The sequence below is a fragment of the Zingiber officinale genome, chromosome 6B (assembly GCF_018446385.1).
Source record: "Zingiber officinale cultivar Zhangliang chromosome 6B, Zo_v1.1, whole genome shotgun sequence".
In the NCBI taxonomy this organism is placed as follows: domain Eukaryota; kingdom Viridiplantae; phylum Streptophyta; class Magnoliopsida; order Zingiberales; family Zingiberaceae; genus Zingiber; species Zingiber officinale.
This window is the reverse complement of record NC_055996.1, coordinates 98,887,270-99,030,665: the sequence shown is the minus strand read 5'-3', so window position 1 is coordinate 99,030,665 and position 143,396 is coordinate 98,887,270. Positions and strand designations below refer to the sequence as shown.

General features: G+C 39.4%; 12 protein-coding genes across 15 annotated transcripts; 6 read left to right on the top strand and 6 right to left on the bottom strand.

The window, feature by feature from the left end:
* The first annotated feature begins 5,060 nt into the window (after positions 1-5,060).
* On the top strand, positions 5,061-10,030 carry LOC121988423 (cytochrome b561, DM13 and DOMON domain-containing protein At5g54830-like). Its single transcript, XM_042541852.1, has 2 exons — positions 5,061-6,502; positions 9,896-10,030. The coding sequence occupies exon 1, from the start codon at positions 5,212-5,214 to the stop codon at positions 6,475-6,477; it is 1,266 nt and encodes a 421-aa protein (XP_042397786.1). The 5' UTR covers positions 5,061-5,211; the 3' UTR covers positions 6,478-6,502; positions 9,896-10,030.
* Positions 7,123-10,194, top strand: LOC121991283 (protein PHOTOSYSTEM I ASSEMBLY 2, chloroplastic-like). Its single transcript, XM_042545294.1, has 3 exons — positions 7,123-7,311; positions 9,896-10,045; positions 10,117-10,194. Exons 1-3 carry the CDS (start codon positions 7,123-7,125, stop codon positions 10,192-10,194), a joined length of 417 nt encoding a protein of 138 aa, XP_042401228.1.
* Positions 10,195-12,668: 2,474 nt separating this feature from the next.
* Positions 12,669-13,835, top strand: LOC121990468 (gamma-glutamyl peptidase 3-like). Its single transcript, XM_042544597.1, has 4 exons — positions 12,669-12,992; positions 13,090-13,254; positions 13,356-13,523; positions 13,602-13,835. Exons 1-4 carry the CDS (start codon positions 12,675-12,677, stop codon positions 13,698-13,700), a joined length of 750 nt encoding a protein of 249 aa, XP_042400531.1. The 5' UTR covers positions 12,669-12,674; the 3' UTR covers positions 13,701-13,835.
* A 19,963-nt stretch (positions 13,836-33,798) lies between these two features.
* On the top strand, positions 33,799-34,628 carry LOC121991282. Its single transcript, XM_042545293.1, has 2 exons — positions 33,799-33,883; positions 34,021-34,628. The coding sequence occupies exons 1-2, from the start codon at positions 33,799-33,801 to the stop codon at positions 34,626-34,628; spliced, it is 693 nt and encodes a 230-aa protein (XP_042401227.1).
* A 10,494-nt stretch (positions 34,629-45,122) lies between these two features.
* LOC121988422 (protein CHLOROPLAST IMPORT APPARATUS 2-like) lies at positions 45,123-47,146 on the top strand. The gene is made up of 3 exons (XM_042541851.1): positions 45,123-46,606; positions 46,737-46,901; positions 46,980-47,146. Exons 1-3 carry the CDS (start codon positions 45,599-45,601, stop codon positions 47,061-47,063), a joined length of 1,257 nt encoding a protein of 418 aa, XP_042397785.1. The 5' UTR covers positions 45,123-45,598; the 3' UTR covers positions 47,064-47,146.
* A 542-nt stretch (positions 47,147-47,688) lies between these two features.
* LOC121988421 (paramyosin-like) lies at positions 47,689-58,202 on the bottom strand. 3 transcript variants are annotated; one of them, XR_006114013.1, is made up of 15 exons: positions 57,844-58,200; positions 57,254-57,381; positions 57,098-57,169; positions 56,923-57,036; positions 55,685-55,753; positions 55,548-55,604; positions 50,405-50,458; positions 50,262-50,324; positions 49,755-49,817; positions 49,368-49,532; positions 49,101-49,256; positions 48,596-48,676; positions 48,440-48,501; positions 48,059-48,349; positions 47,689-47,959 (listed from the first exon to the last, which is right to left on the bottom strand). XR_006114013.1 is itself a non-coding variant. In XM_042541850.1 (15 exons), the coding sequence occupies exons 1-14, from the start codon at positions 58,010-58,012 to the stop codon at positions 48,253-48,255; spliced, it is 1,347 nt and encodes a 448-aa protein (XP_042397784.1). In that variant the 5' UTR covers positions 58,013-58,202; the 3' UTR covers positions 47,689-47,959; positions 48,212-48,252. The 3 variants fall into 3 exon arrangements, 2 of the variants coding, with proteins under 2 accessions (XP_042397784.1, XP_042397782.1); XM_042541850.1 differs by having other exon boundaries at positions 48,212-48,349; positions 57,098-57,166; positions 57,844-58,202; XM_042541848.1 differs by having other exon boundaries at positions 48,212-48,349.
* A 2,829-nt stretch (positions 58,203-61,031) lies between these two features.
* Positions 61,032-61,868, bottom strand: LOC121991281. The gene is made up of 2 exons (XM_042545292.1): positions 61,292-61,868; positions 61,032-61,111 (listed from the first exon to the last, which is right to left on the bottom strand). Exons 1-2 carry the CDS (start codon positions 61,866-61,868, stop codon positions 61,032-61,034), a joined length of 657 nt encoding a protein of 218 aa, XP_042401226.1.
* An 8,105-nt stretch (positions 61,869-69,973) lies between these two features.
* Positions 69,974-78,673, bottom strand: LOC121988420. 2 transcript variants are annotated; one of them, XM_042541846.1, is made up of 3 exons: positions 78,294-78,673; positions 70,845-72,673; positions 69,974-70,332 (listed from the first exon to the last, which is right to left on the bottom strand). In XM_042541846.1, exons 2-3 carry the CDS (start codon positions 72,637-72,639, stop codon positions 70,049-70,051), a joined length of 2,079 nt encoding a protein of 692 aa, XP_042397780.1. In that variant the 5' UTR covers positions 72,640-72,673; positions 78,294-78,673; the 3' UTR covers positions 69,974-70,048. The 2 variants fall into 2 exon arrangements, with proteins under 2 accessions (XP_042397780.1, XP_042397781.1); XM_042541847.1 differs by having other exon boundaries at positions 70,845-72,667.
* Positions 78,674-80,654: 1,981 nt separating this feature from the next.
* On the bottom strand, positions 80,655-97,602 carry LOC121991280 (protein TONSOKU-like). The gene is made up of 20 exons (XM_042545291.1): positions 97,223-97,602; positions 96,303-97,103; positions 95,614-95,790; positions 95,273-95,364; positions 95,059-95,157; positions 94,418-94,979; positions 94,316-94,354; positions 93,039-93,305; positions 91,648-91,792; positions 90,702-90,821; positions 89,754-89,854; positions 89,541-89,664; positions 89,293-89,405; positions 89,093-89,204; positions 88,554-88,658; positions 88,390-88,456; positions 88,198-88,318; positions 87,950-88,123; positions 81,519-81,636; positions 80,655-81,304 (listed from the first exon to the last, which is right to left on the bottom strand). The coding sequence occupies exons 1-20, from the start codon at positions 97,496-97,498 to the stop codon at positions 80,841-80,843; spliced, it is 4,077 nt and encodes a 1,358-aa protein (XP_042401225.1). The 5' UTR covers positions 97,499-97,602; the 3' UTR covers positions 80,655-80,840.
* Positions 97,603-97,799: 197 nt separating this feature from the next.
* Positions 97,800-101,124, top strand: LOC121988419 (40S ribosomal protein SA-like). Its single transcript, XM_042541845.1, has 5 exons — positions 97,800-98,000; positions 99,100-99,362; positions 99,473-99,670; positions 99,921-100,125; positions 100,773-101,124. Exons 1-5 carry the CDS (start codon positions 97,871-97,873, stop codon positions 100,886-100,888), a joined length of 912 nt encoding a protein of 303 aa, XP_042397779.1. The 5' UTR covers positions 97,800-97,870; the 3' UTR covers positions 100,889-101,124.
* A 4,134-nt stretch (positions 101,125-105,258) lies between these two features.
* Positions 105,259-114,255, bottom strand: LOC121988417 (3-oxoacyl-[acyl-carrier-protein] synthase I, chloroplastic-like). Its single transcript, XM_042541844.1, has 7 exons — positions 113,698-114,255; positions 110,936-111,367; positions 109,624-109,797; positions 108,819-108,932; positions 108,636-108,737; positions 105,640-105,706; positions 105,259-105,541 (listed from the first exon to the last, which is right to left on the bottom strand). Exons 1-7 carry the CDS (start codon positions 114,139-114,141, stop codon positions 105,474-105,476), a joined length of 1,401 nt encoding a protein of 466 aa, XP_042397778.1. The 5' UTR covers positions 114,142-114,255; the 3' UTR covers positions 105,259-105,473.
* Positions 114,256-114,644: 389 nt separating this feature from the next.
* On the bottom strand, positions 114,645-119,415 carry LOC121988416 (transmembrane protein 87A-like). Its single transcript, XM_042541843.1, has 5 exons — positions 119,080-119,415; positions 116,079-117,009; positions 115,825-115,920; positions 115,497-115,633; positions 114,645-115,075 (listed from the first exon to the last, which is right to left on the bottom strand). Exons 1-5 carry the CDS (start codon positions 119,295-119,297, stop codon positions 114,898-114,900), a joined length of 1,560 nt encoding a protein of 519 aa, XP_042397777.1. The 5' UTR covers positions 119,298-119,415; the 3' UTR covers positions 114,645-114,897.
* Between the last annotated feature and the right edge of the window lie 23,981 nt (positions 119,416-143,396).

The following is a 143,396-nucleotide window of genomic DNA, read 5'->3' as shown; positions in this document are numbered from 1 at the left end:
GTCAAAACTAGATAGTCCAAATTGGACGGACTACTTTTCACTTTATTATTATTATTATTATGTGCTAAATCTGTGACGCAGGAGTTAAATTTTGGAATAAACTAATCTAGGCGCTTTAAAGGGATCCAAGCCCCCTAAACCTAGTCTAACGACAGGATTAGATGGCAATTTCTGATTGGCCAAAGCACGTTCGTTTCCAGGTGCCTGAAAGGGATTCAGGCGATTGGGTTAGGATAAGTTTTGAAGGAAAGAGATTCGCTGAGGTTATACCACATTAGCCTTGATTGAGGCGTCTGAAAGGAATTAAGGCGCCTAAAAATACTATAAAAGAAGGGTTCAACCAAAACCTAAAACACATCATTTACTATGACTTCCATACTTGCGTGCTACTCAAAAAACTACTCTATATCTCTGAAATGCTACTTTGACAACGAACGTTCAAGCTACTACACATTTATGTTGGTATCGATTTTCATTTACTTGTACTTTATATTCAGATTCCTTTTTGTAAACCTTCTAACTTCTAGTGAATTGTCTAACGCACTCAACAAGTGCAAGTCTTGAACTAGTAGTCACCGGACTGTGAACCAAGTAAAAAAAGTATGTTAGCATTGTTCTTCTCTCGAGTTTCTTCGAAAAAGTGAAAAATTGAAACAAGTACTATTTATTCCACCCATCTAGTACTTTATTAGATTCTATAATATTTGATCTCCTCCGTACACAGGACTGTTGCATAGGATAAATATGTTCGAGATTTGTCCATTTTCAGAGAGGGTGTGGTAGACCTGACCATAGTTCGACAGTTGCATAGGATAAATGTGTTCGAGATTTGTCCATTTTTAGAGAGGGTGTGGTTGGCCACAGTTCAGAATTGATAGTTCGACGGTTCAGAACCGACAGTTCGACGGTTCGAAAACTGTCAGTTCTGAACCACCGATTTGACGATTCCTGGAAGGTCGACCCTTAACCTTAAACTTCCAAGACGGTTACGGTTCATAGTTCGAAACTACCAGTTCACGGTTCACCATAGTTCAAGATTATTATTTTTTTAAAAATTAAAATATAAATTTATTTTTAAAAAGAGTTTGCACTCATTTAAGTTGCCTACATATTCCCTTAGGGTATAGAGGAATCAAAGCCCACATAGTTCTTTTATATTTTTATCCTTTTACATTTGAAAGAGACGTTGTTACTCACTTTCATTTCATGTTCATGTTGTATTCGTTCCTTTGGTATCAAAATTTTCAACTTTGTCATCTGAAAGTTGCATTCCTTGGATTCTTTTCTTGTCTCTAGTCCAATCGTCGAGTAATGCTTGAGCTTCTAATGAGCCGGGAGATCAAGTTAATTGTCATTTATTTAATATGTTGTAGCTGCACTGAATGTTTACTCCACAGCAACAGCTGACATTGGATAAGTTAAAATTTTTTTGGCCATCACGGAGAGGGCGAGAAAGCTTTGAGTGTTCTATGACCACCACTTTAAGATATCAAAATTTTCACTATCTGCTTCATTAAAATCAGAAGAAATTGTAAAATAATTCTCAAGTTCATGCGTAGAACTTGAGGGTCCTCGTGGATGTTTCGTCCGTTCTTTTAATAAAAGTTGTGTTTTTTAAGTTTTAAATTACTACTAGTAGTTTGTTGTATTTCATAAATATTAGTTTATATTCCATATTTTGTATAATATTGATTATAAATATCATATAAATAAATTCTAACATTATATATAATATTAACTAGATTAGGAGAAGAAGAATCTTTAATTGGAATTAAAGCGTCATGATATAAAATTAACATTTCTAGTAAAACTTCTAATTTAAATCTAGGATCTAAAATAAATGCAATTTAATAAATTTCAAGAATAAAATAAAAATAATTTTTTCATTTAGTTTTCATAGCTAATATGCAAGAAGATAAAGATTCATTATTAATATATTCATTTAAAACTAATACTATATTTGAAAAATTTTCTAAAACCAATTGAGAAGTGGGATAATAAACATTAGAAAGTTGTTTGGTTGCATCATTAAATACTTTTAAAATTTCACAAATACTACTACAAATATTCCATTATTATGAAAATAAATATATATTAGTGTTAATATTTTGTGAAAAAAAAAATCAACCTAATAATTCTTTATATTGAAATAAATTTTGTAATAATTGGTATGTTGAATTACAACGTGTTGAAATTTTTTGTGTCTCATTCCATTAGTTTTACAAAACCTACCTTATTGTTTTATTATAGATGGATGTGACCATAAATAAGAAATTAGAATTCTAATTGGTTTAATATAATTTTCTAAAAATTTTAATCCATCTTGAACACATAAATTTAAAATATGGCATACACAATAAATATGAAAAAATAAACGACTAATAATAGGTTGACAAACAAATTTTAGATCATCTATACAAACGGTATTGGAACTAGCATTATATAATGATATTGAAAATATTTTATGAGTTTATCCATATTCTTCTAAAATTAAATATAATAATTGTGCGATATTATGAGTATTATGTGATTCATCAAAAACTCTATAAGCTAACAATCTTTTTTGGAAGTTCCAATAGTTATCGATCCAATAGCAAGTCACACCCATATACGAATGTGGTTGCCAATGATCCCTCCGAACAGTGTCGTCTCAGGATTCCCCGAGGCCCTAGGCAAAAATAAATTAAAAAGAATCCTTTAATACATTTTTAAAAAAAATTCTCAAGTTTTTTTCATTTGAATTTTGGATTGAGAATGTCCGGTTTAAAAAATTTTGATTTATTTTTTAAAAAATAAAATATTTTTTTTATATAAAATTTAATTTTATCGCTAATATTTAGATAATTTTTTAACACTATTAAATTATTTAAACTTTTTGAGACATTGAAAGTAAATAAAACTTTATTAATTTTAATTTTGAATTTTTTTTTGATGAAGCATTTTACTTTACGTTTATGGATAAAAGAAATCTATGATTCATATTATTATCGAAAAAGAAAAAGAAAGAGTGAGAAAGAAATATTATCAACGAGGGAGGAGAAGGGCGTTCTCTGAGAGTATCATCGGCGAGAGAGCATAAATGTACAAAATTATTGATGAGAAAGGAAAAAATACACCGATGAAAGAATATAAACATATAAAATTAACTAGGAGAAAAGAAATAGGCACAAGTGAAAGAACAATTAGGGTTTTTTTAAAGATATTGAGAAGGAAAGAGTTTATTAGTTTTATAAGATATATAATTAAATAGAATAAAATCTTGGCTAAGTGTAATTATAAGGAAATAAGATTAAATAAAATAAAATCTTGACTAATTGTAATTATAAGGAAATAAATGTGTAAATAGGAATAATGAATTAATTAATAAGATGTTAATGGGTTAACATGATATTTATTAATGTGTATGCTATCATTAATTAATATTAATGACTCAATTTAAATTTTTTTAATGTCTTTACTTAATTATTTAATCAATGGGCCCCAATAATATTGGGACCCTAGGGCCTGACTCCAAATATCGAAACATAAAGAAACTTTATTATCTAATTTATTAAATTCATCAATTAAATTCTTTTTGTCTTATTTTACTAATTTTTTAATTGTACGAGTAAGTGTATTTCTAGGAATATGTTTAGCACATGAATTAAGAGATTGTTTACAAAAATCTTCAAATGTGCATTTAGATCCAAAACTAAAAGAAATATATTATACGGAAATAAATTTAACTAATGATTCTCTTAATTTATTATCCGAATATAAAAATAAACCGGAATCAGTACTACCACTAGTTGAAGAAAATCTAGATAATTGTGCTTGAGAATAGTCGAGTCCATATTCAGTCGGGTGCTTAGTTTCTACGTGTCATTTCAATGACTCATAGTTGTCGTCGACTTGGAATTTGTAGAAAGCGTTGTAGTGCTTACATTTTGCACGCAATTCTCCCGACGGAAAAGTAACTTTCTCAAAATGTTTAGTGAAAATAGAAAACTTTAAATGAGGAATTTCCTGAATCGTAAAAGTAATTACATCGGTACCTCCTTATGTTTCAGGTGTCGGATTCGAAAGGTGCTAGATCTCATTATCAGTGATTGAATGTTGGGGTGCTCTTGTAGATTGATTATTTTCTTTCCCTTCCGAGCTTGAAATAATGTACTTCCACGACCTCCTTCCATTGTAATTGAAAATTGGAAATGAAAGTTCGTAAAAATGAAAATGAAAACGAAAACATATAGAGAATACGAAATTGAGATTAAGAGTAGAGAAGATATCTGTGAAAAAATGATGAAATGAACTTTTGATTTATAGAGTTTGGATAATAACGGACATTAAATCATAATCATTGATAAAAAAAAGGTCAAATAATCTTAACCGTTGAAAAAAATACCCAAAAAACCTTACCCCTCCCTCAACTAAGGGTAAGTATTCAGTTAATTCGGTTAATTTTGTTAATTTGATATTAATTTTGTATAAATTCTTTTTAGTATTATTTTTTAATAAATTCAGTGTTAACTAAAATAATCTATTTTTAATTTGATTCAGTGAATTCGATTTTAGTAAAACTTTGATTCGTTTTGATTAATTAATATTAAATCAATTTTCAGTTAATTTGATTAATTTATATATCGAATTAACCAAATGTTTACCTCGATTAACCAACGGTCCCAACGGCTAGGAACCTCCAACGGGCAAAAAAAAAATTGTGTGAATTTACAGGCTAAATCGGCGATTAACCAATGGTCCATTGATTTTTGACCTATGAACCTGCCGAGTCAGTTCCAATTCCGCCCAGGCAATTTAACCCGGTTACTGACCCGGACCGGATCCTATTATTGGCCCGGGCCGGACCCGGCCTGGGTCAGGTCTAGGGTGTGGCCGCACTTTTGTTCCATTTAAAGGAGTTCAAGAGGCCGCGGACTTTCGGATCCGTTCCCTGTGCCTGTCTTAACGATGATAGGATTTATTGTCCGGGCCCACTCTTGCGACTAATCGTATCCATCTACCACTTCGTCGCAAAGACTCACAATGCCAATGAATAAAACAAAAACAAAACCTTAAACAATTTTAAACCACAGCAATGGCGACCACGGGCGGTCTCCTATCCTCCGCCATCATCGACCTCCCCCAGTTCCAACCCTTTCACCGATCCCCAACTCTAACCCTAACCTTCTGCTTATGCTATAGGGGATCCTCGATCTCGATTGATGCTCTCCTATGGCGAACGCTACTTCATTCTGCGGGTTCTTCCTCCACTTCCTCCTCCTCCTCGCCGCCGTCGCTGTGGCCGTTTCAGTCGCCTCGGAGCTCCGCCGACCATACCTATCGCAGGCTTACAACCACACCGTCCTTCTTGATGACGACCAAGTCGCCTTCTTTTGGACTCTGCACTCCGATTCCATCTCCATCGCGGCTCGGAGCAAGAAGACCTCTACCAGCGGATACCTCGCGATCGCGATCGGGGACGGTATGGTGAACAGCCACGCCTACGTCGGGTGGACGGACGCAGACGGGAACGGAAGGGTGAGCACATACTGGATCGACGGCAAGGACGTTTCGAGGTTGCATCCGACGAGCGAGAAGCAGCTCGCGGATGCGAGATTCCAGTCCGAAAAGGGGCTCCTTTCCTTGGAGTTCCGTCGCCCCCTGTCGCCCCCCTGCGTCGGCCGGCCGGAGTGCGAAAACCACATCGATCCGGATCTTCCTCTCCCGATCGTGTGGGCGCGGGGTGCCCGGTGGTCGGACACGCGGCTAAGCTGGGGAAACATGCACGCCATTACCAGCGACAGGGCCGTTAGGGTTCTGCTGACACATGGCACGGTCGAAGAGGTGAAAGGGGTTCCCTTGGCGTACGCCGTCCACGGATTCTTCATGTTCATCTCCTGGGGCATCTTGTTGCCGTGTGGAGTATTAGCCGCAAGGTACCTTTGCCGACAATGGCATCTCCGACTACAGTCGTCGGGACTGGCCCTTGCCCTAATCGCCATCGTCCCCGCCGCTTTCGAACTCCGAGGGCTCGTCCTCAGCTCCACCCATTCCGCGATTGGCATCGCCGCAATGTCGATGGCCTGCGCACAGCCAATCAACGCCTATCTAAGACCGAAACCACCCGCCGCCACCCGCGAGGTTGCTTCAGGGGCGACGATTCTGTGGCCGAGCATCCATTTCTGGATCGGGAGATCTGCAATTCCTGTCGGAATCGTTGCAATCCTCAGTGGGCTCAAGCAAGTGGCCGACGCATACGACTGCGAGGCAGTGGATGCGGCGACCTGGGCGTTCATGCTGTGGGTTTTGGTCGGTGCAGCTGTGGCGCTGTTCTTGGAGTACATGGAATTGAAGCGAAGCAGAAAAGAAAGGAACTCCTTTGCAGGCAGATTTGGGTCGCAAGGCAATGGAGAAGAAGAAGAAGAGTGCTCCATTGATCTACTGAAGTCTCAGGAACCACCTGGAAGAAGCCAAGTGCAGCTTGAATCTTTGAATTAAGTGAGGCACAATTATGAGCATTTGGGTATGTTTCTATCTGTTGAAATTTTCATAGTCTGGAACAGATCGTTCATGATAACTGATATTTAATTAGTTAATGATTGGAAATGATATGTTCTTAGACATATACTATGGTAAATCTCAACTCGACTATTGTAAAAAAAAAAAAAGGGTAAAAATTAAAAGAGCATCCTTTTTTTATTGGAATGGTAAAATATGCGTCTTTCTTTCATTCAAAAGAGCACCTCATCTCAGATGTATTTTATTTTTCCAAATTGTCATAATTATAACAGGTACATTATACAGTCGTAGAAATTATATAATACAATGTTGATTAGTTTTTTAAAATAAAATATATTGATTTTTATATATATATAAAAAAGAACAAGAGCCTTGCACGACTGTTCCACTCAGTCTTTGTTCCGCTATGCCGTTGGAACATCCAACTCTATCGTGAATCCAGCGACTTGGTCGGTTGCCACTTGCCAAATGCCATTTGTCATAGCGTAAAGATGAACATGATCACAATTTAAATTGGGCCGAGGTCTAGCAGAATCGTATACAGAGACCTGAGGTGAAGTCGCCGCCGGAGGCGGAGGTTGAATCTCGACGACGGCGACCGCCTGCTTCTCCCTCCCCTGCGCCATGCCGGCTGCGCTAGATAGGGCCCTAGTTTCTCCTATGCGATTATTTTTGCAGGGTATCTCCGCTGCTGCCCCTTCTGGAGGTTCCCGAAAGGTGTCGATTCTTCAAGCGAGGGCGTCCGTGGTCGATTCCTCCGAGAGCTCCTCCGGATTCTCCAAGAGAATGGAGCGTGCCTGGATCATCTCCAAGGTGATCTTTTGCAGATGACGTTATGGCCTCTAGGGTTGTTTAGGGTCCTTTTTTTGGTGAAGGCGACACTTTTGCCCCTTTATTATCGATGGAAATGGTTTTATGTGTCGTTGTTCCTTGTTGGTTACCCCAATTGGATCTCATTCCTGCGTTATCAGTCAAAAATCAGAATTTTGATGAATCGTGGATTCTGTGTCATTGTAGATATCGAATCCCAAATTGCCTGGGCAAAGGATACAGTCTACCTGTTCTGGCAGATTCAGTTAGAAAGAATTTACCCGTTTCACCTTAATTTCAAATATGTCTTCCATTCAATTAAGATTGATAAAAAATGTTGATCTCATTGTTGTTTTTTTGTATTCAACCTCTCAGATAATTCCTATATTCATTTGACCTTTGGACATAGCAACGAGTGCTAGTACTTAGAACATCTAATAGTTGGTTGCCAGTGGTCATGATCAGTAAGCTGTGTTTGTCCCTTTCTTTTTTTTTTCCTTTGATTTAACTGTATGAAAAACTATATTGCTCAATAGTGTTCGGATCTTTCAAATCACTTTTAATTACTTTAACAAAAGTTTTTATAATCGCCCTGTACGCCTTACTGCTTTGTCTTTAATTGATTCAACCAGTATAACTATCATATTGGTCATTTTGAACATTCCCTTGCCATGTTAATCAATTTTATTTTGTTTTATCATTTATTGGAGCTACACTTAATTCCTCCCGTATAATAACACATTGTTATTTTATCTTTTTTTTCTTGGTTTATTTTTGAATTTGCTATGTAAATCCGCAAATATTGATGACTTAGAGTTCGACATTGATGCAAATGTACCAAACAAAAAAATCATTTATGATGCTCCAATAACTTTAACACTAGTATTATCATACATGCCATTTAGTCACATAAATATAATTACTAGATGCTCCTTTCTCTTCTTAAACACACCAAAATAGCCATCTAAGGACTCATAACAACAACAATAACCAACCTTTATCCAATAGATGGGGTTGGTTATATGGATCCTACACCATTGAATTCTTTCATCTACTAGATCATCAATTTATAAATAAATTTTATCTTATTTTATTGTTGCTAACTAAGTCTTGATCTTCCTCTTCCTCATTTGATATGCATATTTATCATAATTTCACATTGTCGAGCATCTATTGTCTACATATATGTCTGTACAATCTTAAATATATCTCTCAAAGTTTTCCCTCAATAGTTGCTAGTATAAGGTCATATGCTATAACGAAATCCAATATAGTTTTTCCTTCTTCATTTCTTGTTCCAAACTCATAACTCCCATACACCCTATCATACTCATTTTTCACTCCGATATGGACATTTAGATCTCCTCTTATTAAAATCATTTTGTTTGATGAAATGTTTCGTAATAGCTCATCTAGGTCATCACAAGACTTAGATTTGGTGTTTTCATCTAATCCTACTTGAGGTACATATATGTTAATTACATTAATAGTTTCTTTTACTACCACTATCTTGAGAGTTATAATCCTATCCCCTTTTTAACTACTCTTACTACTTCATTCTTTAACGAACTATCTGCAACAATACCTCATTAGAGACTCTATCCCATGCTTTTTTATGTAAACAAAAGTCATATGAAATCCTTTTTTCTCTCTATTTTTCTTCTTTGTCTCATTAAGTAATGGTTTCCCATTGTTGAATGGAGCAATATGTTGACTTAGATTTTTGTCACATATCCTGAAAACTTAGATCACTCCTAAAAAGGATCTCATAGGACTCTAAAATATTGTCGTATGTCTTCTGTAAAAAGTATTGTGTGTGTGTACGCATGTTTTATTTTTAAATTTTTTTATTCCAGAGTAATAGAAAATTGAACCTTATGATAAATAATATGGTTTAATTGGTTATCACTCATGGGAAATTAAAGTTGTAAGAACTCTGAAAAACACTTCAACTGTAACTTCATAATGTTGTGATAATTAGACCAGTTGTTCTGCCTATTTTATGCTTAAGCAAAGATATATATGATTGGCCTAGTTGCTTTATCTGGAACTTGTATTACTGCTATTCTGCTAGCTGTGGGTTACTGAAGGGAATGAAGTTGCTAGAAAGATTGTTGTGGCTACTTCAGATTGTTCATGGAAAAGATTATTATTGTCCTATGGGTTCGTACTTGTGTTCCAGCTAAAATTTAAGCTAACAGCTGACAGCTAGGGCTATATCTTTGATGAATTCCGACACAAAACAGTGGATTTTAATCATCTTGTTCCATGCATCTTTTCCTTGTCTGGGTCTTGTTTTTCTTTTACCCTTTGCGAGTTTTGGAAAGGGCAAGCCACTAATATAATGTGGCCTAGGTGACAATTGTTGATGACTGGACTAAAAGTTTAACTACACGTGAGCCAATGATTATGCTTAAGATAGCTAAGTTATAGCATGGAACAAGAAAAATTTCCAGAAATATCGGTTTTGTTAATATCTTTTGCTATCTGTCCTTGTGGCATCTTGATTTTTTGGTTGTCCAACATTTGCTCTCATGTTAAGCCTGCTGAATGATGCATCTCTCGTATGTTCCTTTGCCTGAAGCAGCAACCAAGACCAATAGCATGCTCTACTTGTGAATCAGACGGGTATGTCGAATGCAAGTGGTGTGCTGGCACCGGCTTCTTCATCCTCGGCAATCAAATGCTTTGCGAAGTGCCATCAAGAAATACAACCTGCATTATATGCACGGGGAAGGTACTCTTGTCTGCGAATACAACCTTTCATTTCCACTTTTATACCCACAAAGTCATTTGGTATTGTTCCAGGGTTCTACTGCTTGTCCCGATTGCAAAGGCACAGACTTCCGTGCAAAGTGGCTGGAAGATCCTCAACCTCCCAAATAAATTCCCATGGTTTCTGTTTTGCAGTGTGCTGAAAACACCAAGATTCAGATTATTTTACAGGAACTAACTGCATTTTAAAATCTTTACTGCAATTGTAAGTCTTCAATCTGTAAATTATTCCTCCCTAAATTGGTTGAATGTTGAACATTGATGTTAATTAATGAGAAATTCCCTTTTCAGTTTCTATAGTCTATATTAATGTTTGTGTAATTCTTCTAGGTATAAAATATCATCCTTTGATCATGAAGTAGAGTACTAGTCCAACTGTAAAGTAGGCTATCTAAATGAACCGAAATCGAGAATTATTGTAAAAGAGCTATCCTTGATAATGTGGTTGTGGATCTCTCCTTTATCTCAATGTTGAACTGATGCTCGGTTTCGACTTTACACCGGTGTATCTATCCAAACACGATCCTTACTTTTGCGGTAGTCATACTAGGGTAATCGCTTTCTATTGGAGGCATTTATCATGAGAATCTTGCAATCCTCTAGACTGCTACCATTACTTCATAACATTGAATTGGGATAAACCCCTTAGTTTTGTGATGGCCAATGATATCCTCCGGAGGATTTGGACTACTTTCGTGAACAACCTCGAGTCTAGTTATTATAGGTTCGAGATCGGAGTTTGCCTATCAATTCTTCCCCCTAACCCTAAAATTTGTACTAATGTCAGTTAAGATCTATCAACACGTTAAGTACGCTAACAACTAAATCCCGGATCAATATAGCATGTGATAAAAGAGAAAAGTATCAACACATAATTACCAAATCAATGTTAGATTATTCCCTAATCCTAAAATTAAGGAAATTACTATATGTAAATGGAGATATAATATGAAGACATCAAATTAGGTATACTACAACTCAATGAAATAGAGAAGAGTGAAAAAACTCAATTGTAGATGTCAAATATCGTCTTCTAAAAATCTCCTTGCCTCCTTAGTGAATGGAATCCTTGAAACTCCTTGGAAGACGACTCTCTCCTATGGTTACCTGTTGTGGGAAACCTTGGAAGACGACTCTCTCCTAAGGTTACGTGTCACAAGAAAACCCTCGATCTCTCAAACAGAAGCTCCTTTGGTTCTTTTATAACTTTAAGAGATTACCAAGTCTGGTATGACTTTACTAAAAAACAGGGGTCTCGTCATCGTGCCACAGTCGTGTGACACTCTAGACATCTTCCCATCAAGTGCTAGGGCATGATCGTGTCAGAGGACATAGTCAAACCACGTGTTCTATTCTAGAGTTTCTGGTTGACGTTTTGTTGCTCATTTTACTCTACGAGTTGATGCACGACAGTCAGGGGACACGACTAGATCGTGTATCATGCTGGAATGCATGCTTCCAAGGCTTTTGGTCTCAAATTGAGTCCAAATTTCATGTCCTGTCAATAAAATACACAAAGAATAGTTTTCTGAACTATAAAGATAAAAAGAATATAAAAGTTATAAAACTATAGAAAATATGCTCATAATGAAACTAATGCAAGCTAAATAGTACTGAAAACATAGGCATGAATCACACAAATCAGTATGCCTCTTTTGTTCTTGAATGAGATAATTTACAAAATGATAGGAAAGTTGATTAACATTTAAAACTTTTCATATTTAGTACAACATGCTTTTAATTAAATATAGTGCCAAAAGTATAATCACTTTTTTCATCATTCCTATCTAATATATCACATTCACAAATCTATTCGGGAAGAAAAAACATCCAAATTTGTGGAGCACTTGCCATCAACCAAGCAACATGCAACTTTTCACATTTCTTGGAAGAATAAATGCTGCATATGTCACTTGGCCACAGATGCCCACTCAACAATATACTACCATACCAAATCCTGCGTGTAATCCTACTTCTAGCACAAGATAGAAATAAACTAATCAGGTTAAAAAGGGAAAACAAATTCTCTCGATTACCATTTTCAAGCTGGATTCAAAGCCCGAAATCTGGCTAGATTCAATGTGACTCCACATTATTCTGTGTCTTCCAAGTAGACATGCAGGGCTAGGTTGCAAGATTCTAGATGTTAACAACATGTGGTCGCATGAAGCTAATTTTCTGGTCAGATTCTCCATTCTTTATAACATAAGCTCAACTTCTAGTCCTTATTCTTCTTCTTGGTTGAAGGATGGATGCTGAGCATATCGACAACTAAGTTGGATTTTCCTTTTCGGAACTCGTGCAAGATGAAGGAAATGGAATCAAGGTTATGAACTTTAGTATAGGTTGAGGCATTGGCATATTCAATATCAAGAATAAACAATCAGCTCATGGTGTATATGTGGATGTTTTGTTGATGTGTTATATATAATAAGTTTTTAATATACTTGGCCTACTAAAATGGTTTGTGATATAGAATAAATGAATAAGATGTTTGCGAACTTGTTCAATGTTCTACTTGACAAAGACAACCAACTCTATATAATAACACCTCATGTCTTTCTCCACTTCAATCAACCTCCCAACCCAAAATGAAGATCGAGCAAGAGAAAAGGTATGCATTGCTCTTGGCTTGCAAGGACTCGGATTACGTCAAGAAGAAGTACAATGGCTACTTCAATGTATTCTTGGAAGCCTTCGAGGACGAAGGAGAGACCTGGGACTTGTTCAGGGTGGTGGAGGAAGAGTTCCCGGCCATGGAAGACCTGCACAAGTACGAAGGGTTCGTCGTCAGCGGGAGCCCCTACGATGCCTATGGCAATGACTTATGGATTCTGAGGCTGTGCTCACTCATCCAGACACTTGATGCCATGCACAAGAGAGTGCTGGGAATCTGCTTCGGCCATCAAGTAATTATTAACTTGAGTAATCGGTTTGTGCATAGAGTTTGGCATGATGGTTGAGTTCATGGCTGCTTAATTAGTTGTTTACTTTTGCCTCTTGCAGGTGTTGTGCAGGGCACTTGGTGGGCAAGTGGGGAAGGCTTGTGGAGGATGGGACATTGGGATCAGGAAGGTGATCATGCAGGATGAGTCGAGACATTTCAAGTTCTCTGAGAGATTGGAAGTCATTCCGAAATGTGTTTCGATCATCGAATGCCACCAAGATGAGGTATATGAGTGTTAAAGTGAAGCATATATACATCAACTTTGTGTGTTCTACCACGATCCCTTTCATACTAATGAATTAATTAAGATGAAAACTATAAGCAGGTGTGGCAAGTTCCGATCAGAGCAGAAGTGATTGCTTCCTCTGATAAGACCAGAATCGAGATGTTCTCCATAGGAGATCACATATTGGGCATTCAAGGTCATCCTGAATACAATAAAGATATACTGCATAGCCTCATCGATCGCCTCCTAGCCAATGAATCCATCTGTGTATGCTAAAGTCCATACTTGATTCATTATCTCAGTTTATGAATTGTTCGTGTTGATAATTTATTTGCTTTTTGGTAGAATTGCTTTGCTGATGATGTGAAGGCAAGCTTGGAGGAAGCTGAAGCTGATAAGGAATTCTTGGAGAAGTTGTGCAAAAGCTTCCTCAAGGGTGAATAGACATTGATCTTAATTAGGGAAAGAGAATTTGGAAAAAGAAAAAGGGCTTGAAATAAAGTTTAGATTTTCTTAAAATATGTAACGGTATTAGTCTGGAGTCTACAGTTTTATATACAGACTTGGTTGCATCTGAAACTGAGCAGGTCTTTGGAATAGCAACTCTGATGAGGAATTTAATGTATATTAATTATCACATAATAGAGTTTCTCATCTCTTAATTTCCCCCTCCATCTTAATTTAAAATATTAATTATCACATAACTGCTTGATGCATCAGACAAGTAGCAGCCTTATCTTAATTTAATTGCTCACATTTGTAGGTAATTATGCATTTTACGTTCATCCCGACGTTTCTCACGGTCCATCATAATGTTATATTTGAAAGGTGTCTTAGGATAATCTCGTCTTAAATATTGTATTATTTATTGAATAAATAGAATTCCTTATTTGAGTATATATATATATATATATGATATTAATCTTAAACTCAATTAATGATGTCTACAATATAATATATATAGTATGCGAGAGAAATTGTGATTATATCACAATTAGTGGATATCTCTCTATGTATAATTATATATATATTGAAATGTTTCCTAATTAAAGAGATTAGCTAATATCATCAAATCTGCAAGACTAACATATATTATGTTCCTTGGTGTTTCAATGCAATCGGACCTCAGTGGCTAGAATATTGGGATGTTAAGAGTTAACATATAGATACTGGTTAAGGGTCACTAGTTCATTTGATGCGATCTGCATGAGACTCCATATGGTTCTGTACATGTCAATAAAGATCTCATTGTAATTCGACTACAAGTTTCCTTAGAATTGATGTATTCAAGTAATCTTGATCATGAAGATTTATACTTTGATATTTTAGCAAATATCTCCTAGGAGATATAAGTCAATATGTCCGAAGGTGTTTGAGTAGCCCATAGATGATTCACCACTCCTTTTATAAGAAGACGCATATCCTATGATCTCTTGTTAGGATCATTATTCGTAAGTCTTTGACCAAACATTACATGTCAAGAGGATGATCTTCTTGGACACGTGTTTGAGTAATTTGAATATACAAGACAAGGAACAACTACTTGGGCTAGGTGTGACGTAATCAATCTAGTGAGGACTGATACAACCATGTCATGAACTAAGTGAGTATAAAATGAGTGAAAGGAATAGATACACTGATAATTATAGCTGTTAAACAATTCAGAATAGTTCTGGGATTAATTATGATTTTTTTGTTAATTGAGGATCATGATGTACTACTAGGTGTTACTCATAATCGATTCATAATTAATGATTAATTATGAACGACCAATATAAATCGAGAACTTATTAGGCCATACGCACTATAAGTATATCCGAAAAACTTAAAATAAATTTGAGAATTGGATTCTAAGATTAAAAGAAACTAAGTCTAGTAGGGTCAGATAAGAAGCAAATATGAAAGATATTTGTTAGACGGAAGTGGTGGTGATTCATGTCTTGGTAGGCATGGTCGGATCTTTTTTATTTAGTTATGAATCAAAATTGATTTATTTAATAATAAACCAAGAGTATTATATGGCTGGACAACAGCAAGGTGATGCTATCCGACTTGTGCCACCGGCCTTTACCCCATCGCTAGCTTCCTAAACGTCGAACACTAGTCCTACTACCGGCAATGACCTCTAAGGGTGCCGGATAGCAACAAAGGTTGCCGCTCCCTCCTCTTTTGTGTCGGCCAAGTAGTTGGTTGGACCTCGTTTTATGCCATCAGATTGCTCTCGCCGCCGGGCACAAAATGGAGTCGAATTTCTCTCTCAGATCGCATTATCTCTTCGTTTGGCTAGTACTCAATGCCAAGAGGTTCCAATGATTTTCATAGTAGTAAAAGCAATACGTGATCTATCTACACATCTCTTTTCCATTTGGCTCTGCTAATTAAGGTACAAGAAAATGATAGCAGGAATATGATGATGCTTGTTTAGTTGCAGGAACTAAATAATGGCCAAACAAAGCAAAGAAGAACCGGAGACAAAACTGAAGCACTAGCAACATTCCACATAGCAAAAGGGAGGTAACAATATGACAACTTGTCTCGTCTCCTTCTTCTCTACTCCATCACCAGGCAAACAATGTAGGATGGAGGAGACAAACTACAATAACTATGCACAAAAACTGAAGAAGATATAGTGATTGAGCCCATTGAGCCAATATCACAAGCTACACATGTAAAGAAATGGTTAAGACACCTTAAAGTGAGCCAAAAACATGCACCAACTTCTCTGCGTCTTCTTCATCTTCAGTTTTACTCCTCTCATCTTTCTTTATCCCTTTTTTTTTTTGCTATCTCTTGCTTTGTGTCTTAAACTCCAAGCCTTATCCCATGACAAGAGAGGAGAGGAGAGGAGGAAGAAAGCAGCAGTAGGAGAGTAGGGCTGTATGTTGCTTCTCCATTACTCTTCTTCCTGTTTTTCCTCTGCTATATGCTGAATCAAAGGGGAAAGATACAAAAACTGTGTACAGTGAGTATTTATTTCTTCTGTTGTCTCTTTTGCACATCTTCACCAACTCCTCTGTTTCTCTCTCCATCTGATTGTGTGTAGTGGTTACAGTCAGCAATGCTCCCTGATAGTTTGCTGAATTTGCAGTTAGCTCCCTGGCTGTTAGTGCCTTTAGACCAGGAACAATTTTCTCTTTCCATGAACACCACGATTGAGCTTTATTATATTTACCAGAGTGCTTGAAGTTGTATGTATCAGGCAATAACTATGAACATAATTACATAAACAGTTCGAGAATTTATCAAACGATCCATCTCCTCATGGAATAAATTTGGGATCATGTATTGCACTTGAACTGCAGAAGCAGCCATAGATGATCACCACAATCCTTGACAGATTGCTGATCGAGTTGAGCATAATTGCTCGATACGAGTCACTTACTAAGTTACTATGTGCAAAAGCGAGTGTAGAGAAGGCGGAGTTGAAGGTTGTAGCATGTTGACCTGCCGTTCCCTGGAACGCTTCGTTGTTGCGGTGCTCCAAGATCGATCCGCACGACGGCTCCGGTGAAGATGAAGAAAGTCGAGCTCACCAGCCACAGGTCGGCGGTGAGTGGCTTGCGGAGAGGGACGGCTATGGACACACTGGCGGCGGCAACCGTGAAAGGCACTTTGAAGTCGACAAGCTGCGACCGGTTTGTATATCTACAAGAGGTTGAAGATAAATGTAGTTGTATATGGGACTCCATAGCAGGATTATCAGTGTATAGCAGCGTCAGTTGCTTCACTCTGTCTTTTATTTCTAATGTCTATTTTTTTTTTCCTTAAAAATTAATTTATACTTTTTAAATGTCGTTGGTCAAATTTATAGGATCTTAAACGAGCCGGGTTGAATCCTCCTTTACCGTATCTAAATTTATTTGATAAAATAATTGAATCAATAAAAATTAAATTTAAAATGAATTAAATTATTAAAATAATTATTTAATTTGTTTCTTTTTGAATGAACTTGAATTCAGTTTGTTTAGATATTTATCCCTTAATTTAAATTTATTTGATTATTTAAATTTTTTATTTTTTTTAAATTGTTACTATTGAGCTAGATGATATAAATTTATTTTAATTTTTTAATAATTTATGCCCAATAAATTTCAAAAATAACTTAATAGTGTCTAACACCCTACGAATTGTAGATATCAATATAGAGGACTTGAAAAATCTATAGAATGAGAGAAGACATCAACCTAGGTTTGACTCAAATCTCCTAAGTAATGGATCTCTTGGCATGTAATCATATTCAACGAGTCTATCCCCTCGGGACGATACGGTAGTTAAGACATGGGGGGTTGCCACATAAGGTCTTAGGGGCGAAACTCAACGTGTCCGAGCATGCCCTCCCCTATATCTTGGCCACTTGCATTAATGGTGAGTAGCCACCCGTGATTTACCTCCTTCGTGTTGGCCTAGGGATGAGTTGGCGGGGGTGCTAGGGCGAGCGAATCACCTTTTTGCCACATATTCAACGAGTCTCACTAGGCAATGTTGAACTAAATGAATAAAACTATCATCTCTCATCTCTTGCTATGTATCTTCTGTTGGAGTAATCTCAATGGTCAGTGCGACTATGTGTTTTGGTGTTTGGGCAAAGGATTTAAGTTAGGTTCACCCTTGTATTTGATATGTGTATGTGAGTGTGCACGTTTGCAGGATACACATATGACTCAGTTTGATAGTTTCGAGTCCAGTGAAGGATGGAGCATCCGAGGGACCGTGGACAAGGCAGCAATGACAAGTGCCGAGGGAAGCGACTTCTAGGCATATGCGAAGGATGACATTGGGGACGAGCCGTGGGCTTGAATGCATCCGAGGGACGAGAGCCAAAGGTAGTAGGCTTGAAGGCAAGAGGTCAAGGCTGCAAAGAAGAGTCAAGCGAGTCGTGAGGGTCCGAGTGCGAGAGAAATGTACTCGAGAAGGAAAACCCTAAGTTTAGTGTTGTATCAATCAACTGGTACTAAGATCAGTTGACTGGAGGTGAGCACAAATAGGTTCTATGCCCGAACGGTAGGGATCAGTGGACTAGTGTTGACACCAGTCGACTGGTAAAGAGCCGTTAAGAGAGTCGTTGGCCAAGCACCAGTCGATTGGTGCAAGGACCAGTCGACTGGTAACGGTAAACAACCTTGCTGTTTCTTCCCAAGCTCTATAAGATAGAGCTTGGGATGGCTGACCAAGATGACGAAATTAGACTTGGTTAAAACTAATTAGTAGTCACTAAGTGCTCAAGGTTTCCTTTGTGCCCAAGTGTTCTTGGTTGATATTGTGGTGAGGTTTCACCACCCACAAGGAGTTGCTTGAATATCCGGAGTTTGTCGAAGGCTAATCCACCGACGGATAAGGATCGCCCACCTTACGGATAGCCATGAAGTAGGAGCCCTAATCTCCGAACCACGTTAAACAACGTGTAGCGGTTTGCTATCTTATTCTTATCTTTAGTTTAACTTTCTACTTGCTTTGTTTGTATTTTTGCTTGCGCGCTAACATTATAGAAAGAAGCAATCATTTGGGGTGCACGACTATTCAACCCACCTTCTAGTCGGTCGTACGATCCCCAACATCTTCTTCTTCCATGGGATCGGATCGATCGTCCCAGTTAGATGTTACCTGATTTGGTTAATCATTTTTTTTCTTTAAACAATATTGTGTAGAGGTCACTAATGTGGTGGTTCCATATTTTTTTCTTTAAACAATATTATCACCCTCAAGGGCATGATTCAATGATAAGTGTTTAAGATAAGGCTATAATAGTCAGGGGATCAAAACTCAGCAGAGGGTTTCACCACATCTGTAGACTCTACCCAGACACTTGTCACTTGGGCTTTCCTGCTTTATCTCCCACCCAATAGTAGTGGGCGGTGGTGTGTAGTTGGCTAGAGGGAGATAACTTTGCTATAATGGACAAGGAATCAATATCTTCATGGAAAAAACTTCTTCCACCCTATAGTCATTTAACGATTAATTATAAGTTAATTTTATGATTCACCTCTATTTATATAATTTTTAGGAAGGACTTTGAAGACACCTAAGGTTAGTCTAATGACATTTTTTTCCCCTACAATTCTTTAAACAATATTAATATATCTTCTAAATTTAAAGACAATTATTTATTCATATGTTCTTTGTGTTTGAGTTTATCTTAAAGTGCATAATAATGGTAATAATGCGGCGATAGAGGGCAACCTATCTAGTATAAGGTCAACTGTCAGGATGGAGGTCAAAGTCAAGGCGGTCAATGTCCGGATGTCAAAGGCCCGAACGGAGGACAATTACAATGGCTGGTCGGGCCTTCATGCCCCGACCGACAGGAGAGGGGTTCATGTCAACCCCCATTCAGCTCGAGATGATGCACAAAACAGTTGACGCTCGAGACAGAGCAGCAGGACATCGTACGGGACTTGGCCAGAGACGGAGTGGAGTCCCGGCCGAGTTGCTTCCCCGCTCAGCCAAGCAGCAGGACCTGGCCATGGATGGAGCAGAGTCCTGGCCGAGCGGCTACCCTGCTCGATCAAGCAACGAGACCACTGTAGTATCTCTTGACATCCTTTTGGGAGATAGTGCCACTAACACGAGGCATGGTCGACAGGCGGATCGTACGTCCGAAAATTCTACTGTCACGTCGGGGATATGCATGCCCTGTTACGATATGATGTCAGAGGTACTTTCCTGACAAGACCCTTTCGTGGGACACCTGGGAGGGTGTGCCTATGCCTCAAGAAGCGTGCACGCTCCCACCAGAGCTCTATATAAAGGAGGGTCCTTCACTGGCGGAGGTATGGGTTATTCTTGAGTTCTACTGCTGCTCTACTTTTCTCCACATTTCGGTAACTGACTTGAGCGTCGAAGGGCCAACGTCGGGGACCCCTTCCCTGGCCCGGCACTGACGTCGTTTATTTTGTAGAGCAGAGCAAAGTCCACGTTCGATCAGTGAAGCCGCCACCTCCTAACTTTCCAGCTTCATGATTTTGGACAGGATTATTTTGGTGACGTTTGTGGGAAAACAACCTGCATCCGAACGGGAAGATGGAGGACGTTGGACGATTCACAACGGTGATGGTGATGCTGACGCAAGAGGAGCTCGACATGTTAATACAAGCCCGAGCGGCAAAGATAGTGGAGCAATAGCAACAACCGGTGCTGGCCCAGCGCCAACAGGCAATGGTCAAACGCCAAGCACAGGAGCCTGTGGTCTCAGTTGTAGGTCACCCGGCTGAGGAGTATGGCCGAGCGGACTGAGTATCCGCTCGGGGTAATAACAAGAAATCGGTCGACACGTATGGGGTGCGCCCAATGCACCTATCCCCTTCCACCGAGCGTTGTTCCAGACCCCATCAAAGGAAAGGGGCTGAACGGACAAGAACCGGGTCTTCCTCAAACGACGTGGCCGTTTGAGATGCAAGGAAAGGAGAGGCACCTAGAGAGGATGATTTGCCCGAGCGGTTCAATCGGCAATTTTCAGAGGGGATTCTGAGCGACCCTCTACCAAAACATTACACTCCGCTAGCGATCGGAGAGTACAACGAAACCACCGACCTGGACGACTACTTGGCCAAATTCGACAATGCGGCCACACTTCATCAGTATACTGATGGAGTTATATGTCATGTAACGACCACCCTTCTCACTACTCTCTAAAGGTGACCGTTACGTAACTAATATAGATTCTTACTTAACTACTATAACAAACTGTACTTAAATTTTTCCAGAAAACTTAAAATTTTGGCAGAGTATATGCAGTTCAGCAGGACTAAAATACAATACAATACTGACATGCACATATAACTCATAATAGCAGAAAACATATGAAACTATATCTCAATGCAAACACAAAAGTACATACTTACTAAACTGAACTCATCTTAGCATGCAATCTAAAACAAGAATAATCTCAAATGACATGGAATACAAAGTACACTCTCAAATGTTTCTTATCCACTAAAACAAGGAAACTTAATAATGTCCCAAGTCTCTCCCATAGTCCTGACATCACACATCATCGAACACCTCCTTGCCGCCTTCCTTTGCTATAGCTTTTCCTTTCCTTTATCTACAGTAAGAGGAAATGCAATCTATAAGCAAAATTACTTAGTAAGCGCTATCTAACTCACAAAAACTCGAGTATGCATGTCAGCTGAAAGAAATCTAGAACTGAATGCTCAAAAGAAGATACTACTCATGCTCATCTAACAGCAAAGGAAACAAGGCATACTGAAATGTTAAACATGTAAAGCAAATCTAAACAAACATGCCAGCATACAAGAAAACTAAACTTGCTGAATTTTAAACTTACGTGAAGCTTATTTTACTTGTTCAAAAACTTATACTTTAATACTTCAAAATAATAATAAAGCTTCTCTTGGGCCCAGGCTTAGTACCAATGCGCGCTCCCTAATAGAGACTGTGGTAGCTAGTCACCAGTTCTACGAGGGTAAAGACCTTGGTCTTACAAGGGCCAAGACCTTGGAATTGGTCACCTGGATTTGTTTAATGATAACCTTGGAAGTCGAGTACTAGCCTTTTAAAAAGTAAAATATCTTAATTACTTCTTCTTTAAATACCTTGTCATTTTAACAAGCACCTTGTGTACCAAAATCTCTAAAGTCTTGACTTTGGGATCTACTTAAGGCCTTGGCCTTTTTCTTTCTTTTCTTTATCTTTCTTATACTTTTCTTAAACTCAAAATACTGTAATACTTAACAAGATCTGCACTGTAAGCTTAATTAAAAATCTGTACTATAAGCTTAATTAAAATCTGCACCATAAGCTTAAATAAAAATCTACATTATAAGCTTAATTAAAATCTATAATACTTATCAAAATCTGCAAGCAATACTTATAAAAATCTGCATACAATACTTATAAAAATTTGTCCTTAATGAAAAACTGCACTTAATGGAAAACTGCACTTAATGGAAGAAATCTGCACTTAAAATTCTGCACTACAAAGAAATCTAAACTGCTAACAAAATTCTGCATATATAGAGGAAACTAAAGCTAAATGCTTTAATGAAATCTGAAACTGACATACTAAACTTAAAACTATAACTGCAGGTTAAAGGATCACTAACAAAGAATCTAGCAGCATGTTAAGAAATTGATAACTAAAGGGTCTAATTAAGCCACAAGGAACCAACAGAGCGCTCCTAAAGGTAAAGCTATTCATGCCTTTTGCATAACCCGACTCAAAGCTCAAAACTACTGTTCAGTGCCATTGCAAGAAAACAAAAAGGAACTGAGAACGCTACATGCTCAAACAACTATACCCTTCCATGTTAAATTCCAAATCTACTAATCTGGATTAGGTTTTCATGGCAACAAGCTCCAAAACAAACCAAACCACTACTCTTCCTCCCTTAACTGATCAGTGCCACGGCAAGGAAACCAAACAAGGAACCGGATACTACACCACATACAGTGATTCCAAACCTCATGTATAAGGAGACTAATAACAAAAGATAACCATATTTCAAACTAAATCATCCCCTTTCATTTCCTTCATGAAACTCACGGCAACAAGCACAACATCTTTACTGCATGCTTCGGAATCAAGAAGAAAACAAAATCCGAAACCTCAATCCACGGCAAAAACTTCAAAAGACAATGAACAGAATACTCCACATACTTAACCCTTCCATGTTCTTCCTTTGAATCTCACAGGAGCAAGCCCTAAACTATAGCCTTTATAGTATAATTCGAATACCAGAAAAAAACTAGACTCCTAGCAAAATTCGAAATTCCTCACGGCACATTCCAAAACACCAAAAATCTTACAGGATACTTCGAATTCAAGGAGAACAAGATCCGAAACTACTTCTACCGCAGGTGAGAAGCAACTTACAATGGTTTCTTGGACTCATAACCGGAGAAAGGCAGCTAGGGCTTCGGGAAAACTCGAGCTCTCGACCTCTGCTTCGTGCTTACGGCTCCTCCTTGACGAGAGGACCTCGTATTGGTGAAGAACTCCCGGAGTTAGCCACTCGCCGGCCGCCGGAAGTGAACCCTAGTCTCCCTCTCGATTTCGCCCAATAGAGCTGCCGTCGCACGCAGAAGAGGAAGAAGGGAAAGGGTTAGGTCACGAGCAAATGACTCAACTTTCCCTCTTAATACCCCATATTTCTGTTACCAACTACCCTTAAAATATATTTCGTCCCTTATTTGATCAGCAACGCCCGCTTGGGCACTTGGTCGGCCGGATTTGCTTAAGGTTCGGGTCGGGTCGGAGGTCGCGGGTTCGAATCTCGGCCGAACCTATTTATTTTTTTGAAACTTCCTTCTTTTGGTAAAAATGCCAAACGAACTTCAAAAATTACATAAAAATACTCTAAAAATTCCAAAAAATCTCTAGAATATTTCCAAGGCATTTCTAAATATTTTTAACCACTATTAGAACTCGAAATGAGGAAATTTGGGTTCTTACATGTCAGGTCTTCCTCACTATTCTCACCAGATCGACACAATGTTGGTTCAAAAGATTGCCGGAAGGGTTCAATCTACAGCTTCAAGGACTTTCGGACGGCATTCCTTCACCACTTCGTCGGCAGCCGCCGCCACCAGAAGACAAGCGTGAACTTGTTCTCGCTCAAGCAAGGGCCCAGAGAGGCACTGAGGGCCTACATCCAGCGCTTCAATCAGCTGGCGATGGACATCTTGGCGGTCTCCTCAAACGTGTTAGTGAACGCCTTCACCCAGGGGCTCACCGAAGGAGAGTTCTTTCGGTCTCTCATTCAGAAGCCGCCGAGGGACTTCGGCCACCTACAAATGAAGGCCAACGAATACATCAATATAGAAGAAGCCCAGGCAATGAGGAAGAAGGAGACGGCAGCCGAGCCCGCAGGAGCGTCTGAACGGCGGCACCCATGCAATCATCAACCCCCTAAGGGGCCTCGGTCAGGAGGAGCCGCGCCACATGAGTCCAGAACATATGTCATGCAGCATGTGACAGACGCTCGCCCAAAGGCTACAAAAGGCAAGGTGTGAACGCCGATATTCTGCTCATACCAATTGACAACACACAACACTCGGGACTGCTATGATCTGGCAGCTAGCAAACCAGCCCCGCGAGGATACCACCGCCGATCCACATCTCCCGATCGGTGACATAGGCATCGATCAGCTGGTCAAAGAGAAGAAAGAAGGGCGGCTGAGCCACGCCACCATCAGCCCCAACAAAGAAACAATCAAAGTCCCGCCCGAGTATCCGACGAGTGGAACATGCATTTGGCCGGAGAAGAGGAGAACATGAGCAACACCGCTCGAGGAGAGATAGGAATGATCACCGGGGGGAGGGGGGCGACCGACGGTGATTCCAATCGAGCGAGGAAGTCACACGCTCGGCGACTTGAAATCCATGTCATTGGCTGCAGCAAGGAGTGAGCCGAAGGACCTGAGAACAACTTCGGCTCGAGAGACTTAGAGGGGGTCGAGATCCCTCACTATGACATGCTAATCATTCGAGTGGTAATTGTCAATAATACTATTCACCAAACCTTTGTTGATACAGGAAACTTGGTGAATATTATATTCAAGAAGGTGTTTGATCAGCTGCAAATGGATTGGAGCGAGATGTTACCCATGACACCCCGTTCTATGGCTTCACAGATAACGAAGTGTTACCGCTCGACCAAGTAAGGTTGGTCGTCTCGCTCTTGGAGGAGCTGCTGAAAAGGACAAGGACCACCAACTTCATTGTGGTCGACGTACCGTCAGCCTACAATATTATATTGGGCCGACCGACACTCAACCAGTTCCTAGCGGTGGTGTAACGACCCGACTCTCTTGGCCCATTTGGCGACCTCTCATGTCGTCGACCATCGACCCTTATGTCGTCGGCCCATTTGGCGACCCTCGGGTCGTCGATCGATGACCCTTGGCCGTGCCGTTACTCAATAGGACTTTCCACCCCTGGTCAGTGGATTTTTGCCTCCCCCAGGATTCGAACTCTAAACCTCCAGGCTTAAGTATTAGAGTTTATGAATCCTGGTAACCAAGTGAGTCATAAACTCTAATACTTAAGCCTGGAGGTTTAGAGTTTGAATCCTGGGGGAGGCAAAAATCCACTGACCAGGGGTGGAAAGTCCTAGTGAGTAACAGCATGGCCAAGGGTCGTCGGTCGATGACCCAAGCGTCGCCAAATGGGCCGACGACATAAGGGCCGATGGTCGACGACATGAGAGGTCGCCAAATGGGCCGGGTCGTTACAATAAAAAGGCGCCTTTTTATTGTAACGACTCGGCCCTTTGGCCTCTTGGGTGGCCCTTATGGCGGCCCAACTGGTGGCCCTTATGTCGTCGGCCCATTTGGCGACCTCTCATGTCGTCGACCGACGACCCTTTGGCCGTGCCGTTACTTACTAGGACTTTCCACCCCTGGCAGTGGATTTTTGCCTTCCCCAGGATTCGAATTCTAGACCTCCAGGCTAAGTAGTAGAGTTTATGAGACATCGCCGAACTCGATTTCCCTCGTCTCTCCTCCTTTTCGAGCCGCACCAGGCGCTGCCATCACTTGAGGTCGAACGAAGCAGTGCATACCACTACCTCTTCAGTTGCTCTAGCCTTTGTCCACTGCAGATCAACTCACTTGTTGCTGTGCCATCGACGGTGTTGATTTGGAGCTCAGATCATAGAGGTTAGGGTACTGCCCTAGTTGGTTGTATAGGGTATTTAATTGTTGTTGTGAGTTTTATTGTGATTCTGGCAGTGTGGAGGATTTCCAGCAGCAATTACTTCGTTGGCAGCAAGTTGTCCTACGGAGCAACACCTGTGGAGGTTTCGGATTAAGGTAAGGGTTTAGTGTATGGATTGAGTTGGCACGTTCTTGATACAGGTTGTTTTAGATATAAATTGTTATATATATATATATATATATATAATTTATTATGGAGTGATTTAGGTATGTTTTGATATATGATAAATTATAGTTCATATTTGGAATTTGATTTTAACGCGACTCTGGTGTGTCAAACGATACTCGTCACACATATTTGGATACGTTTTGAGCCTTCAGCTGGCAATCTCGACTCTGGTGCCCAGGCAGTTTGCAATAAAAGCAAACTGAATGTCCCATAGTACAGGCTGTGGTGATGTGATCTCTGGACCCACATCTGAAACACCGAATATCGCTGGCGGGTTGTTTCCGGTTCTGCTGTGGAGACCGGAAACGTCCTGAAGAAGACTGCCCTGATTTCTGAGGCCTACGAGATACCCCAGAAGTACCCTGATCTGACCGACTGCGCCTGCTCTGCTGTGGTGTAGCCTGTGACTGCTGGATCTGTCCAGATGTCTGACTCGGCTGCTTCCTTTTCCTATCCGGAAAAACTCTCTGCTGAGCTGACTCAATAATGAGGGCTCTGTCCAACATCTCCGCATAAGATGTGATACCAAGACCAGCAAGTCTTATTTGCAAATGTCCATCCAGCCCCTGAATGAACTGCTGCATACGTGAACTGTCCTCAGCAACTAGCTCTGGACAAAATCTGGCCAATCTGTCAAACTCTGTATTATACTCTGTCACCGACCGGTTGTTCTGTCGCAAACTCAGAAAATCTTGCCGGCGAGCCATCTGATAAGCTCGTGGAAAGAAACGGCTCTCAAAAGCCTCTCTGAATCTGACCCAAGTGATGTTCTGCTCACCGATGATGGAACGCTGGGTAAGCCACCAAGTGTCGGCCGCGTCCCGTAAGTGAAAAGCAGCCAGCTCTGCTTTCTCCCACTCGGAGCAAGCCATATAAAAGAAGGTCCGCTCCATAGTCTCAATCCAAGACAGGGCCACACTCGGATCACGGTCTCCTCGGAAGAGTGTAAATCGACTCTTCATCGACTCTGCCAACACTGGAATCCTGGCTCGTGCCACAACAATGTCAGTGAGGTGTGTCGGAACAGCTGTCGGGACTGGCGGAACCACTGGAGCTGGTGCTACAGGTGGTACCGGTGCATAAACCGGAGGAGGTACTCTCGGTGCTGCTGGGTAAACTGGAGCATATGTCGACGGTGACACTGTAGGGTGAACATAGGTGGCCGCGGCTGGATGTACGGTAGGCAATGGTACCGGATGTGGAGTAGCCGGTATCCCTAATGCAGGTGCTGCTGGATACACCGTATGTACTGGGAGCACAGGTGCCGCTGGTGTCGGGTACACTGTAGGCCCAGGTGGCGGTGGTGCCGAGTACGCCATAGGCTGGGCTGGAGCTGGTGTCGGGTATGTCAATGGTACCGCTAGTGGTACCGGAAATACAGTAGGAGTGGATACTGTCGGTGCAGCTGAGGTAGGTACCTCTAAGGGAGCCATCGGGGTCTGAGAGCCCGACGCGCCCGCAGTACCCTGAGTCTGTCCCTGACTGACAGGCTCATCAACAGTAGGCATCTCTGGCATATCCAGAGATCCTGCGGTCCTCGTACGTGGTCGTCCAGCACCACGTCTCGCAGCAATACATGTAGATCTCCTCATATCTGTTAAATTATATCACAGATATTACTACAAGTATCAACAATTACCAAAATAATTTCATACCTAATTGCTGTCTGGAGATGTTCCGTCGCTGTCCAGTCCCCAAATTGATCTTGGAATTCCGTATAAGAAAATCATCGGAAATCCATATAAATCTGAAACGAAAGTCGAAAACATATATGTAATGGAAAACCCGTGCAACCAAAATAACTACCCAGTTTGACTCGCAAACTAGGGCTAGCATAACATATCCAAAATACTAAAAGCAAGTATCACACCCTGCTCTGATACCAATAAATTGGTATCAGATAAATCTCGAAAATCCAACACACAAAAACCAAACAAGTATCGCCAAACTTTGGCGCTCTGATTCCATATAAATTGGTATCAGGTTATCCCAAATATCCAAAATACGAAAACAACGATCGTAAAACCTGGCTCTGATACCAAATAAATTGTCACGCCCCGGAGGAGTCCCTGTCCGAAGAAATTTCGGCAGCATCTCCCCTGTACGGCGGACAATCTGAAACTTTCTACAAGCACTATATACCTCAGCCACATGCGGTTGGAATAATAACAAAAATAAAATACAACACACATACAACCACACAGTTTATATAAATTTCAGCCTCTGGCTGACACAACCACGCAGTTTAATAATAATCAAACTGAACAGTAGTACGATGACTCAAAAACAACCCTACTCAACTACACTCAAAAAGCTCAAAACCGGCGATAAAACCAACTTACCTCTTCTGCCATCTAGGCAAGCATGTAGTAAAAAGCAAATCCAAATAAAAGTCATCACAAGTAAAACAATCCATACAAGATCCAAAGTATCCAAAACATAACAAGTTCAAAACATGGTCTAGTAAAGAAGAAAGCCCAAAAGATCAATAAGTCCTCGTGGTCTGCAGGGGACTAGCAACTGGAACTCTCTCCTGACAGCATCAACCTGAAAATAATAACGGAGGCGGGGGTGAGTCCAACGCTCAGCGGGTAACAACTGATGTACATAGTAAGGAAGTAACATCTAGCACTAATCATGCGTACAGTCTCCTGACGAAATAAAGGTAAATGCAAACTGTAGTAAACAGGAGAAAACTGTACTAACCAGGACCTGGTACTAGGATAAACAGTCCGAGAGGCATAGAAATCCTGTATGCATGTCAAGCATGGGCATCCAACCAATATGCAGCAAATAAATGCAGCAAACACAATCACAAGAAATAAATACATCAATGTGTATGATGTCAATGCAGTCATGGTCACCCTTGTCGCCAGTCAGCCATCTCACACCCAATGGTGGAACCGAGTAGGTAGGGCTGTGACAACCGTGCACTCTGCATCACTACTCCTGATGAGTGACCGAGTGGACGGGATGTTGTCGGAGTACATATATACTCCTACCCCAAATCATAAATGGGGGAGCGCAATGCTCTCATCTCCCGGTACAAAATGACGGGGAGGGGTCTCGACATGCTATCACGCTGCAATCACACTACCCATGAGCGGACCAATGGAGCACCAAAAGAGCAAACTGACGTGCTACCATGCCGCGTCACGCTACCCATGAGCGTCAACAACGGAGCACCGAACAGTGATGAAACTGGCGATGTGCTCGACAATAATAGAGTAATCTATCACACAGCATGCAATCATGCGAATGATGCATGACACTAAGCATGGTAATATACTGAACCAAATCTATATACATACATGATGTGCACCATAATCAATAAATCATATCAAGAGTTTACATATCAGATAGGGTATCACACCTAGGTCCTGAATATGGTGAAACATGGTTATATCACTACCCCTAAGCATGTGTAATCAGGTAAGTAATAACATGAGATGCAAAACAAACAAACAACCAAACATGTAACAGGTATCGGGTAGTGACTAACCGAAACAATTAAGAAACATAATTGTTGCTATTTGTTAAATTCACTACTATGCATATCAAAGACATAAAGTCAAAAGTACCCGCCTCCAAATCGAAAAGTCCAAGCTGGTAGTCGAGATACTCGTCTCGCATCAAAATCCTGTGATATCAATTTGTATACTTTTATTTAGCTACAATCCAAAGAAATGACTAAATAAAATCCTTAAGGCTAAATTAGGGTAAACCCTAATCAACCTAACCACCTAGTATAATTCACCTACAACAAAATAATCATACCTAACCAATATCAAATTCCAAATATGAACTATAATTTATCATATATCAAAACGTACCTAAATCACTCCATAATAAATTATATATATATGTAACAATTTATATCTAAAACAACCTGTATCAAGAACGTGCCAACTCAATCCATACACTAAACCCTTACCTTAATCCGAAACCTCTGCAGGTGTTGCTCCGTAGGACAACTTGCTGCCAACGAAGTAATTGCTGCTGGAAATCCTCCACACTGCCAGAATCACAATAAAACCCACAGCAACAATTAAATACCCTATATAACCAATTAGGGCAGTACCCTAACCTCTATGATCTGAGCCCCAAATCAACACCGTCGATAGCACAGCAACAAGTGAGTTGATCTGCAGTGGACAAAGGCTAGGGCAACTGAAGAGGCAGTGGTCTGCACTGCTCCGTCCGGCCTCAAGTGATGGCAGCGCCTGGTGCGGCTCGGAAAGGAGGAGAGACGAGGGAAATCGAGTAAGGCGATGTCCCGTGAGGAGGCGGCGGCGCTAGGAACTCCACGGCCAGGGGCGACGGCAGAGGAGAGTGAGGACTTTAGGGCACAGTGGTCGAGGGTGGCCAGCGCTATCCCGTACGGTGGCGACACTTTGCAGAGGAAGAAGGCTCGGCTAGGGCACGGGGTGGCCGGCGGTGGCGCCGGCACTAAGGTAGAGAAGGAGAGGCTCTGCTCCGTGCGACGACGGCGGCTAGGGCTCGGCTGCCGGCGCTGAAACTCTTGTGGCCAAGGATCGGCGTCGGAAAGGAAAGAAGAAGAAAGGATCCGGCGGAGAGAAGTCAGGAGGAAGGTGAAGAAGAAGAGGGAAAACGAAGAGGAGTGCTCACAGCTTAATCACGCAGAAGGAGATGAAACCGCCGAGTGCGGTTAGGGCACAGTCGCGACGGGGAAGGAAGAGGGGCACGCGGGTTTTCGGCGAGGAAGAGAAGAAAGAAAACAAATAAAGAAAAGGAAATAAAGATAAAGAAATAGAAACATTTCCTCGCTAAAATGGGTAGCCTAAACAGGTTTTACCGGGGCCCAGTTTTATCCCCGTAAACTCGTCCATACGAGTTCCAAAAAATTCCCGAAAAATTTCCAAAAATTCTGGAAAAATTCCCTTACTAATATTCGCCTATTTCCGGTATTTTACAAGTGGTGTCCACCTATTGCCAGAAGATAAAATTCCCGGTGGACGACAAGGTGGGTGAAGTCAAAGGTGGTCAGTTGGCTGCTCAGCGATGCTACATCGAGATGGTTAAATCAGAAGCAGGGGCCACCCTGAAAAAATTCACCCTTGGAGGTGAACGCTATCACGGAGAAGCCTCCCACGTTGGTTTACAAAGAAAAGGAGGAAGTTCATATCCACCCCAACCGGTCAGAGGCAACCACCTTCGTAGCCACCGATTTGGAAAGAGCGAAGAAGGCAGAGCTGGTCGCCTGCCTTAGAAAAAATTATGATGTGTTTGCTTGGTCGACACACGAGCTTCCTGGCATCTCGCCGAGTGTGGCTTAGCATGAGCTCCATGTTTGACCGGACGCTCGGCCGGTAAAGCAAAAGAAAAGGGACTTCAACGCAGAGCAAAACTTGATCATCCAGGTGGAGATGGAGAAATTGTTAGAGGTCGGCGACATACGGGAAGTGCAATTCCCAAGTTGGCTCGCTAACATCGTGTTGGTCTCCAAATCGGACAACAAATGGCGGGTCTGCATCGACTTCTGTGACTTGAATAAGGCATGCCTAAAGGATTTCTATCCGCTACCCCGAATAGACCAGATAATGGACTCTATGATAGACTGCAAGTCGATCTGCATGCTCGACATATATCAGGGCTACCACCAAGTGCCGCTCGCCCGAGAGGATCAAGAAAAGGTCAACTTTATCATGGCCGACGGAACATAGTGCTACAACGTCATGCCGTTCGGACTCAAGAACGCTAGCGCCGCCTACCAGAGGCTCATGAATAAGGTGTTTCGACAGTAGATCGGCTGTAACATGGAGGTATATGTCGATGATATATTAATAAAATCCCTCCGAGCTATTGATCTTTGCGCAAACATTGAGGAGACCTGCCAAAATTTGAGGGCTTATGGAATAAAGCTGAACCCGAGCATGTGCCTGTTCGGCCCAAAGAGTGGTCGATTCTTGGGATACATCGTCACCGAGTGGGGGATTGAGACGAATCCCAGCAAGGTCAAGGCCCTGCAAGACACGCCACCGTCGCGCAGCTTGAAGGAGGCCCAACGACTGACCGGATGGATTACCGCATTGTCCATGTTCATATCCAAGTCATCCGACAAGAGCATGCCATTCTTTAAAGTGTTGCGTCGAGGGACAAAATTCCAGTGGGACAAAGAGTATGATTAGGCATTAGAAGAGCTCAAGGAGTATCTTAACTCCTTGCTTGTATTAGCTAAGCCGAGCACTGGAGAGCCACTCTGGATCTATTTGTCGACCACCGAATATGCAGTTGGCTCGGTGTTAGTAAAGCAGAACGACCACAAACAGGAGCCTGCTATTCTTCAAAGTGCTGCGCCGAGCAACAAAATTCCAGTGGGACAAAGAATACGATCGGGCGTTAGAAGAGCTCAAGAAGTACCTTAACTCCTTGCCTATATTAGCTAAGCCGAGTACTGGAGAGCCACTCTGGATCTATTTATCGACCATCAAATATGTAGTTGGCTTGGCATTAGTAAAGCAGAACGACCACGAATAACATCTCATATATTTTCTAAGTCATATATTGAAAGATGCAGAGTCCCGCTACACTGGTCTTGAAAAGTTAGCTGACGCTTTGGTGCTTGCTACTCAGAGACTCCACCGGTATTTCCTCGCACATTCGATCGTCGTGATGATAAACAACGCCCTGGGAAGAGTCCTCCTCAACCCAAAGGCATCTGAGCGGCTAATCATATGGACAACCGAATTAAGCGAGTTCTATATTCAATATTAGCTCCGAAAAGCGATCAATGCTCAGGCCTTGGCAAATTTCATCACAGAGGTCTAGAGCGCCGAGCCGGAAGCAGATTGGAGAATATATGTCAATAGTTCGTCCACCTGACAAGGCAGCATGATTAGTATCCTTCTAATTTCTCCACGAGAAGCTCGGATGCAACTCTCCTTGCATCTAGATTATCGGGTCACTAAGAACGAAGCCGAATATAAAGCCTTGATTGTCAGTCTGTAGGCCGCGTAGCACGTTGGGGCCACAAAAGTCCTCATTCATTCGGATTCTCAATTGGCCGCTCAGCAGCTATCAGGAACGTTAGAGATAAGCAACTCTCGACTCAAGTTGTATGTAGAAGCCTTTGAGAAGCTAAGAGTAAACTTCTAGGAGGTCATTATACAAAAGATTCCTCGATCGAAAAATCAAGCTGCAGATGAGTTGGCAAAGTTAGCGAGTTCATTAGCGCCGATCGTGATAGAGCAGCCGATCGAGCAAGTCTCATTAGTGGCACATATTGACAGGATGGAAGGGATAAACTTCCCAAGCGACTAGAGGACGACATTGATGGAATTTCTTCGATCGAGCGTCACACCTTCCGATCAAGAAGAGACCTGCTTATTAAAAAAGAAGGTCAGACGGTTCACCTTGGTCGGAGATCAGCTATATAAGAGAGTCGTCTCAAGGCCCCTGCTCATATATGTTGGATCGGAGGACGTAGAGTACATCCTTTAGTAAGTGCACCAAGGCTCCTGTTGAAGCCATCTGGGCGGTCGTTCGTTGGCTCGAAAGATTTTTCTGGCCAGATATTTTTTGCCTGCCCTCCAAGAGGATACCGCTCGGACAGTAACCACCTGCATGTCTTGCCAAAAATATCACAACATCTCTCACCGGTCGACCGAGGAGATGAAGGCGTCCACAGTGTCTTGTCCGTTCGACCAATTAGGCATGAGCATCGTTGGGCCATTCCCCATGGCGACCGCTCAGCGAAAGTTCCTGCTCGTCACGGTGGATTACTTCTCGAAGTGGGTAGAGGCTAAACTGCTGGCTAAAATAAGTGAACAAATGATAATCAAATTCATCTAGCAGAATATCCTGTGTCGGTTTGGTATCCCCCACCGACTCGTCTCGGACAACGGGAGGCAGTTCGCTGGTCGAAGTTTCAGGAAATGGTGTGAAAACTATGACATTCAGCATACCTCCACCTCTGTGGCCTACCCCCCAAAGCAAAAGGTCAGGCGGAAGTCATCAATCGGGAGATCCTCAGAGGCCTACAAGCCCAGCTCGACCACACGAGAGGCAGCTGGATTGACGAGCTCCCCAATGTTCTATGGGCGCTCCGTAAGACTCTGAAGGAGACGATTGGCGTAACACAATTCCATCTGGTGTATGATGGGGAAGCGGTGGTCCCCATGGAGGTCAAAGTAGAATCTGACCTAGTTCATCTCTACGATGAGGGGAACACCAAGTGGAGGCACATGGAGCTCGATTTGATGGACGAGGCATGGGGCAAGGCTCCCATTCGGCTGATGGCATACCTGCAGCGTATAAAGCAGAGCTACAACCAGAGGGTGATCCTAAGATCCTTCCAAGTCGGCGACCTGGTCTGGAAGAGAAGCAAGCCGGTCGGCGACGTCAACAAACTTGAGGCACCTTGGGTGGGACCTTACAATGTCGTACAAAAACTCCGCTCGAGGCCTACTACCTGGAGGACAAAGACGGAAGACAGCTTGAGCGGCCGTGGAGCCCGAATCATCTCCAACCCTATAGGGCTAGATGAGAGGTGCGCGAGTGAACATTAATGTAATATGTATGTGTGTCTTGGTGATGTAGGACAGATATTAATAAAAGCACAAGTATCCCAAAATCTTGAGCTGATCGACCAAGTTAAAAGTCGAGCTACGACTATAAACTCTTGTCTACACATTACAACCATCGAGTGACGACATTAAACCCCTATCTTCATCAACCATTGAGCGACGACGTTAAATCCTAGTCTTCATCAACGGTCGAGAAGCGACGTTAAATTCTGGTCTTCGTCAACTGTCGAGTGGTGATGTTAAACCCTGGTCTTCGTCAACCTCGAGCGGCGATGTTAAGCCATGGTCTTCATTAACCGTCGAACAACGACGTTAAATCCTAGTCTTCGTCAACCGTCAAGCGACGACGTTAAACCCTGGTCTTTGTCAACCGTCAAACGATGATGTCAAATCCTGATTTTCATCAACGATCAAGTGACGACCTTAAACCTATGTCTACGCCATTCAGCGGTCGAGCGACGACCTTAAACCGATGTCTACACCATTTAACGGTCGAGCGGTGACCTTAAATCCCCGATTTTCAGCAACGGTCGAGCGGTGACCTTAAACCCGAGACTTCAATCAACGTCAAAGGATAACCCCGAAATGCTGCTCAAAAGTAACAATTTTCACTATAAGGTGGCCATTCAACGATCCTGAATTGATCGATCGGCTATGAAAACGGATAATTCGTTGTCGATTGGAAGGTCACTAAGCCACACTAGTAAGCGCATTATGGTAAGCGGTTAGCAAATCAGAAAATATGAAAAGGAAGAGCCAAACGACGCAGAACGTAGGCGTAACATTAAATAAAAAGGTTCGCCAAACAGGCGACCATTCATTAACACTTGCATAATTTTTACAAGCCCAAAAGGATAGTACAAAAAGGAGATCATGGGGTATGCGGGAGTAGGCTCACTCAAGGTAATCCAAAACATCGTCGGGCAGTGACTCGGTTATCTTGTCCTGGCTGATGACCTTGTTTGTTAGAGTGATGGGAATATAGTCACCATCCTTCAGTTGGTCAAGCATCCTGTCGATCACGAAGTTAAAAAGGTAGAGCTCCCGATCGGTGACCTTGTCATTGAAAGTGTCCGAACGGAGATAGGCCCGTTTCATGAGCTCAAATCGCTCAGACTCCCCACCCTGATAAGTCTCGAGGGTCGTTCAAGATGCTTGTACCTCCGTCTTCAATTGGGCCAGCTCCTCATCCTTGGCATCAAGCTAGACCTTCGTTGCTGACCGATCGACCGACCTACCCTCTCACTCGACGTTCAGCGAGACCTCTACATCCTTCAGGTTTTGAGCCAACACCCGAAACTTATTATTTTTTATCTCCAAGTCTTCCATAGCCCAGAGCTTTCTGGTGTTGGCCGAGTGGATCTTGGACTCGAAAGAGCTGGCCTGTTTATTAAGCAGGGCCAATTGAGTAGCTTGCTCGGCGCTTTTGCTCTTCTCCGCATCCAGCAGCTCGAAGCTCTTATTCAGATCAGCCTTCAGCTGGGCCATCTCGACGCTCATCTGCTCCATACGCGTTTGTGAGGTCGCCTCTTGGCCGCTCAGGGAGTGCAATTGCTAGACTTCATGCTCTAAGTAGGCGAGCCTGTGGCACATGGCCATGCTCTCTACCCAGTATTGCAATGATGAAAGAATTATATAAGCCGAACGGACGATCAAGAAGAAAAGAAAGGTGTGATTTACATACCCCAGTGGACATCTGGTTATGGCTGTTGGCAAGTTCCCCTGGAGCAATAATCATCGCACGAGCTCTGGCATCGACCCAGATCTGTTCAAGCGGTCCTTGATTTTTGATCTGGTGCTCAGGGGTGAGGGACTCTGGGTCATCCAGACTGCGATACTCGTCCGTCAACAAATGGATGATTGTTGTTATTTGCCTTTGACTGCTCAGGCCAGAGGAGTCTGAAGTTACTCGGCTGGAAGACCAGGACACAGGAACTAGTCGGATGTGGGACACCTGCGCCGCTGGCAAAGGCGATGGCATGAATGCGATCGACGGAGCGCAGATCATCCCTTGAGGAAGCCCGGACAACGAGGGTGTCCGGTTGAATGAAACGGACGTAGGAAGTTTTGTGTTTCCCTACTCAGGAGGCGTAAGTGAGGTCTCACCTCGCTCGGAGGAGGGTCGGGAGACGACCGTTATTGGGGTTTGCAAGGTAGATGTGGCAGATCGGGAGGAACCCTCCTCTCGGCGTCTCTTGCGTTGTCGAAGGGGCTCATCGGAAGTGGTCGACTCTAAGGCGACCGTGATAGAGACCATCGATGGTCGAGTGGGCAGAAGGTCCGTTGTGGCAGCCGCTACATCACTCGTAACTGTCTGACTTCTCCCAACTCCGCTACCCAGAACCTATGTTCCCTCTTCTTCGCCGAGCGGATCCTCGTTGGAGTCGACCGGCTGCAAACCACAGCTCTCCAGCTCGACTACGGCCGCAACATTGATGTATGCGTCCGCAAGCTTGCACTTGACGACTAGCTGCGCTCGCAACATGATTTGAGCTGTACAAAAGGTAGAAAAAATCAGTTAGATTCAAAGGTTGGGAGAAAGAAAGAGCATACCTAGATTGGATAGAAGCTTTGTGCGGATCGGGCTTAGGCCAAACACGTAGAGGACGCCCGCTAGCAGCAACTTGTGGATATGGTACTTTTGACCGGCCAAGCTTGAAGCTGTGTGGAGGTAGTTCGATTGGCTCTTATATTTCTTGAGTTTTAGAGGGTTCGACACTTCTAACTACCAGCTGGTCGAAAAGTCCGGCAGCTCGGGAAAGCAAACAAAGAAGAAGTAGTCCTTCCAGTGCTTATTGGAGGATGATATCGCATCAAAAAAGACTAGGGTCACTCGGGCTTGGAAGAGAAAAGTCCCCGGCTCGGACAATTTAGGATAAAAAAATAGTGGATGAGCCTAGAAGTAAGAGAAATGTCGTGCAGGCAGAACAGGACGACGACCCCGCATAGCAGTCGAAAGAAGTTTGACACTAATTGATGGAAAGAAATACGAAAATATTTACAAACAGCAGAAAAGAAAAGGTGGATAGGGAACCACAAACCGACGGTAAATTGGTCCCTAAAGAAGCATAAAAAACTTGGCGGCAGTTCGTTCGGGCGGTTGAAAGCTGAAGGAAGACCGATTTGATATTAGATGAAATTTCGTAAGCGGCTCTCAAACTCTCAGCATCACCACCGTCGAACCTGGACTCGGTGGAAATGTACCAGAGCCCAAGGACGGCAACTGGGGGGTAGTGAGGAGCTTGCTATCGAAAAACAAAAAGATTGAAGAAGTGCAACGAAAAGATCTGATTCAAAGGGGGAGGAAGCTTACTAGAAGATCGCTGGAGAGACAGAAGAAATGAAACATCGCCGAAGAACTCGAAGACGAAGGTGAGTGAAGTGAGGACGAAGGCGACGCACACGAGGTTTATAAACCTCTCGGCCGATCGACTTGAGCCGTCCGATCTAGGGTTGCGAAAAACTAGGAGAAGATTCAACCGTTGAAATTGAAAAGGCTCCTGTCATGTCGCCGACGGATATCCGCCTGTTACGTCAAACGTGTGGCGGCAGAAAGAAAGACACGTGGCTATCAACCACCGGATGCTATTAATGAGACTTAATTAAAAAGCATGGTTGCGTGCTCAGTCATAATGATCGGGGATTTGCATAGTCTTTGAAAAATCTGGATGACGTCAGAGCGCTCAGTCAAAGAGCACAGGAAAAGGAATTTTTTTCACCAAGTGTTGTCACTCATTGCCCGAGTGGCGCGAGTAAACGATTATCACACAACCGAACGACTGAAACACAATTGCTTTGAAGGACTTAGGCCGAGTGGCGTTTATATACTCGGTCGGGCCATTCGAGGCCGAATGGCAAAAGCGTGGAAGTCATCGAAGACTAGTACTGGTCCAATCAGTCGGACTTGTAGCCTCCTTCGACTAGACTTGAGGGGGAGGCTTGTGATGCGACGATGGAGGGAAGCCTATCTGGCACGAGGTCAACTACTAGGATGGAAGTCAAAGTCAAGGCGGTCAACGCTAAGATGTCAAAGGGCCGAACGGAGGACAATTACAATGGTCAGTCGGGCGTTCATGCCCCAACCGGCAGGAGAGGGTCCGAGCTGACCCCCATTCGGCTCGGGATGATGCGCAAAATAGTCGACACTTGAGACGGAGCAGCAGGACGTCGTACGGGACCTGACCAGGGACGGAGTGGAGTCCCGGCCGAGCGACCTCCCCGCTCGGCCAAGTAGCGGGACCTAGCCATGGACGGAGCGAAGTCCCGATCGAGCGGCTGCCCCACTCGGCCAAGCAACGGGAGCACTGCAGTATCTCTCGACATCATTTTGGGAGATAGTGCTACTGACACGAGACATGGTCGACAGGCAGATCATACGACCGAAAATTCTATTGTCGTGTCGGGGATATGAATGCCCTATTACGGTATGATGTCAGAGGTACTTTCCTGACAAGGCCCTTTCGTGGGACACTTGGGAGGACGTGTTCATGCCTCGAGAAGCGTGCACATTACCCTCCAGGACTCTATATAAAGGGGGCTCCTTCACCGGCATAGGTACAGGTTATTCTTGAGTTCTACTGTTGTTCTACTTTTCTCCACATTCTGATGACTGACTTGAACGTTCGAAGGTCAACATCGAAGATCCTTTCCCTAGTCTGACACTGACATCATTTGTTTTATAAAGCGGAGTGAAGTGCACGTTCGATCAACGAAGCCATCACCTCTTAGCTTTTCAACTTCACAATTTCAAATAGGATCGGGTAATATAGTGAACAATGCTTTTCTAAAAAAGTTCACTCATTATGGAATTTATAATTTTTGATGCATCTCATTCTTTTTCATGGAATTTAATAAAGTCCCTTCCTGGTATATGAAGTAGCTTGTATTAATTTTTGTTCCAAGATAGTTTTAGTTTTGATAAATTAATCGATGAATTTTATTTAATAAATGATTGATATAAAAATATTAGATTGATAGAGTACGTAAATACTTCAAGATTTATTATTGGTGAAAAATTTTATATAATGAATCGAGAAGGTTAATTCAGATTAGTCGGTGCAAATCGATGCCAATTAAAACGATCATCATGACTGAAAAATAATTTTGTACGTGTAAGGGAACTGGTTGCTAAACACGTAAACGTATAGCGAAAAAATTTATTTCCTTCAGAAGATCCATGCGAAGGGAAACAAAACTTATACTAAGTTAGATCTAAAGAGCATGAGATTATACCTTTGTAGCGTGCACTCGATCTCCCGACTGCTCGGATCTCAACATGATTAAAGCGTCCATGCCTCTTTCGGTATCCACATGAACAAGTACTCCTCCGTTTGTCTTACAAACTCTCAAATATGGAGAAGAAAAATCACATATGTTGTACTAGCAACCAAGAGTGATTTTGGGCAAGGGAGGAAGAAGAAGAGAAAAGAGAATGAAGAAGTGAGTAAAAATGAGAGAAAAATGATTTAAGTATTTTTATCTAATGAAAAACACTTAATGCTCATTAATCCCATTAATGAGCCTTAATTAATATTCACTCTTCATTAAGGATAATTTTGAAAACTCCTCCTTTCATATTCAATTTCGAAAATTGAATATTGTGATTAATTGAATTTCGAAAATTCAATCAATACTCTCTCATTTCATATTCACTTGAGTCTAACTCAAGGTTAGCTCATTTGAGTCTAACTCAAGTGTAATTCACTCGAGTCTAACTCAAGTCTAATTAAATCGAGTTTTAATTAATTTTCATGCAATTCAAATTCAATGAATCACTATTTCATTAATTTGAATTGACTTTCTCGAGTCTAGTTTGAATTGAACTTGATCCAATAATTAGATCCAATTGAGTCTAACTCAATAAGTCCAATTTAGATTAGACTTAATCCAATTATTCATCATATGAATACATCTCCAAATCTACTTGTTCTTTGTGTGTGACCCAATAGGTTCTCGTAATGTTGGTAATGTACCCAAATCAACATTTAGATACATAAGCAATGAGTGACATCTAGCAAGACATCATTGCTACCCAAGTGACGAGAAAGTTAAGATCCGACCTAACATTTCCGTGGCTATTATCTTGTATGACTTGGTCCCTCTATCCTTGATATTTAGATTGATCAATGAAGCATAGATCGTGTCATCCTCTCATCAATCTTTGTATTTCTTGATCTCTAAATAGACACACTCAATCAAATGAGCTCAATATCTCATATTGACTCATTTGAGCATGATCATGCTTTCTTTGTGTCCTACTAATCAAGGGGCCCACAGATATCGCTTCAGTCATATGGAAGGGATAGATCTCATCTACATCACTCACATCCCTCCGCATAATTCATTGCATACCCAGTGATCGACTTTATTGTCCACCTTGTTACAGGTGGCGTTTGCCGATATCAAAATACACAACCCCTTATGTAGGGAACCGTAATGACTTCAGATCTAAGGACTATCCATACCAATAGTCACATGAGAATGTTTATGACACTCATATAACGATCCATGAAATATTCTCATGGCGGGTCATTCAGTATATATTCTTTAATATATACCCATGTGTCAACCTGATATCTCATATCCATGACTTGTGAGATCAAGTCATCCGTTGACATACATGCTAGTCTTAACATATTAATATTGTCCTTGTATATTAATGCTCGACTAGGAATAGTTAAGAGTAGTGTTATCTACAATATCTCATTATCAATTTAACCAATTGATATACTGTATATAAGAACCTACTACCCAAAGACATTATTATATTTATTCAATCGACACTGAACTGAAATAAATATAATAATCAACTTTTCCTTTTTATTTATAATGAAATATAATACAATAATATATCTTTTACAATTATCTTATAATTGATATTAGGGTTAATACTAACCGTACAAATCTCACGACTGATAAACATATAATTTTTGGCAAATTTCTTCAGACGGGGACAGTCACATTCCTTGCACTTTTTCTGTGCAAATTCAGATACGGAGATTGCAAAAGCAATAAAAACACTCAATTTTTTTATTATTATTTTAGAATTTTTCTGGGGATAAAAAAGAAACTAATAATTAGAGTTGGTGGTATATTATATATATATAATAAAGAAAACACCTCTAATTATTATTTACATGCTTAGTATAGATGCTTTTATTTTCATTTTTATCCCCTACAAAATTCTAAAATAATAAAAAAAAGTATATGCATTTAACAAACTTAGATAAACATTTTGCAAATCAAGCACCTAGGCATGCAACAACATGATTAAGTCAGTTGCGATGGCCAACAAGAAGGGCTAGAAGAATTGGACAGTGCAAGAAGATTTGATTAGTTTGAACGGGCAAATTAGGATGGTCAGATAGAGCAAGTTAAATCGATCAACTCGGACAAATTAAACTTGACAACCAATTTGATCAAATGGTTTGATGAGGTTGGACAAGCCAAGTTGATTGGTCGAGCACGTCAAACTAATCAAGATGGTGAGGTTAGGTCGATTGGTCCAAAGTAAATCTTGCAAGATCATAAATCCATGATCTTGACGTCTCAATCATTTGACCCAACTTTGGAGAATAATAAAAAACAAATTCCTTCTGCACTTTAAACGCTTCAAAATCTTTGCTAACCCATTTAGTATTACACTTAAACAACAACAACAACAACAAAATTTCTCATAGATAAATTTTTTCTACCAAATAAAGGATTTTAGTATTAAATAATTTCAAATAAGAAAATCAAGAAACCATCATTTCAAATAGATTTTCAGAAGATCTTGTTTTGGAAGTTTGTCCAAATGGGTGCGGTGTACTCGCTCTATGGAAGAATGTGATAAGGTTATAACTCACTTGTAATATATGAAGATGACTAGCTAGACATTTCGTTTTGATATTGATTGGATGGAGATTTTTTACTGTCTTGTATGTTACCAGAAATATTAGTATCGAATTTAAGAAGGGGTCTTCGACGTTGGCCCTCCGATACTCAAGTCAGTGATCGATTTTTATAAAAGAAAAGTGAAAAAATTACAATAATGAGCATGCAGAAATATATAGCATCGCATACCTTCGTCTATGGATGAAAACCTCTTTTTAAAATATTTTTATTGTCTATGCACGAATTATGCACGAATTATGAAGTACTTCCAAAAAAAGACAGGTCATAAAGTGACCGTGATTAGATAGGGTAAAAACTTCTAAAGTATTATTTATCTTCCCTTGTCCTCTGTGACACAAAAGGCAAAAAAAAATATAATAGTTACGGTCGGTGACTCGACTTTCACTCGGCTTCTTTACTTGAGCGTATGTAACCAAGTGTCTAGTATATCTGATCGGACCATATGTCCGAAGTCAGCTCGACCGGAGGGTCCGATCGGGCGAGTCCTTAGTTTAACACTCACGGTCTGTCCAGCCTGGAGGTCCGATCGGACCTTCTCTTGCTCTAAATGGTGTTGACCGTCCTTTGATATTTGACTTTGACTTGAACGGTACATATCCATGTGTCTAATATGTCTAATCGGATCATATGTCTGATAATTGATACTTAACTTCATACTTCATCGTATTTCATTGTCTATTGTGAAGTCAGATTTTGAGGTAAGCCTAATCAAACAAATCCTTAAGTTAACACTCACAATCTGTCTAGCTTGGAGGTCAGGTCGAACCTTCTCTTATTCTAATTTATGTTCATCGTCTTTTGCCTTTGATAGCCCCTTTGACCTTAAAGACCATATCAATATATATTTCTTAAAATATAATTTCTTAAAATTTCCCCTTTATTTTAATTAACGAAGGATATTCGAGTCCTCCAAAAAAAAAAAAATACAACTCTGTTTTTTTACTAGATGTCAATTTTTTTTTTATAATTTAGTTAATCTTGATGATCCGATTAAAATATGTTGATGAGGCAGACTTGATGAGGACTCTGACAATCTAAATCAGACAAAGCTTGGGTCATCTCTAGTCAGACACTTCTTGATCAGCACAACTCTTATCGGATCGACAGCCAACAAGGTCAACAAGTGAGTACGTAGGCCACCTTTAGATTGGGCAACGAGAACCCAAGAATGGCTGCCGCCAACGTGCAAACAAGGATGGCCGTGAGAAAGTACTCCTAGCTCCGGTGAAGATCGTTGGGAACGACGATAGACCAACACTCAATGTAGCCCCTTCCTCAACTAAAGAACTAGAGGGTAGACTACGACCACTGAGAAGAGTTAGACGGAAAGTCAAGACGGACTTGGCAAAACCTTTCCAGAAGAAGAAGAAACTTAGTAAGCAAATTAAATAAAATCCTTAGCCAGTAGAGAATAGGCTCACATTCCTGCACCCGTCCATATGGGCACTCTTTTATACCCGTCTGAGACAGTGGATGCACTCCACATACTTCTTGCCCATCGGCGAACTCCATAGTTATGCGACTTGACCTTTAAGTCTATTGGCTTGACTTGAACCTGGTCTCGGGTCGGACCTGCATGACTCTAGCTATGTTGACCGAGTCTTGATCCTACCATGTGGCCCCTGCCATCTCTGCCACATCACTTTATTAATTAGGGTAGATGATTTTCTCTTATTCATCTATCCATCTAGAATATATGTTACATTTAGAATTCAAACCATAGATACCATCTTCTTTCCTCGTGAATACAAGTTTGTATGATGATTGGTCCCCTTCGTCTGGCCCATGCTCTGTCTTTATCCTCTTCAAGCATCTCCATGTCCTCCAATGCATACATACTTAAAGAATAAGGGACAAACAGGCATCTAGGGTTTCTGATATAAACATCTCAGTTATAAGCTTTTCCTGGCATCTATAGATTTTCTCCATCAAAAACCCTAAATATGTATGACTTACTAAAATGTGTAAAATATGAGTACTCACAAAGATATCTACTAATTTAACCAAATTTAATTAAATCATTCCATATAATTATTTAAAAGTAGGATAAATTTGATTATTATGAATCCAAACTCAACCTAGGAGGTGTGCCTAAGCCTAATGGAGGCTAAAGATATTTATCGTATCCTTAACTGGGAGTAGAATACACTGCGCGTCAATTGGTTACCGATAGGTTGAAGGCAAACCTTGATAAATATCTAATAAAATGCTACGAGGATTTGAAAGAGAAAAATCTAGGTTAAAAAAAATCCATCTTTGAAAATATATTTAGCAAAAAAAAAAACATCACATTCCCAAAATAGTATCCTATCCTCAATCCTCAATTCTCAATCCCTAACCTCATCATTGGTGATTGAATCCCAGAGAGACAACGTAGGATTGAAATGAACCACTCGCTCGTCCAGAAGCATCGACGTTTATCTCCTCGCTGGATCCACCTTCGTCCCCGTTCACGTGAAAGACCGCGCCGCAGCCACGTATTACAACGAAATCTAGTCCGCCCAATGGATATCCACCACGTCAGCAGATAAGCAAAAAAGGAAAGGAGAAATAGGAAGAAGCCGCGTCCGGTAGGACTCGAACGACAAGTTTTTATCCACCAAAATTTGGATCGTTCGTGATGAATAAATGCAAATGGAGGTAATTCTTCATGGTGGTCCTTGAGGAACAGGGGAAGGTGGAGTTTGTTGTCGCTTCCCTTTCGGCTCTCTTTCTAAATCCCACTCTTTCTTCAGATCCCATCTCGCCTTCTGATAGAATTGACTTCCATTGTTAGTTCTGTTCTTTGTTCTTGGCAAAGAGTGGGAGAAGAATTGTAAAAAAATTGTGTTTTTGGACGACCCGGAAAGTAAAGGTCCTCCAAAAATTGTGCTTTGCAGTCGCCAGAACGGAAAAGATTGGATTTTGTCGAGTCCCGCCGCAATTCTGTTCGAGCTCTGCTCGATCTTGCTGTCAAAAATTGAATTTTGACTTAGGGTTCAGGGTTTTGAGAGCTCTTGCAGGATTTCGGTTGCGGTTTAGGGTTTTTATTAATTGCGTCTTCTTCGTGTTGTGCCATGTCGTCGTACTGCCTCAGTAGCGGCCGGGCGTACGGCTTCGACCTCGAGATAGCAAAGCCGTCGTCTCCGTCGCCAGCGCGATCCTCGTCGCCATCGTCCACCCTCTCTGAATCGAGCAACGCGCCGGGAGCGGTCTCCTTCAAGAAAGCGAGGGCTCCCCGGAAGCGGCCGAATCAGACGTACAACGAGGCCGCCGCCCTCCTCGCCACCGTCTACCCGACCGTCTTCTCCGCCGCCAAGCTCTCCAAGCAAGCGCCGTTCGCCTCTTTCCCGGAGTCCGACGACCTCCTCCTGCCGTTACCGGTCCTCAGCGACGCCGCGTTCCTAATCCACAAGCCCCGCCAGGAGAACCTCGCTGCCGACGCCGGCCGCGAGCTCAAGCACCGGCCGCCGCCAGCTGACTGGGAGTGCGCGAGCCCGGCGAGCAACGTCTCGTGGGAGCCGTCTTCGCTGGACCCATTCGACGATGAATTTGACGCCGAGTCCATCCTCGACGAGGAAATCGGAGGCGGCATCGACAGCATCATCGGCGACGCCGGCGCGAAAAGCTCCACCGACGGCGTCGAATCGACTCGCTCCAATCCGTGCATAAATCCCCTGCTCCGTTACTTAATCGGCAACAAACTCGGTGCAAAATTCCATCTTGGTCTCGGTTACGGAAAAAACTTGCGGCGAGCGTTGAAGAACAGTGATGACCGGGAGTGGTGGAGGGCGCCGGCGGTGCCAGTGCGTGACATCAACTCGGACTTCAAGCCACTTGCGACGCTGATGTCAGTGACTACATCGTCGAAGAAGAAGAAGAAGAAGAAGAAGAAGGTGGACAAAGTAGAGGAAGAAGAAGCCATGGCAGTTACTGCAAACTCTGCTTGGACTCCATCGCCAGGGAAGCTGAAGGCCGGCCTGGGACTAAAGCTGAGCCAAGACCACATACTCCGGTCATGGTCCGGCAACGTCTCCATCTTCTCAGACGGCCCCCACTCCCCTAATTCGTCCGCCGATGCTCTTGTAAGTATCAAAATTCCATCTTGATACTTGAAATTTAAGCATCCAAGAGCAGGTGGTGGAACCACTCTAAAGATAGCATGATCTTCCGACTTCATCGCCGGATTTCTGATAAACGGAAATGTGTATGCAGGCAAGATTGACAGACATCGATCTTTTTCTTGATGCTGGCACTGCGGGAGGAGTAAGGGAAGCAAGCGTTCTGAGGTACAAGGAGAAGAGGCAGACCCGACTATTCTCAAAAAAGATCCGATACGAGGTGCGAAAGACGAATGCCGACCGACGGCCAAGGATGAAGGCAAGTGAAAGCTTTCTTTAAGATATAAACAACACAATGAGGAGTTGGTCTAAAAAAGTTGAGCTTTTGGTGTGGCAGGGGAGGTTTGTGAGGAGGCCATTTGAAGAAACAGAGGCAGAGAACCATGGAAGCCATGATTTCCAGCGGGAAAGTTTTGTTTAACTTGAATCCATTCGAAAGGCCCCTTTGTTAATGTCAGAGGTTTTTCTTCTTTCCCACGGAGCGAATGAAATGAGATTTTGTGACGTCCTTACACATCCTTGAGACAGTTTGAAACGACCATTTTCCCTCCTCTTATGTAACTCCGAGTCTGACTTCATCACACCCCTTCCTCCGGCCTCCAACTGCTCGGCCGTTGGAGTGGATCAAATCGCTTAGAATTCAAGATCTAAAGCAGAGTCAGTGGCTAAAGGAAAAGACGCATAAATTGCCTACCGATACACAAACCATGTCGCCGCCACGGTGTTTTTCTATGAAGACCACTCTGGCCTTCACTGAAAACATCATGAACGCTTACACGATTCATCTTTGACAAAAGAACAGAATGCTTTGTTCAAATGAATCGTGCCGATCGAGTTTTCCCTTGGTTCTTTACCGAACCAATCTGTGAGCAAAATTGATCGGAAGAGGATCAACACACAACACACTGACAAGAGAAATATTCAAGAATTCAAATCAATGTCATAAATTGGCCTTGTAATTGAACGCAAGTCAAACCTAATCCTTCATTCCATCGCCTAACAGAGATAGATTATGAAGGTAAAACAAACGGTGCGAGTTTACAAGATCCAGGGGAAAACTATGAGAGAGATATTTATATAATTATATATTACATGAACAACTGTTTGTGTAGCTAAAAAAAATAAATCACCAAATGAAATCAATTACTTTAGTTAATAGAACGCAGAGAATTGCAAGGGTCAATCATAAACAACCTTAGAACACATAATCCAGTAAATAAATATGCAGACTTCAGAAAATGAAGCACACAAACTCTTCTACAAAAATTCGGTGAAATTGTTCAAATCTTCCACTATAAGTTTGATTGGTGCGATCATCTGCATTAGAGAAGAATTAGATGTTTATCAGCTATGGAAACAAGTTTGGATCTCCAATCTGCACAAAAATTATAGTTGGGACTAGAGCTTTAAGAATACCGATCTGTGATAATTCAGTCAGAAGGCTAAGCGTGAAAAATCATTTTGATCTTCATCAAAAGTAGGACAAGAAGCATCTTTTATCATGTATAAGAGTTGTAAATCATCTGAAAATTTGGATAAGGCAGCAAATGAACACATCAAAGCTTTTACCTTAAATGCAAGCAGTGTAACTTGGAAACGTCACCAATTTTTTACTTGTCAGCATGCCTTCGCTTAGGTCTACGATTCGTGTGGTTTGCTTCTGCTTCAACTTTTCGTGCTGGCCTTTTTGTCTTTGTAGACTTGATCCTTGAGCAAGTACAATTGAATAACAAGGATTTTAGAAAAGAATGTAATCATATAAAAACACTAGATAAGGAAGCAAAGAATGAAGCTTACATAAAAATATCACATAAGAGTCGGTATGCAAGGAAAACAGGCAAGACCAACAATGCAGAAGCCTGCACATCCATGCCATAGCCATTGTATTGGCAAGCAGTTAAATAATCTGATTACATTCAGAGATCTCATAAAGAAAGTCAGAATGAGATATACCATAAACCAAGCCAACTGTTTGGTTGCAAACCGTTTTGTCAAGTCATTTTTCTTTAAATATCGATAGATGCCTGCTTGAGCCTACAATGAAATCAAATAAAATAACCAAGCATTGATAACAACAGTCCCGCTATTATGATACAATACGAGGGAAAATGCATTTGGAACTATATTTCCTAGCGTAGGGATCTGGGAAAAAGATATAGGTAAAAGGATATCAGGAAATGAGCCTAAATCATTCTTAAAATTTCCTACCCTAAATGCTCGAATGAGCCAAGACTGAAATTTAAATTTTGTTATATCTGGCAGATTATCAGGAAGGGCCAAAGTGAATGTAGATCATCAATAAGGAGAAAAGGATCCCCATACTCAGAAAATAAATGTTTTGGAGGTCTTAACAACAATGAAACATTGCAAGTCTAATTTTTATATTGCATCATGCCAACTATATATTTGATGCATAGTGTCAAAGCATACACAAGTTTTAGCAGCAAAATATGAGTACCTGGCGGTGATAGGTAGTTGTCGATTTATGGAACTTTCTGTAAGTTCGAACTACACGTTTTGTGTAAGGCCTTAAAGCGATCTTCAGCTTTTCAACATATGGTTTGGTGATAGTAGCAACATGATTGATGTAAGGTCTAGAAACCTTCCTGGCTTCCTAGTACCATAAAACATGAAATTTTTGCAGCCTAATTAATTAATCAAACATAAATAGAACAGACATTTAAGATACCAGGTAAACATTATTTGAACTCTCTCAGTAATTTACCTTCAAATAAGGATCCAAAAGTTTATGTGCTTTGACTGCATATGTGGATGCAGTATTCTTAGACACATGATAAACTTTAGTAGTTTTAGTTGACAAAGTTTGCACGTAGGGTTCAGCATTTGCTGCAAGCAGCTCCCACTGCTCTTTGATAGCAGGAATCCATTTCTTTGGTGCAGCAGAAGAAAGATGGGTTGGTCGTTAGCAAATAAAAAACAGACCCAGAACAAAATACTGGAAATGCACGTGCAACTCAAACATTTGATAGTTTGAAGATAAAATAAAGTACCGTAGTATCTTTGTTCAGGAGGCTTCCCAATTACAATGACAAATAAACATAAGTATACTGATTCTACAAGATGCTGAACAATAATTGACTTGACAACTTACAATCTTGACCATTTTGATGTAGGGTGCTGCCCATTTCTTTGCCTGACCACCTTTCTCGCAAACCTGATAAGAATAATTAATTAATCACTTTAACTGTTACTGAACAAAATTTTCAATTTTGACCATGTAAGGCTAAAAATGACCATATCACATAGATCAATACCAACTGTCCATTTATGTTTTTCAGGCTACACTAGGTATACTTTATATGTTGAACAATCAAGTTGATGCCTTAAATAAGTCAACTACAAGAAAGCAAAGTCATTAAAAAAAAAAATAGTGACTCAATACATCAGCCTAGCACAGGTGGATATCAAGATGGGCAAAGTAGGAGAAAAGAACACAGATACGCAGAAATGAAAATGAATCAAACCACATAAAGGAAACTGTAATTGGCCTAAAAAGAAATAAACCAAAAATATGCACACGTATAATGGTAGGTGGGATCAAATGTATCTTGTAAAAAGTGCCCACCATCAAATACAATTTTATGCAATATACAATTACCTTAACAACGACAGCATCTAGTGCAGGTTTTCCATGGTCTTTCCAATGAGCTAATACAACTTTCTGGGAGATTAACAATCTAAGTTAACACTAAATGTCAAACATATGATCAGTTTTTAAAAAAATTCAAAAATAGCACATACCTGATAGCGATCAGTCCGAGTGGCAAGCCAAGGTGGCAACCATGCTCCATGAACCTTCAAAGTAATTAACACGGAATAAGTGTACTTCTTGTTCATCTATCATGTAGCATTAGCATAGATTACCTATCTATTGGAGCAAAAGGTAACATCGGTCACCTCAAACGACACAGTATCTAGTCTATGGCAAGATACAGGCAGGTAAATCACGAGGGATATGTTGCTCTAGCGGAGCGGCCCTTTGCATGGAAGAGGTCAAACACCCTAACGAGACATTTTGCACCCGCTGGGAATTGACCCAAGACCTATTGAAACAAACACCCATACACGTAGTATACACGTAGCAACTGTGACAACTCGTGGGGACACATAGATTACCTATCTAATGTGGCATAAGGCGATTCGCTCGCCCCCAGTGCCCCCGTCAATCCGTCCCTAACCCAACACGGAGGAGATAAATCACGGATGACTACTAGCCATTAGTGCAGTGACCAAGATATGGGGAAAGACATGCTCGGACGCACCGAGTTTCGGCCCCATGACCTAATGTGGCAACACCCATGCAGTGGCCAAGACATATATTACCTATCTAGATAATATAGAAGGATGCTATCACTGGAGCCATATCAGCCATGAGCAAGGGCATATGTGATTGACTTGTACAATACTGTGGTATTGCTATGCTCGCAAAGTTCAAAACAACTATGAGACTTTACAAGTTAATGAAGCTGCTAATCGAAACTAGAACCTATTCAAGTTTACTTAATACAATTCCATATCCTGGGAACTTATCTAACTAAAGTGCCACCGATCATTAAAAAGAGCTGTTATGGAATCAAAAGCATCATAGCAAAAAACCATCTTGTATTCTAGAAATTAGATGCAAATATGTGCTAAAAAAAAGACTTCTCATCTGCAATGTTTGTGGAAATTCACCAAATGTTCAAACATGTGAATACTAAGAGATGCACTCTTCTATATTACATGATTCTAGAAATAACATTAAAATTCATGAATGAGAAAAGCAATGGGTAACATGGTTCGTCAGAACGGTCGCGGTAATTGTCGCGGACTCTACTGTTCCAGTTACAATATCATTTCACGGAACGTTCGCAGAGTGTGTATATATAATAATAATAATAATAACATAGAAAATATAATTAAAATTTTGACTTAATTAAAAATTTGAATTTATGTTTAGACTATTAGTAATTTAAGAATTACAAAAATAACACGTTTAATATTTAAGGAAAGGATAAAACACTGAAAAATATATAATAAAAAAAAATAATAAATCTGTTATATATATATATATATATATATATATATATATATATATTAATTTTTATTATATTTTAATAAAATAATCGGTTGGGCTTACAAAAGTATAAAATATATTTATTAATTACAATACAAGTTTTTACTAAAAACTCGATCTTGCCCTAATTCCACCACCGCCTGCAACTCGCCGCTCGTCTTCACGCGCCGCTCGTGTTTCCCACCACCGTTGTGCCCGCGCCGGTGAGCTGCTCGATATGGCCACACCGAAGAGCGCCTCCGACGCCGTCCTTTATCCTCCATTTCGAATAGCAACAACACCGTCAAGACGATAGACGTTGAGAAGTTGGAATGTTATTCACTGGAACTTTGGCACGACATGAGGCGTTCTCATGCCGGAACGCCCGTTCCAGCGGTTCCATGTCCGTTCCGACAAACCATGATGGGTAAAATACATCATGTTGACAGTTGCTCCTAAGTTCACAAAGCAAGAATTTCACTTGTCTCTTCTTAATAGCATCAATATATTCTGGTTACGTCTTTCTATGTCTTCGGTGCCCCACCACACTCAAATCCTATTATATAAAGATCTAACTGCCTCCATCTTAAAGGAACCCACACATGGAGTTTGTTAACTCAAGAAATCTTTTCAATCAAGAAGCTTGCCCACAAAGATGCAAAATACCAGCCTCAACATGCCTAAAAAAAAAAGTATACAACAGTGGAACAAGGATGTAGCACTACTACATTCCAACCATATGAAATAAAGCAACAGCACCTGCTATACTTAAATAAATTTTATTTTATTTTATTGTTATTAACCAAATCTTTTAGTCTACCTTTTCCTCGTTTGATATGTGTGTTTGTCATAATTTCACATTACCTAACTGGAGCATTTATTGGTAATCTAAATACATGTTCGTACCATCTCAAACGTGTCTCTTAGAGTTTCCCTCAATAGATATAACTCCAACTTTCTCTTCAATGCTCTCATTTCTTATTCTGTCCATCTTCGTATATCCACACATTCACCTTAACATTCTCATCTTTGCAACTCTCATCTTCTGCTCATGTGCTCGAGTCATAGCCCAACATTCAGCTTCAAATAACATAGCAGGTCTAACTACGATTTTGTAGAACTTTCCTTTAAGTTTTAGAGGTACTTTATAGTCACATAAAATACCTGACGCTCTCCTCTATTTTAATCATCCTACTTGTATTCTATATAAGATATCTCTCACGATCTCTCTATTATTTTACAAAAATGATCCTAAATATTTAAAGTTCTTAATTCCAGGCAACTAGTCCTATCCTTCTTAACAATTGTCTCATTACGTCTAATATTGCTAAACTTAAATTTCATATATTCTGTCTTTATTCTACTAAGCCTAAAACCTTTCTCTTCTAGTGTTTCCCGTCAAGATTCTAGTTTAACATTACTTCTTCACGTGTTTCATCTACCAAAATAATATCATCTGCAAACAATATGTACCACAATACTGTGTCTTAAGTGTAGTGAGTTCGTCCATAATTAGTATAAAAAAATAGAGACTTAGAGTTAATCCTTGATGTAACCCTATATTTATTGTAAATGCTTCAGTTACTCCACCTGAAGTCCTTACTCTAGTGGTTACATCTTCGTACATATCCTTAATAGTTCAATATATGTTACGCTAATACCTCTCTTTTCTAAAATTCTCCATATAATTTATCGGACTCTATCATAAGTTTTTTCTAAGTCAATGAATACTTTGTGTAAATTTTATTTTTTCTCCCGATATTTTTCAATTAGTTGCCTAAGAAGATGTATAATTTCTATTATCAACCTTCTAGACATAAACCCAAATTGATTTTCAGTCACTGTGGTCTCCTTATCTTTTTTTTCTATTACTTTTTTCCAAAGTTTCATGGTATGCCACTTTAGTTTAATACCCCTATAGTTTGCATAATTTTATATGTTTTTCTTATTCTTATATAAGGAAACTAGAGTACTTACACTCCATTGATCAAGCAATTTTTGCGTTTTCAATATCATGTTAAATAATTTTGTAAGTCATTCATACTTTGTTTCCCTAAGCCCTTTTATACTTCTACTGAAATATTATCTAGTTCAACGATTTTTCCGTGCATCTCATTCAAAGCTTATTTTACTTCTGAAGTTTGAATTCTATGATAAAAATTTAAATTTCTATACTCATTTGACCTACTTAAATTACCTAAGTTAAGTTGGTCAACTAAACCTTCGTTAAAAAGTTGATGAAAATATCTCTTCCACCTCTCTTTTATTTCTCCATCGTTTACTAGGACCTTATTACATTTATCTTTAATACATTTTATTTAGATAAGATCTCTTGTCTTCCTTTTTCTCACTTTAGCTATTCTATAAATGTCTCTTTCCCCTTCTTTTGTATCCAATTTTTGATATAATCATTCAAAAGTTTCATTCTTTGCTTCATTCACCACTTTCTTAACCTCTTTCTTGACTATTGTATATATTTTTTTAAGTTTTCTCGCTTTTATAAATATATAATTCTTTATAAGCTGTTTTTTTTCCTTTACTTTCTCTTGTACTTTCTCATTCCACCACAAAGGTTCCTTATTGAGTGGTACATGTTCCTTTGACTCACCGAGTACACTCTTAGCTACTATTTTCAACTTTAATACCATCTTATGCCATATCGTATTAAAGTCACTATATATTTCACCTAATACTTATACTCCTACCTTCTCCTTAAATATATTTTGCTTCCCATTCTTTAACTTCCACCACTTATAATTCTAGAAGTAGTATATATTTTCTTTTTATTGATATATGCTTGAGGTGTATACCCAACACTACTAACCTATGTTGAGTAGTTAAGCTTTGGATGACCTTGTAATCTTTACAAATCTTTTTATCCTTCCTCATAACCATAAGAAAGTCAATTTGCAATTTATTATTCCCATTTTTGAACGTGATTAAGTGTTCTTCTCTTTTCTGAAAAAAAAATGTATTAGCTAATACAAGGTCATATATTATCGCAAAATCTAATATAGTTTTCTCTTCTTCCTGAAATAAATAAGCCAAAAACCAAAATCAACCAGTAAAAAAATCTTGTAGGCTGCACCTTAAGGTAGCTAACATGATTGTATATATATGTGGTTTTTCTCGGGAAAACTTCACATTTATTTCAATAACCTTGCCTCCTTTTATATACAAATTACATACTCCTATTTAAGGAATTGAAATCATATAATATTTCCTAATCAATTACAGCTACTATCAAATCAAATCTTCCTAATTATATATCAAATTAAATCTGTAATAAATCTGTGTAATAAATCTGCAATAAATTAATAATCAGCCTAGATTGGTTCTCCACAATATATATACAATGTTGTTAGAAACACACTTAAATAGGAGTCATACCTTCAGAACATAATCATAGATGGATGTATGATATGAAAAGGAATGCACTTAAGAGAATATGGAATACAAAAGTTCGAGTGGCAGCACACATTGAAAAGATGGATAATCCAGGAACATTATTTAATGAGCCAACGTTCAAAGAACTGCTATAAAAGACTTATCAAACAAGATGATATAGACTGGTCAAAGATCAATGTGTATGATACTATTGCAATTATCTCCAAAAAAATATAACTTGTGACAACACCTATGTATGATATGGAAAAACATGCATTTGAGAGAATAAGGAATGCAAAAGTACAAGTGTCACATCTTGCAAAGATGGATAGTCCAGAAACATTATTTAGAGAACAATTGTTCAAAGGACTACTATAAAAGACGTAATAAATAACATGGTATAGACTGGCCAAAGATCAATGTGTAAGATACTACTGCAATTGTCTCCAAAAATATCATTACCTGTGACAACACCTTTGACTTAGTTGTTACTTCTAGTTGTGCCTTCATCAACTCTTCCTAAAGAAGAGAAAAGAAAATAATAAAAATTTATGACTCTAATAGTTTTGTTGTGGGTAATATAAGTGAATATCACAAACCTCTGCCACTTGAAGAGCATGTTCAGTTTTGCGTATCCTAAGCTTTTGCTCCTCATTTGCCTTCTGGAGCTACAAGAGTGAATTTGGGAAAAGATATATAATAGGGGTAATGAATGGAGAACGAAGAAACATGTTTATGGTTGATATATGGTAAGAGTTCATAAGAATATAATAAAAAGTTTGGTCCTAACATAATGATAGCAAACAGTCTTTTTCCAAAGTAACTGTGGTCTGCTAATTGAATCTTGTCATGCCATAGATTAGCATTACAGTAATATCCTGATAACTTTAAAGACCAACTACTGAGCCTAAAATAACAATAGACAACAAGATTTCTTCATTCAAAATAAAACACAACAGATTCATTTACCCATGAAAACTTGAAAATGCACATAGAAAGTAGTTACACAACAGGAAGATGTTATATAATTAAAACATGTAGGCTTCATTCAGATACATATAGAGGAGTAAATGACAATCCTCAAATGAACTGATGCCTAACTGGAAGAAATTAATAAAGACGAACAAAATAACAATAAGTTCAGCAACAAAACACAGCTACGTGGATTTTGTCATGCTATCAAGCTCTATGCAAAGTTACACTTAATTGGGGCTACTTAGAGAAAAGATCTTACCCTTCACAACTTTAACAAATCAACTTCTCTAACTATGTCTTCCATCTACGCCTATACTTACCTAACTGCTTGCAAGATACTAACTTTTATCTCTCATAATAACTATACATATCCATCTCAACATTCTAATTTTAGCTTTTTGAGAAGCAGACCATGATTGCATGCGATCCGAAAACCATGTATCCTCTTAACCACCCAGCCATTAGGATACTGTCTTCACCAATATATCCAACAAATGATAAATCATGATATTCAAAACCCTTCATTGCAAAAATGTTTGTCCATGAAGCAAAACCATTATTTTAAAAGTCTTCAAATTTGTTAGGAATTGAACACACTCTTATGCAAAGTGATAAGTGAGAAACACAAGAAATACAAAGAAGAAATACACCAAATAAAATTTAATAAGAGACAAAGATACCTTATTTTATGTGTTTCAAAAATCTAATGGCAAGTTTTGATTGCCAAACATTGAGAGATAAGTAAAAAATAGCCTTTGAGTAAATATGAAAGGATGCATCATAATGAATCCATAGCAACGTGGAAGGTAACAGTGAACTCATGTTAGCATCTAACAGATAATGTGCAGTATTATAGAATTACTTTTTCCAATTTCAAATTAAGTTCTTGCACTTTCTTTTCAGCTTCACGAGCTAGAGAATCCAAATCATCTCTTCTTTTGTTCTGCAGCTCGATTTCATTTGTGAGTTTCTCCACCTGCAAAAACAGCACGTTTTACACCTCCTCGCTATTCATAATTGAATACATTTTTTCTGACCTGCTTTTCAAGTTCACCAGCTCGAGCATGAGCTTTTTTAACAAGCTCCTGTGCATCTCCAGCTCCCTTCTTCTACACCAGTCATAATTAGAAACCATCAGATGCATAACAATAAAGAGTCAGAGAAAGGGAACATCTTCTTTACCATAAGCTGACCTGCACTGTTTCTATCTCACTTTGTAGTAACTGAATTGTTGCCGATTTCTCTTCGATGGTCTTTCCTAAGTTTGCAATGGTCTCATTCTTACTATTCAAATCACGTGTTGTATCCGCAATATTAGATTCTACAATAAGAGCAAGCATCATAATATATAACCTCGCTTTCAGATAACACCTTTTGATTTTGTTTTGCTTGTCAATTCTGATATTGTACAGAAGACCGAAAAAAAAAAATAAACTCTGGGACACGTAAATGGTAGCAAAAATATCGTACTAACCTTGGCAATTTTTTAGATTAAAAAAATCATTAATTAGAAAAGGCGCTCAGAGCAAAGCTATATTAGAATCAGAATTTAAACGTATATGAGAAAAGGTAAATTTATGATCGACGAAGCAGACATTCCAAAAAGACGAAACCTTACAAATTTGCGGCGAAAAAAGACCATAAGCCCAACCTAGCCAGTAAAGGAGAGCTCCGACTAAAAAATCATGAAAAGGAAGTGCCTTTACCGATTCTCAGAACCCTAGCACCTCACGAATTAAATCTCGGACTCTATAAATGTTCGAAATCAAAAACCAGCGCTGACCTAGGGCCAAGATCTTGGATCTAAGCTGCTCCAACTCCAGTTTCAGCGCTGAATCCGAGGCGTCGTGCTCAACGACGCCAACCTCCTCTTCCGGCGTTGCGTCTGCCCCTACTCCGATGAACAGGAGGTAGATCACAATCGAAGCTATCAAAAGCCTCGAAACCACCATGACGGAAAACACTTCGCCGCCAACAGAGAACGAGAAGGAACTAACCAATCGCCTCTCCTCAGTCTCTTTCTCTCTTACCGCAAATGCACCGTTAACTTATCCAGCGATGTGTTGGAGAAGGAAGGAAGTTCGGATTTCGTCCGAACAATGACTTAATCTACCCTCTCGTACCCGAATCAAGTTCTAATTTGTTATTGGATACAATATCCGAGCCCATATGATGCCTCTCTTGGTACGTCTGGTGACCACTTGGGGAGTGCCTGGCACAATTATGCCAATTATACGGGATTTCAAAGCAACCCAACCTTCTTTTTACCTCGTACATGATTGGGTAGTTAGACGGGGTCCACATGCGGATTCCTCAGCTCGGGCAGTGGTAAAATAGGGTAATTGGAAACAGGTAGGAAGGGAGTGAGTCTGCTTCCACATGAAGGCGATGGGCAGAAACTGACACGTCTCGGAAAGAGGCCATGGTTCCGTCGTTGTCGAGGACTTCGATTTGTCCTGCGATGTAGACTGTCTGATTCTGATCAGATGGACGAGGTTGTTACATATATATTTTTCTAGGAGAAATATTATCCCACCTCGATTTTACGTTCTATCATTTTTTAAAAAATCACTGGATATTTAAAAAAATACTATTTACTTTTCATCATGTAAATATATGTATAAAGTTATTATGACATTTCATTTATTATTTTATATATCCAACAATTCCACCTGTTATAATTGAAAAAGAAAATTTAAAAAAAAACTTAAAAGGATATATATTTTTTTTCACTCGGATCTTTTTCATTTCATCTATTTTGTTCGATCCTCTTTTCTTTCCAATAAAAGTTTTTTATATCCCGCTGTTAAGAGTTCAAAAGTAATTTCTATATTTTTCTACGAGAAATATTTATGGCTTTGAAGTTGATATAATATATTTCAAAATTAGTATCGGTAATAATTATACAAAATATTAATGTATATGTACTAAAGAGAAGATTATCTTAATAATTTAGATAAAATAATTATTTAAAAACTCATATATTTAAATTATATATAAGACACTAAAAGAACAAATATAAATAGTCATATATGGTAAGTTGTAAGCGAACCAATAAATAATGTGGTAGTTAAGGTCAAGATAAGATAATGATTAAAGTTATATATGGTAAGTTGTAAGCGAATCAATAAATAATGTGGTAGTTAAGGTCAAGATAAGATAATGATTAAAGTTAAGGTAAAATGATAGTTAGGGTTAAAGGCACGGGTTATTCTTATCGAGATTCAGCTCTTTACTCCTTAGCATTAAGGCTTTCGATTCAAGGGCAGTCAGTTAAGAATTCAAATGGATTTGAATGATCTAGTGCTCCACTGGTAAATAGCTGGTTGGCATAAAGGTTGAACGGACTTCCAAGAGTATGATTGGTCAATCATAACATCGATCAGGTTTGTAGGGCTTAGCGTCTTCATATACATACAAAATATGCAATACTTGGAATAAACTCGGTCGGTCTTAATATACCGATTGAAAGTATGAGACCTGACTCTTCACTTCTGCAATACAACTCTCGAACTCACAAATCGTCAATCTTACAATGCAACCTTCAGTATAAAGTCGATCGACCTTAAGGCCGGTCAAACCTATGCATAGAGTCGAACTCCCTTTTCTTCAAGAATTAGCTTCCCATCATACGGACAGTCAATCCTAGTGCTAACCAAATCTACGAGACTTAGCTCCTCGTTATTTATCAGATCTTTAACATCATAACCTACGAGCATATCTTATCAGATCTTCAGCATCTTATCAGATCTTCAGCATTAGAGCTTACGTGTATATATCCAATTAGCCATAGATTTGGTTGGGTTATTACATAAGGTCAGTCAGGTTTACAAGGCTCTATTCCGATATAAGGCTCTGTTCCCATTTCATATATGCTCAAGACAAATACATAAGACAATTCTCATTACAAATCTTGTCGGATATAGATCCAGTCAGACCTCTAAAGCCCAAAAGCATCTTAGAGGCAAGTCCCATAACATGGGGTTGATCGACCTACAGGCCGATCATATATCCCGGGGCTTGTATCCCAACTCCAGAGACATATATGCATCACAATGTACAGTCGAGTGGCTAAAGATTCGGCCAAGCTACCTTGGTCGGCTAAAGATTCGACCGAGCTATATCTAGAGGATAATAATTCATAATAATCTGTCAAAAAATAATAGCTATTTGTGAGGAAATATTCTGATATCTAACACATGCTGGCAACATAACATTCTTATGAGAGTGGTTATACAACTTCTATCATTATTGTGGAGGTTACACGAGATTATTCATATACATGTAATAAAAGATTTCACAGAATATGACTGTACATACTCCAAACTGTATATCTTCTATTACCAAACATCTTTTGACACTGAATATTTCTTATCGTCTCATTATTATGGGGGTTATGAGAGGTGATATAAAAGGAAAGATTCTCTCCGTTGGCAAAGTACGCTTTTTACAACAGTCTTACTTGCACTTACTCGATTGTTATTTTTTTTCTCCATTTTATTCAGCCACCGTACTAATTTGAGCATAGTATTTGTACCAGAGACTTCTTCCTTAGTTCTCATCCTAACGTTCTGTGAGCTCTCTTTTTGGTGTCGCAAAGAGGGCATTTTCACTCGTTCGAAATCTTCTCCTAGCCAATAGTATAATCACATATCTAACACATCATTTCTTTAATTTTCATACCGGATCAAATAACGTCATAAATATGTAATAAACTCGTTTGAGTTTTTTTTCATCAAGTGACAATAAATGCAAAGTGGCAGACGAATTTGACTGAAACAAAAATTTTTACAAAAACAACAAATTGACCTGGTAATTAATGTCAATTGAAGGAGAACAAAACCGCCACAAATCATTACACTCTCCATTAGTGTTCTAATCACACTTTTAACCCAAAATTAAACAAAAATTAAATCAACTCCTCTCGAGCCACTTCACTTTGCAGCACCTTCATTTAATCTTAATTAGAGTTTAGCAGCCCTGCCTGAGAGAAATTGCCACTGCTTGTGCCCAATGCCTCAGTCTTGTCTTAACGTGTTGTGGATTGTCCCCTATTAAAATAAACAATTGAATAAAACCCAAATAAATCTAATTTATTATATTATTAAACACATATAAAAATATTATATATTTTCTTTAGTTTTCGCATGTAATTCATGGTTCATGCCATGATTTTTTTTTTTAAAAAAATATTTATTTATTCGAAAAATGAATTTTTAGCAAAATGGAACCTGGATTGCAAATCTTCCAATCGTCGGCCGCCGCGTGTTCGTTCGCGGGGCTCCGGGGGCTCAGGTGGCCGCCCAGCGTCGACGAGGAGGAGGTCCCTGTCGATCCGGGGCTCGGCGGCGTCGCCAGCTTCGGGTCCGACAACTGGCGGTTGACGGCGAAGTAGAGGTTGAGCGCCGGCAGCGTCCCGCAGAGGTCCTGGCCGCCGCCCTCCTCGCTGAACCCGAACCCGAGGTCGATCGACCCCCGCAGCTCGTCCATGTCCTCGTCCGTCAGATTCCTCACCGGCTCGTTCACCTCCGCCGCAGTATCCCCCGCCGACTTCTTCCTCTGCAGGACCTGCTTCCGCCGCTTCTCCCACTTCGCCTCCATTCTCGTCTCCCTCATCGACGACTGCTTCGAAAGGATCTTCTTTTTCCCAGCATAAACACCTCCGCGGCCGCCGCCGCCTCCGTCGTCGGCCAAGTAATCAAGCCAAGTCGGCGGCCTCAGCTCCAGCTCCGCCACCTCCTCGTCCGTCTCCCCCTCCGACGAAGAAGACACCTCCAGCAGCTGATGCACCACTCTGCTTTCCTCCATTAATAATAATAATAATAAATAAAAAAACTGTTTTTTTTTTCGTTTCACAGTGCCCTCTCGCCCTGTTTCAGAGATCGCCAGAGAAATAAACGCATCTCAGGCGGCCGTGGACCACGGCCACCGGCGGAAGAGGGCAGAACGGGAAGGGGAGCGGCCACTGCCACGACTACTTCCCCTTCTTCGATCGCGCCTTAAAAACTGCATGCTTTCGAGGGGATCGAGTTATTTAAGGGGCGGCGAAAGAACGCCCACCGCAACTATTTATTTCGCAATCACTATTTTTGCAGGGAATTGAGAAGGATTTGGGCGAAACCTGAAATCTAAATTAAGCAATTTTCTTCCAAAAATATCCAAAAGAAAACTATGAACGCAGATCATTCGTATAATTTGTTTTTCTTTCTAAACAAAAAAAATTGAAGAATCCTTTGCCAAGTGGAGGCCGAGTTTAATGCTCGTGTTTGGAAATAGTTTTCCATTGCCTGTTTAATAGTATAACTTAAGTGAATGGCCAGAGTAGTTCTTACAATTGGATAATTATTTGATTGATCGACTCGATTGGATCATTTACCGAAACAATATTTAGTTAAAATCAATATTTATTATATATTTTTTAAATGATACATGTATTTTTCTTTTTTGTTTTTTAAAAAAATTATGATAACATATTTCTATTTTTTTAATTTGAATATATGATTTTATTATTATTATAATTTTACTTTTATCTTGAAAATTATGAAGAAAATTACGTGACATTGTTTATTTTTATTATCATCCCATATATGGTGGTGAGGGAGATCATGAAGAACAAGAGAGTGATAAAGAAAATAAAGGAATCATATGGCATTCCTTCCATTCACTTCAATCCATCTTATTTGCTTTGATGGAATAAAAAAGGAAGAAATTAAATTCTGAATTTATTAGAGACTCAACTTTCTTTCTATGCACATGCTCATGCTATTGATTTGAGTGGAAAATGGAAATAAATTGAAGTGATTGGATTGAATTAATTATATTCCTTCCGCTCTCCACTTTCTTCCAAATAAGTAGAAGAAATTTAGAAAATCATTTCTTTGCGCTTACATAAGAATACTGAAAACTAATTTTCAATAAGCTGATATATATTGAGTTTGTGTTGTTATATTATTACTATTATATTGCTATTTTCTTATTAAATTATGTTATCAGATATCTGGTTTACATTAAAAAAAAAATCATTTTTATTTTTAGTAGATAAGATGAAACAAACAATGCTGTGGTGATAAAGAGGATCCATCAAGTGCGAGTCAAAGCTAGTAGTCGATGTGGAGGTCAATACTAGAGGATCAATAAGTTTATTAAATAGTAGCCAAGGGGAGCCCTACATGAAGGGTCGACCGGGCATGATTCTTTCTACCGGCAATGGATGTTAGAATCTTTGACGGCCGACTAAAAGGGGAGAGGGGTGAATAACCCCTAAAAAAAACAAACAAAAATATCTTCCTCGAACTTATAACTTAATATAACACTTACATAAAAGAATAATAAAGAAATTAAAAAGAAATAGGCATCGAGAAGTTATTTGGTTACAACCGGAGAGGTTGTTAATCCAATGAAGTTAAAACACACTAAAAAAATCTCCTTCAAGCGGAGAAGCCTCTTTACAGCAATGAACGCACAACAAGACGAAGCTAAAATAGAAAAGGAAAAGCGCATAAGTGTTGTTTGGATATTTCTAGTTGTATTTTAACTTTGGGAGAAGAGTTGCTTATATAGCCTTGCTCGGGGCGTCTGGAAGGGTTTTAGGCGCATGGAGGGGGATAAAATTTTATCCCCTTTGCAACGGATCGCAGTCTCAGCGCCCGGACCAGAAAAGTCAACCAAGTTGACTTTTTTCAGTCTGGGCCTTCCGCTCCGGTTTTGCTTGTCTCGGTCCGACTCTTTCGCTTTGGTTCCTCTTGCTTGGGTGATCTTGGCCATCCGGAATAGGGCTCCCTTAAATCCAACTTTTGGCCTTTTCGAGCAAACTTCAACTCCAGCTTCTCGTCCCTCGTAATCGTCACGTGCTTCCTTCTTGTCCGCCATCGTACTCTTCCGCAGCTCTTTGTCCCTCGAATGCACCGAGCTCGTCGGCTCTCTCCCGTACTGACCTTCTCGCTAGCTGCGTCTTTTGCTCTTCGAGCAATCTTCCGCTCCGGTTTCTCGTCCCTCGGAAACACCGCACTCTCCATTCTCGTCCGTCGGTGTACTCTTCCGCAGCACCTCGTCCTTCAGACGCACCGAGCCCGTCGACTCTATTTACCGTCCTTCTCGCTAACTGCGTCTTTTGCTCGACTCCTTGTGCTCCTAAGTTCATGCATACTTAGACACAGGATTAAACACAACATGACTTAACTTAACTTGTTTGATCACATCAAAACTATCTTGGGGTACCAATAATATTTTCCTTTTTGATCTGAGCAATTCAAGTTAAGTTAGGGTAAACTAACATAAAGTAAAAGAGTAAATTTGCAATTAAAGTTAAAAAATTTAAAAAGTTAAAACTACCTCCCCCTAGACTTAATCTTCCCTTCTCCCCCTTTGATCACATAAAAAATGGGGTACCAAAAGAAATCTAAGGATAATTTTTTCAAAAAATAGGAAAGTTTTTAGTAAAAAAAAAAAAAAAAAAAAAATCTGATTTTCAACATTTTGAAAAACTTATCAAGTTTTTGAAAATTTTAAAAATAAATTTGATAGCACTTAAAAAAATACAATAATTTTAGGAAAAAAATTTCTAAGTAAAAAATATTTTTGATATCACCAAAAAAACATCAAGAATTTTCTAAGTTAAACAAATTTGTAAAAATTAATTTTGTAGAAATAATATTAGTAAAGTAAAGCTGATACTTCCAAAAAACACTTTAAGTCTTTTTTTAAAAAAATTCTAAGTTAAAAACACCGAAAAAAAATGTTTGAGTAACTATTTAAAGCATTATTTAATTACAATTAAATGCTTTATCAGTTAGTCAATTAAACATTTTATTTCATTAATTGACTTCCAGGTTATAGCGAGACACTAGACCTTCATGGTTATTGGAGCAATAACCACTTTCTAGACAAAACTTCTTAAGGAAATTCAAATATTTAATTTCTTGCTGAAAGCCCCAAGTCTAATTAAAGTTCAATTTAAACAATACTTTGGAACCCAATATAGGTTCCAACCAACTGGGTTAATTAAAAATCTCTTAGGAATATATTTCTAAGAAATTTTCCTAATTTGTCCCTTATGGTAATTAAAATACCAGTTCAAATTATTATATTTCCTAATATTTTGATTTTTAACATTTAAGCATGCATGATTTTTTAAGTCTTCTACTTGTATTTTCAATTCATTATTTTCTAATTTTAATTTTTTTAAATCTTCTAATAGGCAAGATTTGGTTAGAATTAACTTTAATTCTTTATTTTCTTTTTCTAGTTTGCAACCGTCTTTAGATAATAATTTAATAAATTTAAATAACTTATCGGGAGGAAGATATCGTACCTGACTTACCTTGTCAATCTCGTTATCTGTAGCTTCCCTTGAACTGCTACTCTCTTCCGATGTCGCTTCTCCTTCATCGATGCTCTCGATGCTCATTTCGGACAAGCTTACTTTGTTGTCATCGTCTTAATGACTTGCCGTTAAAGCAAGTCTAGCAACAACTTCAACTTCTGATTCGGACAATGTTTTGTCTCACGTTGCCTTTAGCATCTTATACTTGTTAGATTTGAAGATCTTGAATTTTTCTATCTTGCTCTGTTATATTTGATCTTTTACATCTATAATTCTGTCATTTTCATCAATTATTTTGTCCTTGGAAGCTAATGAGGTTTCTGCATCACTGCACATAATTGAATCTCAACAATTAACTCACTAATTCTGACCTCTATCTGGGCAATGAGTCAGTCCTTGCCCTCAACCACATACTCCAAATGAATAATTTCGGCCTCCCTTGCTTGACAATTTGTATAAGTCTCTTTCTCCTGCTCAGGCCATGCTTGGGGATTTTCCTGAGCGTCAGCTGCCTGTTCAGGAAATTACTTAGGAACTTGTTCAAGATGTCACTCAGCAGTTGATTGTAAAACCCCCTCAGCAATTTGTTGATCTATATGCTCTACAACATCATCTAGGGAATCGTTTGAGAGCAGATGCGTCTCTAGGTCCGATGGACTTAAATCAATAATTATTTTGGCGGCAGGTAATTCTGCGATCCTAGACTTTATTGTCTCCACACGGGAACCTGACCACTTCCATCTACATATTCTTGGAAGGGCATGGTGTTTGTAAGGATCCATTATTCTGATATGTTCATAAATCCAGACCTGCAATACAATAAAACTATTTAAATGAGATATTTTCTGCATAAATCTTATGAGACTATCATTATATTTACGCACTTACAACTAGAAGATGTGCGAACCCTTTGAGCATGGGAGCTTGATTTTCCCCAAGGCCCTCTGGTTTCGGCCTCTGGGAAAGCATCACACCAATGACCCCTAGCTGTGGGCTCATATAGTCATATACAACCTTACACCAATTATACCGATCTAAATTAGCAAAATCATCTACACAATCTATTAGCGACAGTACTGGTAATCTAGATATATTGCTAGTAGTAGTAAATAAAACAGAAACAAAGAAATACAGTATTAAAAATTGGTAAAAGAGAGTATCAGATTCAGCAGATGAAGGTTGTTTGCTGAGGTTGATCATCTTGCTCTCTAACTCCTTTTGTGTACACTTCACATTACTGAAGTGTTGAAGAAATAGTGGGGTGGTGGCAACCTGTTGCTGCAAATTTACTTCATCGCCTTGGTCTGGGAGTCCTAGAATCAGTGAAACATCATTCCTTATGAAGTTGATCTCCTTATTATGAAAGATGAAACATCTGGCTTCAACGTCCCAATTGTCAAACATATTTTGTATAAGGTTTCGGATATTTACAATTTTAGGCATGGCTACTGCCCAAGCAAATGGGCTTCCATTGATCATCTCCATTTGTCAGTCGCTTATGTGCAGTGATGATAAAAAAAACCCTTTGAAGTGTGGGGAATTACTTTTCCAATGCACTTTCTTATAGTATGTCCAAGAAGCAGCAGTTCTCTGGCTCGCCATTTAATTCTGTCAAACAAATACATAAGATCTTAGTGAATAGTTGCTGCTAAGCATGAGTAGCTGCTACACGTTGTAGCAGTTAGGGTCAAGTAGCTGCTACAATAGCGAGAAGCCAATCCGGATTGTAGGGTTTAACCACGTTGTATCAATCATTAGGGTTCAACTACAGTAGCTGCTACAATAAAGATAAACTTTTTTTAAACACTTTATTCCCTCAACCATAATCTTAAGCCCGAAAGCCCTAAAATCATTAAACCCCATTGTAGCAGCTAGGAGATGAATCAAAATCCTAAAAATTCAAACCTCTAAACAAACCGAGATGACTCAAAACTTTCATCCTTAACAGAATACTTACGATGGAGGCAAAGATTTGGATGAGAAACAAGTCGTCGCGGTGAGATTGATTGACGAAGACACCGTGTCGGTATCGATTTACTATGATTGAAAATCTTTCTAAGTGTTTGTCACACAACGAGTTTAGGGGTTAAACCTTTGGCCAATGAGGGTAAAAATGTAATTGCATAATAATTGTAAAAAGGTAATTGGTAAGAAAAGATTATTTGGATATCAGCAGTACCTACTACGCGTCGTAGCAGCTATTCTAGAGTAGTTGCTACAAAGTGTAGCAGCTAATCAGAAGTAACTACTACATAGTGTAGCAGCCACTCTTGACAAGCTGCTACACTATATAGTAGCTTCTGACGACTAGCTGCTTTAACGTGCTGCAGTTGCTTCTATAACATGTAGAACCTCATTTAATTGATCTAAATAAAAAATTGAGATTGCTATGATCTATTTATTATTGGTTGAAAATGTAGAGAACATCTTGTTAAGTGTAAACGAAGAAATAACTGTTACACCTTGTAACACCTAACTTGTAATGTTAGCTGCTACAAGGTGTAACAGTTATTTGTCGAAGTAGCTGCTACAACGTATAGCAGCAAAGCAAAGGCACTGCAGCAGCATAAATAATTTTAAATAATTTTTTAGTAAGTTAATATACAACTACAAAAATATTTTTAAGGTTAATATCTGCTAGAAAATATAGCTAGTAAAAAGTGGTTGCTACAAGGTGTAGTAGTTAACTGTCGAAGTAGCTGCTATACGTTGTAGCAGCTACATGAAGAGTTAGCTACTACAAGGTGTAGCAGTTAACTGTCGAAGTAGCTACTATAAGTTATAGTAGCAAAGGAAAGTCCAAGTGGCTGCAGGCGTTTGTAGCAGACGTCGGCCTTGCACATCGTAACATAAATCCTTCCTTCCTTCTACGACACCCCTTCCAAGTTAGCTTCTACAACTTGTAGCAGCTATAAAGATAGTTTGCTGCGAAGTAGTTGCTACAACGTTTAGAAGCGAAGCAAAGACGCTGCATCAGTAAAAAATAATTTCAAATAATTTTTTACCAAGTTGATATACATGAACTTAAATATTTGTAGGGGTAGTATCTGCTAGAAAATTTATCTACCAAAAAAATGACTTACCAAGTGGTTGTTTCACGTTTGTAGATGTTACAATGTGTAGCAGCCGACGCGCAGACGTGGCTGTAGCATGCAGGCGTTTGTAGACGTCGTCGTCCCTGCACGTTATAGAATTAATCCTTCTAATATATGTATATTATAACGGTGGAAAATAACAAATTAAAATGAAACGAATTACCATTGGAAATGGAGAGAGGTGGTAAGCCTTCACAGCATCTATGAGATTAAAGACGCCGGTGAAACTTTCCCGGCAGGAGCGCGAGGTCTGACGGACGACGGACAACGGAGACGACGGGAGCGAGAGAGAGAGAGAGAGAGCGACGAGAGAGATTTTAATTTGGAAAATTTTCCATACAGAAATTTTGAGTAGAAGACGGAAGGGGAGAGAGAATAAATGATATTTTTTTTAGTGAAATCGAACTGGCAACACCACATCTGTGCATCGCTCACGGTCACGCACAAAACGTCGCTCAACATATCAAATATATATATATATACCCATCTAATACTCCAACTTACATTCACAGTCTTAACACTCCGATCCATAGTATGGCCGATCAAACCACACTAGCTTGAGGGAACTTACTACTGTTCTCGAGGACGAATCAAGTAGATTATGGATTTCAAAATTAACAGGCTCAGGTTGGCTGGTGGGTTGAAAAGGAAATAAATGTTCAAAATAAGATTATGAATTTATGAGGATATTGTATTTTTTTTTAAATGAAAGTTGTGAATTTTTTTTATATCAATAATTATTATTATTATTATTATTATTTTTCAATAATCTAGGTATTCAACTTTTTGAACTGACTAATCTTAGAGATAATTTATTCGGCCTCATGTTGAACCGATTAATTTTGAAGGTGACAGATTCAGTCCCATAAAAATGTCTCATTGGCTCCACACACAGAATTTTCCTATAGACCAAATGATGAATTTTTGAGAGACCGACCCAACTGTACACATGGTTCATATTTTTCCTATTCACAGGAGATGAAAATTTTTATTCATTAAAATATTCCTTAACCCCTTGACCCTCATCTATATTTTCCCTTTAATCATTATGGCAAAAGATGATTTACTTATCTCAACGTCTCCGCTAGAGATAAATTATTGATGACTACTAGTCTTAATAGTTGAATAACACATAAAGAAAAACAAATACCCAGCTATTAGTCAGGATTTAATCTCTAAATTTTACGGTGATAACACCACTTATACTAGTCAACTATCTGTGCGACCCAAGGAACTATTTTCCCCTTGACCATGAAAACCCTTTAAAAGGATTTGGACGCCTCTGCTTAGGAGAGACAGTTGATTACTCTGTTTTCACGATCTCATAATCATCGATCTTTTTAGCCAAATCCTCGAAGGATGAAACTGCATTTACTCTTTTGTACACTTTGTTGTGCCATGGACACTAATGAATCGCGCACACAGCGCATAGCACACGACGCGAGAGATGAGGAAGGTAGTAAACTTTTTGCTGCACACCGGAAGAAGGAATGAAATGAAGCGAAAGAGGTGCTGACTAATACTATTCCCACTACCATGTTATAAAGATTATCTCGAGTTTAACACAACCATCAGTTGTTATCTACAATCCACTCATTCACGGTTTCATCAGCTAGGTAAAACTCAAGCTCGGGGGAAGTTGGCGGTGGGTGCCATAGGCGGCGATTGTAGTGCACAAACTCGAGGTCGCGAAACCTTTGTTGTTCTGTAACATCCCTTACCTCCGCATGCAACTTCTCCGATATGGCTTTCTTCAGCATGTATCTTGAGGCTCCACTGCAAGTCTGGCTCAGGATCTTGACGGCAATTCGTTGGAGTTCAGCACAGTGCCCTCCATGAGCTGACCACCACACATCTGTAAATTTTGAATCGAGAATGAAAGTTAATGAGTAACCAGCATAATGTCATTGTTCAATGACTAATAACCAGATGTTCTCCAATTCACGTTTGAGGCGGGAGCGAGAAGGTTAAACTCCTCCCAAAACAGTTCTGTTATAACATATGAAACATAGGAAGATGGCAGGTTTGATGATGTGTGTGCCCGAAAATTATGATAGCATTCACTTCTAGCTAAACAAAGGTAACCATTGCAATCAAATCAACCAATAGACCATTCATGGGTAGCATACACTTTCTTCATTCAGACAATGTAGTTAGTCATATCATATTAACTGATCTAAATATTCTGTTAATATCTATCATAGCATTATATTCTCAGTCAAGTGTCTGGGCAAACGATCGCAAGTGGTTTTCCTCTTATCTAATATGAGATATAAAATGTTCATTGAAGTCATGGAGTATCTACAAGTTATGACAATAGATGAGAAAAGAACTATGGTTTGAACTTTGAAGGTATATGCAAGCTACCTGGTGAAGCTTTTTCCCTTCCATCAACTGCTTCCTCGCCAGAAAATTCACCTTCAGCTTGCCTATACTTATCGAGCTGTATAACCATCTGCTCTTGCTCCTCCGGGTCCTTGGACATTTTCACCATGCAGTAAACTACACCGGTAGTGACCTCAGCATCAAGATAGAAATCACTCGAGTAAAAGAGAATTGGGTTGAGATAGTATCCAGCAGAATGAAGGGGGCTATGTAGATAGTTGTTCCATACATCGTCAACCAGAGCCCAATAAAGACTATATCTTGCTTCTTCACCCCCCATGTTCTCTTTGATTTCTTCTTTCGCGCAATCGAGGGAATTGTACAAGACTCCCATTGGAGATGTGTCTTTCCTGCTAATCTCAACCAAAATACCCAGTAGCGGAGTTGTGACCTTCAAAACTTCAACTGCAGCAGCCCAAAATGAAGAATCTTTCACCATCTTAGATATGCATTTTCCTCTCCACTTGGAAGCCAGATCAGCGGCATCCCAACCTGGAGAGTTGAACAGGCCGACCAAAATCTCTCTGTTAGATAACATGTTCTTCAAAGTGATGAACGGAATCACAGATTTCAAGTTGGACATTTTGACAAGACTATGAGTTCCAATATAGGTTCTCAAATGAGATAGAGTATGTGGATTACTGTGGATAAATCTTGAAATAGCCTTAGCATCATCCAACACTTTCTTAACACTGTCTAACATTTGGATCTTTTGCAGTATCATATTTATACAATATTCAGCGCATAATGTCCAAAATATCGATCTATACCTCTCCATGATTCTCTTCCCAGCTTCCTCAATCAAGTCTGAGCTCTCATGAGCAACCACTTGCACTACATTCTCCACCCCTACGTCCTCGATGACATCAGAAATCAAGGAGGACAATGCATCTACATCTTCAACGGCATCAGACGCATCAACAGATCTCAAAAAGATGGTACCTGCAGGGCAGCTCACAAGAAAACTAACAAAGCTTCTGCCCCTTTGATCAGTCCAACCATCAAGCAAAATGCTACACCCAGTTCGTTGCCATGATTGCTTCACATGCTCTACGTGCTCAACAACTTCTTTTAGCTCGTGATGGAGGATCACTCCCTTCAGTTCATCTAAAACCGGCGCTGAGTAACCAGAACCACAGCATATTACAGCATCGATCATTGCTTGAAATGAAGGTAAATTGATGTTGGTTGTGTCGATTCCAGCATCAAAGAAAAACCTGCCAATACATCTTGCTGCATGCAATGTTATTTCATCCTTTACTTCTTCTTTGACGATCGGCTGAATGTTCTCTATAGCAGGTATAGAGGTGTGGCTCCCATTTATAGTATCAGCTATTTGGAAGTCCAGATTATTCATCGCCTTTGGGGGTTGTTGAGGGAAAGGCATTTTTAATTTGAAGCTCCCCCGGACACTATTCCCTGTTTCTATGCTGCCCTCACCTGAATCAGTCGGAGTAGTTAATTTTGTTCGGCAGTGTCTCTGTTCGCTAGATGGAGAAAAGTTCCGCTTTAAAGGAAGCTCGGGATGTTCTATCCTCCCAACTTCCTTCATAAACCTCTCTTTCCGTTTCTCAAGTAAAAGATCTTTCATCCTTGCTTTGACTCCAGATGGAACTTCGGAGCATGCAGTCACATCATTCCCAACAGCAGCAAGGTGGTGCTTTAGACGGTTAAAACCATTAACCTCCTTCAAACAGTATTTGCATTGTACTCTCTTCTTCTCCGCGTCAATAGGAGTTCCATGCTCCTCGATCGTTTGGCCAGTACTGGTACTCATATCTGCTATCAAAAATTCCTTGCACCACCTGATACTAAGAATATCAAAATTCCAGTCAAATAAACTAAAAATATCCTCCTGTGGCCAGAAACTGAAGACGTGGCAGAGAAATTGTGCAAATATAGGTAAATAGGAATTGCACTTCAAATGCAAAAATGGAGACAAGTTGGGATGATGATTCTTCATAAATCAAAATCCACAAGCTATATATATGGCATATCGGTACAAACACTGAAAACAAAGGGACCTAAACAACAAAGCTCCATCAGCATACTTCACTTGATCACTAGAAAACCCAATACCATATGCGAATCTAGAAAAATCAACTTTTGTGGTGCTTAGGAACACAAGATGCATGAATAAGGGGGTAAAAAACATCTACAAAAACCATATTATGTATATTCTACTATGTACAATCACATAATCTTCATACCAACACTCGTTTATCAGTCAATCATAAATCAAGTGGCACATCAATATTTATTTTAGGGGAAAGTATTAAAGGGAACCAAAACAAGACATATTTTGCAGTTAACTCCATCAGGCACCCCACATTATACCACTATAAACCAACTACCATATATCAAAGTAAAGAACAAGGAAATGGCCGCATCTTCAGAAAGACAAATTGTATTACAGATAATAGGAGGATGAAATAGGAAGCATTGAGTATGGTCTTCCAATCTCTGCAAAATTTGAATGGAGTCAGAACAGGAGCAGCAAAAATTTCTTATGCCCCTGCTCTAACTTGAGTAAGGAGTAAATGCTTTTATCTGTCACCCTGAGAATATTGCCAAGGTGTGCACAGGACTTGTGAACCTTATGATCCTCCCAGTCAACTTTTATACCTAGATCCTAAAAGAACTTTGAAAATCGTGTCATAGAAGTCAAAGTAAGATACGCCTCAAGATAATAGTAAACAGTTAATTATTACCATATTTTTTATACAAGATGTACACACAAAAAAAGGAAAAAGATTCTGGGCAGTGAATGAATGGCAACATCAGTACTTATCTTCTAAATAATCATGACCATAGATCATATGTATCATTGGACCAGATTAGTGGATGTGTTGAACAGGATTATATCTACAATATAGAGACACATATCAAATTTTGAACTTTAATCACTAAATACAGGACCTATATATTAGTGCATAATAAATACATTCTCAGACAGTAGCCAATCTATTTATTAAGTTAGCGACCTTCATAAACGAAATGGCTCAAGTGATATTGAGAATCAAGGTTTAAGTAATGAACATAACCATATTCTATACATACTTCTATTTTCTAAATATGAAAAGAAAGATAATGGATAGGAACTAATATAGAGACTGTAAGCCTACTGATGAATACATAACAAAACAATGCTGATATTGATCATCGTGTTTTAGGAATTAAATGCTGTAGGGATCAATCAATTAGTATTGACTTGAGGAACCATATTGGTATTCATTATCTATACCTGCATTATATGGCAAAAAGACCATCAAGTTTTAATCCCAAACAGGTCCTTTCTATTTATATTTGTTCTCTTCTCTCGAACAAATACTTGAGATCTTTCATAGCTCACCACCCCGCCCCTTTCAACCATATATTGTAATTTATTAAGTATACAAATGATCCTTTGTTAGATGAATCTGATCTAAGATACTCTTAAAGTTCTGCTGTCTTCCAACCATATGCATATTCAGAGTGGATACTTCATGATATGGATCCAAACATGAAAATTGATTTAAATTTTTACATTTTCCCCGAGAAACCAAAGGATTTATGTCATAGCTGAAAACACAATTATATACTCGGTACTAGTGGGGAGGTGATGAAACTATACCACACTAAGCTTAATAAAAACAAAAAAGGAACTTTCTCAACCCTTCAAACCTTGGAGTTGAAACAAAAATTCAAGGGAAAAACCGCATAATATGAAAGAAAAATAAGGAGGAAATAGCAAATGAACTCAAGGATGTTAGATCCAAATACCAATAGGAGGAAGGATGACACGCAAAGACTTGATGGGTTTGATTTCCAGATCATGCACACTTACAGCAGAGCGGCGCAGAAAACCGGAACAACTATATATTTTTTTTGACCTAGTTCAATGGTTTTGACGGAAATAGATATAGAGGCGATAGAATTTGATATGATACATTCACCCTGGAGATGTTGCCAAAGGAACGCCCAGAGACTAGTGCCTTTTAGACAGTTCGGATCCAACCAGTTTCTTTTCAATCTAACCTTTCAAATACTTTGAGATTTGCGTATAACAGATGTCAGGTTCGATGTACCTCGAAAAAATGACGAGCTATTGATATATACCATACTTGCCTTTAATTGTTCAATATGGCCCGTATGTGAAAGGAATCAGATTATGGACAGTGACTGCATGCCAAAAACACTAATTTTCATCAAAATGAATGACCATAAATCCGATGACAGGGTACATGATTAAGAATATAATTGCACATGAAAGATTCACTATATAGAAATCTGCACACAATTTTTAGGTGTCGATTAGATGTTCATCTTCACATGTCACATCTAGAAGTGAAGATAAGAGGTTGCATGATAGCTTTATTAAAAAAAATTGAACCAAATTTATAGCAATAAATTTAAAGACCACTAAAAATGGTCCAATTGACATTGAGAGCTGCTCTTGCATAGATTCAACATTAGCATACCCATGCATGCATCCACTCAGTTCATTAAACATGAAAAAGATACAAGTGTGCATGTACAGGTGAATATGACTAAAAGTGGTGTCAAATGTAGAAGCACATGTCAAAGTAATATGATGACTATTAATTATATCATATATAATACTTCTATATTGCATACATAATTTCCATCACACGGTGTAATTTAGGAAAGACACATGATTTATGGTTCACATTATTGGGTTGCCAGGAGACAACTCATTAATGAATAATGAATGCTATAGAGATAAAAATGCTAAGATGGATATCAAGCAAACTTAGAAAAATTAAATAAAACACATCATTAACTGAGAGAAATCAAAAGAAACTCAAATAAATAATAAAATAAAAGAAAATAAGTTGAAATGTCATGGACATGTTGAAAGACGATTAGTAGATTGTACAATTAGACAAATTGATTAATTAGATTGGGAGGTTTTAGGACAAAGAGATGCTTGATAAAATTAAAAAAATGATTTAGTTCTTTTGAATAGTAGAAGTGATAGGATCTTGCATAGGATATGTTGGAGGAATAACATCCATGTAGCCTACCCCAAATAATTGAGATAGACATGACGAGGAGGTGGAGAAGGAAACACATATGCTGATTCATTGAGGCTTGATGACCCAAAGTTCTAATTTCTTTTTCCTTCTTAGACAATTAAATTTACTCGAACTCTGTCACCATTTTGTTGAGACTCATAAAATCATTTATGGAATAATTGTTGCACATCATATTTAAGTTGTGAATCTTACTAACAATGAGTCCCAAATAGTAATTTGTGTTTGTGGCAAATTAGATAATGCAATATATTGCTGTTAAAGGTGTAAACATCACAAATGCAATCCAACAAGTGAAATTGAATCCTGTAGGCAGAACATGGCATGCTGCCTTTTAGTTAAGTGCCTTTGGTGCACAAAATCAACAGACACTTGATATTGTAGCATTGTAGCAACATATGACACAAGTTTTGCCCCAAAGGGTGAGTTTTGAGTTTATGGAGAGGATTTATAAGATTAGATGAGTAAGCTCATATTGGTTTGGGATTACATACTGTAGATTATTTGGTGAGCCTCACAAGTTAATAAGTTAATTTTCTCATTTGCCTAGACCATGACAAATTGATATTTGAGCGAGTGTAATTCTAGGAATGATGACATGTTTGCAAAGGGCTATACGTGTCATGGTAGTGCCACCATTGGCCTCACATACCACTGATTAGGAATAATTCTAGGTTATTAGAGTACGAGTTGGACTTTGAGTCTTTATTTGATATGAAGCCTTAAGTGGGGGGAATTGTGACTCTTCTACAGTTCCACATAATGAGTTGTGATTTAATAAAAAGGATTTATATTCTTAGATGAGTGAGACATTATTAATATATACTTTAACACATGGTTAGGCCAAGTTATGAGTCAATTATTTCATTGGACAAGTAGTGGCAGGACATGTTCTCCCTCAGGATTAGATTTGATATAATACAATTAATATTGTTCTCGAACCAAACCGAAAATGATAGAACTTGTAAAGAGAACGTGAGCCTTTTGATCACAGTACAACCATCTCATCAACATCTTTTAACTCTGATCCAGGCTTTCAATATTTGGCATGCAACAAATTAACTAGATCATCATCATCAATGTCATTAAACCATGCTTATCATAGCTATTTGGACTCAGCTATATGGGTTTTATCCCTCCATTGAGCCCATTGAGTCGTATGAGGCTATATTGTTACTAATATTCAAATCGAAAAATGATATGCTCAAGGAAAAAACTCAAGGAAAAGCTGAAGGATAGACACATAAAGTGATGGGGCCCACAAAAAGTGAAATGGTGGGCCATGATTTTATGTGTCTATCCTTGAGATTTTCCTTGAGTTTTTTTCCTTGAGCATATCATTGCTCATTCAAATCAACTAAATTTAGTTTCTTTTGGCAACAATTCAACCAGATAGGAATCAGAATTCATCAACACTTCTCCATGGTAGGATCCATCACCCATGCACTCACTTGCAGATGAAAAATGGTGGGTTTGTTGGTGTATAGCAAATAGCATCAATCCCACTTTAGGACAAAATATCATAAGGACTACCATCCATGTTGGTGTAACACTTTTACTTCAAGCATCTGGAAGAGAAATGTGCTATGGCTAAACAAAACCAGAACCTTCTAAGAGATTGAGATACTAATCCTAAGTCCTAACATTTGAACAGATTGTGATTGGAGAAGTAAAATATGTCACACCTTGATGACCTAAAGAAATTACAAAGACACATTTTCTTTAATATGCTAGACTCCAACTAGCAGACACCATTGTCTGTCGATACAATGATATGCTGGGAATCAGGACTTAAGTTGTCCTGCAAATTGATCATTGCAAATTTGTTTACTTCAAAAAGCCAAGTAGAACTTGTTGAACCAGAATGTCTACATCACTTATAAGTGATTGTTAAAACTACACGAACATAGGCCAACAGGACCAGCTCATGAGAAGGTTCAGTGACACCTACTGAACTGGTTTTTGGGTTGAAGGAATACAAACTTTCTATTTGGTTCCAAAGTCCAGAGAACCCTAACTGTTTCGACGACACACTCTTATGAAGTTTCAAAACATCTTATGTTAGCAAAATATGTCGTATGGATTAGCTTGTCTCCCCTCAGAAAACAGTATTTCTATGAGCGCGGCAGAAATTGGTAGCAGTAACCTGGATACCCCCTTATCACTGCCATCCCAAGATTCTGTCAGTCCTCCAAATTAGTGCAATGAGGGACACGCAACTGCAGCTCGGACGCACGCCTGCTGCCGCTGCAACTTACGCGAGCGAGCGACGCCACCGCCGCGTGCGCGCGAGCGCAGTAGGTCCAATGCCACAAAAAAAAAAGAAAAAAAAATCGTTTTGTTTGCAAGGCAATTGATGTGCAAGGAAAACAAAGGCAAATTTGTCGGCACCGACCTGAAGAGAGCCAATCCATGCCACTAATGAGAGAAGATGCGCAGAAATAGGAGGAAGAGAGCCGTAGAGTTGCAGGTCCGCCGGAATCTTGGCTCCGGCGAGGGTTTTAGACTGCGCAAAATTGAAACTTGGCAGCAGCGAAGGCGACTTCCCCTTATTGACCCTCCTTTTGTTTTTTTTTTAAATAAAAAAACTGTTTTTTCTTGAATTATATGGCGGAAAGAGTGGACTTGGTGGCGAGGATAAAGCTAAAAACAAAAAAATAAAAATCTTTAATTGGATCAAGAAGCAGTTACGTCAAAAGGGAACACCAACGGAGGCATAAGGATCGAGGTAGTAGGCAGCGATGGATCGGAGGAGGAGAGAGGGAAGAGATCGAGAGAGATGCAACAGGATGCGCGTATCTATGCTTCGTGATTCGTGCGATCTGATATTGCAGTGCGTTTGAGCTTTAGGATTCGGACTTTCCTTGTACTGACGGCACAGATCACATCTGTCATTAAGTAAGGGCGGTAATAGATGAAACGACCAATTTATACTACAGGAGGCAAATGGGCCGGACTTGCCAAAGCGTAGGTATCAAACTTCAAAATTGAAAAAAATGAATTTTTTTTTTTACAAATAATCGAAAGGAGCGATTTTTTTTTCAATAAAAATTTAATAAATCAAATTGTAAAATATCGGTTAATTTGCTCAAAAATTAAATTAATCAAAAATTTCAGATATCATGATTAATTAGGGATTTATAAGTTCACTTGATTAATGTTTTTATTTTAATTTATTCAATTTAATTAAATAAGAGATTTAAGTCTAAAATCAGACTGAATTAATCTATATAAGTGATTTTTATAGGAAAAAACTAAAATTCTGAATCAAATTGAATTTTAAAATTCAGTCGATTCAGTTAGTTTATCCTATTTAATCAAACTTTACTTATGGATATCGCATATTAAGCTCTGTCCCATTATTTTTTATTAATCTAAATTTCTCTAATAATAATTTTTAAAAAATTGTAAAGATTTATTATTATTTCTTAATAATAAAAAAATAATAATTTAAAATTTCTAATATTAAAAAAATAAAATGGCAAAAAAAAGGCGCTCATCATTTGCATTATCGTTAGATGGGTACCCTTTTTTTTAAAGGTCAAATGATCGCCCCTCTATGTTTTTTTTAAATGATCTGTTCAAAATATCCTTGCATTATTTGATCATTTGACAGTGTAGAAGCTAGTTGCTAGATTCTAGCAGATACATTATCTGATCATTTAGTCATGTAAAAAGTAGATGTTAGCTTCTACAACATATAAAAGCTAGTTGCTAGCTTCTACAACATAATTTTATATCATTTTAATTTTGATTTTGATTTTCTAAATAATAACCTGATTAAAATAATGTTTCAACGGGCAAACCAAGCAATAAGGACTCTATAATAGTTATTGTATTTCAAATGAACATAATTTAATCATGATCGAATGTGTAGAAACTACATGTAACTTTTAGGCTACGTTTGATTGAGGGTAAAGTAATCAAGCTTGTAATGTAATAAACTTTGTAATGTAATGTAATCTTGATTACATTACTATGTTTGGTAATATAATGTATGTAATCTTTGATTATAAGGACGATTACATTCTTTGTTTGATGTCAAATATTTTTTTATAAGAAATGTAATTTGTATTATTATAAAATGATAAAAATATCCTGCAACTCCTACCGGAGGTCGCCGCCGTACCTCTACTAGAGGGGGTGGTCAGCGATCGTGGCCTACGGCGGTGCCCTGAGGTGGTCGGCGAAGGCAACTGGTCGGCGACGACGACGACGGTAGAAGCGACCGTCAATGATTGATAGATGTCGAAAATAAATTAGATGTATATTTAGTATTTAAATTTTAATTAAACAATAACTTCGTAATGTAATAGAATTATTTGGTATTTACTTTTTAATCTAAATTATAAAATTTCATTATCTTTTTAATCCATATTATATTATATTACAACTTTAAAATTATAACAACAAAAATAATCAATTTTATAATATAATATTAATTATATTATAAAATGAATTACATCACCTTACACTGCATAACAGCTACCGGCTAACTTCTATATAGTGTAGAAGCTTCTACACATCAAAGAAATTAATATAACAATACCATTGAATCTAGAGGTATTTTTAAGAAAAGGGACTCATTTGACTTTTTCTTAGAAAAAAAAAAGACCCCCATCTGATATGGGCTCTTTTAATTTTTGTCCAATTTAAAACAGTTGTGGCCCTCTCATTGTCTTCAGCTATAATCTAATCTGATGGAAACAGGCCATTCAAGTGAAAGTAGACGATATTTTCTTATCTGTTTATCGGATAAATTTAAAGCTCAATTTATATTACCGTGGAAGAAATCAACAGTATGATAATTCCCTTGGATCAGAACTTGTGGATTCACTTGAATGGAAAAGATACAGGTGGATAAATAATTGTATATTCTGCAAAGGATAAAAAAGGATTCGAAGAACAAAACAGCTTCTCTATCCAAGGATGACTCTCAGCTCTAATCCCTTCTGCAGCAGGGTTTTTTGGCGCAACAATATGATCCATCCACGAAAAAGTGGACTACATCCTTGCCAACATGCTTACTACCCTTCACATCGCATCTGGATGATGACCATGCTGCATACATTGTATCTATAGCTTCTTCTGAGAACTTGTTTCGACTGAGATCGAGTAGTTGTAGATTCCGTGAAGAAATAATAGCTTCGCAGATATCTTGAATATGTTGATCCATGAATGAGTTCCTTTGGCATGAACTCGCACAACTTGCATCAGGGCCTGACAAGATTGGACGCTCCTCTCTGGTTGTCTCATCTTCACTATCTGCGACTTCAAGTCCATCGTTCTCATTATTTACTTCACAAATAGCATTTGTAGTTTCAGCTGCATCGGAGTTCAGCAAAGTTGTCTCCGTGAATGAATTGGTGTTCTCAGCTAGACGGAGCTCTTCCAATGATTCATTATCTACCGATACAAATAGACATCAGCAACCAACCAATCAATAATGCAAACTGTTCTACAATTATCAGTCCACAATTCATTCAACTGGCTAGTTCGATATTGATGATTGTTTTGAACACTTCCAAACGATGAAGGCTTTTCTAAATTCTATAGCATGTATCCCCGACGAGAATTCAAAACGTATAATCAAACTGGTTAGGTTTAAAGGTGCCTTTACCTGCTAATGCCTGAATTATTCTGATAATTCCTTCCAGCCCAAGCTGACAATTTTCAAGAATAAGAGACTCGAGGCTGCATCCAGGGTCAATGAGGGCTGATCGCAGAGCATTGCAACCCTACAATAGGGCAATTAAGGCATAGTGAATGCACAAAATAGTTAATTCTGAATTAACACTTGGGCATCACCAAATTTAGTTTTAGGATGAAAAAGCGGTCAGAAAGATGAATACAGTATCAGAATAATTTATGATTGCAAAAATCTTAACTAATATACAGTGCGTTTTCATCTTTGGATAATTAGTGATTAACCACCTAATAAATATTATGTTGTCAGCTATATAAGTTAGAACTCATTGATTCATATAAAACACACATCAATTGCTGGTTATGTTTTGCTTCCCAGTTAAATATGCATTAGAAAAAGACAACAATATCCTGACATATATAATTGCTTCAAGATGAATGATGTGGCGGGTATTAGCGTCCTCCACGTGTGTTGGTGGAGTCAAGAATCAAGTTGAGCTATAAGTCAAAGTCCAAAGGGTCAAACCTGCTTAAGTTGGAATCAAGCCTAGTTAAGGGCGAGACTGAGATAAGTTGGGTGCACTCAACCAGCTGAACCCAAGAGGCTCGAACCCACGCAAGGCAGATCAACTCCCAACTTGAGGTTAAGATGGTCTCTGAACTAATGTCAGCTTGGAAGCCTCACTTGGGAAGCTGAGCATGAGCCGCCCGGTTAACATTCACACCTCGGCCACGCTAGAACTCTTCACCTCGGCCGCACCAGACCTCTATGCCTCGGCCATGCCTCGGCCACGCCCGACCTCTGCAACTCTGCAACGCCAAACCTTTATAGCTCGGCCACGCCAGACCTCTTCACCTCGGCCCGCGCCATACCTCTATGCCTGGGCCATGCCTGACCTCTACAGCTTTGCCATCGGACCTCTATAGCTCTGTCACGCTAGACCTCTCTAGCTCAGCCACATTCAACCCCTTCAACACGACCCATTCCTTATACCTCCGGAGGCGATTACCAACTCCCTCTAATCGTGGGGAATGTGGGAGCCGTGATAAGAGGAGAACGTGGGACAACTGGGGGATAAAGATAAAATAAGTGTATCTTCATGGCCACCCCATGACCTTAACGCGAGATCCATGCCTCCCTCCTCGGAGATAATATAAAAGGTAGTCTACTTTGTCGAGCACAGGTACACACACAATCCAGCCAACTTCTTCAAATTTCCAATTCCCTGATCAACGAGCTAACTTGAGTGTCAGAGTGGCTATACCGGAGTCCGTCTCAACGTCATTATAACCTCTTCTGTCAAGCTCTTCAAGTTCACCGATTGACCCTCTCCTTCCCTTCCCTATCGTGGCACATTCTCGAATGGCTTAGTCATCCACAATTTGTGGTTGGAATAAATTGGCATTATCTATGGAAATTCTGAATTGAGACACTGGGATGATTAACACTTGAAGAACTATCAAAAACCATGACCCCACTGATGAAGAAAGTCACAACAAGATGATCACTATGATTGGATCCCATAGGAATAGGGCTGTAAATGAACCAAGCGTTCGTGAACAAATTTGGTGTTCGGCTTGGTAAGAGCTTGTTTATGTTCGTTCAATATACATAACATTAATTAAACAAAAAAGTTTGAACAACTCGTTAAGCTAAACAAACAAGCTTGAACACATATATGTTCAGCTCGTTAACGTTCGTGAACAATGTTCATGAACAATATTTATTAATAAAACTCTTTTCAATATGCTAAATAAATAATAAAATAAAATAAAATAAATAAATAAATAAATTTAAATTATCAATCTTAATAACCAATCAAACAATTAAAAGTTTCAAATAATCAAACAAATTTGAATTGAGAGCTTGATAACATCTAAACAAACCAAGCTCAAGCCAAACTCGAACCAAGCTCAAGCCAAGCTTGAATTGAGAGCTTGATAACATCTAAACGAACCAAGCTCAAGCTCATAAAAAATAAACCAAGCCAAGCTTGAACACTCATTTCAAAAGCTTGGTTCATTTTAAGCTCGGCTCGGCTTAGCTCGGTTATCTTATCAAACAAGCTTGAACACCCCAAAGCTCGGCTCGGCTCGGCTCGGCTTGTTTACAGCCCTACATAGGAAAATGACCGACAATATCCATCCCCAACTGGTCGAAGGGGTAGGAGATGGTTGATGTCTTAAGGAGTTTGATAGGGTAGTGAGGCAGGCACTGGTGCTTCTTGCAGTTAAGGCAAGTGCCGATGAGGTGGATTGTGTTAACTTGCAAGGTGGGCCAGAAGTAATCAGCCAAAAAAATCTTCTTAGCCAGGTCCTACCTCTTACATGGCTCCCACGACATCCTTGATGGATTTTTTTCGTATGACGTAATCGACGTCCTCAGAACTGAGGCATTTGAGTAAAGGGCATGAGAAAACACGCTTGTATGAGGCATCTCGTGTGAAGCACGTTGTCCACCTTTTGAGTATTCGTGCTTGCTCGAGGTTGTCCAATATACTCTCCTACCTCAGGAAAGCAATGATGGAGACTCGCCAATCAGCCTACAGACCCTTCTCAAAGTCCAACATCCCTAACCTTGGGTTAGCGACAACCATCAGCAATTGTCTTTCTCAGAGTTCAACACTCCAGACCTCAGGTCAACCCTTTTCAGGGCCCAACACTCTGACCTCGAGTCAACGACTACCATCAGTAATTGTCCTTCTCACGACCCAACACCTTTGACCTCAGGTCAGTGACAACCATTAGCAATTGCCCTTCTCAGAGTCCAACACCCCTGACCTCGGTCAGCGACGAACATCAGCAATTGCCCTTCTCAAGGTCCGACGCCCTTGACCTCAAGTCAGCGACAGACATCAACAATTGCCTTTCTCAAGGTCCAACACCCCTGACCTCGGGTTAGCAGTGACCATTAGCAAGTGCCCTTCTCAAAGTCTAACACCCCGACCTCAGGTCTGCTACAGCCATCAACAATTGTCCTTCTTAGGTCCAACACCACTAGGGATGTAAATGAACCAAATGGTTCGCGAGTTATTCGGAGCTTGATTCGGTAAAAAGATCGTTCGAGTTTGTTCGTTTATCTTATCGAGCCGAGCTCGATTTCGGGCTCGACAATTTTATCGAGCTGAGCTCGAGCTTAAGGACATTCGGCTCGTGAGCTCATGAACATGTTCGTTTATAAGCTCATGAGCTCGAGCTCAAGCTCAGCTCGTTTAAAGGGCTCGAGAACATGCTCGTTTATAGGTTTGTGAACTCGGGCTCGAGCTCGGCTCGATTAAAGGGCTCGCGAACATGTTCAATGATGTGTTGAATTTGGAAGTTTAATGTAGTAGTTTGGATGTTCAATAATGTGTTTAGTTTATATTATTTTAGTTATTAAGTTTATTGAATATTTATTCAAATGAGTTTTCAAGCTCGCTTAACAAGCCTGTAAAATCAGCTCTAAAACAAGCCCGAGCTCGCTTAACGAGTTACGCTGGTTAACTATTATAATCGAGCTAATAACTGTAGGATCGAAAAGAATTTAGATATCTCCACAATTGCATGATATTGCCCACTTTGGGCCTAAGCCCTCATGATTTTGCTCTTGGACTTTTACCCAAAAGGCCTCATGTCAATGGAGATATCTTTTCTCTTATAAACTCATGATCTTTTCCATGTGTTTTCAATGTGGGACTATGTTTTCAACCTTGCAACCCCAACAATCCCCCCCTCAAACAAAGGACCACAGATTTCCCATGTCAGATCCTCGACCCACCAGATCTTCCTGCCCCTCGGTCCACCCGACCTACTAAGACTTCCTGTCTGGTGTCTGTTCCTCTTGATTCGAACATAGGAGCTCCCCTTTCTTTGTTCGAGGTCAATATTATACCCACATGGCTCAATCAGATCATAGCTCTTGTGCACAGTCGGCAGTTAAACCTTCTGACAGTCCAAGCTCTGATACCAATTGTAGGATCGAAAAGAATTTAGATATCTCCACAATTGTATGATATTGTCCACTTTGGGCCTAAGCCCTCATGGTTTTGCTCTTGGGCTTTACCCAAAAGGCCTCATGTCAATGGAGATATCTTTTCTCTTATAAACTCATGATCTTTTCCATGTGTTTTCAATATGGGACTATGTTTGCAACCTTGCAACCCCAACAATAACGAGTCAAGCTTGAACTATTCGTGAGCTTGATAATTCCAAAATGAGCCAAGCTCAAGCCTTGTGATAAAAGTTCGATTCGAGCTAGAGCCGGGCTCGAGCCCAAATATAATTTAAATGAGCCAAACTTGAGCCTAATACTATTCGGCTAAGTTCGGTTCGTTTACATCCCTAAACACCACTGCACTCGGGTCAACGACGACCATCAGCAAGGCTCAAGACTATTCCGAGGAAGGTGACACAACCCCATGGGATTCTTCCAAGCTCCAGCTTAATGTCTGTCGACTTAGCCCTTTCAGGAGGTCACCTCACTCTTCTTCTGGGCAAGGCTTAGAAATTGGAGTACCTGAATGGCAGAGACGAAGCAGAAAATCACCCATTCACACCAAATCCAAGACACTCTTCCCTCCTGTAGGACACACCTTTCGCTCAAGAACAATACCAGACTACTTAAAGAGTTCCAAAAAGATAAGTATGTTTCATTTATTCAAAATTTCTAGCAATTACATTACAGGGGATAGCCAAAAAGCAAAAAAAGAAAGAGACATCTACAACTATGACCTCTACTAGTCAGCCTTCTCTGAGTTCGGAAGATCTCCTAAATTTGATTCAGGTCGAGGAAATCCAGAGGAGTCCCTAGTCTAGATAACCGGCCTTCTAAACCTATCGGATGATCCCCTCGAAACCATGTTGGAGCATCTTCACAGTCCTCGCTCCTAGTACATCGGAAAACTTCGGAAGACTTTTTTCATGCTCTCCCAGCATCCCTCCTCGTTGACTGGGTAGCTCTCTAGCTCAGCCTTGGCAATATCCACTTCAACCGCTAGACGCCATCTATGTTCCCTCTCTTCGATGACTTGACGCTCCAGTATCTCTATAGTCTCAGTCGACTCGCACAACTAGGTTTGGTACTCAGCCGAATGCACCTCCAGATGGGTGATCTTTGCCTCCTGGATGCAGCCTTGGCCTTCACCCTTTGCCTTGACTGCCTCGAGCTCCTCCTCCAACTGGGTAGCTCGCTCAGCTTAGACAACAACCTCCACCTGATAGCGTTGGGTCTCAACCCTAGCCTCCTCGATCTCACAAGCGGAATGGGCCAACTGAGCCTCTAGCTCAGTTATCCGTGATTAAAGTGTCAGTGTAAGTCAGATACTCGGCCATGCAAATTTGGGATTAGGGTTGGGGGTTTTTAGGTTTAGGTTGGGTTATGGTTGGGAGTTTTTGGATTGTGTTAGGATCAAATTGGATTTGGGTTAACCTGAATTTAAGATTTAGGGTTTTTTTTTTGGGGGGCGGTGGGGGAGGGGGGTCAAATTTTATTTTAAAAATTAAGATGTTTTATATACATAATAGAAGAAGGTTAGTATGATAATGGAATATTAAGATAAAAGTGAAAAATTATGGGAAAATATTAAAAAAAAGTCTTTTTTAATCAGGTCGGTTGGGTAATTCTGGTTGGTCAAGTTATTCGAGTTCATGTTTAAGGTTTTCGAATTGTGTTCGGATTGGGTTGAGATTTTTTTGTAATATCTTTCCTTCGACCCGACCCAAACCCACTCGACCTACCCGAATTGACACACCTATAGACCTATTTGGCTTGGCCACGTCCGACTCTTTCAGCACGACCCATTCTAGATACCTCTAGAGACGGTCATCAACTCCTCCTAATCGTGGGGAATGTTAGAGTGAGAATGTGGGATGATTAGAAGATAAGGATAAAGTATGTAGATTTACGTGGCCACTTCACGACCTGAACGTGGAATCCATGACTCCCTCCTAGGAGATAGATAGAAGGTAATATGCTTTCGTGCCACAAATATGCACACACACAATCCAAACCAACTTCTTCGATTTTCCAACTCCCTAATTACCAAATTAACTTAAGTGTCGAAATGATTACGCCAAGGCCCGCCTCAATGCCATTCTAACCTCTTCTGTTGAGCTTTTCAGGTTCACTGTTGACCCTCTCCTTCCTTGTCATGGAACACCCTCCGACATCTCAAGCATCTACGGTTTCTGGCTAGAACAATGAACATTTTCAACATTTGACACAAATTTAGCACAACAGAAAAACTAGAAAGTATCTAGTGGGCGTCTCAATCAACCAAGAGCCATGCTATAGTTTACTCTCAGTATTATCTTACACTTGCAATGTATCCTTATATCATACAAATTGATAAACTTGATAGATAAGTCTTGCACCATTGCATTTAAAAAACAAGGAAAAAATAATGTGGCATAATTACAGAGACTAACCTCTTGACCAATGGAGTTCCCTGCAATATTCAGCTCAAGAATACCACCAAGTAGAATGAGATTTTGGCAAACTCTTGGAAAATCATGAGATTTCAGTCCACAGTATGACAGATCCAACCTCACCAATTCTTGAAGCCCAGTACCTACGGTTTCGTTTAGCTTTATTACTCCATCCTGCATTACAACCGAGTATTAAACAGCAGTTGCATTTTTTTTTCCATTGAGAAGCCACAAACATTGATACTTACAGATCCAATATAAGTTCCACCAAGCTTCAAAACAGTTAAACTTGATGATTGAGCAAGTTGGCAAAGACTGTTAATTGCAGGCTTGTTTATTCTTATGCCACTGAGACTGAGTTCAGAAAATCTAAAAACGAGGTGTAGAAACTCAGTTCAACGTAGAAAGATCAATCACTTGTTTCTAAGAGAAAAACTTACCTTTTCAGGGACTGAAGTTTGGTTAATAAACTAACAATTGCATTTCCGGATATTGGGTTGTTTTTACCTATTAAGCAATGCATATTTTTCAGTAGATGATAATGAATATGAACATTCAAGAATTATGTTTGCCCAAATGTGTAAATCATAATGAATGAAATCACCTATTGAAAGATGAGAAAGGACAGAATCAAAACTTATTGCAGCAGCAACTCTCTCGATTGTTCTGGATGTTATAGAACATTGTTCTATGTTCAAACTAAAAAGTACTGTCCAACAAAAATGTTAGTATCTAAGTGCAAAGTAATTCAAACAAGTAAATGAGATAGAACCAACAGGCCAACCCCTTTTTTCTAGTTCTTACTATGAGAAATGTCCAAATAAATAACCTTCCAAAGAATAAATGTAAAATTATAATGTTCTGAAGTGAACAACACATCAATTTACTCAGACCAGAACTCTAGCCAATCTGATAAACTATTCAAACAATGTAAATATGTTAATTAAATAAAACACAAGGCGGTTCATTTTATTACTGCAATTTTGGTTTGATGGTATCTGTATTCCACTTGATCACAGTTTGCAATATCTTGCAGCTATCTAAATCCAGTTTTTAATCAACTACAATATAAAATAAATATAAAAAATATACAAATAACAAAGATTCAAATATGAGATAAGTATAAGGTAGAAAACCACCCACCCTTGCAGTTCTCTAATATAGCAGAGAGATATGAACTGCATGAATCTGTTAGGCGATTGCCAGATAGATTGAGGACTTCTAAACGAGCAGATAAAACTGAGCATTCACATATCTGAAAAAAAACAAAGAATTGTGAGCACGGTTTTATAAAACAAAAAAAGGAATGACGACTATAGCATATAAATGAAATAAACTAGAACCTGGAATAATGCAGTTGGACCAAACCGATTACAATGCAAATCTAGTGTCAAGCCCCCATATTTTTGGTTTGATGAATTGAATATTTGTTGAATTTTCTCAATAGTCTCATTGCCTACAACATGAAGTTAGATTTCAGCATTATAAAATTATACTTTCAATAAATATTCAATGAGGACATGTGCATAATGGGAAACAACAAGATTAATTTAAGTAGAAAGTAATCATTAGAAAAAAAAATTCCAAGTACCCAACGAATTATGAGAAATGTCCAATACTGCAAGTGTTTTATGTGCTTGAAGTGCATTTAGAAAAGGTGATATTGACACATCTTGCAATCCACAGTCAGATATTATTACTTCATCCTCAGAAACCTATTTGCAAATAATTATGTTAGGCAATTGAATTTAGGTTATCCAACGAACACCAGAAATAAAAAGATCTAGAAGAAAACGTTGATTACCTCCAAGTTATACAATTTCTTTAGCAGGTGCATATTGGCTGGCTCAGATAATTTCTCACAACTATCAATATATGACTTCATAAGGCGTTTTGGAACCCATTCTTCAACAAGGGGAAAAGAAGGAAATACATAGATAATCACAATGCAAATACTGAAATTAAGGAGAAAAAGACAGCTAGATTATCAACTTCAATTAACACAAAGATAGGTAGACAATGGAAAACCAAGCCTTGATTTAAAAATTTCAAATTCTTACAAGATGAGAACTACACAAATTGTTGTTAGCTTATTATTGTCTAATCAATTCATGACATTCCTTGACGAAAAGTGTAATAACCAACACAATATTAAATATAGTAAACACAAGTATATGGGAAATAATGATGGACAAGTATATATAGTACTTATAGTAACAAAAAGGCAGGGAATGTAAGAAATATCTGCCGTGAAGACAAATAGAGCCTATTCTGTTACACTTTTTTTCTGATGAAATGGAAGATCGACAACCTACTAAAGTTCTTAATCACGTCTGCATAGATACATATGTACATATGAACACAGAGACAGTTGCATGTTTAGTCGTCACAGAATATAAGATATATTCATCTGATTAGTTAGTCCACATATATGCTATGTAGATCATTCAGTTGTAAGTCAATTGAGCATAAACATAGATGTATAAATAGGTTGAGGCCCCTAATATAAACAACCTAAACTACTACTAAGTTCATAAACTCTCATAAGTTAGGTTTAGTTTATACACATTGGTAGCATTATAGACTGAGGACATGTTTAGCATTGGTACTGAGACGACAATGAAAAAGTTGAAAAATAGAATAAAAGACCAAATAAACAAGCAATTCAACAAGAAGATAATGTCAACACAGGAATGGACAGTTAAAAACCTAGAAATAACAAATGCTACTACAGAGATTATAAAAACCTCACCATCGACAACCACTTCAATCATGACATCTTCACTAACATGATGCTCAAAATCTACAACTGGTTCTGAAGAACATAGCACTGTTCCAGAGTTCTTCAGGCATCCAATCACAGGCAGTAAACCTACATTTAGTAGCTTTAGTGCATTGCAAGCAGTAGAACATTAGCATGAAAAGAACCTACTATTAGCAATACTGACAAAGTTCAGACTAGTTTAACTAGTACATATATATAATCAGGACAAATGAAAAAAATAGAAGCAATCCATTGGCATTTAATGTTGATCATAGAAACAGATTTGAGCCAATTTAAAAAGTTCACAATAGTTCTCAGATGGAAGCTCTGGAAGATGATGGAAACTAGTGAGATATTTAGTATCTTGACTATGTTCTTGATTGCTTGTTTTATTTGCCAACCTAATTAACAGATACTACAGCAATTTACCAGTCATAAGGCCATTAATATAAACTGACTCAAAACTTCAACAACCAAACTTATCTATTTCTCCTTTGGCTAGCTTCTAAAATTCTGATAAATATATCTGATCTTGAGGATACTGTTGTAAAACTCTCTTTATAATCTTGTTAATTTGATGTACTGTAGACATTGTCTGAAGCCACTTGCAGTGTACTCATTTTATTTTATTTTTATTTTTTTGATATCCAAGTGTTCGAGCTTCTCCCGACTAATCCTAGAGATAAATGGCCTCCTCCTAATTCACCTACCGGGTAAATCTAGAACACAACTTATGCACACTCAAAAGCCGACCTCCAGGATATTCGTCCCATTCAGGACTCAAACCGATTCTCTTATTGATCCTCTGAGTGCTTTACCACTGCACCGTATCTGTGGGGGCTACAACAGACTCATTTAGGATAATTTAGCATTGCAAGTGAATAACTTATATTAGAATAAGGAACTTAACTAACCTGCTAATCATGACACGTACCTTTGGACCTTTTTTGCTCGAGCAGCTGAAGAAAGTATGAACAAGCAACTTCAACTTTCACAAGTTCAATATTTAACTTGTCATCTTCTATGCAAGGACTTAAATCAACACAGAGTGTGTCATGTCCAAGTTTAAATTTGATTATCTGTAGCATGATCAAGATTGTCATAATTATATGGAGTAAATTAAATAAAGACATAGAAGAAGCAAATTGAGGTTGAATTGACCAGATTGGTTTAGTAGATAAAATGTGTGCAAGACATTAACACCAAATGCAGTAGAATAGCACCATGTCTTTATGATCATTCTATCAAAAGAAGTTCAATAATAATTCATAGCTATATTCATTCAATTGGAATATTTCTTCCATCAAGATCTGGTGAACACCAGCTGTCAAAATCTAATAAAGGAAATGAAAATATTTGGGTATTGGGATTAGGGTTTCGGACTGTTTTTCAAGACAAGGAACAGCAGTGGCATTATTGTCATAAATCATAACTCTTCTAAAAGTAATATCAGGAATCATTTATGTCAAAAATTCAGTTTTCAGTTAGATCTGGTTAATTCTTTCATATCTTTGCATTTTCTTTCTGGTTTTGGCTTATTGCACATGAGCGATGAGAACAATTTCCCATTTACAGTTATCCAATGAATCCACTTACTGCACATCTGTGCAGTTTACAACTCCTATTGGAATAAAAAAATAACACCGCCAGGCAGAGGTTGTATCAGGCAATGCTAGATCTGGCTAATTCTTTCGTATCTCTGCATTTTTTTTTGCTGGTTTTGGCTTATTTAACATGAGCTATGAGACCAATTTCCCATTTACAGTTATGAAAATGAATCTGCTTACTGCACATGTATGCAGTTTACAGTTCATCTAGGAATAAAAAACACAGCACTTTCAATTTTGGCCCCAATTTGGATGAAAAAGGTCATGTTAAGCAATGCTTGCCAATTTTAAACAACCAAACACCGAACAATTAAGACTCAACTTGTTTTTGTATGTTTTGAAAATGGACAGAGGTATAACACTAGCACTTGTCTAAACCAAAAAACAAAATCATTTATGCCTTTGATTGTTGAAAATGACAGAGGGCAACATGATTTAAACATTCAACATTGACCTGAAAGAAGATTAATAGAATTTGTCATATTAAGTAATATGCAACCAGTGGACAATTTTCCTGATATTTACACTATGAAGCCTTTTGCTAAAGTGAAGAGATGAAAAATGTTATTTACTAGTCATGGAACTAACATTGATTTTCCTTTCGCTTCTTTAAATCAAAAGATGAAGTAGACTAAGCATTACTATAAGAAGAAAACATTAGTTTAATGAACCTACAAATCCACTGTATTAAAGAGTTTTGGCAAACTACAAAACTTACATGATGATTATTTACCAAAGGATCAAAGCATGCACCATCTTGGCTTTGTTGAAACCTAACAGGTACTGGATATCCATTCAGCCTGGACTCACTAGGTGCAGATTTTGATGCAATAGGTACTCCAACATCACTTAGAGAACCAACGTCTACACCATTATCAGCCACAAAAATGGGACTTTTGCATTTAAAAGAACAAATACTTTCTTCAATATGAATAGGCATAGAGGCACTAAGTATATCTCTGGAATCTGAACTTTGAGGAAGGTCCTAGCAAATTCAAGATCAAAATATTATGATAACATGAAATATCAACCCATTAGAGATCAGCATGTACAACAAAGGAATAGTTTTCACAATGACAAAAATACTTATACATACATGAAATATTTTATAACTTGTCTAACTTGCATAACTCTATTTACCTGGCCTGACTAGCTCGTTGGACTAATCAAAAGGTGTGCTTGTTTTCCCTGACAAACCAATTCAACCCAATAAGACCAACAAGCTTTTTCAATAGCCTGACTGACTGGCCTGCTCGGTTCACTTGACTTTACTCAGTCCAACCAATCCAATAGACCCAACTGATCAATCCAACAAGCATGTCCGGCTTGAGCGACGACTTAACTTTCTTGCCTAACTTACTGAGCAATCCTTCTCCAACCAAGGTGATAAGCCTACCTGCTCAGTGCAACATGCATGTTCAATTCAATCAATTAGTCTCTAAACTCATCGTGCTCATTTGACCTGCTTAGTGCAACCTAACAAATCTTCTCTACCCCTCAGCCCATTCAACACCTGGGACCACTCCAACACAATCGACGTGTTGTGACTGGGTCAAGTGATCATTTAGCACAATTGAGCCATCCAATTCGAGGTAATCCGACCAAATCACTTGGCCAATTTGGCTCAGTTGGGCCACCCTACCCATCCTGCCCAACCAGCATGCATGATACAATTGACACGTTTGCCTTCTTAATCAGATCAACATGTTCAATTTGCTTCTCTTGTTCATAGTATGTAATATTTTAAGATTTAAATAGACTTTGAAGGAGGAACAGAAAAGTAACAGATATTTATGTTATAAAAGAATATTTCTTATGAATAAATAATTGTAATTCTATAGGAATTAGAACTTAAAATTAGTTTTTGCAATCAAACATAAGAATCCTCATTCTGTGGAAATTTAGAGAGAATATAATGGTTATTCCTATGAATCAAATGTGCCATAAGAGAAAGTATAGTGCAACTGAAATTCAGGTGCACATAACTATTATTACCTGAGACTGTTTATTAATGTTCAATCCACTCAACAAATTCTCTGCAAGTTATTGAAGGAATGTTAAAACACGAAAACAACAACAAATATGCTTAACATTTCAACAAGTTGAATCAAGTTTCTTTCTCTTGCCTTTTTCAGGAGTCATGTAGTTAGTGGACTGTCTATGTAGTTTCCTTGTAGAGCCATTCATCATGTCAGCATCGTTGAGTGAACTTCTATGTGGTGTCCTCTTAGAGCCATTCATCATTTCAGAATCATCAACTTCATCATCAGAAATAACAACACGAACACGTTTACGACCAACTCGCCGTTGATCATCGCATGAGTTACTTAAACCTCTGGAAAAATCTTGTACAATGCCAGATGTGATATTAGCTCTAACAACATGAGGATCTGACCGAGAGGTTTTTGTCTTTCTTGAATTCTTACTCAAACAGACAAGTGATGCCAGAGGAGCATCTTCATCAAATTCCTCGACATGGCCAGGAAGACTAGGTATGCTTGTAGAAGAATCACTAGAAGTTTGTGACGCAGATATGTGGCAGTTACTTTCAGGCGAATTGCCACCTGTTTCTGTTTCAGAGCAATAATCACTATGCTGGTCATTTAAGACACCTTCTTTTAGTAATGACTTTAAATTCTGAATGTCAAGCTGCAATTTCCTGAAGTGAACAGTCTTTTATAGAAACCTTAAGAAAACAAGTTTTCTCCAACTTAGCAGCATGTAAGTTAAAGGTTTACCTGGCTTCATCAACATTATCAAATCTAATCATGTGACTATAGTGCATGTTATCAAGTGCAGTCATCTGTACAGACAACAGCTTGCCTTGAACTGCAATTCTATAATGAAATGAAAGGTTAAGCTTCTTTAGTTCAGGAAGAATTCAAAACTAAATGTTGGTTCTTCCCAAATACATGATTAATGTTTCTTAAAGTTCAAAAATTAAGAAATTGCCTGTAACCCTCCTTGAATGCCTCCAGTGCACTGGCCCAGTCACCAGAAGTGTCCAAAACCTGCCCAATGTTTATCTTGACCAGTGCTTGTCCCTAAAACATGAATAATCCATAATGAATATGAATCAAACTAGCAGAGCATTCAGTGTTCTGCTAATTTGCACACATTTGATGCATGAAGGAAGGTAGTAGAAATAATGGGTGATTTTACTTAGCATACTCCGGATAATCCATAATATATCATGTCGAAGAAAATAGGCCTCATTGTGATGAACTCATCATGTTTACCTTGGTGCATTAAGAGAATAGTATGCAACATTAACAAACATATAACAAAATTACCTCCAAGTCCCCAATTGACCTGTACACGTTCCAACTTTTCATGTACCATTTTCGTGCCTTGCAAAAGTTCCTAAGTTTCAGGTATGACTCTCCAATTACCAGATAGGAATCACTTAGCTTTTCCTTATCACAAAGTTCACTTGCAACGTTTTTCTTCCGTTTAGCAAACTCTAGATGCTAAAAAACATAAACATTAAGCAATAATGAACTGTTAGACTTTTCCAAAAAAACAAATAAAGTCAATCACCAGGAAAGGAATACATAACTTAAGGATGGTGACAGTTGAAAAGATGACTAATATACAAACCAAATATACATGTCTCTTGTGAGAATGCAAATTGGAAATAATTACATCAAAGAACAAACAAAATCTGACCCAAAAAGAGAAAAAAAGTCCATTTTCCCCATATCTGGTTGCAATTTTTATGAAATGAACAAATATGATGCCAGAATGGAATGAGTAATCAACTCCATAGTCATTCCAATAGTAATTCCTGAGGAATAACACATTGTCCCATGTTGTGTTAAACTCTACCAAATATGAATAGTCTGTGAATTTTCTGCCAGTGAACTCTATAGAAAACTACATTGACTCAAACTGAAAAACTCACCAAGAAACCAGTCAGCCACTATAGAAGCAACAAACATACTAAACATGAAATTGGAGTATTGACTATATTTAAACTTACTTTTGGCCATGCAAATATCATACAAGCCTTTTCAATCAGACCATCAAGCAAAATGTTTTGCTCTAAGAGATGTTTTCTCTCATTTGCTGAACCTCGTGCATCACATATGATCCTCATCAACCTTTTAAGCTTCTGTTCATCTTTCTTCAACTCCTCAAGCACCTTAGATGCTTTTTTTACAGTCTCAATATTCCGCTTGATCTGATTAACAAGTGCATCCTCATCTTCCAAATGTCTGGCAGTATCTAATGCTGTTTCATAGCAACGGATTGCATCACCATGCTTCTGAACTCGATGATGTAACTCTGCAAGATTGATAAAGCCCTTTGCTTCACCTTGAAGGTGACCAATCTTCTTACAAATTAAGATATCCTTTTCAATATGCTCTCTAGCTTTACCCCACTCACGCAGTTCAGTATAAAGATATCCAAGATTGTGGTGAAGCCTACTTCGCGCATCATCATATTCACCAACCTCCTCCTCATTACAAATCTTTAGACCTTGAAGAAGCATCTTTTCTGCTGCTTCATAGTTATCAAGATCCATTTCAAGCATACCAATGTTATTATGAGCATCTATAAACTCCTTAAGAAAGAAACCAGATTTCATGCAAGTAGGATTCTCTTTGAGAGTACGTGCAAGTTTCATGGCTGATTTGAAATACTTCTTTGCATTTCTCAGTGCATTATGGTCACTTTCAGTTTCTGTAAATATCTCATGGTAAGTTCGACCAAGTTGTGTGCTAGCTCTTTGCTGCTCAATAAGGTCGTCAGAATCCTTGGCGAGTTGCAAATGCTTCTTCTGCAACACAGAGAAACAAAGCGCTAAAAAATAACTTAACAACATTAACAAAAGGCTATAAATACAAATTCCAAAGAAAAACTATAAATTGTAACATTTAAACACAGTGTAGGGAAGACCTGGTAGACGAGGGCTTCTTTCAAGCGATTGAGGCGGAGGTAAACCTCTCCGATCGACTGGCAGGTAGGAAGGAGCTGTTTCTGAGGTAGGTGCTTGGAGGAGATCTCGTAGTCTATGCGAAGCCAACGGAGGGCCTCAATGTACTCCCCTCGCCGCTTGTGGATGTCCCCGATCTCGTTCGCCCACCGTGCCTCCTCCTCGCGATTTCCCACTCTCGCCGCCTCCTTGTACCCCCGTTTCGCCTCCCGCAGCTCCTCTTGCTCTCCTTTTCCCATCGCTCCTCTTCCGATTCCTCCGCTTAGGTTTTTGATGTCTATCGATCGTCGCGAAAGAGGACGAGCGAGAGAAGAGAACGAGCGCCAGTGCGATTCCCGCCGAAATTCGGGAGATTTTGGTGGAGTTTATCAAACCCGGCCCAGATTGGTTGTTAATAGGCCAAAATGGGCCCCTTAATCATTCATATTTAATAGGCCTAAGGATTTACAGAATCCGCTAACAATGAGAGAGGGAGGACTATTTTAGTCATTTCATAAAATCAGCGTTAGGGTTTTGATGCAAGCTATAAAAAGTTACCTTTGACTCCCAAGTTTCTCTTCTGCGTTGCCGCTAACATTGTTTGGGTCTCCGTCGCTGGAATAGTTGCAACCATGGCGGCGACGAAAGTTCTTTCGCAGAGGGAGCAGGACATCCAGATGATGCTCGCGGCCGACGTCCACCTCGGAACCAAAAATTGCGACTTCCAGATGGAGCGATACGTTTACAAGAGAAGAACTGATGGTAACATCTTCTATTTTATTTCCCCGATCTCTTTCTTTTGGTGGTAGTGGTGAAACCGACCTTAGTTGTAGCAATGCTACTGCCGTTCTGGTGTAAGTTTCATCAGGATATGACCTCACTGTGTGGCGTAGGATCTGATAATACTCTCGTCCTTCAGCAACCATTTGCTGTTGCGACTTATTAATTTGGGCATCGAAATCGTAGAGATTTGGGTAAAACGTTGAGTGCGCAAAACTATCGTTATTTAGTACTCGGTGTATAATAAATAGACAAAATAAATGTTAAAAATTTGAAGCTAAATAGTATGATAACTAGAGGAGAGTAAAGAGGAACCAGTCTGCTGTCTGAATTTGATACTTCATATTCTATTTTATAGTATGAATATGCTTCCGTTTGTTGTAGTCCCTTATGATTCTTAACCAGAGTAATTAATCAAAAAGATGGATATTTAAACAGAAGAAGGATTGAGGGGAGATGTAAAATGAAGTACTTTGAATTATAACTTTATATTCAAAAAAAAAATTATTATTTTGCCTGATTTTTGATGAGTTATATAAGATGGATGCCCAAATTCTTCCTTCTATGTATCTTCTTCCTTTAATTATGTTAGGGAAAAAACACATTTATTAATAGAAGGATGGTATCTTTGTCAGGGAGACTGGCTATGTAATTATAATTTCTTCTGCATGCTTGATCGTACTTGTTGACTGCATAGGGTTAATACTAATGCATGGTGTTATGATTCTGTTACATTTTCATATAATGCAACTGGTCAAAGTGGTTAGAAGTTGTCGAGGAGGATAATTCAATTTGTAAGTCCAAGTACTATTTGTTTTTTGATGTTAGTTTATAGCTTGAGATTATACTGGAACACCTCTAAGTTATTGCTAAGCAACTGACTAGTTTGTGGCAAGTACCATCAAGAAACAGTATGAGATGTGTCTTATGTTTGTGCATATACTACTTTTTTTGTTTTTATTTTCCCTTTAATTGTTGCGTAAAGTGTTTATTTGTTTGTTTTTAATAATGTCATTACTAGTTTATAACATTCGATAATGGACTACACTTTTGAAGTGTAAAGTTGAACTCTGATTGTCAGGTATTTTCATTATCAATCTCGGTAAAACTTGGGAAAAGCTTCAACTTGCTGCTAGAGTGATTGTGGCAATTGAGAACCCACAAGATATCATTGTTCAGTCCGCCAGGCCCTATGGTCAGACAGCTGTACTGAAATTTGCCCAATATACTGGAGCTCATCCTATTGCTGGGAGGCACACTCCGGGAACATTTACAAATCAACTTCAGACATCTTTTAGTGAACCCCGCCTTCTCATTCTTACTGATCCGAGGACAGATCACCAGGTCAGTAGTAGTAGTAGTAGCAGTAGTACTATTATTATTCACCTTACAATAATTGTTTTATTGTGAAAGGAGATTAGTAGTTCATACCATCTTTTGATACTTTCTTACAGCCAATCAAGGAATCTGCACTGGGCAACATCCCTACTATTGCTTTTTGTGATACAGATTCACCAATGAGATATGTTGACATTGGTATTCCTGCTAATAACAAAGGGAAACTAAGCATTGGCTGCCTCTACTGGTTGCTGGCAAGAATGGTTCTACAAATGCGTGGGACTATTGCCCATGGGAGGAAGTGGGAAGTAATGGTAAATGACTATGATCCACTTTCGAAGAATTCTTTATCCCCCTTTTATTGCTATTGTTATGGTATCTTATAGATAGTTTTTATTTCTTGTTATTTGATAGATGTCGAGTATCCTTAGCCAACTAATCATTTTTTAGGTTCACGTAATTATACCTTGTATCCTAATGCTGATTGTTATCAAACGAATAAACCACTATACTTATCTATTGCATGAATCTTCTAATTTAAACTGTTATTTGTGGTATTTGCAGGTAGATCTATTTTTCTACAGGGACCCTGAGGAGGCCAAGGAGCAGGAAGAAGTTGAAGCTCCTGTGGCACCTGAATTTGGTGCAGTAGCTGAGTACACTGGAATGGTACCTACTGATCAATGGCCTACCCAGCAATGGGCACCTGAGATTGCAGCTACCACTGCTGTTCCGTCGGTGCCTGGGGTTGAGTGGACAGCAAATCAAGGTCAAAATCAACCCATCATCTTAATATTATATTCAATTTCACAATGATAAAACTAGTATGATCTTTGGCTCTTGCTCTAAGCTCTCTGGTTAGTTGCACCGCTGTTGCTTGCATAAATTTAGCAAGCGTGAAATTGAATGTTGAATCAGTAGTATATTTGGACCAGTCAAGTAATCAATGGTTAACCAATCGAAACCCAAGATGTCTTGGTGTTAACAAATGAAGACTAAACTATACTCTCAATTAAGCTTGGCATCTTGATAAGCATCTCAAGTTTTGCAGTTACAGAATTGTAACATTACAAGGTTTTGATACAAATGGCCACCCTATCAAACAAATGTCATCTTCCATTGGTCAAAATGTCACTTGCAGTTTGTGGATTCCTTCTCCAAGCCTATGATGGGAAATTTCAACATCATATTTTCATTGCAATTGCTGTCTGCTACGTTGATAGATACCAATGCTTCTGAGTTCACTTTTCATCAGAGTTTTTAGTTTCTATGTGCCCCCCATCAATCAAAGCCAGAATAGCATGGTTTGACTAGTCACTTGCTGCAGTCCAGTTTGAAATATCCTGCTCATTGTTTCGTTGCAATACTGTCGCTCATTGTCCCATCGTTGACTAATTTGTTGCTTCTTTTTTACAGTTGCTGTGGTCGCTGATGGGTGGGATTCAGCGGCAGCCCCTGCAGTGGAAGTTCCATCAGCAGCGCCCCCTGCAGTTTGGGAGCCTGCTCAAATTGCACCCTCAGGATGGGAGTGAACTCAGTTTGCTGTGATGATCAATTATTATAGACTTTTTTAATCTTAGTTTCTTGGCCAAATCCGTATTGTGCGACTGTTAATGGATATCAAGGCCAAGATTTTTTTAGGGTTATGATAGTTTTTGTTCTTTGCTGAGTGTCTTGGTTTATCTCGGAGCATATATTTGCTAATCAACCATGTTGAATTGGCGTTATTGGAGTGATTTAATTATAGTATGCATCCATGGTTGGAATAGATTCTTTGCTGCGTGAGTTATCTAGATTATAACATTAATTTACTATGCCAAATGAAATCTATGAGCATTTGGACGTTTCATTTGCTAGTAGTTATATTCATGTAAATTCATTTAGAAGAATTGCTATTCAAGAAATTCGTATGATACAATTATTTATGCATTTAGTCAAATATATATATATATATATATATATATATATAATTTGAACAGGTTGAACGTGTAAAATATAGATTAAGCAGATATGACAAAACAAAAGACTAATGCTAAGTTTAGGGAAAGAAAGGAATCAATGAAGGAAAAAAAAAAACCTAGAGGAAGGGAAGTGAAAGGAAAAGAAGAATCAACAAAGGAAAAAAATCTCTAGGGGAGGGGAAGGGAACAAATCCTGTTAAGGGGAGGGAAAAGGAAAGGAAAAGAAAGAATGAAAAAAGAATCCAAAGAGAGAAGAGAAGCCAGGGAATGGAAGAAAGGAGGAAACAAAATAGAGATTGTTGGCCACGGGCACTGTCGGCGCCGTGCGATGTGTATCCAAAACCCCTAGAGGATGCACGCCTGAGCTCCTCGAAGAGCGCTCGTGTGAGCCGGTAGGGAGGAAGATGAGCTCGTCAAATGTGAGACCCTTGGAGATGGGCTGTGCCTTTTTCCTTCTCCTTGGAGGTCTTAGAGGAAGCGGTAGCGAGGTAGCTACGGCAGGGATGCGTCGGTGTCATCGTCTTTGCCCATGGAAGCCTCGTGCTCAGCGTCCAGAGGCCACGAGCCTGGTTTCGCCCACGTCGTGCGAGGACGCCGTGAGAGGCCGTGCCGTGCAAGAACGCCGCCGTTTGCGAGCGACCGTGAGGTGACGCCGCCGCTCGCGAGCGGCCGTGAGTGGACGCCATGTTGGGTTGGTTGCGCAGGGCTGTCCACGACTCGCAAGATTGAGGATAGGACGTGAGAGACACGACGAAAAAAGTTCTCACCCGAAAAATGATATGCACAAGAAAAAAAAACTCAATGAAAACCTCAAAGATAAACACATAAAATAATGGGGTCCATAAAAGGTGAAATGATGGGCCATGACTTTATGTGTTTATCCTTGAGGTTAGGGATGACAATGGGTCGGGTTCGGGTCGGATTCTATATCCTCCGTACCCATACCCATCGGGTATAGGATATCCAATGGGTATACTCATACCCATTAAAGGGCCGGATATATTCTATACGTGTAATTTTTCTTCTTTCTATCGAGCTATTATCATTCAACAAAAACATATTCAAATTAACATCCTATTAAAAAATATATATATAATTTAAAAAATAGATTAAACATCTATATAGGCCTACTAATATCAATAAAAAATAGTAAGTTGATTTTAGAAAAAAAAAAATTCTTTAATATATGTATATATATTATTTAATCGGGTATTCGGGTCGGGTATTGGGTATTGATAGTCCCTCCATACCCTCCTCCATTCGGGTCGGATGTCGGATCCTCCATCGGGTTCCGGTGAAATTGCCATCCCTACTTGAGGTTTTCATTGAGTTTTTTTCCTTGTACATATCATTGCTCTTTCCCACCCCTATCCCCTTCCTGGCCCAACATTTATTTTTTTACCTTTATACCCTTCTGCTTATTCTCTCATTCACATTTTGATTTTTTTTTTTTTTTTAAGTTTTGTTTTTTATTGATTTTATTTTTTTTATCAGTTTTTTTTTATTAATTTTTTTAACATTTTTATTCTTTTTTAATAATTTTTTATTATATATTTGTAATCTTTTATTTAAGGGTAGATAATTTAAATGAAGAGGAAGTTTTAATATGTATCTAAGGGTTGAAGGAGATAATTTAAAGGATATGAGTGTTTTGACATGAGTTAAGAATTGGAGAATGAGTAATTTAAATAGAGTGAGGGGTTCTGTCATGTGTCAAGAGATGGAAGGAGGATAATTTAAAAGGAGAAGAGATTCTAACATGTGTCAAGGGTTGGAAGGGGGTAATTTAAAGAAAGAAAAATGTTTTGACAGGTGTCAAGGGTTGGATGATGGATAATTTAAAGGGAGGGAATATTCTAACATATGTCAAAAGTTGAAGATGAGTAATTTAAAAGGAGAGGGTGTTTTGACAGGTGTCAAGGAGGATGATTAATTTAAGGAAAGAGAGGTTCTGACATATATTGTCAAAGATTGGAGGTGCATAATTTAAAGGTAGGAAAGGTTCTAATATATATCAAGAGTTAGATGAGATAATTTAAATGTCGAATTAAGAAAGTAATTTAAAGTGAAAGAGAGATTCTGAGTATATTAAAAATTATATAAAATAAAAAAAATTGATAAATAAATAATAAATAAAATTGATTAGAAAATAAAACTCAAAAAATTAAATAAAATTTAAAAAATACAAGGATAAAATAAAAAAATAATAATAAATTGATTAAAAATAAAATTAAATAGAAATTAAATAAAATTGGAAAATATAAGTATAAAATAAAAAAATAAAAAAATTTGATGAAAAAAATAATAAATAAAATTGATTAGAAAATAAAACTAAATAAAAAATAAATAAAATTGAAAAAAAATATAAGTATAAGATAAAAAAATTAAAAAATTGATTAAAAAATTAAACTAAATAGAAATTAAATAAAATTGAAAAATATATAAGTATAAAATAAAAAAATTGATGAGAAAAATAATAAACAAAATTGATAAAAAATAAAACTAAATAAAAATTAAATAAAAAAAAATACAATTAAAGGAATTAGGAGTATAAAAGTCATTTATATATGGGACAAAACCTGAAAAAGGGAGGGGAGCGGTGTCAAGGGGGTAGAAGCAATTTACAAAGAAAAGGAAGGCATTGATTTTGGATGAATAAAATTTTATTAACAAATCAATCGGTAGATGAATTTCAAAGTAAGCAAACGAGGAATTCGGATTAATAATCCGTGCGAAAAACTTACCTTAGTTTTTGAATCCGTCAAACCGAGCATAAGTAGATGAAAATGGTCTTGGGATAGATGTGTTAACCAAGTTGATTGCAAATTTAGGATGACAATTTGTGTCTTGTTGTATTAATGATGTTATAAGTAAATTTTAGTATTCAAGTCATTAAAAAAACGGAACTAATATAAAGATAATATTGTTTTAATAAAATAATTTAATAAAGTTAATTTTGACGAATTAAATTATATTAAATGAAAATTACTATCATTTTTTAAAAAAAAAATATTGAACCAAATAACTGAATCTTAGACAACAGCTTGATGTTTAAATATTTTTTAAAAAAGAATGATCTATATAAATGAAAACCTATTTATATATTAAGTTATGTTTCATTCCTTTTAAATTTCTCATCTGATTAATCCTAAAAATAATTAGTCTTCCCTCTAAATTTATTTACCGAATAAATCCTGAATATAATTTATGTACACTCAAAATTGACCTTTAAGATATTCGTTACATTTGAAATTCAAATATTGATCCTTCTATTGCTCCTCTGAATGCTTTACCATGGCACCACACCCATGGGAGCCTCTTTTGGATTTTATTTGTGTTGTTGCAAATTAAGTCTATATTGCTACTTCCAATTAAGTTGGCAAGTCAAGAGAGAGATTAGCCTTAGACAAGGTGGCCAAACAAGTAACGTGGAGTCAGCTATCTGAGTGTGACAATAATTGCAAAAGCAAGAAAGATGTCTTAAGTGGCATGTACAAGCAAAAGCAAGCAAGATGTCCAAGTTGGTATGTCCAAGCGAAGTGAGCAAGCTCGAGGGAACAAGAGTTGCTTAAATTGAGCGCCACCAGTGGACCATGATAGACTTATGAAGTGAACCGAGCTAGTCAAATGAACTAGCTTAGAAAATTTGTCGAGTCGTTTGCACCAAGCATGCTATAGGATAATTATTATGCAGAATATAACAATTTTCCTATACAGGAACATAGCATAGACCATCTATTCACTAGACGAAACAAACTAAACAATGCATATTCATATTAGATTCATGATTCATTTCATTCTTTAAAGAGTATATACTTCATTCCTTCTCAATTCCATTCTACCTGGAAAATGCACCAATTTCTTTAAAGGGAAAACTTCCTCCCTTCCCCCTCATAAAACTCCACACTATCTGGATATTGACCAAACAAAAGAAACACAAATTGCAAGAATCAAATCTCTAAGAATTCAATTGGAATCTTAATCCCCCAACATATCACGCAGTGAGTTACTGGAAATTTGCTTCTTTTTTTTTTAACGTATCATGACTAAGTGTTTGCAGAAAAAAATTGCGACAAAGAAAATTCAGCTATGAAAAACACCAATTTTCCTGAACTCACTTGAAGAAGGTAAATCATCAAGGCAGAAAGAAAAGGAATCAAGCCCTGAAAGGTGCAAATACCACCACAGAATTGTGCCCTCCAAAACCAAATGAATTGGAAATAGCTGCAAGAGAGGTAACTACCATGAGAGACGGAATTAAATGAATCCAGAAAGGTGCATTAGGGAAATAAAACAAGACATGAGAAGAATTACAAACATACCGACATTGACTTCATGCTGCTGCTTCTTGTTTGCTACCGTATCAAACTCCACTGACGGCTCTGGGTTCTGCAGTTATTACAAAATAAGATATAACTACTTGATTTTAGATGAGAACTCAAATCCACACAATAACTGATTTTTATTAAATTCAAATCCTTCAGAAATCATATATTATTTCATAAAAGTGTATGTTACTAGATCCATTTCATCCTTCTAGATATAGCTGAATGATGTTACTGGTTTTTATGGCCCAACGAGTTATTTAACACCACAGAGTGCATGTTACACCAAATAACACTAGTACTCATTCAGCTCAGGCACGAACAACATTATCAATACAAACCTAACCCAGAACATGTCCAACAAATGGAGAAGGTATATTAAATACTAAATACTATGTTAGCAGAGTCATGGCCTAGTTCTTATTGTCTGTATTTAATCATTAATTAAAATTGTGTTGTAAAGGTGTTGGTGTGGTTTCGTTTGAAGGAGAATGCCAACATCGAATTGTTGTAGAAGTTGGTAATGTGTAATGAGAATACAAGTTTGTTGTGGGTCTAGTTACAAAAGCATGGAGGACTTGTTTTGTTATATACACCAGAAATGGAAAAGAAGCAAGGTTTTACAATCTTTCATCATAGTTTTAATCATCCCAAAATCTTGCAATCTTCATATTTAGCTAACTCATTTTATCATGATACGGTTTGGATCAACCTAGTTGGATCCGAGTCAGCAAAAGGCAATCTGATTCTGGTCATTTTCTCTGACCTCTCTATGCAGGTCACTGAAATTGTGAACTTGAAAGATGAAACCACTTATATCTCAAAACAAATTGATGGAATCACATCAAAACTGAAAGATGTCAATGATCTTGGTTGGAGGTCAATCATTTCAGTTTGTTCAAGGGGATAAAAAAAAAGGTAAGATACATTTAAAAATATTAATCTGAATTATCATGAATCTCAATGACCAAGAATTGACAATTGGTGTGTAAAAGAACCATAGAATACCAAGAATCTCAGAGAAATATTCATTTTTATCAATTTTTTCATTCAATTTATTTCAATAAGTCGTATCTTGTTTAAACCAATGAATAGAGGTTGCAATTTCCGAATCGTCTTGGTGATTCTAACTTAGGGATCCTAAAAGCAGTTCGGATCCCCTGGTTTGCAATCCCTAGCCCCCTCCTGGTCCCTTCTCTCATTTTCACTTCAAATGTCATTTCATTTACGCTCAAACTTCTCTAAAAGACTACCTAACTCATTAGTGACACACTTAGAATGAAATTTACTCTATTAATGCTCAAATCGACAAAATTTAACCAAAACATTCTCACTTGCATAAAAAACAATGAATTCACCCAAAAAGAGGTAAAACTTGATAAACTTTAGTCACAAATGAGTTAGGTAGTCTTTCGGATCAGTTTGAGCGTAAATAAAACGGCATCCGAAGTGTAAATGAGCGAAGGGACTAGGAGGGGACCAGAGATTGCGGACCAGGGATCCAAACTATCCTAAAAGAATCTTATAGAAAGTGAGACCTTGCCTCTGAAGAAGAGCTTGATTTCTAGAAGAGGTGGTTCACAGCTCTGTATGTATTTTATTTTAGGTTTTACTGCCTCTCCCCAAACTCAACTTATACAAGAAGAGGAGTGGGGCTAGGATAGAAAGAAATTCACCCCATAAGTTACTCTGTCCCGCTTCTCATTTAAGGTGAGAGCGAGAAGTTAAATACTCACTCCACTGTCTCATCCTATTGTCATCCATAATTGACAATGGATTCACCGATCTAATTGTCGAAGGAGTAACACAAGACTTCACCATCATTGGTGGATCATCTTGTGGCAATATAATTATATAAAATAATAATAATAATAATAATAAGTTAATAGTTTAACATATTATTTTAAGATAGTACTATATTAAATAGAAATATATTAAACTTACTGTAGTAAAAATATATCATATAAAGTTAATATTATTTAATTAAGTAATATAGATATGGTAAATACTAACTCCATTAATTAGTAATTATAAAAGGGGAGTGCACAACAGTGAAGTTGTTATGTGAATTTGAGGTCACGGGTTTGAGTCACAGAAACAGTCTCTTGCCAAATGCAAGATAAGGCCGTATGCAATTGACCCAATGTGGTCCAACCCTTCCTCGAGACCCCGATTGACAGGAGCTTTGTGCACCGAGCTGCCCTTTATAATCAAAGATTATACTAATAGTAATTTTTACTGGTAAATTAAAAATAAAACAAGTAAATCATGTCATTTTTTACTATCAAATATTAATTATTAATTTATTCAGTCTTTAATGGATTAATATTATCTACTTTTTAAAATGTTTTTCTTTTTTGAATTTTTCTCATTGATTCCAATCCTACTGATCCAATATGAATGAAGCTAAGTTTTTGGAAGGTTTGATATCAACATTGGTATCAACAATAGTAATTTTATATACCAACAGATGATAGGCTAGGGGGGTGGTTCTTTCTTTCACCAACAAGCCCTGGTAATCCCCTCTTCACCCCCGGATCGGCTGGTATCAACTATCAACTAGGATTTATATAGCTATGAACATAAACATCAAATTAATTATCTAACATATCATATATCTATCAGCAAGTAGACTATATTATTTGGACTAACCTCAATGCCATCTCTTATTCACTAATGAAGTAAAATATGATTGTATCCCAATTCATATTTTATTACATCTACCAATTTTGTGTATTGTTCTTGTATATGTAAAATATCTGGCCAGAATTTGTTAATGAAACATTGATATATTTCATTACAACTTTGCAAAATATCACATTCATTTTGTCCATTTCAATAAGAAAAATATTTTCACTTACAAACTGGTTTATTGAGGGGTATATGTAAAATATCTGGCCAGAATTTGTTAATGAAACATTGATATATTTCATTACTTTGCAAAATATCACATTCATTTTGTCCATTTCAATAAGAAAAATATTTCCACTTACAAACTGGTTTATTGAGGGGTGCAGCCATCCTGTAGTTATGGCTTTCACAGTAGCGATAGCCTCTAGACCTCCTGCTGCACCAAGGCAGTGTCCTATCATAGACTGAAAAAAGGAGGAACATGAGCATCTCAGAAAAACATAAAGCAATTTCAAGTCATTCAAAGATGACAAGAAGGTCCTTGCCTTCGTAGAATTCATTTTGATCCCAGATGGATTCTTGAAAACTTGTTTAATGGCATTCACCTCAGCTAGATCTCCCGCAAGTGTGGAAGTTGCATGGGCATTTATATAATTAACCTGAAAATCAAGGTCATCCAGAGAAGTTTGGAAAGAATTTTCAGAATTAGGAAACTCTTGCAAGTGCTGATGTGCTGTTCATTACATCATTTAGAGTCGCTCTCACATATGGCATATTGAGTTTCAAATGTCAAATTTCATGTGAGTCAAGTGGCAGTTTTCTTGTCAAGAGGAGAAATAGGTTATAAGCGATGTAAGTGTAACATATTGCTCTTGTATTGCCATATTAGGAGTTATACTACGAGTAGAACCATATAAAATTACAAATTTTTGTAAGGAAAGTGATGGATTCCAGATACACAACATTCTAATTTGGACATAAATAAAGAGAACAAACCTAGAGAAAACTTTCCATTTAGCAGTAGCTAGACCATTCAGTTTGCAGTTTTTTTATATGACAAACCATGTGCTTGCAAAACAAGGACACAAAATACCCCCAGAAAATATGTGATAGGTAAACAAAAGAAATTTTGATCAAAACTATACGGCATAGATATATAAAACAACGATAATTTATATGATATACGCATACAAGGACATAAGCATGTAAGCTTGATCAAAATAATTAACATGGAATTTCATCTGTTTAACGATAAATCAAATAATGTCTTTTCTAGAGTCAATGAAGAGTGAAACAAAGTTGATAAATAATCTGTATGCTTTGAGAGTTGAACCAAAAATTATCTATTACCTCTTCTGGAGCCACACCAGCATCTTCAAGGCTTTTCTGAATGCAAGATGAAACGCCAAGTCCATCTGCTCGAGGATCTGTCATATGGTAGGCATCACAGTTTACAGCACCTCCAAGGTACTCAGCAATAATTGGAGCATCTCGTTTCATAGCATGTTCAAGACTCTCCAGAACCTAGACAAGGTGTTTCCACACAGTAAGAAATGATAGAAAGCAATATCCATATGAATCACAGTCATTATTTGCCCAAGTTAGCCAATGTTACTATTTGTCATGCTAGATGAGTTGCATGGGCATTAAGCACTAAAAATCATATGTAACTAACCATAAATCTTGGAATTGGGATAACGCCATCTAATTTTTCACAAGTTGAAAAGCAACAAATTTTGAGGTAGCCCTATCTAGTCTGTGGTTATTAAGCCTAACCAAGTTATAAATTGTGGAACTCTGAGAATTAGATGGTTCATCACAATGCATGACATAACCATTTGTATTTTGTAATACCAACGCCATCAACTTTCCAGCTGTCCATTTTCTCGTACTTTATCAAACTAAAATCACGAATTAGCAAGGTTCCACTTATCCTACATTATAAGATTCTAAAATGTTTTTGTCACTAGTGGCATTGACTTGCATAGCTAAAGGCCTATGATTTTTTAAATAATAATAACTAGCTCAAATTTGAGTAACCTCTCATACTATATTTGGATCACAGAAAACTAAAGTTACAAAAAAAATTGGGTATGGATGAGGAAAAGATACTCAACCCTTTTTCCTTTGATGGACCTGTCAGCGTACCACATCAGAACATAGCATGAATGAAACCATGCTGCAGACTTGCATAAGCTTGAGTTCCTCAAATTAGTAATTTTTTATATCTCAAAATGCAAGTTTCCATTTGGTACCAAAAACAAATAATAGGAATGTGGCAAGTAACCATTTGAAGAAGAAAAAAACAATCATATAATAACAAATAATTATCAATGACCATTTTCCAACATCTTTCTGTATTGATCTGGATCTATATTTCAGCTTCAGTCCACTTCTAAGTTGGAAAGACTCCAAGATAAAAAGGGTGCAACAGATTTGACCAGTGGCCAATGGGAACTTGCCGCAGAGCAAATAAATGAAATTGGTGAGTCCCATAGGAACCACAATGGATCCTGTTTGTAGATTCTAAAACTTGAGGGATAGTGCTTGTACATATGAAACTTAGAAAAGTTCATTGAAGTGAATCAAGAAAAGATAACCCTGATAACACATCTCAACAAAATACATGGCAAAAGAATAATAAAAATAGGTTAGTACATACCAATACACCAGCACCTTCTCCCATAACAAAACCATCTCTGTCCTTATCCCATGGTCTTGATGCAGTTTCAGGATCATCATTCCTCTGAGATAACGCTCTACACGCAATAAAACCTCCCACACCAATTGGAATGATTGCAGCTTCAGTACCACCAGCAATCATTATATCAGCCTCACCACAACGAATATGATTAGCGGCAGCATAAAAGCAATAATTTGAAGTTGCACAAGCAGTAGAAATTGAGTAGTTAGGACCCATGAAACCAATGTCCATTGCAAGTAGTGCAGAACCCATGTTTGTTATTGCATATGGAATAAAAAAAGGAGTTATTTTCCTGTGGCCTTTCTCAATAAGAGCCTGAACACCATCAGAAAAGACACTAAGGCCGCCCATGCCAGTACCGACAAGAACACCAGCGCGAACCTTGTCAATCTGCTAAAAAAAAACTAGCTAGTTAAAAAGAACAAACCAAATACTACGTAATGAAATGGTGAAAATAACAAAAATAAGTTCATCATTTGTTAACCACTTAGAGAAAAAACTTAAACAATTTAACTCTGTATTAAACATATAAAAGTTAGGAAGAAGGGTGTGCTTATTGCTGGTCTACATCGCATTTTGTAAGTTCTACATTGATCTTGCATATTCACATTCTCTTTACTGATGTGATAATGCCCTCAATTAATGTATGGTGCTAAAATTTGGGTCGTTGTTGGCAGCAACTTTTATTGAAACATCTTGGATGTTAATCATGCCAAATCTTCTTGAAAAATTAATCACCAAACCTGTTGTCTGATGAGATTAGGCGAAGTGCAAACATTAACGATTATCAGAGCATGTCTTCTTTGCTGTTTCCAATGATCTCAACATTATTGCATTTTTTGCTTCATTATTGAGGTTTGTTTGAAATTCCTTACTATATAGTTAGCAAGGACACTATTTCTTACCAGATAAAACTACTCAGTTAGAAACAAGATTAATAGTTCAACAACTCACCTATGAAAAGAAGAAATAAGCTTATTAGTTCAACAACTCACCCATGAAAAGAAGATCAAGGACTCCACCAGACAGCTTATGAATTACTGAAAGAAATAGGGTTGACAAGTGGCACCAGAACTTAGTGAAGGAAGTTATAGAACCAAAACAGTTGAAGCCCTTGCTCCACTAGCTCTAAATGTATTATGTTAATGAATGTCAAAGCTGAACTATGAAGCAAGATTCCAAGTGTCAGCTTTTTTTTATCAATTTCACCCCAAAACTAGGAATTTCCACTCAAATCCTATCTGTTTTAAAAAATATTTTAGAGTCTGCTGATATAATATGAGGGACAATGATACCATACTTGTTATAATAATAACAAATGATATATTAGGCTCCATTTTAAAAGAAAGTTAACATAATGATAATTACAGAAAAATACAAAAGAATATACATATTGGTGCATACTAACATATAGTAATATATTTTGGTGAATTGAAAAATAAACAAAGCAAATCAGGAAGGAATTAATGTAAATCGAATAGGAGACTATGAGAAAATATTCTTCCTTTAAGACCCTTTCAAACTTAAGGTGTTGCAAATTTCTTCAATTTTCAACAAACAAGATTAAGGATGATTATATATATTGCAGAAACTTCAGATTACCAATTAGGTCGGAACAAATGACACACCAGCCTAAGGACTATTTGCATAATCTTCAGGATGATAGGATATTAGTAACACATCTACAAATGTGTGACCTCCGAGTTACCACCTAATGCAAGATTGAGCGACCCACTTGGTCATAGGATTATATATGCATTCTTAGATGATGATAAGATTTCTAAACAAAGAACTGTTTGATGATGTGATTAAAAACGCAAAATGTTTCAACTTAAAAGGAGTAGCACTGGCGTTGTTGGTTCAAGTCTATAGGAAGAATTATAGGTGTAGGATCAGAGTGAAGACTGATCTTTTGATGCTGAAACAAGAGACTGAATGGAATTAAATGACAGTTGTAGATATAAGATAAAATAGTAGATTTGTGGAACTTGGTCACCGGTTGATCAAAAGGATAGCTTGTCGAGTTGTAGAAATCAACGATCCTGAAGCACATAGTTGCTATCTTAAACCCAATGGTTGTAATTGCAGTCTAGAAAGTTTCCTCTAGGCTACGACCATACAACGAGATCGTACACTTTCCTAGGGAAGAGCCACAGTCCACCCGACTCAGAAACAAGATCACCAGAATGTGCTCACCATAGTGCGCAATTTCGGTAGCGAACTTTGTCTGCAGAAAGGAAGAAGACCTTTGTCACAGGAGCGAGAAGAGAGACTGCTTCTATTGATCCAGGGTAAATTTGCCCAAACCATTCTGGTCGTTATATTAACAATTCCACACTTTTGGTTTGCGCCTCTTGAGTTGTACTCATCCAACCTTATCCTGAGCCATTTGATGTCCATACATCTAAGAAGAATCTACCGAGGGATTGCACTGGGTGGATTGGGGCATAACAACGAAGGATGAAGAGTCAATAGAGGTCGTCGAAGAGGAAGGAAGAGCCTCTTGAGAAGATGAGGAAGATACTGATGCCGGAGCGGTACTGACAAGGATCTCATCGGACAAGACGAACCAGGAGATGTCATTCATGTGCCACGGAAGCAAGTCGTGACGACGAAAGGGAGAGTCCATAAATGTGAGCACCAAAATGAAGACACATCGAATTTGGTAGAGAACAGTAAAGAAGAAAACCTCAGTCAGTCACAAAGGATGCAAATCTAACCTTGGCAATGGCTTCGCTCCCAAGGCCGAGGCCGGCGCTCTCAAGGGCCTTCTTGCCACTAACCAGGCAATACCTCAAACAGTCGTCCAGCCTTCGATCATTCTTCCCGTCGATGTACCCCTCCGAAGAGAACCCCCTGATCTGTCCGGCGAACCTGGTGGGGAGCTTGGAGGCGTCGAACCGGTCAATGGGCCCGATCCCGCTCTCCCCTTGGAGTAGCTTCTCGTAATAGGTTTCCAGGTCGTTGCCGAACACGGAAACCAGTCCCATCCCGGTGATGACCACCCGTTTCTTGGGATCGGCCTCTCTGCGAGACGCGGCCGCGGAGACTCGAACAGCGAGAAGCCGGCGTAGTGCTACGGAGCGGGAGCGCCGGTGGTCGGGGAGGGGAGAAGAGGAGCTGAGGCGGAGCCCGTCCATGGAGGGGACGCGTAGCGCGAGCATGGTGGCGACGGGGGAAATGGAGGAGAAGTGGTAGCGAGAGAACTACCAGCGTTTTCTCTGTAATTATTTAAGCGAGCGAGAGCGGCGATGCGAACAAGAAGATGCAAGGGATCGTATCCAGTGTTAATCTCGGCACAGCGTGAACGGTATTCGATGCTGGAAGCCTAGCAAGAGCGCAAAAGTAGATGACGTGGGAGGTGAATATTGATCTGTGAGATACAAATTACACCTGGAAAATATAAAGGATTGATTTACACGTTATTGTACGTGGATCGTATTAGGTAGAGTTAGGTTCGAATTTCAATCAAGTTGAGAAAAAAAAATCCTTTCCGTACTAATTAATTATAATTTTTCGATTTATCTCACAAATAATTGTAGGATCGATTGTGCGACGACGAATTTACTTTTTACTACAATTACTCGACAAGATTCACATAGACCTGAATTTAATAATTGAACTAATGCAAATTAGTAGTTGAGCTACAAAATGCTTGAAACCATAATGAAGCGATAAAAAATTTCAATTTTATACAGCCATCGTATAGTGGATAATCCAACTAAAATTTTGAACAAAAATGTGAAATCAAAATTATTAACTACACGGCCATGCTACAACATGATAAATAAGGTCTAAATGCAAAGCTAATATTATGGGGGAGTGGAAGACCTCATTATATCAATTTGATACTGCTTATTGAATTCTCTGATGGCATGAACCAGCAAATTCATGCAGGTAGAGATGAAGTAGTGACTTTGCTACGCCCTTTTATCTTCCTCAATGTCTTCATTGTGTGAGTTGGTGGTGTTGAAGCCCAAAGTTGATTTGGCATCAGTATAACTGTGAGTATCTCTTGGAGGAATTGGTCCAGGTTTTATTAACGAGAGGGATTCCTCTCGATCAAAATCTTCGAACCCATCCTCTGAGTAAGCAAATCTAAAAGAGGAGAAAAAGAAAGAGGCGTGAATTTGAAAAACACTTACCGGAAATGCTGCATGAATATCACTGTTATCTTCTTCTTTTTTTTTGCAACCAATCAAACAGTTAAATGGATTATCATGTCGCGTTGCAGTTTACTAAGACCTTGTTCTCTTTGTCCAAAATTTTCAACTACAACTACTATTTTCAAACTACCAAGTCTGTAGCACTTGTGATCAGACCACAACAATCAAATGGACCTTCTCTCCAAAGATCAACTTCTTGTCTCAAGGTTTACGCTAGCACTGCTTATCCTAAGTATTGTCAGTCTTTTAAGCATTTCAACCCTACACATTGTTCTTTGACTAATTGAGGTTGGTGTTATTCAGTGTTCAGGAATGAAATGAAATTGCAAGATCCCTAAGATCCAGGGATTTACCTAGTTGAATTCTGGGAGGGTGCCCAAAGAACAGCAATCACGCCGAGAACAGAAAAGGAAAGAATTTGCCAAAAGGCAGGAATGATCCAAGCCCTCTGCCAGTTCTCGTTGTATATGTCAGTTGACTTGAAGTAAAGCTGCAGGAAAATAGCATTATCTAATCATGTAGGCAGTCATATACAAAATTGTAATATTAAGCAAGTGGGTCTATGGAAAATTTTCTTTTCAGATAATCAAGTTTCTTTGCGGTTGAGGTCAAAGGAGCATAAAGACTATATTTGTCCCTGCTGTTGAAGAAGACAACATTAGCAGAACTAATCTTTATTACCTCATATCCGATCCAACAAACAGATACAACAACAGCGACACCCAAAGCATTCGTGAAGTTCCTGTAAATGTCCAGCTTAGCCATCAACCGTCTAGCCTGTCAAGAACCACAAAGTAATTATTAGATACCTTTGAACATATTATTAACCTAAAAGTTGTACTGGTGAAAATGTAGTAAACAAAATTACACTAAGCGAAGTGAGATAAGATTCCATAGAGACTGGAATCGAGGAGAAACTGAAGCACTTCAAGTACCTGGAGTTTCTCTAGAGTTTTGGAAAGAGAAGTGAATATCCACAGAATGAAGAATGCATCCAGTAGTGCCACAGGAAGAATCAAAAACAGTCTTGCCTTTCCAGCTATATCACTTATGGCACCTGCATTCTCTACCAACTCAAGTATCTCCGACGCTACAAAAAATGTTGCTCCCAGCATAATCACCTTCGAAGTGAGACCCCCTAGAGTAGGTCTGACAACTCCATACCCCATAGAAACAACAAGAATGATAACTCGTGACACCGTTCTCTTTACTGTGCCAAAGGTTACTGCCCAAAAGGTGATTCCTATCGGTCTGAGACCAGTTGCATTGAACTCAGCATATTCAAAGTACCACAATGCCATTTCAAACATGCCTAATGTGATGACAAGTGTTATGCAGTTCTGAAGTGGAAGAACCTCTCTCCAAAACCTCACATACTGTGAGAACCAAAACATTCCAAGTATCACAAATGCAAACGACATAACCCCATAAAAATACATGAGAGGGGCCATCCTTCCAGGCAGATAGCCAGAAGGATTTTTCCACACAGTCTTCCCCTCTATCACCAATCCTTTAAGTGATGGATCACAATATATAAAATACAGGTTGTACATCCCAGTTCTTGTGATGGAAATACTGTGAGATGGCAAAGTTGTAACATGATTTTTTGCACTGAAAGTTGCAGTTATCACTTGAGGCCAGTTAGGATTTTGTTTACTAGTCCTATAAATGACTGTACCCTGAGTGCAAGCACCTAATTTCGCCAGATCTGAGGTGCAGCAAATAGCTCGTTGTCCACCATAGGCTGATCCACCAATTATTTCTCGATCTTCTACCTCAAACACAATTGCTTGCACCATAACAGAATCCATCTCTTTACTACTTTGAGCAGCTTCCTCAGTTCGTGTGAAAGTGATCTTATCAAAGCTGAAAAAAGGAAACAAAGTCAACACATGAATAACTATGGATTTGCCATGAAAAGTAAGTGGGAAGAATATTCACACAAAACACTTTGTGAAAGATATTGTTGTAAACTATTTGTCCTTTAATAAAAGAAACAGCAAATCCCAATATATGAGGCTCCTGCTAGTGCAGAATTGGAAGAGGTTCAATCCATTCAGCCTCATATTGGGAATAGAAAGAGGAGAGATGATTTTATAACTCAATTATCTATTCAGATCACAAAGTAGAAACATTTCAAATGGTTGTTGACACCACATCTGACCTTTTAAGTCTTAATATCTAGCTAAAAAAGAAAGTACTTCTTTGTTTAGATCGTGTTGTAGGATTAAGAACATTGTCATATGTTCAACTTTTAAGTGAACTAGAACTACGGTGTAATATACCAAAAATGAAAACACTAACTTGGAACTAAAAACTGACTTTCAGATTTGACTCGCAGGAAGAGACTTTGCCAGAGAAACCAAATGAAAATAGGTGTGAAATTCATGGAGACACTAAATATTATTAAAAATCTAAAACCTTACAGAGTTCTATTGATATGAAACCTTATGATATTCTGATATTTCAGGTTTCCTTGAATTAATACAATCCAATTCTATCAAACTTGCTCTAGAATAATGCTAGTTAACTCAGGAATAAAATGATTGGATTTTCTCCATTAGATGAACTATGAGTTATTAATTCAGTTGTGGTATTGTGAGTTTAGTCCCATATGGATCTTTTTAGGGTTTATGTTGAGTGTTGTGTACCAAGAAATAAGTGTCCATTTCCAAAAATAACATTATATAAAATACCTCTTTTCCCTATTCAAATGGTAGAATAATTTCTGTTTAGCGTGAGGTTTCCTACACTAATGTTCTTAAGGGTGAGGCAATCAATTTCAGCAATAGCCTTCCACCTGTTTCCTCCCTCTCAAGCATTGCAGCCACCCAGCAGCATCAGCACTGTGCTTCTCTCAGTCTCAATGTGCGGATTGGCATGTTGTCCATCTCTTTGTGCCAAACCTGCATACTTTTGCTTCAGCAAAAGATGCTTTGGTGCTCAAGTTTATCTAATATTCAAGTCAGGGTTTTGGTTCTTATTTAACCCTTGGAACCAATCCCAAATAGTAGGTGGTTCTCGAGTTGATCTTGTCTGCCATGGAGTTGACTCTCGTTGTTGTACATTGACGATCCCTTTAACCCTAGTAACAACAATCAGTTCTCGTTGAGTGCTTTCCTTCTCCCTATAGTTTGCATGTCAGATATTATCTCATAGCAAGGAGAAGCCCACTCTGGAGATAATCTCTTAGGATCACGCCTTATCCACTCAATGACACCCCTCGGACCACCTCTATCCATCTGTTGTGTGATGTCATGCTATAGGACATGTTCACTCAAGACATTTTCTCCTAGGGTTTCATCTCATCCTATCTCTCTTTTTCGATGCATTGATGTAAGGTTGAAGGAATCGACACCTACTTCCTTGCCATGTTAGATTTTGTTTCCTTTCTGTGAGATGTTTTCCTAAATTATGTAACAATTTTCTAAAAGAAAAAAGGTAGGAATTTGAATACATACCACACTTTTGATTTATTCAAGATAAGTTATGTGACAGATTCAGCATAGATATTATCTATTATCCAACCTGAGGAAGAGTATTGAAGGTATTACTAGTCCTTTGTTGTTTATTTTGGGTTTAGTCCATTTGATGTTGAGTCCTCTATAATATATTTCACTTCTATGATACATTGTCTATGATATTTCACTTCTCTAACTGATTCCATTTCAAATTATAGCAATTTGGAATCTAGCAAAAAATTCGACTCATTGGGAAATCACATTGATACTAATACCACCAGTCATGGAGAGATCCTAGTGTTAGATCCATAAAACATCAACTCAATGTTGGAAAGTTTGTGCCGCAACACAATTCAGCTCTCAATCCCCCAATCTCCTGCTTCTCCATAGATCCCGTCCCCACAGTAGCCTAAAACCCAGGAACCAAATCAAGACACCTCAGATCTATCGAACAAACAAGGACAAGGAGAAGTACCGGATAAAGGACTCCCCGCTACCGGAGGTGGCGTTGCCACCGGGGACGGAGGCGTAGAGTCCCTCGCTACCTCCGTGAAGGATGAAAGCGTTGCCTTTGGGGACAAACTTCTCGCCGACGTAGCTGTGCACCGAGCCGTCCACGAAGGGGGCGAGAATGCCACAGAAAACCACGAACCCGAGAAGAGGAGGAGCAATGCAAGGATCGAGGCGCGCCATCGGAGGATTGAAGAGAAGGAAAGTGGCGAGGACGAAGGGCTCGAGCTGTGGATCTGGCAACTGCTGCTGCTTCCAGAGGGCGAAGCTTCTTCACAGCACGATAGAGAGAGGTTATTTGTAATGCGATATTTGGATTCATTTCTCACTCGAACACGTTAAACCCGCACAATGGACCAGCAGGTACAGGATCGGGACCTACGTTACGGAGACTCGCTCATTGAGGTACTCGGTGGGTAAAAAGTAACTGTATTTTAATGTTAGTTTTCTCTGAATTAGATCCGAGCGAGGTTTAAGAAAGGGGCTAAATGTCATTAGGTAACTTAGTTTGGCCCGTGTTTAGCGGATATAAATTGGCCTATTAGTGCAAAGTCCACTGTCTATGACCATTGATGGAGAGGGGTTTGGCACAGTTTACCATTTTGGATAGATTTGAGCTTGATGCAGCAGAGAACATCTTCTAGACCGTAAAATGGGATTTAGAAGATGGTCCATGTATTGATATAATAGTTGGTCTCCATTTATAAAATAGATGGCGATGAATTATTTTTTGAATTGTAAAAACGATCTAAAGGATCCTGCCTCTTTCGTACAGTGCGGACATCCCAATAATATTTTAAGCATTCATTATTTGATTTCTAATTGTAACTAAGTATTTTTTTTTTCTGCAATAATGATAAATTTTGATTATTGATTGTAAATTTTGATTGTCAATATAAGTATTTTTAGATTTCTCTTGATAATAGAAGAAAAAAAATTTATAGAACTGAGTATTTTTAAAATTAATCGACTACAAATAAGATATCCGGTGCTATTAAAAAATATAAAAAAATTAAAAACTCAACGTTAAACCCTTCGAGATCATCTCCACTTAGTATTCTATTTAAAGTTTAAGAAATATCAATTAAAATCAGACTAGCTCTCCAAGTAACAATTATTATCTAAATACTATTATTAAATTGTTCCAAATAAACTTAAAATGATGCAAATTAAATAGACTAGCTCTTCATTTGTTATTTACAACTATCCGATCATGTGATCAAAACTTACCATCTTTTTCATGCCATAAACAAAATACCAGCCCTTTTTGTTTGATATTATTCATCAAAAGATCACATGACTCTTTCATGTATACCCCAAATCATCAGTCATAAATAGCAAAAAGGATTGATCACTTTTACTAAGTCTTATACTTTGATCCCGTTTAGAAGTTGAATGGATGAGCGGCGAATAAAAGGATAGGAATATTGATGACGGAGGAATGACCTAGAGTTGAAAATTGCAAATCTAGTGCACCACAAAGAGGGCAAACAGGAACCTAGAGTAAGAACCAGGGAGGGGGTCCTTGACACAGGTACTCTGATACTTAAGTCAAAACTGTAGCCCTGGCTAAAAATAGAGAATAATATGAACAGTAAAATAGTAATGTGGATGTGTATACATGCACGTGCGTGTACCTGGCCAACGGAGAGAATCCTTTTTTACACCGTCTCTTATAATCTCTGCAATAATGAGACATCAGAAAATATCTAGTATCAGAATAAATCGAGTAATGGAGGACATACAACAACCTTCCTCTAAGCAAAGGAAAGTCCAGTTACGTGCATATATCAGAGTAGTAGAATATTCTCTGGTAAGTAGTCATTATTCTCTATCAAGTTGTTACAATTCTATGATAATATTGTCTCCTAGAAGGAGTCTGATTGGCTTAGGGGCCGATTGGATTTATGTTGAGATATGCCCGATGCGGTGTGTGCTAAAACATATTTCGTAAACATGCGTAGCGGAAAATAAAATAATAATAATTCTAAATTATTATATCACACGCACCACACGAATACAAAGATACAACATGTCAAATATGATCGCATAATTAAATTTTTATGGAAAGTAAATTTACGCTAGGTGTACCTTATGGATAACTTGTAATGAGAAGGGCATCAACCATAGCGACGTTGTCGAACCTTGCCTCTATTCGTATCCACGCCGAGCTCCTCAAGACAACTCCTTGAGTACAAGTCTCTCCTTCAGAAGTTACTAACCACTAGCGAAGAAGAGGGATCAAGAGGAAGAGAAAGAGAAGCATGTTTTCTCCCTTGTGGTGGTCACGTCAACAAGGGGAAAGGCTTCCCCTTGTTGGCGGCGACAAAGGGAGAGGAGAAGAGAAATTGAGTTAAGGTTTTCCAAAAACCTTACAAGCCAATTAATGATATCATGTGTATAATTTTCTCTCAACCATATCAATATATAGCCCTCATTAATGAGTTGGATTAAAAAGCTCAAATCCAACTCATTATCCTTTAACCAAAAAATTAGTCCATTAATCCCTTGGTTTGGTTTACAAATTAATAAACCAAGTTAGTTCATGACTAATTCATGATTAAACCAAATATGGTCCAACTCTTCCATAAAAGATGTGGCCTATCCGCGCTTCCATTGCGACAAATATTTCCATATTTGTCTTATGTATGGTCCAACCAAACATTTATCTCTTGATCTAAGAATCCTATTTTTTAACTTGTTTTACGTCTTTTAGAGACTTGTTAGTACGTGTGACCTAATAGGTTTTCGATTTATCTTGGTCGTTGATAATTAACTATTTAATTATAGAACGATCATGAGTGGCACCTAGTAGCACATCATAATCCCTCATTAGTCGGAAAATCATAGTTGATCATAGAATTAATTCTAAATCCTTCAGTAGCTACAGTGAGTTGTGCCTCGTTCCTTTCACTCGTCTTATACCCACTTGGTTTAGGACATGGTCTATGTGTCTTGTCCCCACTAGGCTGACTACATCACACCTAGCCCAAGTAATACTTCATCGTTCTACTGATTCAAATTACTCGTACATGTGTACAAGAGTCTCGCATTCTTAACATGTGATGCTTTGGCCAAAGATTTTGAGGAATAATCCTATGAGTAGCCATATGATATACGTCTCCTCACGAGGAGCGGTGAATCCTCCATGAGCTATCTAAATACCTTCGGGTACTTCAACTTATACCCAATCATCTCGGGTACATCTTACTGAGATGCTTGCTTAAGATGTCACAATATAAGTCTTCATGCCCAAGATGACTTGTATACCTCAAGTCGAAGGAAACTTACACTTATGCTGCAGTAAAAACTTTACAGACATATATATATATATATATATATATATATATATATATATATATATATATATATATGTGTGTAGAGAACCATATGAAGTCTTACAACGAGTCACTCTAATGAACTAGTTACCATAATCGACATCCACATTTAACTCTCGACATCCCCATGTCTTCAGCCAGTGAGAAAATAATTGCTTGGCCGAACCAAGGAGTATAACTCGTGCTAGTCTTACAGAATTGATGGTATCCGAATACATCAATTCGACGACTAGGGAAATTTCAATATATTCATAATTGCACATGATAGAGATAATTACTAGTTGCGATCTAATCACAAATTTTCTCATGCTATGAATTATATTACGAGGCATTTAGTAAATGAGTTTAAGATAATCAAACATATAATATGCACTCAAATAGTGAATTTATACTTATCAAATAAATAGAAAAAAAATGTAAGACGATTGCCTTAGGACATCCCTCAAATTCTAACACTCCCACTTGGCCTAAAGGCAATCGCCACGGTGTCCTAAACCATAAGCACAGACGTGACTCTCAAACTTATTTTGTGGTAGAGCCTTTGTCAAAGGATCCACTAGATTTCTTTCAATGAGAATTTTCTCGAGTTATATTTCTTTCCTACTAATGATCTTTCTGATCAGATGCTAACGACGAAGCATATGTTTTGATCACTGATGAAACCTCAGTTCCTTTGCTTGCGCAATGGCTCCAGTGTTGTCGCAGTAAACAGGTAATGCTTCAACAATGGATGGAATGAACTTCTTAATCCAAACCGCTTCCTTTGCTGCTTCCGAAACTGCAATGTAGTTCGTCTCACAGGTAGAATCTGCAATAGTATCTTGCTTGGAACTTTTCCAACTAACTGCGTCTCCATTTAATATGAATATGAATCCAGACTAGGACTTGGAGTCATCCTTGTCCTCTGAAAACTAGCATATGTATATCTATGTATGGTCATATCACCATCTCCATAAACTAAGAACATATACTTAGTTCTTCTTAAGTACTTAATGATCATCTTGACAGCTACCCAATGATTCATTCTTGAATTACACTGGTATCTGCTCGTAACACTCAGAGCATATAATACATCAAATTTTGTACATAACATAACATACATGATAAATCCTATTGTGGACGCATACGGTATCTTATCCATACAAATTCTCTCTTTTTCTGTACGTGGGCATATAAACTTCGAAAGTTGAATGCTATGCCTCATAGGTATGAAACCTTTCTTGGATTCAGACATGCTAAATCATTTTAGCACTCTGTCTATATATGTTGACTGTGAAAGACTAAACAACCTTTTCGATCTATCTCTATAGGTTTTCATCCCGAGGATGTAAGTTGCTTCTCCCATGTCTTTCATGGAGAACGTATTGGACAACCAAACTTTAACTAACTATAGAACTGACACATCATTTCCTATAAGAAATACATCATCAATATATAATATTAGAAATACGACTACACTCTCACTAACCTTTTGATACACACAAGGTTCATCTGGATTTTATGAAAAATCAAACTGTTTGATCACCTCATCAAAACGGATATTCCAACTCCTGGATACTTGCTTTAGTCCATAAATAGGTCATTGAAGCTTGCATACTTTATTCTTGTTGACAGATATGAAGTCTTCGGGTTGTGTCATATACACATCCTCAAGCAGATTTATATTAAGAAAAGTTATTTTCACATTCATCTGTCATATCTCATAATCATGATGAGCTGATATGGTCATAAGTATCCAAATGGATTTAAGCATGACCACAAGTGAGAAAGTTTCATCATAGTCAATGTCTTGCTTTTGACGATAGCCTTTTGCCACCAACCTTGTCTTATAGATAATAATATTATCGTCTATGTCGATTTTCTTCTTAAAAACCCATTTGCATCTTATAGGCGTAATGCCTTCAGGTGGGTCTTCCAAGTTTCAAACTTGGTTTTTGTACATGTAATCCATTTCCAACTTCATGGCTGTAAGCCACTTGTCCTTTTCTGAATTATTCAAAGCCTCTTTATAATCAGCAGGTTCTTTATCCTCAATAAGTAACACATCATTCGATTCTCTTACAAGAGATCCATATATCTCAGGAATATTGTGTGGCCTACCTGATCTATGCGGAGGTTGTGTCATAATTGATTGTGGTTCTTGACTAGGCATCTCAGTAGTGTTTATTAGAGTCTCTTGAAATTCATCAAATTCAACCATACTCTCACTTGCTTCCTGTAAGAGAAATTCTTTCTCTAAGAAGGTAGCATGCCTTGAAACAAACACCTTTTGTTCCAAGGGGTGATAGAATTGGTAACCCTTAGTTTTTTAGGGTATCTAATAAATAAACACTTATCAGACTTGGCGTCCAACTTGTTTGATATAGTCCTCTTCACATAAGCAGGACATCCCCATATCTTCAAATAAGATGTGAGGGGGTTCTTACTAGTCCATACCTCATATGGAGTATTTAAGATTACTTTCGTCAGGACTCTATTTAGCAAGTAAACGGATGTCATGAGTGCATAACCCCAAAAGGTCTTGGGAAGATCTGCACGATCCATCATTAATCTAACCATGTCTAACAAGGTTCGATTATACCTTTTCGATACACCATTATGTTGTGGATATAAGGCGGAGTCCATTGAGACAATATACCATTATCCCTTAGATAATCTAGAAACTCTTAGCCTAAATATTCACCACCTCGATCAGATCGAAGTATCTTAATATTTTTACCAAGTTGTTTCTCTACTTCACATCTGAATTCTCTAAACTTTTCAAGGGCTTCAGAATTGTGTTTCATTAGATACACATACCCATAATGAGAGTGATCATCAATAAAAGTAATGAAGTAAATATAACCTTCTAATACATGAGTTGTCATTGGTCCACATATATCAGTATGTACGAGCTCAAGTAACTGATCAACTTGTTCACCCTTTCGAGAAAAAGGTAACTTTGTCATCTTGCCTTTTAAACATGAATCACATGTATCAAAAGTATCTAATTCAAATGATTCGAGAACTATAATCTTTTGGCCAAGGCGACAATGCCACGAGTAAGAGGTTAATTGATTATCTATTCGGGTGTGTTTATTGCACTTTTCGATATTGAGTATTGATCCTGTCGGGAAGCTGAGAAGACGAACCTGCCGGGGTGTGACATGGCTGGAATGTGGACCACATCCTCATGACCCGGTGGTGAGCTGTCCTCGACGTTGACCAGATCGTCAGAAGTCCTCCTCCGGTCAACTGTACCTGCATCCAGCGACCGGGTTCCCCCGGTCTCTGGTACCTCGGTGCTCGAGGCGAATCCCACGGACATATAAGTAACGCATAATAGTATAGCAATAAAATGAACAGATACCAAGTACGGGAACTTACCCTGGCCCAGGGGGGCGCCCTCAGATGGATGGATGAGCTAATCGTGTCGCCAATCGAGTCGTAGCGGCCCGGAACAATACAGCGGCTCACAGGCCGGCACACGGCACGCAGGCCGGATAACAACAATGGTACGAAGAATGAAGTACAACGGCACGATGGCCGGATCCACATCGGCTCACAAGCCGAACATAATCGATGACAGCTACCCGGAGGTGTCGGTGGCTGCGGCAGGAGCTGCCGGAGGTGACGGCGCTAGACGCCGGAGGCGCTGGCTGCCGAAGACGCGGGCTGCCAAAGGCGCTGTGGCGCTGCGAGGAGGTGTAGCAGCGGAGATGTTGCTGTCAGCAACAAGGTAGGCTACATCCAGAGCCCTTCGCTTGCAGCAGTGGCGCTGGCACTCGCAACATCTCGGCAGAGGAAGGGACAGAGGCTAAGATCGGAGTGGCGAGACCCGTGATGTGGGCGGCGGCAAGGAAAGGCCGCGTGTGGGGAGCTTCAACCGGTGGCAGCGGCGGCGACGGCATCCGAAGGGGAATGTTGGCGACGGCACAACGCCTACATCGCGAGGAGGAGGAGAGCAACGGAAGCAATTGCCGGCGAAGGCCGGTGAAGGCCGGCGATGACCCCGGCAAACAGTGCGAGATGGAGAGGAGAGCTTCCCCTCCGTTTCTCTCTCTGGCGGCGGAAAAATCCCCAAAACACGAGCCCCCTTCTTTTTCTCTCCCTCCTCTCGAACACCAGCCGCCGCCCTTTCAAGCCCAACAACCCTAAAGGCCCAATGACAAAAATGCCCTCCCTTCTATCCTTATTTCCCCCTCCGTTTCTCCCTATATCCGGATCACAAGCCTCCCCTTCAAGTCTAGTCGAAGGAGGCGTGAGTCCGACTGACTGGACAGTCTATTGCAAAGAATTGAATCGCTCTCGATGCGCTGAACCGATAATATAATGTCCCTCGAGCGGTCGCTATAATAATGGTGCCACAGGAGATGGTAACGATACCGAGCAGACCAAGTCTGTAATCGGACCAATGCCGAGTGCGCAGCCGCGAAGATACCGACCGAACGATCGAAGTGCTGTCGATCGGATGGATAGATGCTAGAGGGACGCTGTCGTGCGAGCGATCGAAATGATGCCGATTGGATGAATAGATGCTAGACGGACGCTGTCGTGCGAGCTATCGAAATGATGCCGATCGGATGAATAAATGTTAGACGGACGCTGTCGTGCGAGCTATCGAAATGATGCCGATCGGATGAATAGATGCTAGACGGACGATACCGCGCGTGCGACCAGAATGATGTCGATCGGTCGGATAAATGTCGGGCGGACGATACCGCGCGTGCGACCGGAATGATGTCGATCGGTCGGATAAATGTCGGGCGGACGATACCGCGCGTGCGACCGGAATGATGTCGATCGGTCGGATAAATGCCGGGCGGACGATACCGCGCAGCGCCCTCGGTCGGATAAATGCCGGGCGGACGATACCGCGCGTGCGACCGGAATGATGTCGATCGGAAGAATAGATACCTGGCCGCGGCGACTGCTCGACCCCGAACGGGGGAGATAGATGATCATGAATCTGGTCCGTGACCAGTGAAGGCCGCTCAACCCCGAACGGGGGATATAGATATATGATGTGCTGGTCCGCTGAACTGGTCCGAAACCGGTGATGATCGCTCGTATATAATCCTCCCGGCTGCTCGGCTCGGGGGTCTTCGCCATCGAGCCCCTGGCTCGTATATAATCCTCCCGGCTGCTCGGCTCGGGGGTCTTCGCCATCGAGCCCCTGGCTCGTATATAATCCTCCCGGCTCGGGGTCTTCGCCATCGAGCCCCGGCTCGTATATAATCCTCCCTGCCGCTCGGGGTCTTAGCCATCGAGCCCGTAGCAGGGCTCGTATATAATCCTCCCAACCGATCGGGGTCTTCGCCATCAAGCCCCTGGCTCGTATATAATCCTCCCGGCTCGGCTCGGGGTCTTCGCCATCGAGCCCCTGGCTAGTATATAATCCTCCCGGCTCGGGGGTCTTCGCCATCAAGCCCCTGGCTCGTATATAATCCTCCCGGCTCGGCTCGGGCTCGTATATAACCCTCCCGGCTGCTCGGCTCGGGGGTCTTCGCCATCGAGCCCGTAGCAGCTACGGGCTCGTATATAATCCTCCCGGCCGAACGGCTCGGGGGTCTTCGCCATCGAGCCCCTGGCTCGTATATAATCCTCCCGGCTGCTCGGCTCGGGGGTCTTCGCCATCGAGCCCCTGGCTCGGATATAATCCTCCCGGCTGCTCGGCTCGGGGGTCTTCGCCATCGAGCCCCTGGCTCGTATATAATCCTCCCGGCCGAACGGCTCGGGGGTCTTCGCCATCGAGCCCCTGGCTCGTATATAATCCTCCCGGCTGCTCGGCTCGGGGGTCTTCGCCATCGAGCCCCTGGCTCGTATATAATCCTCCCGGCCGAACGGCTCGGGGGTCTTCGCCATCGAGCCCCTGGCTCGTATATAATCCTCCCGGTCGAACGGCTCGGGGGTCTTCGCCATCAAACGGCTCGGGGTCTTTGGGGCCGAGCCCGTGGCTCGGATATAAACCTCCTACCGACGGCTCGGGGCCTTGCCGAGCCCGTGGCTCGATATAAACCTCCCACCGACGGCTCGGGGCTTCGAGCCGTGGCTCGGATATAAACCTCCCGGCCGCTCGGGGGCCTTCGGCTTCGAGCCCGTGGCTCGGATATAAACCTCCCGGCCGATCGGCTCGGGGGCCTTCGGCTTCGAGCCCGTGGCTCGGATATAAACCTCCCGGCCGAACGGCTCGGGGGCCTTCGTCTTCGAGCCTGTGGCTCGGATATAAACCTCCCGGCCGATCGGCTCGGGGGCCTTCGTCTTCGAGCCTGTGGCTCGGATATAAACCTCCCGGCCGATCGGCTCGGCTCGAGGCCGTGGCTCGGATATAAACCTCCTACCGATCGGCTCGGGGCTTCGCCTCGAGCACGTGGCTCGCTCCCGGCCGAACGGCTCGGGGGCCTTCGTCTTCGAGCCTGTGGCTCGGATATAATCCTCCCGGCTGCTCAGCTCGGGGGTCTTCGTCTTCGAGCCTGTGGCTCGGATATAAACCTCCCGGCCGAACGGCTCGGGGGCCTTCGTCTTCGAGCCTGTGGCTCGGATATAAACCTCCCGGCCGATCGGCTCGGGGGCCTTCGTCTTCGAGCCTGTGGCTCGGATATAAACCTCCCGGCCGATCGGCTCGGGGGCCTTCGTCTTCGAGCCTGTGGCTCGGATATAAACCTCCCGGCCGAACGGCTCGGGGGCCTTCGGCTTCGAGCCCGTGGCTCGGATATAAACCTCCCGGCCGATCGGCTCGGGGGGCCTTCGTCTTCGAGCCTGTGGCTCGGATATAAACCTCCCGGTCGAACGGCACGGGGGCCTTGGCTCGAAGAACTACTACAAGTCACATAACTAACCGAGAACAGATAACGGAAAGACTGACCTAGGTCATGAGGATGACAGAACTATCCGGCGTCGTTCATCTTCACGTTCCAGATCAGGCGCGTTCCCACAAACGGCGCCAATTTGATCCTGTCGGGAAGCTGAGAAGACGAACCTGCCGGGGTGTGACATGGCTGGAATGTGGACCACATCCTCATGACCCGGTGGTGAGCTGTCCTCGACGTTGACCAGATCGTCAGAAGTCCTCCTCCGGTCAACTGTACCTGCATCCAGCGACCGGGTTCCCCCGGTCTCTGGTACCTCGGTGCTCGAGGTGAATCCCATAGACATATAAGTAACACATAATAGTATAGCAATAAAATGAACAGATACCAAGTACGGGAACTTACCCTGGCCCAGGGGGGCGCCCTCTGATGGATGGATGAGCTAGTCGTGTCGCCAATCGAGTCGTAGCGGCCCGGAACAATACAGCGGCTCACAGGCCGGCACACGGCACGCAGGCCGGATAACAACAATGGTACGAAGAATGAAGTACAACGGCACGATGGCCGGATCCACATCGGCTCACAAGCCGAACATAATCTTGGCGCGAAGGCCTAAATACGCAAACCTAAGCCCGTCGTATGACGGCTGGCTTGTAGGGTGATGACAGCTGCCTGGAGGTGTCGGTGGTTGCGGCAGGAGCTGCCGGAGGTGACGGCGCTGGCTGCCGAAGACGCGGGCTGCCTAAGGCGCTGTGGCGTTGCGAGGAGGTGTAGCAGCGGAGATGTTGCTGTCAGCAACAAGGTAGGCTACATCCAGAGCCCTTCGCCGGCAGCAGTGGCGCTGGCACTCGCAACATCTCGACAGAGGAAGGGACAGAGGCTAAGATCGGAGTGGCGAGACCCGTGATGTGGGCGGCGGCAAGGAAAGGCCGCGTGTGGGGAGCTTCAACCGGTGGCAGCGGCGGCGACGGCATCCGGAGGGGAATGTTGGCGACGGCACAGCCCCTACGTCGCGAGGAGGAGGAGAGCAACGGAAGCAGTTGCCGGCGAAGGCCGGTGAAGGCTAGCGATGACCCCGGCAAACAGTGCGAGATGGAGAGGAGAGCTTCCCCTCCGTTTCTCTCTCTGGCGGCGGAAAAATCCCCAAAACACGAGCCCCCTTCTTTTTCTCTCCCTCCTCTCGAACACCAGCCGCCGCCCTTTCAAGCCCAACAACCCTAAAGGCCCAATGACAAAAATGCCCTCCCTTCTCTCCTTATTTCCCCCTCCGTTTCTCCCTATATCCGGATCAAGTATGTCACTAGATATATCTAATGCGTAGATGTCATTGCATAAAGTTCTAGTGTCATAAAGAACGTCATTTAAGGTTATATAATAACAATTGTTACTAAAAGTTAAATGGAAACTTTTCTATTTAAGAAAAAATAGAAACAATATTTTTTATTAATGCTGGAACAAAATAACTATTATCTAGTTCTAAGACAAGTCCACTAGGAAGCTTTAACAAGTATATTCCTATGGCGACTACAACAACCTTTGCTCCATTCCCAACTCGTAGACTTGTTTCTCCCTTGATGAATCTTCTGCTATTCCTTAGCCCCTGTATATTATTACATATATATGAGTCATGCCCAGTATCCAATATCCAAGTATATGAGGAAATAACATGACAATCAATAACGAAAATACCTGAAGAAGATGGGGCATCGAATGCCTTATTCTTCTTCACGGACTCAAGATAGATCTTGCAGTTTCTTCGCTAGTGTCCCATCTTGTCACAATGATGGCATGAGCCCTTTTGTGTTGGTTCTACTGTCTTGGACTTTTGCTCTTCCCTTTAGCTTGATGTTTTGGCTTCCTCTTAGAACCTTTCTTGGAGGAGTCTACTAACATCACAATTTTCTGTTCACCCTTAACAGAAGGCTCTGCAGCCGCAAGTATATTTATCATCTCGGGAATGGTTGATTCCAAATTGTTCATACGATAGTTCATCACAAATTGTGAATGACTTTTCGGTAAACTATGTAGAATTAAATCAATACTTAACTCATGATCCATCGTAAAACCAAGTGATGCTAAATGCGCTATATAACCGTTCATCTTTAATACGTATTGTACTGCAGACGAACCCTCCTGAATCTTTGAGCAAAAGAGAAACTTGGAGACCTCGAACCTTTTGGATCTAGCTTGCTCATCAAATAGCTCACAAAGATGATAGACAATATCATAAGCATCCAAATGCTCATGTTGTTTCTGTAATTCAGGAGTCATAGCGGCTAGCATGATGCAACTAGCAAGTACAGAATCATTCTTATTTTTCTGAAGGACCAACAGTTAGTCTGCAGTTGCATCGACATCAAGACTGGTGAGAAGAGGTTGATCAAGGACATAAGTTAACTTTTCAGGTTTGATTTCTCAAATTTCGAAATCAATCCAAGAAGTTTGACCTAGTCAGTTTGTTCAAGTCCAAAATCAAACACAGATTAACAAAAGTCATAATTAAATGATTAACCTAGAAATACAAAAATGAGAATGTATAAGAGACATGATTTTATTTACATAAACAATTTACATAAAAGTTCGCTTATTTATCAAATTTAAATACACTTATTTTGAATTCGAGAGAGGGTAGGTTTTCTCCAAGTGGGTTGATGTCCACCATAGATAAGAATAACCTTGACTTTGGATAACAAGTCATTCTTATCTATAGCGGTAGATAACATATTTACCGATTACATATCACTTATATGTAACTATCACATTATGCTAGCAACTAATTGATCTTTATATAAACATTGAGTTGTTAACACATTAACAAGTATACATCAAATGCACATCACCCAACTTCACCTCTATCCATATTGATTATGGCTTTGGCAGAACAAATCGACGCTTCAAGTTTAAAACTAACCCGTTAATCATGAGATTGCATCTCTATGGTTTGAACATATTTAATTTCAAGTTGAGCTTGATTTTGGCCAATAACTCAGACAAGAACTTAAACTTTAGTTCTTACCATATTAACGGAAGGTGTAGGTTTTAATATTGAGTAAGGGATTTATGTCTCATCTACATCATGTAAAATTCTATCTACATGACATTACGCACATGTCATAAATGATGACATGACACGTTGCACGTATGCCATAAATGATGACATGACATATCACACGTATGACATAGCATGACACATCATACATATGATAAGATTTAATTACATCACACGCATGACAAAATCTAATCATGTCATAATTAATGCATCTACATAGCATAAATTTAAATATGTTATAATTCTATTTTGGAAATAAAAATATGTTATAAATCTGATTTTAATCAAAATTTATCTAATCAAATTAGGAAACCAATTTCTAAATTTAATTAACATATCTCATCTAGAATCTTTCTATCAATTAAGAATCTTTAATTATTTTGAAAATAAATTTCCAAATTAATTTCCTAACCATTTAAGAAATAAATAATTAATAATTCTTAATTTATTACAGAATAATTCAAATGTGGATTTTTTGTGATTTTCAAATCTTTCCAAATTTGGTATTTCCTCACAATTTATGAAACTTTCCAAAAATGAAATATTTTAAGAAATTCAAAATTTTCAGAAAATATTAATTCTATAATTTAATTTAGAATATCTCAAATCTACATTTTTATAATTTTTAAATCTTTTCAAATTTAGTATTTCCTAACCATTTAGGAAACTTTTCAAAAATATAATATTTTAATAAATCCGAAAATTCTATAAAAGATTAATTCTATAATTTAATTTAGAATATCGCATATCTAATTTTTTTTTAAAAAAATTCAGAATCTTTCCATATTTGGTATTGCCTAACAAATTAGGAAATTTCCAAAATAAAATATTTCTAAAAATTTTTTTAAAAAAAATCAGAAATGATAATTTCTAAATTAACAAAATATTTCTAAATTTAATTTTCTAAAATTATATCATAAACTTTCCAAAAATAGAATTTCCTAACAATTTTACAAACTTTCCAAAAATAAAAAAATCTTAATAATTCCAAAAAAAATCCCAAATTAATTACAACACAAATTATGAACCGTAAAATAATTTTACGATCATGTCGAAGTACGATTAGGCTCTGATACCACTGCTGGGATATGCTCGATGCGGTGTGTGCTAAAATACGTTTTGTAAATATGCACAGCAAAAAATAAAATAATAGTAATTCCTAAATTATTACATTACACGTACCGCACGCATACAAGGATACAACATGTCAAACATGATTGCATAATTAAATTTTTATGGAAAGTAAATTAACGCTAGGTGTACCTTACGGATGACTTGTAACGAGAAGGCATCAATCGTAGCGACGTTGTCGAACCTCACCTCTATTCGTATCCACGCTGAGCTCCTCAAGATAATTCCTTGAATACAAGTCTCTCCTTCGGAAGCTACTAGCCACGAGCGAAGAAGAGGGATTAAGAGGAAGAGGAAGAGAAGTACACAAGGGAGAGCTTTCTCCCTTGTGGTGGTCACGACAACAAGGGGAAAGGCTTCCCCTTGTTGGCGGCGGCAAAGGGAGAGGGGAGAGGGAGAGGAGAAGAGAAATTAGGTTAAGGTTTTCCAAAAACCTTAAAAGCCAATTAATGATCTCATGTGTATAATTTTCTCTCAACCATATCAATATATAGCCCTCATTAATGAGCTAGATTAGAAAACTCAAATCCAACCCGTTATCCCTTAATTAAAAATTAGCCCATTAACCTCTTGGTTTGGTTCACAGTTAATTCATGATTAAATCAAATATGATCCAATTCTTCCATAAGAGATGTGGCACATCTGCGTTTCTATTGCGATAAATATTTCCATATATGTCTTATGTATGATCCAACCAAACATTTATCTCTTGATCTAAGAATCCTATTTTTTAACTTATTTTACGTTTTTTAGAGACTCGTTAGTGCGTGTGACCCAATAGGTTACCGATTTATCTTGGTCATCCATAATTAACTACTTAATTATAGAACAATCATGAGTGACACCTAGTAGTATATCATGATCCCTAATTAGTCGAAAGATCATAGTTGATCTTAGAATTAATTTTAAATCCTTCAGCAGCTACAGTGAGTCATGCCTCGTTCTTTCACTCGTCTTATATGTTAGAGTGTATACTAAAAGCCTAGCTTTTGGTATAAACATTTATCTAGAAATAAGAATCACATTGGTCAAATGTCTACATTTATGATAAATGTAGTTGTTCAATTAATTTATATTGTAGATGACATGGTGTGTGGTGTCACACACAGAAGATCATGTTATCAGTACCTTATAAATTATAAACAGTAGCTCACGACCATGATGGAAAGGAACAAACCATTGGAAGGTCGTAGTGTAATTAGGTATTAGTTAATCTTGACTATATAATTACACTAGTACACTCAGAGTGTATTGAGTAGGACCATTTGAGGTCGTTTCTTTTATACTGACTTTATAAAGAAACAAAGACCTCGGTTATTATGGAAGTGTGTGCTCTTAATCCTAATATAATAACAAGCACATATATTTGATATTTATTTCTTTAATTTATCAATGGGTGAGATTTAGTTCGATAAATCAATAAGCCCGATAAGTTGGGAAATGATATCACTTATAGTGTGTGTTGTTGATTATAGAAGGAAACTGTGTCCTAGAGATACTAGGTTGATAATGTCCTCAAGAGGAGCTCATAAGGATTGTCATGTTAAACCCTGCAGATGGACTTAGTCCGACATGATAATAAGGTTGAGTGGTACTACTCTTGGACTTAGATATTAATTAAATGAGTTGTCAGTAACTCACTTAATTAGTGGACATTCGATATCTTAAACACAGGGAGACTAACACGCTCATAATAAGAAGGAGCCCAAAAATGTAATTTGGGATTGGTGCGGTAGTTCAATAATAGTTCTCTAGTGGAATGAATTATTATTGATAAAATTAAGTTGTGTGTTCGGGGCGAACACGGGATGCTTAATTTTATCGGGAGACCAAAACCAATTCCTCCTCTCGGTCCCTATCGTAGCCTCTTATTTATAGAGTACTATACCCACCTATACCCACCTTCATACCCATGTTATAGGGGCCGGCCAAGCTAGCTTGTGGATCAAGCTAGGGCCGGCCAAACCATTGGTTCATGGGTGGCCGGCCCTAGCTTGAACCCAAGCTTAGGTGGCCGACCCTATTTAATTTAAAAAGAATTTTAATTTTAAAATTTTCTTATGTGAAAGATATAATTTATTGAAGAGATTAAAAATTAAAATATCTCTTTTATAAGTCTCTACAAAAGATTAAAGAAAGAGATTAAATCTCTTTCCTTATTTGTAGATTAGAAAGGATATTTTATTTCTCTTCTTTATAAATTATTCACATGTTGAAAAATTAAAATTATAGAAATTTCTTTTTATAAACCAATCATAAAAGGGATAAAAATTATTGGAGAAATTTTTTATAAAATTTCTGGAGACAAATTAGGAAGTTTTAATTAATTAAAACTCTCCTTGTTTTGTTTTTTTAAAGTGGTCGGCCATTGTTTTTAAAAGAAGAAAATTGTTTTAATTAAAATAATTTTTCTTTACATGGCAAAAGAATTAAGGAAATTTTGTAATTAAATTTCCTAATTTGCCTAGGCCAAGGAATATAAAAGAAGAGGTGAGGGTGCCTTCATGGGACAACCTCTATTATTTTTCTCCCTCTTTTCCTTGGTGTGGTGGCCGGCCCTTCCCTTTCTCTCTTCTCCTCTTGTTGGCCGAAACCTATCTTCTTGGTGGAGCTTTTGTTTGTGGCCGGATCAAGGAAGGAGAAGAAGGAGAGAAAGCAAGTCTCATCTCTAGCATCCCTTGGAGCATTGGTGGTGGCCGAAATTCTTCATCCTTGAAGAAAATTATTGTGGCCGGCCATCCTCTTCCTTTCTTCCTCTTTTGTGGTGGCCGAAACCTATCTCTTGCTTGGAGTTCTTGTGGTGGCCGGATACTACTTGGAGAAGAAGAAGAAGAAGGAGAGAAAGCTTGTATCCCTTGGAGCTTGGTTGGTGTTTTATTCTTCGTCCTTGGTGAAGCTTCTTTCTTTGTGGCCGAACCTAGCTAGGAGGAGAAGAAGGTGGTTGGTGGTTTCTCATCTCGGAAGATCGTTGCCCACACAACGTCCGAGGTTAGAAGAGGAATACGGTAGAAGATCAAGAGGTTTTTCTACAAGGTATAACTAGTAATTTTTCTTTCCGCATCATGCTAGTTATTTATGGAAATAATACCAAATACAAGAGGCTTACGTTCTAGAATTTCGAATATGTTTTTCGATGTTGTGTTCTTTTGTTTTTTCTTTTCCTTGTGATTTGATTGTTCTTTTTGGTTAACCTAAAGTTATTTTAGGAAATTAAATATTAGATTTCTATAAAAGGTTTTGTCTAATCGGTGGTGGTTGCTCCCATATCCAAGAAGGCCGTGTGCCTCGCCACGTCAGTACTGGGAACCAATTATGGAAATTAATATTTAATGGAATTAATAACTTAAGGTGATTTGGGTCGAACGTGTTAAGTTCCGCAGGAGATCCAAGTCAAAACCTAAAAGAACAAATAGATTAAGTTTTGGATCAAACGTGTTAAGTTCCGCAGGCGATCCAAAATTTAATTTAAAAGAACACATGGTAGCTAGGAAAAGGTTCAGACCTTTGTACAAAATTTTTGTACAGTGGAACCTCTAGGTTTTTCGAGTAGCAACCAACATTATAATCACTTAATTCAGGACATGGTCTATGTGTCTTGTCCCCACTAGACTGACTATGTCACACCTAGCCCAAGTAATACTTCCTCGTTCTACAGATTCAAATTACTCGTACATGTGTACAAAAGTCTCACACTCTTAACATGTGATGCTTTGGCCAAAGACTTTGAGTAATAATTCTAACGAGTGGTCATAGGGTATACGTCTTCTCACAAGGAGCAGTGAATCCTTTGTGGGCTATCTAAACACTTTCAGGCACTTCAACTTATACCTAATCATCCCGAGTCCACACCTTACTGTGATGCTTGCTTAAGATGTCAAAGTATAAGTCTCCATGACCAAGATGACTTGTATACCTCAAGTCGAAGGAAACTTGCACTCGTGCTGCAGTAAGAACTTCACAGATATATCTATATAAATGTAGAGAGTCATATGAAGTCTTACAGCGAGTCACTCCAATGAACTAGTTACCATAACCAGCATCCACGTTTAACTCTCGACATCCCATATCTCCAACCAGTGAAAAAGCAGTTGCTTGGCCGAACCAAGGAGTATAACTCGTGCTAGTCTTACAGAATTGTTGGTGTTCGAATACATCAATTCAACGACTAGGGAAATTTCAATATACATAATTGCACATGTAGAGATAATCACTAGTTGCGATTTAATCACAAATTCTCTCATACTATGAATTATATTACGGGCATTCAGTAAAAGAGTTTAAGACAATCAAACATATAATATGTACTTAAATAGTGAATCTATACTTATCAAATAAATAGAAATAAAAATGTAAAGCAACTACCTCAAGACATCCCTCAAATTCTAACAATTTATACTGAGAGTCATACCTTTGAGAATTGGGGAGCTGAGCCTCGGAAGTCTGACCGACTTTGGAATTGATCGGGTTTATACTAGGAGTGGTACCCATGAGAAGTGGAGAGTTGAGCCCCGGAGATCTGAGCGACTCTAGGGCTGATCGGGTTTACACTGGGAGTCATACCTATGAGAAGTGGGAGCTGAGCCTCGGAAGTCTGACTGGCTCTATGACTAATCAGATTTATGCTGAAACCATGCACATGAGAAGCAGGGAGCTAAGCCTTAGAGATCCGACTGGCTCTAGGGTCAATCAGGTTTACGCTAGGAGTCATACCCATAAGAAGTGGGGAGTTGAACCTCGAAGGTCTGACCGGCTCTACGCCGATTGGGTTTATGCTGGGAGTCATGTCCATGAGATGTGGGGAACTGAGCCCCAGAGGTCCGACCGGCTCTAGAGTTGATCATGTTTACACTTGGAGCCATGCCCATGAAAAGTGGGAAGATGAGCCCCGGAGGTCTGACCGGCTCTGGGGCTGATTGGGTTTATGCTGGGAGTCATAGATGAGAAGTGGGAAGCTGAACCCCGTATGTCCGACCAGCTCTAGGTCGATCAACTTTATGCTGAGAGTCATGCCCATGAGAAGTGGGGAGTCGAGACCTGGAGATCCGACTAGCTCTGGGGCTGATTGGGTTTACGCTGGGAGTCATACCCATGAGAAATGGGGAGTTGGACCCCGGAGGTCCTACCGGCTCTGGGGTTGATCGAGTTTATGCTAGGAGTCATGCCCATGAGAAGTGGGGAGTTGAGCCCCGGAGATCCGATCAACTTTGGGGTCAATCGGGTTTGTGCTGGGAGTCATGCCCATGAGAAGTGGGAAGTTGAACTCCGTTGAAAGTGGTACGTTAGGATATGTACACTTTGACTTTGACTATCATATCACCTTAACTTTGACTGTCATTTCACCTTGACTATCGACCCCACATTACCTTTGGGGCTACTCACAATACTCTGTATCACAAGTCTACCCTTTAAGTCTAGTCAAAGGAGGTTCATAACCGACTGACTAGACCCGAGTCCTATTGTTGTCTGATCATCTAATCGGCTCTAGGGCCGATTAAGATTATACTAGGAGCCATGCCCATGAGAAGTGAGGAGTTGAGCCACGGAGGTCCGACCGACTCTTGGGTCGATCGGGTTTATGCTGGGAGTCATGCCCATGAGAAGTGGGGGGTTGAGCCCCGGAGGTATGATCGGCTCTAGGGATGGCCGGGTTTACACTGGGAGTCATGCCTATGAAAAGTGGGGAGCTGAGCGTTAGAAGTTTGATCGGCTCTGGGCCGATCAGATTTATGTTGGGAGTCATGCCCATAAAAAGTGGAGAGCTGAGCCTCGGAGGTTTGACCGACTCTAGAGCTAATCTGGTTATACTGGAAGTCATATCCATGAGAAGTGGAGAGTTGAACCCCGAAGATCCGACTAGCTCTAGAACCAATTAGATTTATGTTGGGAGTCATACCTATGAGAAGTGGGGAGCTAAATCCCATTGAAAGTGGTCCGTTCGGATACGTACATCTTGACTTTCACTGTCACCTCACCTTAACTTTGATTATCACATCGTCTTAACTATCGACCTCACATTACCTTTGGGGCTACTCATAATATAATGCTTTGTATCACAAGCCTCCCCTTGAAGTCTAGTCGAAAGAGGTTCATGACCGATTGGCTAGAACTAAGTCCTACTGTTGTTTGATCATCTGTTCGTCTCTAAGACTGATCGAGTTTATGCTAGGAGGCATGCCCATGAGAATTGGTGTTGGGAGTCATGCCCAAGTGAAATGATATCGGAAGCCATACCCAAGTGAATTGGTGCTAGGAGTCATGCCCAAGTGAATTAGTCTCGGGAGTCATGCCCTAGTGAATTAGTGTCAGAAGTCATGCCCAAGTGAATTGGTGATGGGAGTCATGCCCAAGTGAATTGATGTCGGGAGTCATACCCGATTGAATTAGTGTCGGGAGTCATGCCTGAGTGAATTCGTGTCAGGAACCATATCTGAGTGAATTAGCGTTGGGAGCAAAATGGAAAGGGCAATGTGCAGTCAAAGTTAAGGTAATGTGACAGTCAAAGTCAAGATGTATGTATCCGAACATATCACTTTCAATGGGCTTAGCTCCCCACTTCTCATGGGCATAACTCCCAGCATAAATCCAATTGGCCCGAGAGTCGGTCGGATCTTCGAGGCTCGGCTCCCCATTTCTCATGGGCATGGCTCCCACCATCAACCTGATCGTCCCTAGAGCCGGTCGAACCTCCGGGGCTCAGGTCCCCACTTCTCATTAGCATAGCTCCTAACGTAAACCCGATCGACCCTATAGCCGGTCGAACCTTCAGGGCTCAGCTCTCCACTTCTCATGGGCATGACTCCCAGCGTAAACCTGATCAGCCCCAAAGTCAGTGGGACAGCCGGGACTCAACTCCTAACTTTTCATGGGCATGGCTCACAGCGTAAACCCGATCAACCCTAGAGTTGGTCAAACCTTCAGTGCTCATCTCCCCACTTCTCATGGGCATGGCTCCCAGCGTAAACCCGATCGGCCCTAGAGTTGGTCAAACCTTCAGTGCTCATCTCCCCACTTCTCATGGGCATGGCTCCCAGCGTAAACCCGATCGGCCCTAAAGTAGATCAGACCTTCAGCACTCAACTCCCCACTTCTCATGGGTAAGACTCCCAATGTAAACCTGATCAGCCCCAAAGTCAATCGGACCTCCGAAGCTCACCTTCCCACTTCTTATGGGCATGGCTTCCAGCGTAAACCCGATCGACCCTAGAGCCGGTCGGACCTCCGGGCTCAGCTCCCCATTTCTCATGGGCATGACTCTCAGTATAAACCTGATCGACCTCAAAGCTGATCGGATAATCGGATGGTAGTAGTACTCGGGTTTAGTTAGTTGGTCATGAACTTCCTTCGACTAGACTTAGAGAGGAGGCTTGCGTCCTCAGGGCTATGGTGTTGCGATAGGACATCCAGGTTGTCACCCAGACACTCGCGATTCGAACCCCAGTTATGGCGTATTTGTAAGATTTTTTTCTCCAAATGGTGGGCACAATCAAAGGATGCTGGGCTTTGGCGTTGGCCACCGTGTGCGCTTCCTGATTTACCCTAGTGGCCGGTGGAAAATTTTCGTGGGACTGGGCCGGTCACCCCAGGGATAGTCAATGAAACTGACTGAGATTATTATTTTTTATTTAACCTTATCATTTAGAGGGGAGGCTTCTAATGCGGAGCGTTGTGAGTAGCCCCAAAGGTAATATGGGGATAATCAAAGATGATATGGTAGTCAAAGTTAGGATGAGGTGACAATCAAAGTTAAGGTGTACGTATCCGAACGAACCACTTTCAACGGGGCTCAACTCCCCACTTCTCATAGGCATGACTCCCAGCATAAACTCGATCGGCCCTAAAGCCGATAAGATCTCCAGGGTTCAGCTCCTCACTTCTCAAGGGCATGGCTCCCAGCATAAACTTGATTGCCCCCATAGCCAGTCAGACCTCTGAAACTCAACCCCCTACTTCTCATGGGCATGACTACTAACATAAACCCGATCAACATGAGAGCTAATCGGATCTTCAAGACTTAACTCCCAGTTTTCATGAGTATGACTCCCAGTGTAAAGTTGATCGGCTCTAAAGCTGGTCAGACCTCCAAAGCTCAGCTCCCCACTTCTCATGAGCATAACTCCCGTCATAAGCCCGATCCACCCCCAGAGCTGGTCAGACCTCTCGGGATCAAATCTCCACTTTTCATGATCAACCCTAGAGCCAATCGGACCTTTGGAGCTCAGCTCTCCACTTCTCATAGACATGACTCCCAATGTAAACCTGATCAGCCCCATATTCGGTCAAGCCTCCAGGGCTCAGCTTCCCACTTCTTATGGGCATGACTCCCAGCGAAAACCCGATCAACCCTAGAGTCGGTCAGACCTCCAGGGCTCAGCTCCTTATTTCTCATGGGCATAACTCTCAACGTAAACCTAACCGGTCCTAGAGCCGGTTGGACCTCTGGAGCTCAACTCCTTACTTCTCATGGGCATAACTTCCAACGTAAACCCAATCGACCCTAGAGTCATTTGGACCTTCGGGGCTCAGCTCCCTACTTCTCATGGGCATGACTCCCTATATAAACCTGATCAGCCCTAGAACCGGCCGAACTCCTTCTAGGAACATTATTGTCAAAGAATCTCAACCACCTGACAGAGAATAATGGCTATTCACTAGAGAATATTTCACTATTATAATATATACACACAACAGAACCTTCCTCTGCCTAGGGGAAGGTTGTTGTACGTCCTTCGCTACCCAACATATCCTGATACCAGATATTATCTGATGCCTCATTATTATGAAAGTTATGAGAGGCGGTATAAAAGGAGTACTCTTCGTTGGCCTGATACGCGAATGCACATATACACACATCCACATTACTGTTCTACTGTTCATCTTCTTCTCCATTTTCACCTGGGCTATAGTTTTGACTTGAGTGTTAGAGTGCTTGCACTAGAGACCCCCTCGCTGGTTCTCACTCCAACATTCTTGTTTTCTCGCTTTGTAGTGTGCCAGGTTCACGGTTTCCAACTCCAGGTCCTTCATCTGTCGACATTCCTGCCCTCTTATCGGCCGCTCATCCACTCAACTTCCAGATGAGATCAAATTTGATGTCATCTATGGGAACACACTCACTTGTTTCAAAACGTAAGGATCGACGTAGCTGGTAAAATCAACATTGCCATGACACCAAAGGAGTACGAGCTTTTTATGAATGTCAAGGTGCAAGCATTGCCCCAAGAGCAAGTTGTGGATTCTCACTCGAACCGGGCACCTACAGCCTTGGTAGAGGAGTTTCTTGTGTCAGAGAGAAGATCCAAACAGAAGCAGCAGTTTGAGTTTCCCCGAGCATTTTTTCTAACGCCTAGGGCAAGTTACACTAAGATTGAGCGGTCATAAGCCTCTTCAGCTAAAAATTCATCTCTGAAGGACCCGAGAGGAGCAAAGGCTCTTGCTACTCGAGAATCACCCGAACAACCCAGTGTACCTTTCTCTCAAGAGGTACTAGATGAAAAGCTGCCTAAGTATTTCACTACTAGAAAACTATGCTTTTGAGACAAAAATTTTAAGACAGTGATAAAATTTGTCTCAAATACTAAGTAATTAAGATAGTAATAATAGATATCTCAAAATTTTAGATGGAGACATTAACTTTAAGACAGTATTTAAGATTTTATCTTAAATTCAACTAAATAAGACACCTAATAAAGAGGATTAAAAAAATAATTATATAAGACATTCAAATAAGACGATAAAAAAATATTTGCCTCAAATTATCTTGAATATGTTTCATCAGAACGGTCACGGTAATCATCACGAACTCTACCGTTTCAGTTCCAATATCATTTCACGGAACGGTCGTAACATGATAACTATCATTTTGTCATGATATTTTGACTCATATAGACATACTTTTTAAATGTGTCATGTGTTAATTTTATGTTTATAACACATTTCATGAGTATTTTTGGACTTAATTACAAATTATATCATATTT

Coding starts and splice junctions, on each gene's coding strand:
- LOC121988421 (XM_042541848.1), bottom strand. CDS start 58,012: ATGGTGGTTTCGAGGCTTTTGATAGCTTCGATTGTGATCTACCTCCTG. Junction 50,325..50,404: donor CTCGGACTGATCGCTATCAG/GTATGTGCTATT, acceptor TTAATCTCCCAG/AAAGTTGTATTAGCTCATTG. Junction 49,257..49,367: donor TTTTGGATCCTTATTTGAAG/GTAAATTACTGA, acceptor TTATGGTACTAG/GAAGCCAGGAAGGTTTCTAG.
- LOC121988423 (XM_042541852.1), top strand. CDS start 5,212: ATGGCGAACGCTACTTCATTCTGCGGGTTCTTCCTCCACTTCCTCCTC.
- LOC121991283 (XM_042545294.1), top strand. CDS start 7,123: ATGCCGGCTGCGCTAGATAGGGCCCTAGTTTCTCCTATGCGATTATTT. Junction 7,312..9,895: donor GTGCCTGGATCATCTCCAAG/GTGATCTTTTGC, acceptor TGCCTGAAGCAG/CAACCAAGACCAATAGCATG. Junction 10,046..10,116: donor GCATTATATGCACGGGGAAG/GTACTCTTGTCT, acceptor GTATTGTTCCAG/GGTTCTACTGCTTGTCCCGA.
- LOC121988420 (XM_042541846.1), bottom strand. CDS start 72,639: ATGAGTACCAGTACTGGCCAAACGATCGAGGAGCATGGAACTCCTATT. Junction 70,333..70,844: donor AAGGGAAAAAGCTTCACCAG/GTAGCTTGCATA, acceptor CAAAATTTACAG/ATGTGTGGTGGTCAGCTCAT.
- LOC121988422 (XM_042541851.1), top strand. CDS start 45,599: ATGTCGTCGTACTGCCTCAGTAGCGGCCGGGCGTACGGCTTCGACCTC. Junction 46,607..46,736: donor ATTCGTCCGCCGATGCTCTT/GTAAGTATCAAA, acceptor ATGTGTATGCAG/GCAAGATTGACAGACATCGA. Junction 46,902..46,979: donor ACCGACGGCCAAGGATGAAG/GCAAGTGAAAGC, acceptor TTGGTGTGGCAG/GGGAGGTTTGTGAGGAGGCC.
- LOC121991280 (XM_042545291.1), bottom strand. CDS start 97,498: ATGGGAAAAGGAGAGCAAGAGGAGCTGCGGGAGGCGAAACGGGGGTAC. Junction 88,124..88,197: donor GTGGAACTTATATTGGATCT/GTAAGTATCAAT, acceptor GTTGTAATGCAG/GATGGAGTAATAAAGCTAAA. Junction 81,637..87,949: donor GGAACTCCATTGGTCAAGAG/GTTAGTCTCTGT, acceptor GCCCTATTGTAG/GGTTGCAATGCTCTGCGATC.
- LOC121990468 (XM_042544597.1), top strand. CDS start 12,675: ATGAAGATCGAGCAAGAGAAAAGGTATGCATTGCTCTTGGCTTGCAAG. Junction 12,993..13,089: donor GAATCTGCTTCGGCCATCAA/GTAATTATTAAC, acceptor TGCCTCTTGCAG/GTGTTGTGCAGGGCACTTGG. Junction 13,524..13,601: donor TAGCCAATGAATCCATCTGT/GTATGCTAAAGT, acceptor GCTTTTTGGTAG/AATTGCTTTGCTGATGATGT.
- LOC121988417 (XM_042541844.1), bottom strand. CDS start 114,141: ATGCTCGCGCTACGCGTCCCCTCCATGGACGGGCTCCGCCTCAGCTCC. Junction 111,368..113,697: donor GGAGCGAAGCCATTGCCAAG/GTTAGATTTGCA, acceptor TTTTTTTAGCAG/ATTGACAAGGTTCGCGCTGG. Junction 108,738..108,818: donor TCAAAATGAATTCTACGAAG/GCAAGGACCTTC, acceptor TCCTTTTTTCAG/TCTATGATAGGACACTGCCT.
- LOC121988419 (XM_042541845.1), top strand. CDS start 97,871: ATGGCGGCGACGAAAGTTCTTTCGCAGAGGGAGCAGGACATCCAGATG. Junction 99,363..99,472: donor ATCCGAGGACAGATCACCAG/GTCAGTAGTAGT, acceptor ACTTTCTTACAG/CCAATCAAGGAATCTGCACT. Junction 100,126..100,772: donor TGAGTGGACAGCAAATCAAG/GTCAAAATCAAC, acceptor TCTTTTTTACAG/TTGCTGTGGTCGCTGATGGG.
- LOC121991281 (XM_042545292.1), bottom strand. CDS start 61,868: ATGGAGGAAAGCAGAGTGGTGCATCAGCTGCTGGAGGTGTCTTCTTCG. Junction 61,112..61,291: donor TTGGAAGATTTGCAATCCAG/GTTCCATTTTGC, acceptor TTATTTTAATAG/GGGACAATCCACAACACGTT.
- LOC121991282 (XM_042545293.1), top strand. CDS start 33,799: ATGGCGACCGCTCAGCGAAAGTTCCTGCTCGTCACGGTGGATTACTTC. Junction 33,884..34,020: donor TAAACTGCTGGCTAAAATAA/GTGAACAAATGA, acceptor TATGACATTCAG/CATACCTCCACCTCTGTGGC.
- LOC121988416 (XM_042541843.1), bottom strand. CDS start 119,297: ATGGCGCGCCTCGATCCTTGCATTGCTCCTCCTCTTCTCGGGTTCGTG. Junction 115,921..116,078: donor AAACTCTAGAGAAACTCCAG/GTACTTGAAGTG, acceptor GGTTCTTGACAG/GCTAGACGGTTGATGGCTAA. Junction 115,634..115,824: donor TTTGTTGGATCGGATATGAG/GTAATAAAGATT, acceptor ATTTTCCTGCAG/CTTTACTTCAAGTCAACTGA.